We start from the raw sequence: 126,290 nt of genomic DNA on the forward strand, positions 1-126,290 counted from the left end.
ACAATGTAGATATAAACATTATCATAATGTAATTTTCTTTTTTTCACTGGTATTATTTTACTGGTCCATTCCACTTAAGATCATATGGGGGTGAATGTGGCCCCTGAACTAAATGAGTTTGACAGCCCTGGTATAGACCCTCAGACATGAATGGCCAGGCTGTTGAGGTGGTTCAGCACTATCAATATCTTGGAACGGTGCTGGACCACAGGCTAGCATTCCAGTCTCAGGTGGATGCTGTATGTAACAAAGCTATCAGAGGATGTATTTTTACCGTAAGCTTTGCAGTTTCAAAGTGGATAACACTTTTATGACAATGTTTTAATCTTGTTTTATTGAATCTGTGCTGACCTTTTCTTTATCAGCTGGTATGGGCTGCTTACCCTTAAAAACAGGAACTGGCTGCAGGGCATCGCTAAAGTGTGCAGCAGAATTGCTGGCACCACACTCACTGATCAGACTGTGTTGGACCAGAGGCGGACTCTGAAGAAGGCTCAGTCAGTCCTGGATGATCCCAGTCATCCCCTGTATGATGAGTTCAAGTTGCTTCCATCAGGTCACAGATACAGTGTTCCTAAATGTAGGACCAATAGGATGAGGAATTCTTTGGTTCCGGCAGCCATTGTTCTGCTGAATAAATCTCTGTAATATTGGTGCTATAGAGGGTATGCATGTGACATCACCGCTAGCAGAAGTCACCGCGGTTCTGTCCACTGAGTGGCAGAAAGAGGGAGATGAGTGACAGCGTTGGCTTCAGTACTGTCTAAGCTGAAGAACAATCTATAATTTTAAACTAGAAGCACTCGGAGAGCGCAGACCTCCGCCAAGGCTGATCAGTGCCCCCCCCCCCCCCCCCCCCGTGGGCCCCCCCATGCCAAGGAGGTTATGTTTTTGCCAGGGTTTGTTTGTCTGTCTGTCTGTTTGTCTGTCCGTTAGTGTGCAACATAACTCAAAAAGTTATGGACAGATTTTGATGAAATTTTGTGGTCTGTGCCCCCACCCCCACCCCCGATCACCACCAAAATTTAATAATTTCTTCCTTATCCCATTTCCAACAAACCCTGAAAATTTCATCAAAATCTGTCCATAACTTTTTGAGTTATGTTGCACACTAACGGACAGACAAACAGACAAACAAACAAACCCTGGCAAAAACATAACCTCCTTGGCGGAGGTAAAAATGGGGCAGAGCTGTTGTGCAATTGATTGTATGAACAGGTTCTTAAAGCAGTGGGAGCTATCATTTTACAGACACCCAAAGACAAAGAAAAGAGAAGGCGATGGATCCACAAATCCAGGAAACCAAACCTAGATCTGTGGATCCTGTTTGGTGTCAGCTAACATTAATTTATGCTGAATTTTTGGGTCAAATCAGACCTTAAATGACGTATTGTTTTGGCTAACGTTACTTCTTAGTGCAGCTCTTGGTTTCATGATCAGATCTTTCCTGGTTTTTGTCTTCATTTTGTGATTCTGAACCTTGTGCTCCTACATGATTAGTAAACTAACTGAAACTGAGGCTAACCCAGTTTTTCTAATACAGGGAACTGGAGAATAAAGCTACGACAGAGTATTAAGGCCACATGAGAAAATAAAAACTCTTGTCACTACAAGAATAAAGTAATAAACTATCGATATAAAACCCACAATTTTATAATAATAAAGTCAAATATAAAAAGAATCACAATGTTATGAGAATAAAGCCGTAGTTATAAAAAAAAAACCTCATAACTTAACAAAAATCTCATTCGTTTATGAGATTAAAGTCGTCATATTCTGATAATAAAGCCATAATATACTCAGTGCCAATGAAAACGCAACACTTGAATGTGTTTTATTGTTCCTGAGCTGCATCAGTATGTTTCAGTTTCACCTGTATAAGATAATCCCAGACAATTTCTGAACAACCTGAGGCGGGTTGAGCTATTGTCACGCTTGAATGAACTTGTCTGCATTCATAAGACTTGTTTTTCTCATCGCTCAGCAATGAACTGCTCAACTTAAGGAATCGTGGTCAGTTAAGGAGTGGTCATGTTCTGTATATAAAGGCAAGCTGAAAAGCACCAAAATCATTTGCAATAACTCAGCGATGCCTAGACTGACACATGACCACAGATGCCATGCTGTGGGGCTCCTGGAGGCCGGAATCTCTGCTCGGCAGGTGGCGTACTGTTTTGGATGCAGTGTGTCCACCATAGTCAGGAACAACAGAGGCATGAAGAAACTGGCTCAGCTGCAGACAGACCTCGCCCTGGACGAGCACATGTGACCACGCCACAGCAGGACCGCTACATTGAGCTGCAGCACCCCCGGGACCGCTGTGTGACTTTTGGTTTTGGGGGTCCTTGAGTTTCTTTCTTTATCCTTATTTTTTGTCAACAAATTTGGATGTGATTTTTTAATTTTTACTGTATAGAAATGGCCTATGATTAATTCCAAAGAGCTTATGGAATAAAAATCCTCATCGATTTAAAAAATGTAAGAATCTTCAAGTGTTGTGTTTTCATTGGCACTGAGTATATTACAAGAATAATGTCGTAATTTAAAAACAGGTGGAAAAATCTCCTAATTTCCCAGAATAAAGTCGTCCCCTGCTGGTCCACAGCAGTAGTATGTGTGTTGTATAAAGTACTGGATCTGAACTAGACTCAGTAAATCTCCTCAGTCCCAGTAGATCATGCATATATTCACTGGGGTCAGTCCACGCTCTACTGTGAATGCACTTTGGATCAGCTGGTTCTGGGCCCTAGTTTTGGACCCTGGTTGTCAGTGATGATGAAACCATGTATATTTGTTTCAGGTAAAAACAGCGCTGATCCCCTCCACCCTGGATGTCAGGATCCTCCATTTGTGTCCACATGTCAGTGTTCATGGACCACTTGTTCTTTGGTAGCTCGTACAGATCCATGTCCAGTCCAACTGTCCTTCATTTAATTTCAGATTTCACATTTTCCTGCTCTGGCTGTGTTTACTGCTGTACTCCATCATGTTGAGCAGATTGGTTTAAGACACTCACAGAGGGGCGTGGCCTGGGGGGATGTGACGTATGTGCATACCCTCTATTGTCTTAATGGAGCATTTTTTAGGCCCGAGCCGAGTAAAGCCGGCACAGGGCCTATTGAGTCTGCAGTGGGCGCATGGGGACGAAATCGCCAGTGACGCGGTCGCCTTTCGCCACTGTCACCACTCTCACACATATTCACATTCACGGCACTGAGACCTTTCCGACGATGTACATGACATGTGCACAAATCGCATATTTACACCTGCTCAGAATGAATGGGAGTCAATGGGACACGCCCACTCGGGGTCAGTCACATGTGTGTAAGTGCACGACATGTGACATCTGACCCCACAGACATGTGGGGGACCTCGAGAACTTTCAAAAAAGGGCAAATACGTGGTTGCCATAGAAACGGCTATATTGTTCTTGCTCAGATTATTATATTTATTTATTTTTTTCTTATTTTTCTTTCTCCTGCGCTTTGAGCTCAATTTTGACCCTCTGAACATTTACGAAAACTCACCAAATTTTGCCTAAAATTCAGAAGTGTGAGAAATTGAATTTACATATAGGTTTCGTAGATGTCGGTAAAGAAATGTTGCGGCAGCGCCCCCTTGAAAAGTGGAAATGCATTGCGCCAATGGGAGCGCGTCCAACATAAAGTTTGTGGTAGAGCCACGAAAATCGGTAGACAGATTCATCATGAGGAGACAAACAAAAAATATTATTATGGCCACGCCCCTAAACCAACCTTTAGTCGGCCATATTGGATTGAAATTTCCAAAATGCTGAGTCAGCGTTTTCGCTGAAGTTGTATTTTAACTATCTCCTACTAAGCCGTTTGGCCGAATGAGCTCAAAATCGGTGTACAGTATCTAGAGAAGTGGGGCATCAAAAGTTAGCCAAATTTTTTGAATCGGCATCACCGTTTTTGTGTGACAAGGTTGCAAACTTTGCAAAGTTTTTTCGAAAATTTACCATCATAAAAATTGCTTCAGCTAAGACATACGAACAGCAATTTGGCTGAAATTTGACTCAGACGTCCATCTCCCACGCCTACACCCATTTATTAAAAGAAATTGAAATTTCGCACTATAGCGCCCCCTACAAATGTACATTTACAAAAATGACATCAGTTCGGACATACGAACACTGATTTGGCTCAAATTTGACTCAGACATCTGTCTCAAAGGCCTACACCTATTTATCAAAAGAAACTGAAATTTTGCACTACAGCGCCCCCTACAAAATTTTTTAATATTTTTTATTAAAACTGCTTCAGTTCGGACATACGAACACCAATTTGGCTCAAATTTGACTCAGACGTCTATCTCCCAGGCCTACACCCATTTATCAGAAAAATTTTAAATTCGGCACCATAGCGCCCCCTACAATGTTACCTTTACGAAAATTACTTCACGTTAGACATACGAATACCAATTTGGCTCAAATTTGAATCAGTTTTCAATCTCACAGGCCTACACCCATTTATCAAAAGAAATTGCCACTTCGCTCAGTAGCGCCCCCTACAAATTTACCTTCACGAAAATTGCATCAGTTCAGACATACGAACACCGATTTGGCTCAAATTTGACTCAGTGGTACATCTCACAGGCCTACACCCATTCAGTGGAACAAATTGAATTTTTGCTCATAGCGCCCCCTACAGATTTATATATACAAAATTTTGTTCAGTTCGGACATACGAACACTGATTTGTCTCAAATCAATTGTCAATGTCCCAGGCCTAAACCCATTCATTAGAAGACACAAAATTTGGGGCTACAGTGCCACCTGCTGAACGATGAGCATACTTCCACTGGACGTGCCCTTGGCGAGGGCCTTGAGATGCCGCTTGCGGCTTTAATTGTATTTATTGTTGGTTTGTTGTCTGTGTGATACTGCTGGCTGTAGAACAAATTGCCCCTCGGGGATGATAAAGTTTACCTTGACCTAAACAATGAACTAAAGGATCATCTGAGTTATAGAATGTGGACTGATCTGGGATCTGCTAAAGTGAACCTCCTCAGACCCAGACATGGGTTTACTGTCCAGGATTAGACAAGAGGTTCACAGATTTAGACAAAAAAAAAATAACAAACTGTCCACTGCAAAGGACATTCCATAATTTTTTTTTCAAAAATGCATCTGAAAAAACTGTTGCATCATGATGTTTCCAATATCTGCAATGACTGAATTTTAAAAAAGCCCAAACTTGTCCTTTCCTGGGTCTGAGGAAGTTAATATCTTTTTAATAAAACCTTTTTTTTTTTTTATTCAAAATACATTTCAACTTTAGCCAAATATTCAGAAATTAAATCAATCAATCAAAAAAAAAAAAAAAGCTAAATAGTTTTTTTCATAATTCATGCATGAAAGGGTTCATTTTAACAGAGTGTAACAGCTGGAAACCTGACCCTAAACATGACCTGGGAATAAGTCAAGGAGATTTTCAGCACATTCCAGCAGCATTCTGTTTTTTATTATACAATCATTTGCTGTTCAGAGGAGTGCACAGCACTCAGAGTCCTTATGTCCATGTGATGTTTGCTTCCTTTTGACATAAAAAAGCTTATTCCGTGTTTCATTTGACACCTCAGAACACATAAAACACTGGAATCGAGTTTCAGGGATATACTGGTTTTACCCCGAACGCCATTGGATCTGCCGCTGTCGGATCTTCTTGGTGTTTTGTCGATAACTTAGACAGATGTGGTTGGATTTCTTCTCCTTGATAACCACCATAGTGGACCCCTAGTGGAAGAACCCTATGGATTTCAGCTTCTATCAGTATTATCAGTCATCCACATGGGGGCGCTGTAGTCGAACATCAGTTTTTTGGACATAAATCATCAATAATAGGTGGATTGAGATCAAATGTGGTTCATATTGATGTTCTTCCAAATGTCCGTGTTCTACCATCCAGAGTTCATATGGGCTCATTTTCATTCACTAGGTGGAGTTTAGGGTTAAATGGGTTCATTATTCTGACACTGTCAGGTCCAAGGAGCTCAAACTGAGTTCAGATCCGCTGTCTAACAGTTCTGTGTCTTCATGACACTACCTGGAGTTTACATGGTGTCATATTTGGACACTGGGGGGGATGTTTTTACCAAATGGTTGGGGGAGCTTCTGTCTTCTGTTGCTGGAGTATTTATATCTGTATTTGAATTGTTTTTTTGTTTTTTTGTTGGTTTTTTTTATCATTATTATGGTGTGAATGCTCGATGCTGTACACATTTAAGTTGATGTAAGCAGTGTATTAGTTGAAAAGGATAGGCAAAAAAAAACAAAAAACTTTTGCTTCTAGCCTATTCCTTTTTTGGTTTTTATGTTTATTACGATTAATGTAATGAGTATAATGATTGATGTAAAATCAAAAATAAATTTATTCATTCACTCATTCATTCATTCATTCATTCAAAATTAACTCAACTCAAATATTTTTCAAATACTTTACAAATGCTTTCACCATATTGAACAGATAAAAGATTCAACAGATACTGTTTGCTAACCACACAGACCAGATAATCAGAGAGGAGGCTCTTCATCCTTGTACAAACAGTAGTTCATGTGTAGGGTGCAGGCCCACTGAGATACTAAACATGGGGTGATATGAATCATGTAATCCTGATGTGACTTCCTTTACCTGGTTGCTTCTGCCAGTTTGTTCACAGAGGTGCGTCCTACAGCAGCTGACAGGTGCAAACAAGTTTCATATACAGAAACAACTTGCATATTAAAAGAACCATAAGCATATAAGAAAACAAATGCTAGAGCACAGGTGTCAAACATGCATCCCAGGGGCCAAAACCAGCCCACCAAAGATTCCAATCCGGCCTGCAGGATGAATTTGTAAAGTGCAAGTTAGGGCATCAAACTCAAAAATAATATCATTATAACCTACTAGCAGCATTGTGCCCGTGGTGCCATTGTACAATAACATGATAAGTAGAACTTGTCTGCCACCGCTATCCATTTGTAAACTACCATTTAATCATGCATTGTGCAGGTAATAATTTGAGCCAACATGTGAGGCATGAAGGGAAGAGCATGAATTTGTTTGGCCTGTCAAGCATGATTAAATTCATACAGCGGTAGTGAACTGCAGCCTTCACATTGTCTTTCGCATCGTCTGTCAGCGGTAGAAATGTCATGAACAGCAGCATAACCACCTCCGAAAATGGAGTATGGCAGCAGGGATGAGGAATTCAAAGTAGAGAGGGGCTAAAATCTCCCAGCATACCTCACAACATTTGAATACGGACATAAAATTGTGCCTAGTAGATAGTCAGGTAATGCTTGTATTCATTTGGCGAGTTTGGTGGCGATCGGGCCTGTGAAGGCTGAGGAAAATCCGTACAACGCCCTGCTGTGCTGCAACATCGATCGATCAGACACAGAATGTCTGTTAAATAGTAGGATAAATAATGACAACACCAATTTTTTCTCTTTGATTTAGTGCAAAAAAACATTAAATTATGAAAATGTTTACATTAACAAACTATCCTTTAATAATAAAATGTGAATAATCTCAACAATAATGAACAACATGAAATGTCTGAAGAAAATTAAGCGCAATTTTAACAATTTTCTGCCTGCTACTAAATGTTTTGTGCCTTTGTAGATCTGATCTGTAATGCATATGTAGAAATGATAAGTCGAGGCATAATATTGATAAAATTGTACTTACATTTCTTAACAAATTTCAATTTTTTTCTAATTATTCACATCCTTTTTGTTTGGATAGTTTGTAAACATAAATATTGGCATAATTTCATGTAATTTTTTGCACTAAAACAATTTGGCGTTGTCATTATTTATTAGCTGTCATGCTATTATTTGACTGGTCCGGCCCACTTCAGATTAAATTGGGCTGAATGTGGAACCTGGAAGAAAATGAGTTTGACACCCCTGTGCTGGAGGAAAGTGCTGCAAATATAGAAACACGCTACAAAAACAGAAATGTGCTGTAAGAAAAGAGTGGTGCAGAAACTAAAACAAATGCAAGAGGAAACCGCTGCATATCCACTCACACAGCGGAAGTACTCCAGGCCTCCAGGGGCAGCGCGGAGTTTACACCCCAGAAACAGACAACGGCAAGAAGAACAGTTTATGGTGGAAGGTCTTCAGAATATTTGAAAAGATTAAGGCCAAATATATATATATATAAAAAAGAGTATGTACCTTTAGGTCTGTGTGTGCTCTCTCATGTCAAACATCCCTTCAACCCTTCCACCATAAACTGTTCTTCTTGCCGTTGTCTGTTTCTGGGGTGTAAACTCAGCGCTGCCCCTGGAGGTCTGGAGTACTTCTGTTGTGTGAGTTGATATGCAGCGGTTTCCTTTTGCATTTGTTTTAGTTTAAAGGTGTTAATGGACTGAAAAGTATCCCATGAGTTCCAACAGATTGAAGTGTTGGTCTCTAGTCTCCTGATGAACACAGAAACAACATCATCGTCACATTTGCTGACGACACCACAGTGGTCGGACTGATGTCAAAGGGAGACGAGGGGGTCCAGAAGCCGACCACCTGGTGTTGATGAAAACCAGATGTTGATGGATGTTAGAACAAGAGAAGAAGAAGAAGAGTTTAAACCAGGGGTGTCAAACTCATTTTCTTTCAGGGGCCACGTTCAGCCCACTTTGATCTGCAGTGGGCTGAACCAGTAAAATAATAGCGAAATAACCTGGAAATAATGACAATTCCAAATTGTTGTCTTTGTTTTAGTGTAAAAAAAACCCATTAAATTATGAAAATACTTACTCTTATAAACTATCCAAACAAAAAAGATGTGAATAAGCTGAAAAAACTGAAATTTCTTAAGAAAAATTAGTGCAATTTTATCAATATTCTGCCTCAACTTATCATTAATACATGTGCATTATGGATCAGATCTACAAAGACACTAAACACTTAGTAACAGTAACACTTAGTTTCTTTAGACATTTCAGGTTGTTCATATTTGTTCAGATTATTCACATTTTATTGTCACAGGACAGTTTGTAAATGTAAATATTTTCATAAGTTAATGTTATTTTTTGCGCTAAAACAAAGACAAACATGTGAAGTTGTCATTATTTATAGGCAAAATGTAAGATTATTTTTTTCACATCAAACCGAGAAGAAAATATGGAGTCATTATATTTTGTAGGTTGTATGTTATTATTTCACTTGAAATCATGTCGGTCTGTATGTGGAACCTGAACCAACATAAATTCTACAGCCTTGACTGTGGAATTTTTGCACTTTGCTAATTCATCACACGTATCAGATTGGAACCTTTGGCGGGACGCATTTGGCCCCCGGGCCGCATGTTTGAGACCCCTGGTTTAACCCAAACATAACATCAGGAAACCCAGTCATTTTAGAATTTAGCGGGAGATAGAGAGGTAACGAGCATTCTCGATTCAAAACAACACAGATTTATGTTCATGTTTATGGAATGACTTCTACTGACATTTACCAGAAGAAAGAAACTAATCACACAGTAAAAAAAACAAAACAAAACTTAAAAAAACAGTAATATTCTGGCAGCAGGGGTGCTGAAAAAATACTGGAAAATAACGGAAAATAACCATCTCATAAAAATACGCTAATTTTCCATAATTAAAATATAGTTTTTTGCCCTAACCTTACATGAAATTTTGGATATTTTTTTTAACTTTCAATGTTTAATAAAAAAATATTTACATGTATTAAAACAATCAAATAACCTATAAATATATATCTAAATAATTTTCAATGAGACCAAGTGGTACAATCCACTGATAAAAACTGTATTTGGACAGTTTATCAGTGCTTATACATGTTATACATTCACAAAAATACATTTATTCAACATTTTTGTTGTGAAACCTCCTGTAATTACACAAGATATTTGTCAATTAACAAACAAGTCTGGTTAAACTGACAGAACTAATACTTCTGTTACCGTTAATTGTCAGTAATTTTATCTCATTTTACTATTTTTTTACAGTATTAAACTTTAAATTAACAGTTTAATCTTATAAATATAAAAGAAATATTTGTGGAATTAATGTATTTTAAGTGTATTTTTCTGTGAAAAAAGGAAAAAAAATTCCTTTACAAAATGGAATTTTTTTTTTCATGTTATTTTACATTTTACGTGTAAAATCACAGTCTATTTTTGTCATTTCATTGATATTTTCTGGTATCTTAAAAATACAGGAAAAATCTGTACAATAAACAGTGAAAATTCTGTTAAATTACGGATTTTTTTTTTTTTTTTTACAGTTCAGCACATTTGGGATTGAATGGAAAAACCAACATTACACACTTCTGTTTTTAACACATTTAGGAAATATTTGGAAAGTTTTGCACAGATGGACGATGGAAAAGAGACTAATGACAGTACTGCTGCTGCTGCTCTAAACACTACCTCAATATTCATTCATCCAATACAATCATTCTGGGAATAATAATCACATGCTCATCTGTGAGTATGAATCACCCTGTGCACCATCAATATTCTGTAAATATTCAAATATCCTGTGCAATACATTTTTAAATTTTTTTATATTCTCATTTCTATCCTTTTTTATGTTCATATTTGTATATAGAGTTAATTGCACTGTCTTGTAGGACTTTATGAACTGAACATTTTTAAATCTATTTTAAAGACGCACCTCTTTGCATTGGCTTTTAATACAAGTGTGTGACTTTTAATTTATTTTATCTTCTGGTTGTCTTTTTAGAGACTATTCATCTTATTATTGTGTACCTGTTTGATCAGTTTTAGTATATCTTATCTTTTATATCTACATATTTTTATTACTTTTATTATATTTAGAATATTTACCTATGTCCTTGTTCAGCACTTTGGACACTGCGTTGTTGTAAATGTGCTATAGAAATAATCCTGACCTTTATCTTGTATATATTTTCCATATATATTATTGATAACTGTCTGTTTGCGCTGAAAACAAAGCTCTCCAGTGTCGTTGTACATTCAGTATAATGACAGTAAAGGGCATTCTATTCTATAAATGCTGAGTCATCACTGCTGCGTCTCTGGGCCTCATCTCTGTTCCTTCTCAGACAGGGTGAAAGAAAAACAAACTGTCGCCTCCTGCATAAAAAGGTGGAATTCTGTTTGCAGAGGTGATGAAGAGCAAGGATTAGGACATCTGAAGCAGCAGTGCAGACTGGGCCTTTCTGTTTTTCTTGGCCTGCGACTCACTGCTCACCCGACTGCAGAGGACATAAGAAACTGGATCATCTGAACCGGGACAGGCCTGGACATGATGTTCACATCGGCCCGGACAAGAGGGAGAAGACACAGTAGAGTCCAAGACCAGAAAGTGCAACACACACTCACACACAGGTCCAGGAAGAAATTAAACACTGCATTCTGTTCAATGAATGTCTAACAGTTAATGTACAACTGTGAAGGAATGTGGTGGGTTCAGTTTTAGTTTAAGCAGAAGGGACGACTGGACAAACTGAAGTCACCTCCGTCCTCCCAGGGTGGAATGACCAGTCCATGCAGACAGTCTGCTGTGTGCTGTGGACGAACACTCATACAAACACTGAAGCAAAGTCACCAGGGCCGCGTCAGCGTGGATTCAGCAGACTGTCGACAACTGACGGGAAAACCACCACGTCTACAGCTGGGTTTAAGGACACTTTGACCAAAATAAAACCCATGTTAGTCCAGTTTGGACCCAGTCCAGTTAGTCCAGTTTGGACCCAGTCCAGTTAGTCCAGTTTGGACCCGGTCCAGTTTCTCCTTGTAGGTGTTTCCATTGCACAGTGTTTTGTTACCTCCACCAGGAGGTACTGTGATCACTTTGCTTTGTGTGTTTGTGTGTGTGCGTGTTTGTTTGTTTGTTTGTTAGCAAGATAACTCAAAAAGTTATGAATGGATTTTCAGGAAATTTTCAGGAAATGTTGATACTGGCACAAGGAAGAAATGATTAAATTTTGGTGGTGATCGGGGGGCGGGGGGGGGGTCTGTCTTGGCAGAGGTCTGCGCTCTCTGAGTGCTTTTCTTGTTCTGCTGTGTGGTTCTAGTCCAGTCCCGTCTGTCCACATGTGTTCATTGTGGTCCAGTCCTGTCTAGTTGGGTCCTGGTTCTGGTTTAAGGCAGATGTTTGACTCAGTTGGGTCCAAACCTCCTCGGTGTGTCCACTGTAGTGTGGGTTCATCTGCTGCTGTTGCACTGACTGTCTTCAACTACAGAAGAAGAGAACGCAGAACCGACCCAAGGAAAAGTCCACATTTATGGACACGCACCATGGATTTATGGGACACAAGTGGACAGCAGGAATTCACCGACCAGTTGTGGATCCAGAATTTCCCAGTGACCCGGGTACAGTTTACTGAACTGTGTGATGTTCTGGACCCTCTGGTGTCCCCAGACTTGTCCTGCCCTGGGGAAGCAGTTCCTCCACTGAAGCCAGTGTCTATTGGACAGAACCAACTAGAACCACCTGTTCTGAGGACAGGGTCATAGGGGAGACCACTGGACTGAGCAGGACCAGCAGGACCACATGAACAGGACAAAACCACTGGGACCACATGAACAGGACAAAACCACCGGGACCCCATGAACAGGACAAAACCACTGGGATCACATGATCAGGACAAAACAGGTCAAAACCACCAGGACCACATGATCAGGACAAAACCACTGGGATCACATGATCAGGACAAAACCACTGGGATCACATGATCAGGACAAAACAGGTCAAAACCACCGGGACCACATGATCAGGACAAAACCACTGGGACCACATGAACAGGACAAAACAGGTCAAAACCACCGGGACCACATGAACAGGACAAAACCACTGGGACCACATGAACAGGACAAAACAGGTCAAAACCACTGGGACCACATGAACAGGACAAAACAGGTCAAAACCACCAGGACCACATGATCAGGACAAAACCACTGGGATCACATGATCAGGACAAAACAGGTCAAAACCACCAGGACCACATGATCAGGACAAAACCACTGGGACCACATGAACAGGACAAAACCACTGGGACCACATGAACAGGACAAAACAGGTCAAAACCACCAGGACCACATGAACATGACAAAACCACCGGGACCACATGAACAGGACAAAACCACCAGGACCACATGAACAGGAGAAACCAACTCCATGGGTTTACAGTACACTGGTACACCATACCTTTATATCTGAATGACTCCAAAACCACCTCGTGAAACTGGAAAAAAATTTTTGCGATCTTCGACCATTTTTGCGACATTTCAGTGTTTCCATTCCCAGTTTTCTCTTTACATTTTGCACATTTCTGAGGTTTATGGAAACCCAGTTACATGTGTCCAGCCTACAGCCCTTTTCGTCGGTCTGTGTCTTTTACATTTTTGTGTGTTTTTGTATCTTTTATGCTCTTCTTGTCACCTTATGTCTTATATGATAACTTTGAAACTTTAAATAGCTGAACACTTTCACACAGCAAAACATATATTGATGTCATAATCATACCTAACACTATTATCCATACCTTTTCAGAAACTTTTGCCCATATGAGCAATCAGGAAAGCAAACGTCAAAGAGTGTGTGATTTGCTGAATGCACTCGTCACACCAAAGGAGATTTCAAAAATAGTTGGAGTGTCCATAAAGACTGTTTATAATGGAAAGAAGAGAATGACTATGAGCAAAACTATTACCAGAAAGTCTGGAAGATACTATTAAAGAAGAATGGGAGAAGTTGTCACCTGAATATTTGAGGAACACTTGCACAAGTTTCAGGAAGCGTGTGAAGGCAGTTATTGAGAAAGAAGGCGGACACATAGAATAAAAACATTTTCTATTATGTCAATTTTCTTGTGGCAAATAAATTCTCATGACTTTCAATAAACTAATTGGTCATACACTGTCTTTCAATCCCTGCCTCAAAATATTGTATATAATAATAAAATAATAATAATAATAAAATAATAAATAATAATATATATATATATATATATATATATATATATATATATATATATATATATATATATATATATATATATATATATATATATATATATATATATATATATATATATATATTTTTTTTTTTTTTTTTTTTTTTTTTTTTTTTTTTTTTTACCTAGTCTCACATCCTGATCTATAAGTGTTGAACTGGGTTGAGATCTGATGACCTTAAAGTCCACAGCTGCTTATCTGCTGACTGTAAAGTGTAACTTTACAGAACTGAAATACTTCACATGTATGTAGACTAGTTAGACATTTAGTTAAAAATATGTTTTGAAAGATAAAGGGAGGGGCAGTAGATACTAAATAAAAGACAAGTGGCAACCTCCCATGAGCTCCACTGCAGACTAGGGTTGGGAAGGCCGATACGATACGTATCTCGATACAGCATCTCCGATCTGATATATTAACGATATGTGTATGCCATCTCACGATACGATGTGATAGAATTCACATGCAAATCATAATACAGAGCAATTAAGTACATTCTGATTGAACACATTCATTCTGGTAAAAAAAAACGCAGTGCAATTCAATGAGCTTGAATAATTATTTATCAAATAAGACCAAGACTTTTTACGAAGTGGTTCTAGTTCAGTTTCAGAACACATGCCTCACATTCAGTCAGGTGAAAAAGTTTGGACTTTATTTCCAAAGTCGTTTCTCTGCATGTCTCTGACACTCAACTTCTTGCTCCCTCACCGAATCAGTTTGTAATGAAATGTATTTGTAATGAAGGCAAAACAGGAAAAGGTTCTGTCACTTTAAGAGACACCTGTGCAAGGTATTCTGGGATGTGCTGTTGGATATGTATGACACTGTTTAAGGAAGAATCTGTGGTATGTACTGCAGTATACAGTACAGCTGATCTAGTAAAAAGTACATGTGTAGAAACCACATGTCATCACCTCCTTCTACGTCTGTCAGATTCACATACAGACGTTACAGTATTCATGGGCGGGGCTTGTGCCACAGTCCATCCACGGAGCTCAGACTGTTAGTGTACAGTGTACACATCCACGACACATGTTAACGTGGGTCTGAAGGAAAGAAGAACTTTACCCAAATAAACAGTAACACTTTTAAATGCTAGTAAAAATATATTCTATTGAATTTTATCGATACAAACATTCAATAACCAATGCATCATGATATCATTCCAAACTTTTCATTCACTCGCAGCTTCTCTACCGGTGCACTCGGATCATGCACGCGCATGTCGGCATATCGATGCATATCGATGCATATCGGATAACTTTCCCATCCCTACTGCAGACACAACATGATATACAAGTTTTTCATAGCAGAAATGTTCGCTTGTGTGAGGCCTGGACCAAACGAACCAGAATCAGAGTCAGAATCAGAATCAGAATCAGAGTCAGAGTCAGAGTCAGAATCTGAATCAGAATCAGAATCAGAATCAGAGTCAGAGTCAGAATCTGAATCTGAATCACAATCACAATCAGAGTATTTGATTAATCTGAGGGGAAAGTGTTGTGTGTTACAGTTACTCCATACAAGTAAAATAAAAAGTAGCAGGAAGGAAATGATCAATACACAACAAAAAAATAAATAAATACAAAATATAATTAAAATAAATACAATAAATAATAAATTAATTAATAAATACAATTAAAAATATACACCAATATGTCTGTCAAAGTTTTGTTTGTCCTTTATTTTAGTTGTTTTTGCAGTGTTCAAATAAACATGCATATTTATTTCTCAGTCTCTTTTCTTCAGATACAAGAAGAAAATACAGTAAATCTGTGCACAGCCTTAAAAGACACAAAAACAGAACTGAACGGGTTAAAGGTTAAGGTCAGTATTTAGTGTGACCTCTGACCCCATGACAAGAAGCAGCAAAAACCAATAGAAACATCTGACATGTGCTGAATAAAACCTAGAATCAAACATCAGAAAGTGAACTTAAGGATTAAAGACATGTTAAGGTCAAAGGTCACACTAAATATGACCACTTTGGTTTAGAGAAACTGTTTTTTTCCACTGAAACTTTGGTTTTTACTGCTGTTACTACAGTAAAGTATGAACAGCAGGAAAAACAAACATTGACCAACATATGAAGAGTCAGTGAAGAGTCAACTTTGGTGTTTAAAAAATTCAGATCAATCCAACATGTGTGAGAGTGAGTGCAGTCAAAAAAAAGTGAGATATTGTTCCCTCTGCGTTGACACAAAAAGAGCAGACAGTGTCAACATTTTTATATTTTATGAGACTGGCTTTGACTGGATAACACTTATGGAGTGTTTTAAAGGTAACCTCTCTTACTTTGTTTGTAATGATACATTTTCTTGTTATGATCCATGTGTTTTTCTAGTCTATATTATTATACAAATGATTCCAAAAGAAAACTGCTGCAGGTTTGGAAACAATATCTCTGTAGAATAGATCTAGTGCATTGATCAGTAGCTTTACCACTTAGTAAGCGACAAATGTAACCAATATATGTTATCAGGATTCAATTTTTGAATATGACAGTGTTTACCTTTAGGAGCAGAGAACCTTCTAGCACCATCTGGTATTACATTAAATACAGGTGAGTATTCTCTCACAGTAGCAGGTATGTCATAGACCACAGGTGTCAAACATGTGGCCCGGGGGCCAAAACTGGCCCGGCGAAGGGTCTGATCCAGCCCATGGGATGAATGTGTGAAATACAAAATAACACTGAAGATATTAACAGTCAGACATGTGACTTTAGGGGCCATGTAAAGAACTGCTTTAGTCTGAAGTGGGTCAGATCAGTCAAATACTGTCATAATAACCTACAAATAATGACCACTGCAAATGTTTCCTCTTTGTTTTAGTTGAAAACAAGTGAAATTACATGGAAAATGTGTAAATTTACAAAGTAGCCTTTCACAAAAAATAGGAAAAACTAGAATTGTCATAAGAGAACTAAGTGCAATTTCAGTAATATTCTACCTGTCAAGGTTATTATCGTTAATGAAAACTAACAAAATGACGGAAACTAGAATTGTAAAAATATTTTCGTTAACTGAAATAAATAAAAACAATAATTAAAAGAAAAAAACGATAACTCACTGAAACTGTATTGTGTGTTTACTAAACTAACTAAAACGGATAAAAATTATGGATAAAATCCCCTTCGTTTTCGTCTTTGTCAGTGTCAGATTGATATAAAATTGATTTATTTCCCTAGAGCACTTTTATCTGCTGGCACCATGTGATATTTAACGGTCCGTCACTTGTGTTCACTTGCGGTTTCCAGTCGTCTTCTGGTCCCCACTCTACCTGGAAACATGGAGACTAAAGTTGGGAGAAAGCAGCAGAGTCCTGTCTGGGATTAGTTTGAATACGGCAGTGAAGAAGAGAAAAGATATGTGTCATGCGTCGTCGTTTGTGTTAATTTAGTTTTGGGTTTTGCTTCTTCCAGTTTTATTTTGGTGATAATAGTCTCCTTCCTGTTTAGTCTGCCCTCTGTCAGTCTTGTCTTGTCTGCCCTTCCCCTTCATTGTCTGCACCTGGTGTTTCCCTCGTAATTGTCCACACCTGTTTTTGATCCCTGCCTCCCTTATATATTCTCCCTGCTCCCTTTGTCTCTTGTCAGTTTGTCGTTTTTGTGATCTTGTGAAGACCAACCTTTGTTAAGTATCTTGAATCTTGAACCTCTTGTTATCTTCCTCAGGCTTTAGTTTATACAGAGTACGTTGTACTTCACTTTTAGTTCATTAGGATTTTTAGAGCACGTTGTGCTTCTCCTTTTGTTAACCTTTTTGTGATTTTGAGTTTTTTTGTAAAATAAATCTTTTTTTTGACCACTGATCCATCGTCTCGATGCATTTGGGTCCACACCTTGTGAAGTGTCGTAGCAATATGGAAAAAACTGAAACTAAACTAAAACTAAGCATTTAGAAAATAATGAAAACTAATAAAAACAAGCAAACCTGCTCTAAAAATGAATTAAAACTGACTGAATTAGACAGAAAAAAGTCAAAACTAAATAAAACTGAATTATGATGAAAAATCCAAAACTATTAGAACCTTGCTGCCTGTTAATAAATGTTTTATGTATTTGCAGATCCAGTGGGATCTGTAAGTTCTAATGTACGTTTACAAATGATAAGCAGAGGCAGAGTAGAGTTAAAACTGCACTTATTTTTCTTTTAAAAAATGTCTTTTTTTTTTTCATGGTTGTTCACGTTATTCACATTTTTGAAAGGATAGTTTATAGATGTAAATGTTTCTATAGTGTAGTTTTACATTTTTCACTATAAAACACATTGAAGAGTTTGGAGTTGGCATTATTTATATATTATTCTGGTGTTCATTTCCTGGTCCGGCCCACTTCAGATCATACTAAACTGAGTTTGACAGCCCTGCCATAGACTGACAGAAATTCCTCATTTGTGAATTATTGACCACTGTCATTGAAGAGCTGACAAACTTGTCAAATATTCTCAGCTCATCTCTTAACCCATAAAGACCCAAACAGCCACTGACACCAAAAGCATCTACTGATCTAAAATGTTTAAACACTTCTGAACCACTAAACCCATTAGTACATTGAAATAATTGGTGTAAAATACAGTTCTTCATCTTTTCATGGTCATAAGATGTGACCATATTTGGATGCTCAGAGGCTCTGTCGTTGCCATGGAAACACCATCATCTTCTCCAACATTGATTCACCAGTAAAACCCATGGAGTTGGATCAGTGACAGTGGATGGACACACTGGGTTTATGTTCAGTTAATGAGAGATATGCTGAAAAATTCACTTTTTCTTCAGTTAACTATGTTTCTGATATAATAACCATCAACTTTATTTTGAGCTTTTATGAACATCTGCATGATCAGTGAATTAGAGTACAAAACATGATTTACACTGGGGAAAAAAAAAACAAAAAAACAATACCCAAAATAAAGAGGATAATATTACAATAAATTGTGACAAATCACTCAAGAAAAGTTAAATATGGAGGAACAAATATTTTGGAACTGCCACAAAAGTCACACTGGGTCTGTATGGGTTAATACAGAGGGACCTGTTTTAGAATCCAATATACCATATGTTCCATATGAAATATTTGTGGGGACAGAAATTGTGTGTGTACATCATGGATTTTTTCCCCCCAACTTTGAATATATGTAGGTTTACAAAACTGAAATTTTGAACAAACATCAGGATGTCAAAAAGAAAAAGCATCTAAAGATATAAATTAACATAATGCAAAGACTTGCAGACACAAAGACGAAAAGACAAAAAATAATACTAATTATTTAAAATGAAGAGATCTAAGAAGAAAAAAAATACAGCAGAGTAAGTTCAGTCCATTTTAAAGAATTCATTGTAAACTGTCAAAGTGTTCGTGCTTTTTTTTTTGTTAAAGATTAATTGAAGTGATTTAATATATTTTTCAGATTAAATCATAAAGACTTTAAAATTTGAGCGTGTTTTAATAATAATATAATAATAACTAGAAGCACTCGGAGAGCGCAGACCTCCGCCAAGGCTGATCAGTGGCCCCCCCCGTGGGCCCCCCCACCCCCGATCACCACCAAAATGTAATAATTTCTTCCTTATCCCATTTCCAACAAACCCTGAAAATTTCATCCAAATCTGTCCATAACTTTTTGAGTTATGTTGCACACTAACGGACAGACAAAAAAAAAAAAAAAAAAAAGAAAAAAAACCCTGGCAAAAACATAACCTCCTTGGCGGAGGTAATAATAATAAACTTTATTTGTATAGCACCTTTCATACAGAAATTGTAGCCCAAAGTGCTTCACATTGATTGAAAAAAAAATACAATATTAAAATACATTAAGATTTGATTAGAAATACAATAAAATAAAAATAAATATAAAAACAGCGCACATTAAAATATTTGATTATGCATAGAATTTTTGAAGTGCAAGAAATAAGATGAAATTTGAGAGAAATACAATAAAATAAAAATAAAAGCAGCGCACATTATGCATTGAATTTTTGAAGTGCAAGAAATAAGATGAAATTTGAAATACAATAAAATAAAAAATAAAAACAGAAATACAATAAAATAAAATAAAATAAAAAAACGCACATTCCTGGTTCCTGAATTGTGACCCCATTTTTATCTCCTTTCAAAGGCTAATGAGAATAAAATGTTTTTAATTTGGTTTTAAATATATTCAGTGAACTGGCTTCTCTAATGTCTTTTGGAATTGTATTCCATAACTTGGTGCATAGTTAGTAAAGGCTGCGTCCCCATTTTCTTTGTAATATTTCTGGGAGTCACTAGTAACCCTGCGTTTGATGACCTCACTGTTCTAGTTTGTACATAATTGATCAGTGAGTTTGCAATGTGACTTGGTCCGGTTCCATTTAGAGCTTTATACGTGAGGAGTAGTATCTTAAAATCAGTTCTGTAGGTTACCGGTAGCCAGTGCAGGGAAACCAACACTGGAGTAATGTGCTCTCTCTTCTTGGTTTTAGCACATTTGTTATGTACATCACTGATGATAACTGAGCCTACTTTTTTTTTCAACATTTTTGAAAACATATAGGTTTACAAAACAGAAATTTTGTACAAACATCAAGATGTCAAAAGAAAAAAAAATCATCCAAACAAATATATCAAAATAATGCAAAGACTTACAGACACAAAGAAGAAAAGACAAATAATAATACTAATTATTTAAAATAAAGAGATCTAAGAAAAAAAAAATACAGCAAAGTAAATTCAGTCCATTTTAAAGAATTCATGATAAACTGTCAGAGTGTTTGTGCTTTTTTTGTTAAAGATAAATTCCAGTGATTTAATATATTTTTCAGATTCAATCATAAAGACTTTAAAGTTTGAGAGTGTTTTAGCGTATTTACTATGTACACCATTGAGCCTACTTTTTTGTTTTTTTTCCCAACTTCATTGAAAATATTTAGGTATAAAGACATAAATTTTGAACAAACAAACAACAAGATGTCAAAAAGAAAAAAGCATTTGAATAAATAAGTTTAAGAAAATAATGCATAGATTTAAAGACACAAAGCAGAATAAACGTATAATAGTATAAAAAAATAAAATAACAAATCTAACAAAAAATAAATAAATAAATGCAACAGAGAGTTCAGTCTATTTTAAAGAATTGTTCGTAAGTTGCAAGGATGCTAGTGCTTTTTTTTTTTTTTTGTTAAAGATAAATTCTAAAGATTTAATATGTTTATCAAATTCCAATAGGAAGATTTTAAAATTTGGGTGTGTTTTAGTATATTTATTTGTATGTATATGAAATTTTCCAAATAAGATGAACAAATTTACAACAAATTCTAAATTGTGAATATTATGTTTTAAGTATGTAATTACATTTTGGGATGTCATAGTTATCTTTTCATTACTTTTTATATTTTTCAATTTTGGACCAGAAATTAGAAGAGCGTTCACACAGAAAAAATAAATGTAGAGTAGTTTCAGGACAAGAATGACAAAAGTTACATATTTCTTCTACGTCAGAAAATCGAGACAAAATAGCGTTGGAGAGATATACGTTATGTAAAATCTTGAGATGTATAATTCTAATTTTGTTTGTAATACAGTATTTATGTTTCTTTTTCTCAACATATTTATTTATTTAATGTTGTACAAAGTACAATAATGACATGACAAGTACAATGCAATATTAACATACTAATACGACATGAACAGAACAGGGGACAAAAGCCAGGGGACAAAACATGCAAACAAAAAAAAAAAGAAAAAAAAAAAAGAAAAAATATATCAAGCTCAATTTTAAAAATTAAAAAAGGTTTGAGATTTGAGAATTTAGATTTGTGAATGTGGTATTTTGCCAAAAATATAATTAGATTGATTATGTAATGTTGATCTGATTTGTTAGCAGGATATGAGCAGATACCAAACAATATTTTTGAATAAGTAAAAGAAAAATCAGAAATTATATTTTGACAAATAAAAAAACAGACATCTTGCCAGAAAATATTTGAAAATGGACAGGACCAAAACAGATGATATACATTTTCTTCTGATTGATCACAAAATGAGCAATCTACACTGGTATCTTTTTTTATATCTTTGTAGGAATAGTTTGGAAGGATAGAAACAATGAATTAATTTGAAAGAAACTTCTTTTATCTTGTTTATTATTAAATATTTAGAGGGTAAACACCAGATTTTCTTCCATTTTAAATTTGGAAATAGATTATTCCAATAAGATATCACATTTTGAACAGAGACAACATTTTTTTGGAATAAACCACATATATTGTGGTTGTTTACTCTGTTTTGGCCAGAAAAACAAAGTTGTCCAACTTCAGAGTCAGCAAGGTTAAATTTCAACAGAGATGGCTCCTGAGCTGCAGAATTTTTGAGAAGCATTATTGCACTGGACAGGATAGCATCAAAAACTTGTGCATATTCACTTGGAGGTACAGTATTTATATGGTACCATTGAGCCTACATTTTCTTTTGTCCAACTTTATTTAAATATCAATTTACAATCTTTGTCAAACATTTAACATGTAACACAATACATACAAGAGAATGCAGATATAAAAACGAAATAAAAACATAAAATCAATATATGCACGAAATACATTTTCAATAATTCATATACAAAAATAAATAAATAAGAAATATATAAATACATAAATAATTTCTCACCTAAAATTTCATCAAACATCAGAGGAAACATTGAATAACTTATTATAACTATCACGCAATGTCCTACTTTTTTTTTTTTTTTTTTTTATTATTGACAAGGGTTAATGATTTATGAAGTGAATTAAATTCAATTTAAAAATGAGGAAAGGTTGGTTTGTAGGTTGAAAATGTTTGTTTATGAATAAAATATTTACCAAATAAAATAAAAATATTAACTAAATATTGCAGACATTTGTCCTTATTTTCATAATAACATATAACATCTTTCAGGGAAAAACAGTATGACACGTTAACTTGGGTGAAGATATGAGAACACAGGTCAGACCACAGGTGTCAAACATGCGGCCTGGGGGCCAAAACCGGCCTGCCAAAGGGTCCAATCTGGCCCGTGAGATGAATTTACAAAGTGCAAAATGCAAAAATTACCCTGAAGATATTAACAGTCAAGGGTATCAAACTAAAAAATAATAGCATATTAACCTAGAAATAATGATTCCAAATTTTCTTCTTGGTTTAATGTGAGAAAAATAATGTGATATTATGCCTATAAATAGTGGCAACACCAATTTTTTTCTCTTTGATTTATTGCAAAGAACGTTAAATTCTGATATCCTTTAACAATAGCATGTCAATAACCTGAACAAATATTAACAACCTGGAATGTCTAAAGAAAAATAACTGCGATTTTAACAATATTCTGCCTGTTTTGTGCCTTGGTAGATCTGATCCATAATGCACAAGTAGAAATCATAAGTTGAGGCATAATATTGATAAAATTGTACTTATTTTTCTTCAGAAATGTTAGTTTTTTTCCAGTTATTCACATCTTTTTTGTTTTGGATAGAAATAGTTTCATCATTTAATGTTATTTTTTGCACTTAAAAAATTTGGAGTTGTCATTATTTATGGGCTATTATGTTATTATTTTACTGCTGGAGATCAAATTGGGCTGAATGTGGCCCCTGAAAGAAAATGAGTTTGACACCCCTGTTTTTTGTTTTTTTTTTTATACTTTATTAACAAAATACTGTATACACATATACCAAAACATGGCATGGAGAAAAAAACATAATGCATCGAGGTGAGGCAGGAAGAAATTAAATACAATGACATAAATGGTAAGTAAATTACATACAATAAAAATAAAGGAATAAACAAGAAGAGAAAAAAAAAATTACAACTTAAATTCTTCACATAAGGCTTTAGTCTTCACAGCTTTAGGGTTAGTGCACAAGTTAAGTGTGTCTAGGTAGGATTTTAAATATGATTTAAAGACCACAAAGCTGGGTTTCTGATTGGCACATTAGCTTGTATGTATATGAAATTTGGCTAATAAGGAAATGAGATTAAGAATAAACAATTTCCGAACAGGCAAATCAGTATTAAAGAAACCAAATAAAATGCCTTCAATTTTGAAGTTAAAAGAAATATCCAGCTTTCTATTTAAAAAAAGATTGATATCACACCAAAAAATTTGACAAAAGGCACATTCCCAAAACAAATGAGTTCATGTTTCATCCAAATTATGACAAAATGAGCAAAAAGGGTCGACATTGATCTTATACTTAATCAGAGTTGAATTAGTTGGATAACACCTATGTAACAGTTTTAAAGATACCTCTCTCACTTTATTCGAAATAAAAAAACTTCCTTGGTAATAATAACTGTGCCTTTTTTTTTTTTTCTCATACTTTATTAACATAATACCATGTACATAGACCAGAACATGGCATGGAGAAAAAACACATAATGCTCGAGGTGAGGCAGGAAGAAATTAAATACAATTACATAAATAGGTAAGTAAATCAAATAAAAAAGTAAAGGAATAAACAAGAAGAGAGAAAAAAAAAAAAAATAAAAAAAAAAATAAAAATAAAAAATAAAATTACAACTTAAATTCTTCACAAATTCTGGTAATAATAACCATACCTTTTCCCATTCCACACCCCTGGGTTAAACCATTGAGCCTAATTTTTTTTTTAATAACAACTTTATTAACAACAATTGAGTATACAGTACAAAATTTTAAACAAACATCAAGATGTCAAAAGAGAAAAAGCATTTGAACATATAAGTTTAAGAAAATAATACGTAGATTTGAAAATACAAAGCATAAATTACAAATAATACTAATAATTTAAAAAAAAAAAATCTGATAAATATAAGCAAATAAATGCAACAGAGAGTTCAGTCAGTTTTGAAAAATTGTTTATAAATAGCCAGTGTGTTATTGCTTTTTTTTTTTTTTTTTTTTTTTTTTAATTATTATAAATGAATTCTAAAGACTTAATATAATTTTCAAATTCTAATGGGAATATTTCAAAATTTGGGTGTGTTTTATTATATTTGTTTTTATGTATATGTAATTTTCCAAATAATATGAATAAATTTACAATAAATTCTAGATTGTTAGTATCATGTTTAAAATAAGTAATTACATTTTGGGATGTTATATTTTTTATTTTATTGTTACTTTTAGATATCATATAATTTTCAATTTTGGACCAAAAATTAGAAGAATGTTACCATTGAGCCTACAATTCACCTTGCGTAGTCCTCCTGTGACGTCACGTGTCGTCACTTCCTGCCGTCAGACAGACAGCCAGTTCAGGCCAGTTCACAGTTGCTGTAGTACTCAGTGTGTCCCAGTGAACTGTCAACACGGACCCGCACACACCGAACGCGCTCTGCTGCGACAACATTTCCCCCTTCAACTTAGTCCTCCTTCTTCTTCAACGACGTCCTCCTTCAGATAACAGCTGCTTCAGCGGTGCTATGGCTCGAAGGTGATCTTCAAAGTGTCCAGGTGGTTCTGGGTGAGTTTCACTGGGTTTTCATGGCACGGATGTTGGCGTCGCTGTCATCATCACCCATGTGTCAGTGGCTACACAGCGAGGCTAGCGCTAAAGCGGTAGCGTTAGCATGTGTGTGTGTGTGTGTGTGTGTGTGTGTGTGTGTGTGTGTGTGTGTGTGTGTGTGTACGTCAGCTTTCTTCCTTCCTGTCGTGGCTACTGCAGAAAAACGGAACACCTTTGTCACTAAACCAAAGTCATCTTTAATGAGGCCGTTAATGTAAAGACAAACCGGATGGCGCGTGGAGGTTTTAATGAGCTAAACACTAAGGAACGGGCTAACAATGAAGCTTAGCTAACGTTAGCCTGCTAACTAGTGTCCACCAGTGTCTCCTCAGCTTCCCGATCTGAGCACTTTCCTGACCGTCTGTGTGATGGCCATGACACACTTCCCCACAGTTAGCCGCTCACGGTGGTTTTTGTTATCAGTGCCGTTCACTACAGTAGTTTTCGATTAAACGTGTTCCCAAGCTAATCTGTTATGACAGGCGCAGATGACACATGCTTACAACAAGTTCTGTGGTTGAGCTCCTAATTGCCTAAAATAGATCCCTGCATTTGTTAGTCTCATTAATGGAACAGAGCCAGGTCCAGTCTGAGTGAACATCAGTCTCAAAAATTCAAGTTTCACATATCATTTCTCAGATAGGCTCTTTTTTTTTGCTTTTGACGGCTAAAATTTGCTTAGAGGTCTTTTTTCTGTCTCTCTGCATAAGAAATCAATATAAGTGAATCCCCAAAGGAACTTTGTGTTGGTAAATGCAAGTTATGCAAATTTACAGGATTTCAGTTCTGTTGCAACATGTTGATGGTCATATGAACTATGTTTTCAGGTCAAAAATGTCCAGTTTCATCACAATTAATGCTATATTTTCATGTCACAAATGGCCAAGTTATATTTTAACTGAGTTTACCTGAAAAACAAATATTCTGTTCTCTTAGATTCCCCAATTTTTCTTACAAGATTATATACTACATATCACATGTTTTATTTATACAGTTTGCAATATGGAGTATGGTGCTGATCCATCCTGCTTATGTTACGCAAATACATACATTAAGAATGTCACACGTCACTTTTTGAATCAACAATTTTCCAATAATAAGCATTTTTATAAAGAAATAACAATTCTATATTGTTATTTACTCTTTAGTATGATGATAAACGATAAAATAAATAATTATGATACTAGTTTTTGCACAGGGATCATTTGTGGAAACGGTGACATGGCTGCCGAGCATCAGTATGATGGGATCAGTAACAACCATGTCACATCCATCCACTGCCACATTTTGTGTTTTTGTGTCAGCTGTTATTGTTTTAGATCCACAATACTAACATTTATGAATAAGAGGAGAATTAGCAATAGTAAGTTTATAAGTTTATTACTAATAAAGTACTGGTACTGACCAGATCATCATGGGCAATGTCACATCTGTCCACTGTCACGTCCGTCCACCAGCAAAAGTTTTCACATACACATGCTATTTAAAATCCAATATTTCTGAAAATATAACTTCCACTGTCAAATAATATCAGTAGTCTGTGCACAAATGTATTAGCATTATTTCAACATTATTTCAACACAGTTCTATGCATTTCTTACAACTTTTTATTTTTTTTTTTTTTACAAAAATCGCCACTCATTTGACCCCCCTAAGTAAATTTTAGCCGGTGAATATTATTTTATGGCACAGTACATGAATTTTCAAAGGTTCTGTTCAATCCAATTATTAGTCCAATATTCTCTGCCATTTTCTGTATATGTCACTTCAGTTGTAATATAGAATAGAATAGAATAGAATGTCTTTATTGTCATTGTACAGGTACTACGAAATTAAAAAAAAGTGCAATCATCCTAGATGCCATTAAAAAAAGTATAAATAATGTATATAAAAGAGTAAAAAAAAAAACTAAAATATAAAAGAAAAACCCTGACAGCATAAATATCTTTTAAAAAAAGCAGCATAAAAAAGAGTGTTACTAGAAGTATAAAAGACACATAAAACATCATTATGCACTCTGGACAACATTCAGCATTCCACATAATTACATAACAGTAGTATTCAGTGCAGTTATGGCCCTGGGATAAAAACAGTTTTTTTAGACAGTTTGTGCTGGCCTTTAGTGTCCAGAAACATAATATGTCTGTTCAATAAAAGTTTACGATCATATTTGTAGTGTTTTAGTTCCAGTCAGTATTTTATTGTGATGCTGAACAAAGGTCCAAAGTGCTGTCCTCATGTCCCAGTTCCCCACCCGTCCCAGTGTCACAACAGATTTGTGTTCATCCAAACTGATCATTACACATTTTTGTCCAATATTGATCACAGTTGACTCCCCCGTGTCACACAGCAGGAATGTAAAGCTGCGTATGACTTTCGTTACCAATTTTTCATCAAATCTGTCAAACTTCATTCATATCCTCAGTATCATGACTCCGTAAGTCTGTCCATGATTACTCACCTGACTCTCTTTCCTCACGGTGAACAGTTTCGTAGTATACTCCACCATAAACAGTCCATTTGTTTACAAACAGAACCAGTAGGTTACTCGGGCATTTTCGCAAATTTGTCGCGCCGTGCATTGTGGGAAGCGGAGCTCTGCACAGCTACAGTAGCAAGAGACAATGAAGCCGATTCTGTGTTTGTTGCTGCTGTGGCCATAATGCGGCTGCATGAACCTCCACTTTCCACAATGCTTGTCGCAACAAATTTGCGAAAATGTCCGAGTGACCTACCAGCTCTGTTTGTAAACAAATGGACTGTTTATGGTGGAGTACACTTCGAAATTGTTCACCGTGACGGAAGAGATTCAGGTGAGTAATCAGTGACAGACTTACAGATTCGTGATACTTAGGCTATGACCAGGGTTTGACAGATTTGATGAAAAATTGGTGACAAATGTCATATACAACTTTTACCTATTTTTACCCCAAATGTTATTTCTGTCAGTTGGACCGTGTGCCATGTGGCAGTTCTTACTCAGACCTATTCATACATGTATTAAACATGGAGATCAGTTATTTAGTTTAAACAGGGACTATTGAACAAGACGTGTGTCCCCATGGAACCACTGGATCTGGACCAGCTGGGTTTTATTCACAACTATTCCTTTGAGGTTCTAAACCAGGACTGTCAAACTCATTTTAGATCAGGGACCACATTCAGTCTAATATGATCCCTAGTGGGCCAAACCAGTAAAATAGTAGTATAATAACCTATAAATAATGACAACTCCAAAGTTTTCTCTATGTTTAGAGTGGAAAATAGTAAATTACAGTATGACAATGTGTACATCTACAAAGAACAACATCAACTAAGAACAACCTGAAATTTCTTAAGAAAAATAAGTGCAATTTTAACAATATTCTGCCTCAGTTTCTGATTTACACATGTTCATTACAACTTACAGATCACAGTGGATCTACAAACACACACAACATTTAGTAACAAGTATAATATTGTTAAAATTGCAGTTATTTTACTGAAGACATTTCAGGTTGTTCATATTTGTTCAGGTTATTTATATTATTTACAAATACAAACATTTTCTTGTACTTCATGTACAAGAAATAACTCCTGCATTTTCAAAGGTTGCATGATAAAACAGTAATGATAATAAATAGATATTATTCATTTGCTTTGCTCAAATTCGTGCAAATGTGAGATCTATGTAATTTTGAACTTCTGTGTAGTTTGTTGTTGAACAGAGCTTGAATCAAACTGAAATCCCATACTATGTACTACCTAAACAATGTAAATACTACTGTTGGAGTACTGTCTGAGATACCACAGACTCGGCTGGCATCTATCGTACTGTTCAGTATACTCACTGTTACACCTGTATCTGTGTAAATCTGCTGGGTTCTGTTCACCTTTTGTTGTTGGCTGTTGTTTTCTCAGTTCCACTTTTATGAGATGCTTATGCTGGAAAGTGTCCAGACTTACTTACCTGGAAGTAGTGTACAATCTACTAACTATTAATTTCATAATATAATTTCAGATGTCCTAAAAAATATCTCTCCTGCTTTTTTACTAAGTCAGTGTTTTTCAATCTTGGGGTCGGGACCCCACGTGGGGTTGCCTGGAATTCAAATTGGGTCGCCTGAAATTTCTAGTAATTGATAAAAATAAATAAAAAAAACCATTAATAAAAAACATGTTAAGTTGAGAGAGACAGTCACAATCCATAGCAGACAAACTGTGAGTGTGAAACTGAAGCACTCTGGTTCTGTTTATCTGTCAAATGTTTATTGTGGTCGGTTTCAGGTGCTGCAGCTCCTTCATAATTCATTGTTTGAGTTCTTGTTTGTTCAGTATTAATTGTCAGCCTTGTAAATCCAAGCTGGACTGACTGTACATGTCCTGACCAAGGAAAATCCAATTCTCCCTTTGTGCAGTAATCTACACCTGGCTTTACTGCCTCTGTCCATAATAATTAGGGATGCACCGATACCACTTTTTTCCAGACCGAGTATGAGTACCAGTACTTACATTTGAGTACTTGCTGATACCGAGTACCGATACGAGTACTTAATAATCCCATTCCAGTTCTTAGTTCCTTTTGTAAATGTGCTTTATTGTCGTTGTCATTAGTCTGACTGGAACAAAGTGCTGCTACTAACATTTAATGTGTTGGAATGAGCGTTTCTCAATTAATCCACCGGGGGCGCTGCTCTGAATTAAACCTACTGGACAAATACAATGAGGAATAGTAAAGTTTTTTGAGAAGAAGAAGAAAGTCAGCAATAACAAACATGGAGACAACAGAGGCAACACTAATGTGATACTAATATTGCAGCATTTTCACTGGTAAGGTTTAAAAGCTTAGCTTCAGCAGGTAGAGAAAAGAGAAATGAGTGATAAGTTTCGTTTTCACTTCCGCTGGCGGTGGTCTGCACTGTTCCGTACTCCCGCTGGTATTCTCCGTCTGGGTACACATCCGCCAGCACCTGGAAAACGGATGGAATATACGCAGAGGACGGACAGAGCGCTGTGTCCGTATCTGTCTGTGTCTTTAACGTTACTTGCAGTCAGCGTTACTTTTATCACCGTCATTTATTTGGTTAAATCTCCACACTCTTCACACTCCACACACATTATTCCTCCTCCTCGTACCTGCTGCACTGAACTGGGAATGTCACATGGCCATAAGTGGTATCGGTGCATTTATATCGGCTTACTTTTACGAGTACGAATACAAGTACACACACTGAGTTTTGGAGCCGATGCACGATACTCGTATCGGTATCGGTGCATCCCTAATAATAATATACATTATATAGACTAAATGTCCTCTAAAATTAACCTGTATTTGAAGCATAGTATAGAAAACTATTACAGGATCAAAAACAAATTAATTTTAGCAAAAGAAATTTCTGGGGTTGCCAGAAATTTGTGATGATAAAATGGGGTCACGATCCAGAAAAGGTTGGGAACCACTGTACTAAGTATTACTAACTACTATCTACTAATAGAAGTTTTTGTCATGAAGTCAAATTTCGACCTCGGGACAGAAAATCCTCCTTTTAATCTCTCTGACTTGTATATAAATCCAGTAGTAACCGAATCAGCTGCATTGGGTGGCCGTGAAATGCCGCGGATCCCTTGTAGGCTCTATTCAGTTTTCTGTTATTCTATTTTTTACACCTACACGCTTGTCCCGCCAGTCTAAATTATCACTTAAAAATCTACATTCAGAAAATGATAACGTCATCTCCTCTAACAACAAAGGGTCTGCACTCATGATGGATTAGACATTTCACCAACACTTTTATTCATGAAAGGTACATACAAATTACTTTGCTCCTTTTTGGTTTTAAAAGTTCGAAAGGAGTCAAGCCTGAACCATCCCAGTCTTGTACATAAAATAAGGCATATTACTTATTAATTCAACCCTGCGTTCAACAATGATTTGATCTTACTTGTAGTAAATACTTATACTGACTATTATCACTATTTTTATCATGCTGACATTTTTAGATTTCCGATCCAAAGCCCTATTACAGCCCTTTTACATACCTAAAGTAAACACTTCTACACAAAATTAAAGAACTATTTTAGTCTAAATTTTACGCTCTCTGGGCAGTGGACTCAAAGCAGACTAGAAACAAGGACAGACTGAAATAGTTGAGATCCAGCTGTGTATGCTGTGTTTATGTGACATGGATACAAGATTTCTACTATGAATATGTTCAGTTCATTATGCCTATCAATGTTTTAATCTGGTAAAGGTAGAAATAATGTTTATTCATTTCTGTACTTGTAAGTGGAGCCCGACTGTTATGGGATTTCTGGGGCCGATACCGGTATGGGGGGCTAAAAAAAGCCGATATCCGATGTATTGTCCGATAACCGAATAAGTACGCTGATATACACCGGATATAATAGTCTTATGTTGAGATAATAGTGACACAGGCGGATTAACAGTTGCGTCTTTGTTTATCTCACAAAGATAATTTACACGACTTTAAAACACTGTATAATAGTCTGATATTAGACTAGTATGTGACCTGTGGAGAACCACGGGTTCTAGATGTGTTAATTTTTATGCTGGGGTGAGCAGACTTTAGGGAAAAGATGTGAGTCTATATTTAATAAGTAGTGACATAAAAATTGTTTGGTAAATCATTCTTTAAAATGTAAATGACAATTAATATCTGGTATTAATACCAGTATTAATATACAGTATAATACTAGTAGTAATACTGGTATTAATATACAGTATTAATACCCCGGGCGCACCTGTAGAATGAAATTGTGAGGAACATAGGAAGCGTACAGATGGGTGATGAATAGTTCGTAAGGTGGAATTAGTCATTTCAGGTGATATATGTATATTAGATATATATAATATATATATATATATATATATATATATATATATATATATATATATATATATATTTGTATAATAGGTGAGAGTATGGCCTAAAATGTTAGCAACTTATTTAAGGTGTGCAGAATTATTAGGCAGTGTCTTTACTTCAGGTAAAATGGATCAAAAAAAAGGGATTTAACTAACAGTGAAAAGTCAAAAATTGTAAAATTCCCTTCAGACAGATGGAACGATCTTGAAACAGTTTAACTGTTGAATCATGACCACAAGATTATCACATATTTCATAGCAAATTGGTGACAGGGTCTCAACATATGCAATGAGAAGAAACACACAAATTAACAGCAAAAGATTAAAAAAGAATCAAGAGGGAAAAATACCAGCAACACATGGACCTGCAGAACCATTATGTTCCAGGACAAAAACCTACCTCTGATGTCCAGAAGTAGATGTTCAGGTCTCAGAGACGAGGTCAAGGTGAGAAAGGCTGAAATAGACCACCCTGAACAAGATACAGAACATGAAACATTAGGACTGGACCAAGAAACCATCTGTAGACAGATTTACAGTCGTCCTCAAAATTATTCATTACTCCTGGCATTTTTGTGGGTTTTTTGTTTTTATGATGAAATGAATGAATTTTGTCAAGTTTGTTTGTGACTTCCATGTGATGCACAAGTGAAGGAATAACAACAAATGATATTTGAAGAAATCCTTTATTTCAGGAGTGTTTTATTAATGGATTTCCCATAAACACCATATTCTAAATGGTTCCTCTCCTAGGTTTACTCAGTCCAGTGTCTGTTCTTAGTAGTCAGTAGAGTAGACTTTGATCTTGATGGTTCTGTTAGTGTCCACAGACTCTTACATCTCCTGTGGGATGGTGGTTCTACTCTTCCTGGGCCAAAGCCTCCAGCTGGGTCCAGTTGGATGGTCTCCTACCATCATTCTGGTCTTCAGCTCCCTCCACAGATCCTCTATATGATTAGGTGAGGACTTGGACTAGGTCATATCCTAGAACCACTGCTGCTCTACCTTGGCGGTATGCTTGGGGTCAGTGTCCTGCTGGGACATCCAATCAGGACCAATCTGGAGTTTGTCAGCACTTGCACGTTGTCATCCAGGATGTTAATATAATCCTCCTTTTCATGATGCCGATCAAAAAGTGGCGTGCATATTTACGCAGACTCATGATATCATGAATTAAAAAAAAAAAAAAAAAATCAGTGTTGAGAAATTAAGTAAAAACCATCTCTGAGGCATTTTAGAATCAAAGATAATTTGAAATCAAACAAACCAATGCAATGATATTTCTCACAATATTTCAACATTCCAACACTATTCCACCATTAGTCATTATTGTTTTGGATCCCAGACCCATGTTAGAAAAGAAACACCTGAATTCAGTGGGTCCACAGACTTTGGTCCAAATAGTGTGTATTGTGTGTTGTTACTGTTAGGACAGATAGTACGAGTACTGGACCCAGATGCAAGACCATCAGACAGGAGTACAGTTAAAAGGGATTTATTAGTAATAGACAGAGTAACAGGTTCACACAGAATAGTAATGAATATATCTTCAGCTGGACTGAGTTGGGGAATCGTCTCGGCTTCGGATCTTAAGTGAACCACGTTACGGCCCAGGTCGGGAGCACACGAGGGGAACCCGACTAGGAGAGAGCAAAGGAGAGTCAGAGGGCAGACCAGGTCATACACGGGCAGACAATCAGACAGGCAAACGTACATAGGGAAAGGCAGGCTCACGTACCGATAGTCCAGGCAGGGGTCAAAACCAGGATAAGGCACCAAGGCGGAGGAACAGACAGGGGTCAGGCGTATACTCAGGTGTGATGGACAAACCAGGTCGAAGGCAGACGAGGAACAGGCAGAGTCGGTGGTCGATGGGCAAAACGGGTCACAACAGGCAGGCAGGATCAAAAAACGCTGGTAAGTTATCACACCAAAGGAAGAAAACGAACTGGCAACGAACAGGGGAGAACACAGGGTTTAAATACACAGGAGGGCGGGAAGACAATTGGACACAGGTGGAGACAATCAGGGAGGAGTCAGGTAATCAGGGAAAAGGTGAACACAAAGAGGAAGTAAAGACACCAGACAAGACACATGAGGGAAACTTAACAAAATAAAACAGGAAACAACACACAAGACGGACAAAACAAGTAAAAGTCCGGGGACTGATATGACAGTTCTTAACTCGACACTTGACACGAGGCTTCATCTACGTCAGGGGTGTCAAACTCATTTTCTTTCAGGGGCCATATTCGGCCCAATTTAATCTCCTGGACCAGTAAAATAATAGCATATAAATAATGACAGCTCCAAATTTTTAGTGCAAAAAATAACATTAAATAATGAAACTATTTCTATCCAAAACAAAAAAGATGTGAATAACTGGAAAAAACTGAAATTTCTGAAGAAAAATAAGTGCAATTTTATCAATATGATGCACTTTTTTCTTTAGACATTTCAGGTTGTTCATAATTGTTCAGGTTAATTACATTTTATTGGTAAAGGATATCAGAATTTAATGTTCTTTGCAATAAATCAAAGAGAAAAAAATGGTGTCGCCATTATTTAGAGGCATAATATATTATTTTTCTCACATTAAACCAAGAAGAAAATTTGGAGTCATTATTTATAGGTTATTATGCTGTTATTTTTGAGTTTGGTGCCCTTGACTGTTAATATCTTCAGGGGTAATTTTTGCATTTACACTTTGTAAATTCATCTCGCGGGCCAGATTGGAACCTTTGGTGGGGGTTTTGGCCCCCAGGCCGCATGCTTGACACCTGTGACTAGGTGGTTGTTGGTGTTTGCTGTCAGTGGAGCTTCCTCCTTTGCGTCCTTATTGTCCGTCCACTTTGCTGTCATTTTAACAGGGACACAGGCTGCCTTGTGTATGTTTCTTCCTAGCTGCAGCAGTGAAGCGTAGGCAATAATTGGTTGGTGTGGCTTTACTGAGAATGAGACCATTGAGTTGAGATGAATGATATGCACATGCTCAGTGTTCCTCAGTCTTTTTTGTGTGTAAGAGTGTAGCAGTAGAGCATGTTTGCTTATCTTGGAGAATTAGAAAACAACACTTCACCTATATCAGGGGTGTAAGAAAATATTGGTTCTGCAATATTTACTTATACTGTGTCGATATTAAAAAGTACTGTATCAATCCTTTTAAGTATTTATTCAAATGCAGACATGGCGGAGATTTATTTTTGCTTTTCTTTTTTGTTTATCATGCTCTTTTATTTCTATATTCACATGGGTATTTTTCTCTTTTATTTCTATATTCACATGGGTATTTTATTCTGTTGTTTGTATGCTACAAAAGTAGTATTGTGATATTGCAGGTCATACATGTAGTTTTTTTGAAATTGATAATGGTTACTTCAAGCATCCAGAAAGCGCTTTTCTAAAAGCATTGTCAGAAAGAGGCAGATGTTAGGTTTTTTTTTTATTGGACTTGCACAAAAAATGTTCTGATGTTGGATTATTCAGGGACTGAACACTATATGCATTCTTTTCACATCTAATAGAATATAAACATTTAAGCAGGATCTTAAACTGTAATGTCTGTAAACATTATTATTTGTGTATTTTTTTGTACTGGTAAACTAGCCTGTTAAAACTTTATTATCCAAATGCTGCACTTTAAGTTTTTCCAGGAAGTAATCTTTAAAAAAAGAAGCAAATCAAAACATATTGTGTTAACAGTATTGTGATATATCGCGATATATTGTATCGTGATCCCCAGTGTTGTGATTTGTATTGTATCCGCAGATTCTTGCCAATACACACCCCTACCTGTAATACGTTTTGAAAACCTTTTGCCTTCATCAAAATTACCTCAGCTCCTGCCATTTTAGATTACAGGTAGACCGATATATCAGCTGGCCAATATATTCAGCCGATATATTGATTTTTTCAATAGGGCCGTTGGTCTTAATTTTTTTTTTTTTTTTGAAGGTCGATATTTGATCAGTAGTAAAAATATTCTAAGATATTTGATCAGGCACCTGTGTGGCAGCACTTGGAGTTCAGTAAATGTTAGAATACTATGTGTATAGTCTTCATTATTTCATTTATATTGCTGTATAAAAAATCTTAATCATCTGAGGTTTGAAATCGGCTGACCAAATTTTTAAAAATGGGCATCGGCATTGGCTTACAAATCCCATATCGTTCTACCTCTAATTTGGATGTTATGCTTGGCCATATATGGTTTTAGCTCCTCTATAATACTTAATCTATGCAGCCATTGACTCAATTACCTTGTTTCAGATCTTTGTCCCTCTTGAATATACTTTTTCACATAGTTTCGTGGATTAGTTTTAGATTCATGGCTTTTTACCTTAGAACTTTGTCTCTGGAAAGAGCTTGGGGTCCTCTCCAACATCAAGGTTTGGAGGGTGGTTGTCGTCTTGGTTAAACAGGTGAGGTGCCAGTGTTCCACAGGCCTTTGAGCCAGTGCCGCAAGACTTTTCACAGGTGAGGTAAAGAAGAGCAGCAAGCGATGGAAGGCCTGCCAGTGTTTATTCAGAGTTGAAATGAGAAATATCCTGACATGGTATAAGCCTCACTACAGACCTCTGCAGTTTGCTATGGGAGCCCCAAAGAAATAAGTGGAAAGAAAAAGACCTTTCTAGTGCTGGTCTAGTGGTTTGCCTTCAACAAGAGTATAAATGTGCAGCCCATATCAGTGGAAGGGAGGTTAAACATTTGGATAGAGAATAGAAACAACTGTGAAATTTGACAGAGTAATGCAAAACTAATCCATTTGGCAGTTGTGATGGAAGTAAACCACTAATTGAACTTTTCTGTCTCAACAGGGCTTATGTAATCATGGTTATTTATTCAGTTAGCTAATACATGTGGCTGCTGTGCAATGCATATAAAAATGTAATTACAGGTTGGAATGGGTCAGAAAGATGAAAAAAGATGAAACAAGTAAAAAAAAAAAAAAAAACCCGCCTGGTCGCACGCAAATTGGTTGCAGTGGCCCAGGGTGACAGTAATGTGCCTTAAGGCTGGAAGCACCAGCCATAAAACAGAATAAAGATGAAGAAGTCCGTTCTGATCCACTGGAGAAACATGGACATGTTTGTGTCCTGTTATTATTTAAGAGCAAATTCATTTATTTACCGATGAAATGTCAGATTTATTTCCTTTCTAATATCAATATTGATTCTGTGTTGCATGGCTGCAGTAGTCAAATAATCAAGTTACAACTCAAAATTGTTCTTTGGTATCACTAAATGAATCTAAATCGAACAATTAATACTGAATCGAATCGATACTGGATCGAATCGAATCCTGATTAATCGATTCAGAACCTCATGAATCGAAATTGAATCGATTAAGGAAATTGGCCATGCTACCCAGCCCTACTAGTTAGATGGACTTTTCATCAAATTCATCCATCTAGGCCAGAGGGGATCTTTCTGTACAGTAGATGAACCTAAACAAGGACTGTCTGTTGCAACCTGCAGTGAAGTACGCAAAGTTAGATGTCTTTTCCAAGTTTCCAAAAAGTTCTTGTAAAACCATAATAATATTGGCATATCCCACATATCTCAATCCAACAATGCTCCATTTGGGGAAAAAGACTTTCAGAATATCTAAATGGTATAAGCTGTTTTACACAGGTCAATTCAGAATATTGTCATATTCAGAATAATAGCATGCATGTGATATTAGTATACATGTAAACATACTGTTTCCCAACCTAGAAGCAAGTAAAGTAAGACCTTCCTCTGCATTATTATTGTATTTTTAACAAAGCGGTCGATTAGTGTAAGGTGTGCTGTAAATCAGTTGTGTGGTGTCCATTAGCTGTTGATTTAAGGGTGGATTACTTGATTTAATTAGTGAGTTTAAGGCTTTGCATAGCCAGGTGAGGACCCCATGAACCTTTGAAGCCCATCTGACCTGCATTTAGCCCAAGTTTCTCTGGCACAAAAGGTTTGACGTGTCCTGTGGAGCTATTTGCCCTTATTTCTCCCGTAGTTTCTCCTCAATGATAATCAAGACTGCTGAGTGGTATTAAGAGAATAGCTAGCATTATGGTTATTTTATCACTGGATGAAAATATCGCTCAGGCTCAGAAGGTAGAGCGGGTCATCCTATAACCGAAGGGTTGGCGGTTCGAATCCTGCTCTGCCCTAGTAATGTGTTGTTGTGTCCTTGGGCAAGACACTTCACCCTCCTTGCCTCCGGAGTTGCTACTCACACTGGTGTTTGTATGCGTATGAATGTTAGGTGGTGGTCGGAGGGGCCCTAGGTGCGGATTGTCAGCCACACTTCCATTAGTCTGCCCCAAGACAGATGTGGATACAGATGTAGTTTACCACCACCAGAGGGGGAGTGTGAAAGTGAATGAATAATGCATCCACTGTACCTGCTTTGAGTATGCCTTCATAGAAAAGCGATATATAAATTGAATCCATTATTATTATCATTATCATTATTATTATCATCAAACAGAGGACAACAAAACTGTTTCACTTAACTCTCTGTGTTGTGACACGGGCGCATCCTCATTTTGGAAGTTGGGAAATTGGATAAGAAACCATGTAGAAAGATACTGCAGATAAAAAGGTGGTTATAATAAATAGATTTTTACTACAGAGAGGTGGGACCCATCTTTAAATTTTAGCTGTCAGGTCATTATCATATCATATATCATATCATATCATTAGCGCTGTCACCTTGCAGTAAGGATATCCTGGGTCCAGTTCCAACACTGGCTGGTTGGGGCCTTTCTGTGTTGGGTTGCATGTTCTCCCCATGGGTTTTCCAGTTACTTTGGCTTCCTCCCACCGTCCAAAGATTTGGTCAGCTGGTCAGTCTAAATCACCTGCAGTTAGGAATGTGAAAGTGAAAGGGTATTCATGTCTGTGTGTCAGCCCTGGCACCCTAAAGACAGGAACCTATCGTTTCTGAAGGACCAGTAAAGAAGTTGAATTATTTCCAGCGCCCATTGTTGTTTATGTGTTCTTTCAGCTGATGTCTTTCTTTCATTTTAGTTTAGCACTAACACATCATTACATATTATGAAATGCATTTTCACTTTATAAATTAAATGGAAAAAAATCCCAAAAACTTTTTGGAATGTGCAATAGTTTCTTTAATATCTTGTATATTGTCATTCAGGTTTTATTATGCCACAAAGTAGCTGTGAAATGTGTTTTAATCCTGCACAACCTGCACAAGTGGTATTAGCAGTTTTTTTGGTAGATATATGACTAATGTCAGAGTTAATCCAAAAGCATGTGGTTTGACTTAAACCCTGTGGGGATTACTCTTTCTTTTTTTCTTTCTTTTTCTCAGGCATAACCCTCTGTTTTGTTCTCACAGGTTTTTCTCAGAACAGGGCACATACGTTCTCTCTGTAAACATTTTCATTTCTTTCTGTCTTTGCATTTAGTATTATCAATTCTATAGAGTTAATTTATGTATAAATATGTGTGATATGGTTGTCAACGTCCCTCCACAAGCTAGCACTAATGACGCTCTGAGAGGGCTTCATGACAGCATTGGCTCACTTCAAAACAAACACCCAGAAGTGCTGTATGTGACTGGGGGGGGACTTCAAACCATGTGAATGTGCAGGGACATGCTCCCCATGTTTTCACTAGCATGTCAACATAGCCACTCGGGCTGAAAACACTCTGGACAAAGTGTTTTGCAAGAGACGAGGAGCATACAGAGTTACGCCCTACCCCCATCGTGTCCTCAGACCACATCTACCTCCTGTTGGTTCTGGGAGCAAGAACACTGTAAAGAAGGCCATCTCTGTGTGACCTGAGGGTGCTGCATCCTTATAGGAAGGTGCTGCGTCTTAGCATCCTTAAAGGAGGGTGCTGCATCCCAAGAGGAGGGTGCTGCATCTTAGAGGAGGATGCTGCATCCTTAGAGGAGTACGTATCATCTGTCCTGCCTACATAGAAAATGCATGGAGGATGTGACTATCTCTAAGACCATCACTATCTGTCCAAACCAGAAACCCTGGTTAAATGCAGAGGTGTGTTTTCTGCTGAGAACCTGGGATGCAGCATACAGAGATAGAGATGGAGATGCAGCAACACTCAGGGCAGTTAGAAGGAAATTATCGGTGGGCATAAAGAGAGCAAAGTCCATATGTATTCTCAAGACCTGGTCATTTTAACTCAAATGCCTCACAGAGCATGTGGAAGGGTATCAGGTGCGTCACTGAGTACAAGAAGAGTGATGCACAGTGACCTGAGGACCCAACATTCCTGAAACTCTAAACGCCGTCTATACTCGCTTGTAGCATCCACACCGCCACCCTCTCCCGGCTCAGCCCCTCCCCTGAGGAGCCCCCAGTCTTCAGCATCACAACAGCAGATGTGAGGAGAACACTGCAGAGGGATCAACCCCAGAAGGCTTCAGGCCCTGGGGGATTCTAGGCAGAGTTTCTGAAGGGCTGTGAACACCGCTGTCCAAGGTCCTGACAAACATATTCAACATCTCGCTGTCCCAGGCCAAAGTCCCATCATGCCTCAAGTCATCCATATTCATCCCGTACCAAAGACCTCTGCAGCAGTGTGAATGATTACCACCCTGTTGCACTCACTCCTGTCACCATGAAGTGCTTTGAGAGGCTGGGTGATGAGGCACTTGAAGCAGATTATTGACGTGGCTGAGGACTGTCACAAGTACGTATACATGCAGCTGACCCATCTCTGCTGTGACCCACCAGCCCTCCCTCACCTGGAAAATAAGGACTCCTATGTGTGGTTGTTGTTTCTGGACTTCAGTTCTGCATTTAACGCCATCATCCCACAGAAACTGGTGTCCAAGCAACACTAGGAGCTTCCGCATCCATGTGTAACTGGGTCCTGGATTTCCTGACATGCGGGCCACAATGTCAGGATCAAAAACAACAGATTCTCCACCATCACCCTGAATACTGGCTCCCCCCATGGTTGTGTGTAGGGATGCACCGATACCACTTTTTTCCAGACAGAGTACGAGTACTTACATTTGAGTACTTACCGATACCGAGTACCGATACGAGTACTTAATAATCCCATTCCAGTTCTTAGTTTATTTTGTAAATGTGCTTTATTGTCATTAGTCTGTGACTGGAACAAAGGGCTGCTACTGACATTTAATGTATTGGAATGAGCGTTTCTCAATTAATCCACCAGGGGGCGCCGCTCTGAATTAACCATACTGGACAAATACCACAAAGAAGAGTAAAGTTTTTTGAGAAGAGGAAGAGGAAAGTCAGTAATAACAAACATGGAGACGACGGAGGCAACACTAATGTGATACTAATGTTGCAGCGTTTTCACTGGTAATGTTTAAAAGCTTAGCTTCAGCAGGTAGAGAAAAGAGAAATGAGTGATAAGTTTTGTTTTTACTTCTGTTGGCGGCGGTCCGCACCACTCCGTACACCCTCTGGTATTCTCATTCTGTTTACACATCCGCGAGCACCTGGTAAACGGATGGAATGTACGCAGAGGACGACCGAACGCTGCGTCCGTATCTGTCTGTTTTTAACGTTACTTGCAGTCAGCGTTACTTTATCACCGTCTTTATTTTGAAAAATCTCCACACTCTTCACACTCCACACACATTATTCCTCCTCCTCGTACCTGCTGCACTGAACTGTGAATGTCACACGGCCGTAAGTGGTATCGGTGCATTTGTATCGGATTACTTTTACAAGTACGAGTACACACACTGAGTATCGGAGCCGATGCCGATACTGGTATCGGTGCATCCCTAATTGTGTGCTCAGTCCACTCAATACACACTAATGATCCATGACTGCAGAACTCCTTGTTGTGGTGTTTCCTATACATAATGATTTTTAGTTCCATTCTTTAATGGATGTGCCCGAGAGCTTGTATTGTGAAGGATGAAACGGTGGAAGTGGTTTTGTACCATGGCTGTGGCTGGTTTAGATGGTTTTCATTTTATATCTGTCAAAGTGCAGAACCCTTGGCTACAATCATAATGCAAACTTGAATGTAAAAAACTGTGTAAAGCCTTAAAGAGAGTCCAGCTGCCCTGTTAACTGGGAGTAAAAACCACAACTGTCTCCTGGATTGATAGAGGTGGCTGGTTTCTGTCCTACTTATAGTACTGGGGGTGGGGTACGGGCGGCGCATCTGTATGTGAAGTGAAAGTGAAATTTTACACTTTCCCTACCTCCTGAAGCTTTGCAAACTTTCAATTTGAGGGGGCAGGGATGTTTTCCTGGCCTATTATACATATTTATAATAAGTCTAATGCGACGGTGATGATTTTTTAGTATGAAATGTATGCTTTGGCACTGCGCCACAGCAAACCTTACCAGTGAAAACAATGTTTACCATCTATGTACCATCCGTTGTTTTCTTTTCGACGTATGAATACACGATAATGTAAAATTGCACACCGTCAAATTAACATTTACAACATTATCATAGGCGGTATATATCGCCCACCTCTACTACTAATAATATTAACTTTTATTTATACGAGCCTTTCTAGGTACTCAAGTACTCAACAGTCAGTAGAACAATGGATAAAAATTAACAGATGGGTTCTGAGTCTGGATTTGAAGGTGGGGAGAGAGTCACTGTTTTGGTTGGTGGAGAGTTCCAGAGCTGGTCGAGCAGAGGGGCTGAAGGATCTGCTTACTATGGTGCTGAGTTGGACCTAGGGCACAATGAGGTGAAAGGAGGAGGAGGATCTAAGGATGCAGACTGGAGTGGTGATGGTGAAGGTGGTTTGACAGATATGGACGGAGTGAGGTTTTGGATGGAACTGAATGTATAGGTGTATAGGAGAAGTTTAGATTAAATTCTCTGCTTGATTGGGAGCCAGTGTTGCTGTAGGATGGGGGTTATGTGGTGGTGTGCAGGGGTTAGGGTGATAATACAAGCGGCTGAGTTATGAATCAGTTGGAGCTTATGGAGGGATTTTTGAGGTAAGCTGAATAGGAGAGAGTTGCAATAGTCAATACGGAAGGTGACAAGGCCATGGACAAGGATGGAGGCGGACACCTGGGGAAAAGCAGAAACTGTGGAGCTGTTGATTGAGATAGAGTTAATTCAGTTCCAATGAGGAGGATTTTGGTTTCGTCACGGTTTAATTTTAGGAAGGTTGAAGTGAACCAGGATTTTATTTCCGATAAATACCAGGTGAGGCAAGAGGATGGGAATGTGAAGTTTATTTTGGGAAGATAAAGGTGGGTGTCATCGGCGAAGCAGCAAAAATGGATATTAAATTTATGGAAAATGTTGCCTAGGGTGAGGAGATAGGTGATGAATAGAAGGGGCCCTAGGATAGAGCCAGGGGCCCCTTCTATTCATCACCTGTGGAGAGATAAGAGGGGTGTGGGTCATGCCAATGGTGGAGAGTCTACTGAGAAGGATGGGATGTGAGATGGTACTGTCGTACTGTAGTCTGTACCCACTGATTGATCAGTGGGCCGATTAATCGGTCGGGCTCTAGTGTCAGTTTACGCAAAGATCTGGTTCACATAACCCTCTAACCCTCAGTGCAGGTAATTGGCGCATCGAGTCAAGTTGGACAGGAGGCTAATAACGGCATGAACATACATGTGGAAAGCTTATAATGCATACAGATAACAGGCCAACTAAAAGTGGTGTGTATATTTACGCGAGTCATATCAGGGTGGAATGGGAATGGTATGGATCTTTACAGTACCCAGTAAAAACAGCTCTTCCCTTCTTTGGATAGTTGTTTCAATTATTGCCATCCATGTAGGCTCTTGCAGTTTGTGAAGAACAGGTTTATCTGTCTGACACAGCAGAGGAAGGTCAGCTGGTTGGTAGGTATAAAATAAGGCCAGTGGTTACACTGCTAAACAGCTTGATTGTCCCATGATTCGGGAAAAGCTTGACTACTGTATTATAGGCCAATGAGTAGGAGCGGAAGTGATAAAGAAAGCACATTGAATGCTGAGTGTGATGGCAACAAAACACTTTTTCCTCAGAATGCTTCCATGAATTATAGACTTCTGTCATTAGGTCATGGCTCATTGTTCCCTTTTTCCTTTTTGTCTGTGCGTTGAAGGACTGGGCTGAAAGAGAAAGGAGAATATGTCTAGCCTCTGTTCTCCTGGTTATTTAGTTACATGCTTATTTCTTTGTTGATCCAATTTTATGTTTGTTTCAGATCTTATTTTTAACATTCAAGAAAAAAAAACCCATTTAAATACTTGATGTAATTTTATGTTTGTTTCAGATCTTATTTTTAACATTCAAGGAAAAAAAACCCACAAACATTTAAATACAATTTAAATATAGTCGTGTCAATTGGTAATGAAAGATAATTGTTCGTTTTAGCTCCAGCCACACATTTGAACAGACATTGCTTCTGTGTATAGAAAAAGACACATTTAAATTCTGCATATTAATTAGTACAATGTAGGTTGAAAGCAACTGATGAATATGTGAGAGCTTAGAGCAGAATCCAATAATTCATAAATTAAAAATGAAGATTGCTGTAGAGATGAACCTTTATTAAAGCCCTGCTTGATCATAGGTCTCGATCTGCCTTCAGCTTAAATAGCATTTCATTAGTTTAATTACCTGTGTGCTGTGGTCTGTTATAATTTTTTTAATTTTTTATTTTTAAGATTAGCTGCCGTCTGATGTTTTTTCCTTTCTCGTGACAGAACGTCCAGTATTGCTTATTAATACAATAGCCGACTAATAGAGACAACAATGTGGCTTTAGGCTGGCTCAGACAGTCTATAAATATCTCTTGAGATCATGCTGACTCCAGGAGGCCTCGACAGGGTTCTGCATAGTCCACTAAGATTACTGATTTATTCTGTTGTTTCTCCTATCTTCAAAACAGGAAAAACCTTTTGTGTTCCGGTCAAGCATTTACTGAGAGTAAGGGGTTGTAGAACTATTAAAATCACATTATCGCTAAAGTATAGGCCTGACACAATGAGTATATAATTGAATTATTGCAATTATCTGAGCACTGAATTTGGTATATTTGTGATAACCATCCTTTTCACCTGAATTAAAACAGATGGACAATAATACATTCTGTTTGTTTCTGTTTGCCCATGGCATGTATTGTATATGAGAAAATGTTATTAATGTTTTGCCTCATGAAATGACAGTTAAAAGAAAAAATAAATAATACAAAGGTCATGTGATTAACTTTGAGATGCAGAACCTCTGCTGGTATTTGACATTCTGATTATGTATTTGGTACATTACAGCAGTGTTTCTCAATCTTTTTTGATCAAAGGCTCACTATCAGCATCATGAGCCTCCTGCTGCCCCCCCATCCCTAATTTTGTCAGGGCATGATTGTAAACGTAACATAACGAACCTGTATGTGGAGGGCATGGTGTGTTCTAAAGCTCTGCAGATAAAGCCCCCCCTCAACTCATCATTTCCCACCTGCTGCCGCCAGAAAACAAATTTGCTACCGGGGGATGACATGCCTCTATTACTTGACGGACCTCGATCCATTAGCTGAGGGGGTTAGGTATATGGCTCTGTCATACGTCAGACCTTACACAAGGTCTTTATGCGGGGGTACTGCCCACTTTGACAAACACTGTAATAGTCCAACCGCTTGCATTTCCACATGGGGGGAAATCTGCTGCATCTCCTTTGTACTAATAGCCAGTGAGTCCATGATTTTTTGTGACTCCCCCCCTCCTCCCCCCTCCCATTCTGAGCTCGGGCCCCCCTGGGAGAGTGTCCACGCACCCCTGGCTGACAACCACTGTATTACAGTAATAGGCTCTGTGCATTGAAGTTAATGATGTTTGGTGAATGGATGAGACTGGAGTCACTTGACAGTGTTACTGCAGCTGTTTTAACAGGTCATGACAATTCTGTCAAGCTGTACTGTGTCCTGTTAGCACATGCCTGACCCTTAAGCCACTGGGAAAAACTGACTGAGAATAACATGGAAAATGAATGGGGTGGACATTCAGCAACAACAGGAATCACTGGGCTTAAATATCAAAAGGAGCATGTGAAACGTACCTCATGTAAAAGTGGGTACTTCCAGTATGTCACACTTCGACCTGAAGTGAGGGTAGGTTGCCAAAAGGCTATCTAGAAAACAGTCTAATTTGGTCTGAAACTAAATCAAAAACAACCAGAGAAAGTCCATTTGATTTGAAAAAAAAGGTGAAGAGCTTTATTGCCCTTAAATGTATCACAAGAATTAAGCACAAAATGATAATAACAACAAAAAATAACACAGGTCTGCACAGCACCACAGCCCTTCTCTAACTGCCCAAGCAATGTCAGACCCCCTCCATTTAAAGGCTAGGCCCCTCCCACTGGACCATACCATTGTAATTGGTACCAATTTAAACATTTTCATCAAACTACATACGTTATTTCCCATAGTTAAATCACAGAAACAGTTTATGTCTTTTAAACTCACATCAAAAGAGTCATCTTATAAGTTTAGCATTTACATACTCTCTTTAACACTCAGAAAACCTGGTATGGTGCAGTGTGACAAGCTGAGCCTAGTTTCCTCATTAAACTCAGGCATTATAAAAGGCAGCCTGATGCTCCCCTCGGGTCCTTTTCCACTGCCCAGAACCAGGAAGCACTATGTAAGTAAAGAAGAACATATAATTATGAACAAAATTTCACAATCTAGAACATAACATAATTAAGACCTAATTCAAAACTTATTTGTGTTTGTGTGTGTTTTTGGATGATTTTATGGAAAAACCAGCACAGGAGACTAACTTAGGTGTTTAAATGTAACCCAGTGTGTGCACCCACCAAGCTATCAGTAATAATGCTACCGGCTATTGTTTGCCATGTGGACATAGTGAGTGTGTGGTGTATGGTGTATAATTAGTGGCAGGGGTGACTGCCACATTACCTCCCCCCTATCCTGGCTCTTTTGTGGTGGTCAGCCGAGACAGGTAATCCGCCAGCAAGTTGGTCTTGCCGGATTTGTGCCTAATTCTGAAACGGAAGGGTTGTAGGTCAAGATACCATCGTGTGATCCGGGCGTTGCGATCCTTCATTGTGTTGATCCAAGACAGAGCCCTGTGGTCAGTTTCCAAGTCAAATTCTCTTCCAAGAAGATAGTAACGCAGACTTTCCAATGCCCACTTAATGGCTAGGCCCTCCTTCTCGACCGTTGAGTACCTCGTCTCTCGGGGCTCCAACTTACGGCTGAGATACAACACTGGTCTCTCCTCTCCCTCATCGCCTTGTGCCAACACCGCTCCAATGCCAACATCTGAAGCATCTGTCTGTACCACAAAGCGGTTCTGAAAATCAGGACTGCAGAGGACAGGTGAAGAACACATAGCATTCTTGAGAGCCGTAAAAGACTGCTCACATTCTGGGGACCACCTTACAGGGTTGGGTTCACCTTTCCGAGTCAGGTTAGTTAGAGGGGTAGCCAGAGTGGAATAGTGGGGAATAAAGTTAGAATACCACCCTACAAGGCCTACAAACGACCTCACCTGTTTCTTGGTGCGTGGGCGCTGGGCATTACGGATGGCTTCGACTTTGTCCACCAGAGGGCGGATGTGACCATCTCCAAGCTGGAACCCCAGATATTGGACTTCACCCTTGGCCCACTCACACTTTTGAGCATTGAGGGTCAAACCGGCCTTCTCGATGCAGGTTAGGACTTGGCTCAGGTGTTGGAGATGGTCCTCCCAGGTATGACTGAAGATGACGACGTCATCAAGGTAAGCAGCGCTGAAGGATTCAAGGCCTCTGAGGACAGCATCCATCAGCCTTTGAAACGTTGCAGGCGCTCCATGCAGTCCAAATGGCATCACTGTAAACTGATACAGTCCTGATGGTGTGCGGAAGGCGGTATACTGCTTTGAGCTCTCCTCCAGTGGAATCTGCCAATAGCCTTTACAAAGGTCCAGCGTGGTTATGTACTTGGCAGTCCCCACACGCTCCACCAGTCATCTATGCGAGGCATGGGGTAAGCGTCAAAGCAGGATACTGCATTAACCTTCCTAAAATCGATACAGGGTCGTTGAGAGCCATCCTTCTTAGGCCACCATCACCATGGGACTGGACCACTCACTCTTAGATGGCTCGATCACCCCGTGTTCAAGCATCTTCTGGACCTCATCTTTCAGAGATCCTACCAATCGTTCTGGAATGCGGTACGGCCTCTGACGAATGGGAGGGGTGTCTGCTTTTTGAAGACGGATGGTGTGTTGGATCACTGATGTCCGCCCTGGACCCTCTCGGAATAACCCAGGCATCCCCTGGAACAGCTTCTGCAACTCCTGTTGGTGTTGTGAGGGTAGATGCTCCAAGTGTGGGTTTTTTGGCTGGAGGAGTTGGTGCAGGTTAGAGTCATACTCACCATCCCCCGCTTTGACCTGATGCACTAGCAAACACTCTGGAAGGTGGACTCTCACGTTCCTTCCACTCTTTCAGCAGGTTGATATGGTAGACCTGGGATGCCTTCCCCTTGTCTGGGTGGGCCACCTCATATGTCACTGGTCCCATCCTCCTCAGCACCTTATAAGGCCCCTGCCATTGGCCAACAGTTGTTTTTGCTGGTAGGGAGTAAGATGAGGACTTTTTGACCAGGTGTCAGCTCCCTCTGTCGAGCCCCTCTGTCATACCAACACTTCTGGTCCTGCTGCGCCCTCTCCAGGTTAATCCGGGCCTCTTCATGGTACTTCTCAAGGCGTTCCCGCATCTGGAGTACGTAGGACACGATTCCCTCTGGTGCTGGTTCCTTGCTTGCCTCCCACTCCTTCCTCAGAAGATCCAGAGGCCCCTGTACGGGCCATCCATAAAGGAGCTCGAATGGAGAGAAACCAGTTGATGCTTGGGGCACCTCCCTGTAGGCAAACAAGACAAATGGTAGCCACTTGTCCCAGTCACGGCCAGTATCAGAAACAAACTTACGTAGCATCTGCTTTAGCGTTTGGTTGAATCGCTCAACCAAGCCATCAGTCTGTGGATGGTATGGAGTCGTCCGAATGCCTTTGATGCCCAGCTCCTTCTGCAGTTGTTTCATTGTACCAGAGGTGAAGTTAGTAGCCTGGTCAGTGATGATCTCATCTGGCACTCCTACACGGGAGAAAAGCTGGACAAGTGCATTAATTATCCTGGGTGTCTTTATGCTTCTGAGAGGAAAAGCTTCTGGAAACCGAGTGGCATAGTCACAGATCACCAGTATATATTGGTAACCAGAACTGCTCTTCTCCAGAGGACCAACCACATCCATGGCTACGCGGCGGAAAGGGGTACTGATGATAGGTAATGGGTGTAATGGAGCCTGCTTGGATTTACTATGTGTAGCGACCTGACACTCTGGGCATGTGGTGCAGAACTGTTTAACATCATTAAACATTGTTGGCCAAAAAAAACGTGACCCCAACCTCATGTATGTTTTCTGCAGCCCTAGATGTCCTGCCCAGGGTACTGTATGTGCCAGGTGTAAGACAAGAGGCCTACAACTGGTTGGTACCACTAAGCGTTTACCTACATCACCCACTGCGTACAGAATGTCATTTTCAACCATAAACCTTGGATCAGAGCCTTCATTCCCCTCCCCATCCTCTACCTGCTTGTACAAGAAAGATAGAGTAGGATCAGACATTTGCAAATGTCTTATGTCATGTGGTATGTCCCAGTTCACACTCATGGGCTCAGGATAAGTGTCTATCTTGGTGGGAGAGCCTTGCATTTTTTCCATGCGACGTTGGCGCCTGGGTTTTCTGGGGCCTTTGGAACCACCCTCGCACAGATCAGCATCAAGACCTGGGAGGGGCTCCAGGCCAGCTTTAACCTGGGACCTTGGTTACCATAGCACACAGTTCAGCTTTCTTTTGTTTTTTCAGCAATTATATCTTGCAAAATTGGCAAATCCCTCCCCAAGATACAATCACAGATAAATGGTCAATAACCCCCACCTGTAGCAAAAATGCCTGTCCATCCACACTATGGTAACCTCAGAAGTGGGGTAGGATTTCTGGTCCCCATGAACACATTCAATATTAGCTTTGTTTCCATAGTCAATACCACTGTCCTGTCAAATAGCACCTCTTAATCAGTGACATGGAACTCCCATTGTCTAACAAAGCCAACACCTTTACCCATTAACAGTAATTGGATGAAAGGAGTCCTCTTCGGAACACCTGGTAACTGGTTCTCTAGACAACTCCCTACAGGGAACATAGCAGTAACCAGACAGTTTAGGCTTTTTAAGAGGACAATCTGAGGCCTTATGGCCAGGCTTGCTGGCAATAGAAACAAATTATCTCCCCACGACTGCTGCTAGCCTGCTGCCCATATCTACTGGTGCCCCCAGCCCCCTTACTAGCCTGCTGCCCACCTCCTCTACTGACCCCCACAATCCCCTGCGTCACATAGTTACCCTTCTGGCCTTCTTGTCTATTGTCCCCTTGTCCTTTATTGGGCTGGCGCCATGGAGTCCGTCCAGGCCTTCTGGCGTTGATGTACTGTGTGGCCAGCTTGGCTGCTTCTAAACCGGTGGTGGGCTCTCGCTCCTTGACCCATGTGCGGATGTCAGGTGGAAACACTCTCAGCAGCTGCTCCAGCACGTTGGCTTCCCCGATGTCCTCCACGCTGCACTGGTCTGGCTTGATCCAACGACGATACAGGCCTTTCAAGCGTTGGTAGGTCTCGGTTGGCGCCTCCCCCTGGGGTACAGCTAGGTCCCTGAAGCGCTGGCAATAGGTCTCTGCAGAAATGTCAAACTTGGCGAGCAGGGCTTGTTTAAGGTCTGGGTAGGAGTCAGACTGCTCTTCATCCATGGCTGAATAGGCCTCCAATGCCTTTCCCGTCAGTAAAGGCACAAGTCTGTAGGCCCACTCAGTCTCTGGCCACCCCCAGGTCTTGCCAATCCGCTCAAAGCGGAGGAGGAAATTTTCAATGTCCTCACCAAACTGGAAGGGAAGCAACTTGGGGTCCTTCCGTGGAGCTGGAACTGGTGGCTGCGGAGTGGGGAGTTCTACCAGAGAGGCAGCGCTCCCTGCTCTGGAATTGCCACGGGGTCTTGGTGTCGGTGGTTGACTGGAAGCTTGGATAGCTGTCCGAGGTCTCCGGATTTCCCCTATGAGCGCTTCTTCTCTGTCCCTCTGAGCACCCATAAACTGGCGTAGCATAGCGACCATCTCCTGCGATGACGATTCTGCATAGGGAGGCTGGGCTGTGGGACCCCCCTCTTCCTCCTCAGTTTCCCATTCAGGACCTTCTGGATCAGGATCAGTCTCTAGTTTGGCGGTCACACTTCTGGTTTGGATTTTCCTTTGCCCCCCCCCTGGGGATCTTTCGGGTTGCCATCCCACCGCTGCCACCAAATGTCACACTTCGACCTGAAGTGAGGGTAGGTTGCCAAAAGGCTATCTAGAAAACAGTCTAATTTGGTCTGAAACTAAATCAAAAACAACCAGAGAAAGTCCATTTGATTTGAAAAAAAAAGGTGAAGAGCTTTATTGCCCTTAAATGTATCACAAGAATTAAGCACAAAATGATAATAACAACAAAAAATAACACAGGTCTGCACAGCACCACAGCCCTTCTCTAACTGCCCAAGCAATGTCAGACCCCCTCCATTTAAAGGCTAGCCCCTCCCACTGGACCATACCATTTGTAATTGGTACCAATTTAAACATTTCATCAAACTACATACGTTATTTCCCATAGTTAATCACAGAACAGTTTATGTCTTTTAAACTCACATCAAAAGAGTCATCTTATAAGTTTAGCATTTACATACTCTCTTTAACACTCAGAAAACCTGGTATGGTGCAGTGTGACAAGCTGAGCCTAGTTTCCTCATTAAACTCAGGCATTATAAAGGCAGCCTGATGCTCCCCTCGGGTCCTTTTCCACTGCCCAGAACCAGGAAGCACTATGTAAGTAAAGAAGAACATATAATTATGAACAAAATTTCACAATCTAGAACATAACATAATTAAAGACCTAATTCAAAACTTATTTGTGTTTGTGTGTGTTTTTGGATGATTTCATGGAAAAACCAGCACAGGAGACTAACTTAGGTGTTTAAATGTAACCCAGTGTGTGCACCCACCAAGCTATCAGTAATAATGCTACCTGGCTATTGTTTGCCATGTGGACATAGTGAGTGTGTGGTGTATGGTGTATAATTAGTGGCAGGGGTGACTGCCACACAGTACATAGATGATGACTTTCTGCCCTGTAAGAGTGTGGCAACATTTTGGAATGTGTGAAACTTTTCTCAGGTGTACCATAACAAACATTAGCCATTATTGCTCTCCCCACAGGATAATTTTTTACCATTTGTTAACTTGTCTTTCACCTAGTTAACTTTCATCTTAGTAGAGCGACGTGCTCTGCTACATTGTGTTTTTATCGTCAGTCATTTGTTCCTTTGTTTGTCCTCTCCAGGGTTCCAGGTTGGTGTGGTGAGAGAGCAAGCTAACTGCAGGGAGGAAGACCGCCTGGGCCATTGTGTACCTGGCTTTCAAGGTAGGATGCTAACAAACTACAAACTTCTGTTTAATTTTGCCAGCATTAAGACCAGATTACATTTCTGAAGGATTCAGTCACATGCATTGTTTTTACGCAAATTGGCGTTAAGAATGCACAATGTAAACAATAAACCTCGAATGAAAGGTCAAAACTAGCCTGAAACAATTGTAATGTGTGTTTGTAATGTAATGTAATGTATTGTAAAGTGTTTTTATATATATTTAGCATATTGTTTGTAGGGCTAGGGAAAAAAATAAACAATAAAACAAAGGACAATGATAAAATCTAAATGACTTGCCCTTATGCATTGAATTGTGGGTTAAGTTATGATATTATACATTTTATTGTGATGCCATTTTTAGATTGTTTAACTTGTGGTTGTGGGATTTCCTGACCCAAGAAACCTGACATTATATGACTAAAACCTGTGTTTTCACTAGTTCTTGGTAGACTTACAGTATATGAATGGATAGGAGATTCTGGGGTCTTGGCAAGAAAATTAGACATTGTTTTTCAATAGCAGAAAAAAAAATATCATGTCATATCATTTTGGCTTATTAGTACTACCTATCTTTGTACAAAAATAAGAAAACTCTTCTATTACTATAGTAATGGAAAATCACCAAAAGGATTGAATAGTAATTCCAACGATTAGATCTGGGGAAAGTCATATTTGAATCATTTGCTATCCAGTTTGAGTTTAACTTAATTTGGCTTCGGTGGGGTCTGCAGCGGCTTAAGTGCAATGCCTCAGCCTTATACTGGTGGGGAAAACCTCGCAGTCTTATGCACATTCCTTTTGCTAATTGACATGTCTGTATAAATACATAACACTCAAACATTTTTGTGGGACTTAATTGCATGAGTCTAACTTCATCGTACTACTTCTACTACTTAAGTTATCTGTAGCCTCAGAGAATGTATAACATGCTGGCATTTCAGCCATGAACAGGGCTATGCCTGTGGCTCTGTCTGGGCCGTCAGCTGCCAAGCTTTATCTCAGGCTGGTGCTCTGTTTAGAGACTGCAATTACAAAGTGTTTAGGTTTTCTGAGGTTGGAGCCCCATGCCAACTCAACAGATGATACTGCAACAGACTCTATCATTTTAAAGACCACAAGCCTAATACTTCAAAACCTTTTTTTCTGGCACCTTTTCTACATATCAGTGTTATCTGGGTCTCCATAGTAAAACTACAGTCTCATGAAAGACTGTATTCATCACACACTTCGGTATTTCCAGTCATAGCAGTGACTTGGGTGGGAGTGTTCTTGTTCACTGCACCCACTGCCAAGCGCCGGCCAAGGAGCGGCTGTTGTAAAATACAAGGAAAGGGCTTGGTCCTTAGCAAAATATTTCGCTGTATGCCAGAGAAAAATGTCTGTCCTGGTGCAGCTGGCAGATATGATCAGGATCACTATGTGTTTAGGGTGGAAGAGGCTGTAGCATGGTGGTTCTACTTGGCACTTTGTCCTGATAGTACAGCCAACAAGTTTCAGTAGAATGGGTCAGAGTGCTGTAACTTTGTCTGTTGTTGAGTCACTTTTACACCAAAGCGTTGTAGCATTCCACAGAATAGGGGCATTTCAGGACATGTCATGTCTTTCCCACATATGTAGGATTAACTTAAAATGGCATAGAGATTGTGGTATTGAATTTTTGCTATGTTTACATCATGTCTAATGCCACGTTTCCACTACATGGTACCGGCTCGACTCAACTCGGCCTTTTTGCGTATTATGTAAAAGGCCTGGAATCTGATACCCAGTACTACTTTTCTAGTATTTGCTTGGCCGACGTTCCAAAACAAGTGAAGAGATACTAAAATGTGACACATAACCACTGCAGACCACTGGTTGGTCAGAGTCATCAGACATTTCTCTCTTTGGTGGCTGATGAAAAGATTCAGCGTGAACTTGACGGGACAACATGCAACGAGCGAGTTTATTAGCAACTGTCTGAGCAGACGTCATGGAAGTTTTGTGCAGCGTCACTATGACGACAAGGTACTCTGAAGTCGGTAGTATCCTGTAATGGAAATGGTCTCCAGGAATATTACCTGGTAGTCGAGTTGAGTCGAGCCGGCATAAATTACTCCAGTATTTTAACCCTCCCCCCAAAGTGGCGACTTTTGGAAATGCAGGTAATTCTGTTTCAGTTTGTAAACTCTAGGTTTCTGTTGTAATGACTAGGGACTGGTACCAAACCCCAGTACCAAATGTGTCCTGAGGCCCAATTATTGAAGGCCATAGTATCAATAAGGTCAGATGTGATTGGTTTAACTAACAGTACTGGAGAAAGAAAAATAGAAGAATGGAAAATATAAAAGTTGTTTAGCTAATTTTTCACAACGTTTATCTTTGATGCATTTTTGTGATTTTCAGTCCAGATGAGAAACCTGGGGTCAAGTCTGTGAGGGGTTTGACAGCTCAAACACACAGAGATCCTAGAGATAGTGTTCACAGAGCTACATGGGAAAGTGGACACATGATGACACAAGGTTTTGGATATTTGGGCAGAAACATGAGTGATGCCTCACAAAACCAAGTTTGTCAAGTACAAGTTTGAAAATTGGATAGATGTTTAGAAAACAACTTTCTTCTGCACTAAAAATTCATTCATTCATTATCTGAATGCACTTTAGCCTCACTAGGGTCACGGGGGTCGCTGGAGCCTATCCCAGCCATCTATGGGCAAAGGCAGGGTTCACCCTGGACATGCCACCAGTTCATCACGCGGCACTAAATATTTATATATGATATTTGTTTTACACTACTATAATTTTTAAATCAGAAACTCTGGGGTCAGTATCACTATAAGAGCAAAGTCTAACTGTCACTATGAACACATTGAAAAATAATGAAAGTCTGGATTTTTAAAAAATTTTTTTTTATGACTAGACAAACACTTACGCATATATCAGTACAACTTTAAACCTCTTGAAGTGTGATTTTATTATTTTGTACAATTTTCTTTCAATTTTCCATAGGAGCATTTAATTATGTTACTACAGGGTTCCTGCATGGTCTTAAAAAGTCTTAAAGGTGCCCTGCTACACATATTTCATTACTTTTGTGTTCATGTCTGAAGGTCTGCCGTGGACTTTGTAATATTTTATGGAAAAAATGCCTTGGTTACCAAGTTTGCATCCATTCTACTGTGGTATGGAAAGCCTGCTGGAGACTCAGCTCGATTTGTGCCAGTTCTCATAAGTATTCAACATGCTAATCTGCTTGACTCTGATTGGCTAACAGCTAGCCAATGAGAACCTGGCTTTTCAGCGTTTGTTACCCTGCACAACAAGTAGAGGAACAGGCGGAAACCAAAAGTGAAACTTAACATGCTTTGAATGTCTGACTCCCAGCTTCTGTGTCTCTTTTGTGCGGTGGACCTTGCACAGAATTTTCACAACTTCTAACCAGTATCCACTGGGCCCCCTCCACTGCTCTATGGGCCCCCTGGGAATGCTGGGCCCCATGAATTTGTCATGTTCACCCCCTGTATGGTGTCCCAACTTGCTGTATACAAAAACTGTCACTGAGCTAGACCAGCTTTGTGGGTGTGGTCTCACCTGGGCGAGCTCATGAATAGTATTGAGCTCAGTCATTAACTCGTCACACGGTCCAGCTTTAATAATTGACCTGATTTCTGAGTTCTTTCCAGTGTCAATAGCAGACAGAGGAGGTAGAAGTTCATTTTCAAAGTCACTACAGAACACAAACACCTATGGACCCAACATATTTAACAAAATGAAATTAAAAACCCTTTTGTGTGGCAGGGCACCTTTTAAAAGTGTTGAATTTACAAATCTGCATTTAATGTCGTAAAAAAGTCTTGAAAAGGTATTAAATTTGATATAGTAGGTCTTACGTTATGCTGCCATAAACTTGTTCACTGTATTGTGTTTAAATGTCCACGAAGTAAAGACAGTAGTAGCCTTAGTCAACTCAGGTCCACCCGTTCCAACCCGACAATTTATACTGAAATTGAGAACCAATTATCACTAACTTGTCAGCCCATGGTGAGAAATGACTTGGAATGGTGTGAATCAAGGCCTTGGAGGAAATAAATGCATTTTTCTAAATTCTAGTAGTCATGAATTTTTTGCCAGTATGGCTGTGAAATGGGCATTAAATTCTGTTCTAAGTGTCTTAAAAAGGTCTTAAAAAGTCTTAAATTGAACTTGTAGAAACCTGGAGGACCCCTGTACTAGTGCTTGCATTCTTAGCTTGGGAGCTGTAATTCAAGCAGTAGATAATTCCTATGTCAGGCTGCATTATCTGCAGCCTCTGGTCATGTGATGTGTGATTCAGGCGTGTTGAAATGTTTGGCGATTATTTCTGAACTGTTGCTAAAATACCGTAGTGGACAGAGATTTATTACAGAATGTAGATATATTCTTAAGTCATTACATACATTTGTAAATGCTTCCAAGCTGTTTAAATAGGCAGCAAACTTTGTATCTGTAAACTTTTGGTCCGCTGAGAATGTGTTAAAATAAATAAAAGTCTAAATTAAAAATTCACTTCTATTTGCGTATTTCACGTTGTCAAAATAAAGCACCAGGGTTAACTGAACTGACAGAGGTAATGTATATTGAAATTAAATGTCTAGATTTGTGAAAAATTTTAGTTTATAATTGAGCACATTTAAAATTTAGCATGACCTCGACTATATGTATATTTCACCGTCTGTGTGTGAGCTGATGTGTTATTAGCACCTTAATGCAGGGATTCCTTCGGATCGAGGTGCTATGGAAGCAGTGACGTCATAGGACTTAGTGGAGCCCTCAAGACAATTTTACCGCATTATTTTTAGCTTACCGGCCGATAGGCTGTAAGCTGTTGTCGTCATGTGGCCTCCGGCATTGTCGTCATCATCTGTCGTCGTCTGTTACAAAACTTTCAATCGTCTTCTTCTCCGAAACTACAATTCCGATTGACTTCAAACTTGGTATACAGCTTCTTTATGATGATGTCAACAAAAGTTAGTGAAATTATTTGGATCCGGATCTGATTCTAGATTTGGTGCGGCTTTGAAAAATTTTCCCATTATAAGAGATAGGAAGTGCTGGTAAGCTACAGGGCTATTGGTCCTATTTTTTTTAGATAATTATAGCAGTGGTTTTTCTAAGTAAGGAAATTTTGTAACTATGGCTCCGTTCACACAGCAGGTCTTAATGCACAAATGCATTTTTTGGTGAAATCCAATTTTTTTGTGTGTTGGTTCATATTCCACATTAAATGCGACTTCTATCAGTTTTGAGTCTGAACTGAATGCGACCCTGAAGTGACCCTCATGCACAAAACAGGTCCTGATGAAATACGTGACCACGCAGACAGAATTGTGACATTTGTCGCCTTTCAGTTTCATAAAGGTCGGATAAATGCGACCTGGCTGCTCAGACTGAAGTCACATTGGAAAATATCAGATATGTATCGGATTTAGGACCACATATGAAAGTGGTTTGGGTCAGATTTAGGACCACATATGAAAGTGGTCTGGGTCGGATTTAGGACCACATATGAAAGTGGTCTGGGTCAGATTTAGGACCACATCTGAAAGTGTTCTGGGTCGGATTTAGGACCACATATGAAAGTGATCGGGGTCAGATTTAAGACCACATATGAAAGTGGCTTGGGTTGGATTTGAAAAAATCGGATTAGTGCTGTTCATACTGTCTTTACCAGATTGGGCCACATTTGCCTGCAGTCTGAGGATAGTGTAAGGGGTAGGGGGGGTTTTAGGTTTTCTGCAATAAATTTTCCATTAAACAATTCTGGAGAGTCTGTACTACATTATCCAGGTGCAAGAATTTTTAAAAGATAGAACAAATAAGTAAACTACTGCCAGAAATCTTCAAACTGGTAAACTAGAGAGCACCTATAACCATTAGTGATGTCCCCATCTGGATTTTTTTTGCTTCCAATCCGATCCGATTTTTTTTGGGATTACTTTTGCCGATACTGATCTAATATGTACTTTTTACAATGAAAATTTGATTTAAATTTGGAGTCATTATTTATAGGTTATTATACTATTATTTTACTGTAGATCACAGTCGGTCTGAATGTGGAACCTGAACTAAAACAACTATGACACCTTTGACTCTTAAGAACTTTAGTATCATTTTTACACTTTCCATATTCATACTGTGGGACAAATTAGACCCTTATATTTTCCACTGCTGTAGTGTGTCTGTGGACAGGTCCATCCAGGTATTATGTGGGGGTGCGTTTGGTGCTGTGCGTTAGTGATGTGAAGCGGGTTCCTCACGGGTTGGGGTGGGTCAAAAGAATGTCAGTTTATTTGTGGGCCAGTTGGGTCGGATCAAATAATTCCACAAAAGCTGCACGGGTTGAAAAAAAACCCAACTTGCACATCACAAGCGGACCTCAGAATGAGTACAAGCGCAGAGTGAAAGTAGAACTTATAGATGCTTTACTAGTTCCTCTAAGCCTCCCACTGGTGTGCGGCTTTTCCCTACTTCTGGAAACTTTAATTTGAGGGGGCAGGACAACCCCCCCCCTCTTCCTGAACCAGGCCTGGATTGGCCTGATCTTGTGACTAAATCCGATCCGATCTTCTAAAAAATGCCAGATCAGCAGCCGATACCGATCTGTAGATCGGATTGGGACATCCCTAATTAGGGCTGGGTAAAAAAATTGATTTAATCGATTTTGGATCGATTTCTTTTTAATTTTGTGTAATCGATTAATGGTGGATGAGATCAATTTTTCAGAGCAGGACCAGGAGTAAATGACCCGGAAACAGCCGACACGGAAGCACAGCCGGCTCTGTCTCGCTAGCCCTTGTGGAGACGGGGCATCTTGGTCGTGCTCGCGGCGGGTTGTGGCATGGGAGGAACGTGGAGAAAGGGGTGGGGAAAAACCCCTCTGTGGGAGGTCCCTCCTGGCCTCAAACTCATACAGTGCGGAGGAACCGGCCAGCGGAGGCGGGTGCAGAAGCCAGTTGTTCTAGAAATATTAACTTCGATCACCTGTGGTTGAGTGTGGAGTTAGAGGAATAGTAAAGCGGAAATCACGAAGCTCCTCCCACCCTCTCCCTCCAGTGAGTTTCTTGTACCAAGGGCCCAACATGAGTCTGTTTCAGGGGGGCAAATTGGTGGCAGTGTCCCAGGGTGATAGTAATGTGCCTTAAGGCTAGAGGCACCAGCCATAAAACAGAATAAAGATGACGAAGAAGTCCATCTGATCCACTGTAGAAACATGGACATGTCCATTATTTAAGAGCAAATTCTATTTACTGCTCAAACGTCAGATTTATTTCCTTTCTAATATCAATATTGATTCTGTGTTGCATGGCTGCAGTAGTCAAATCATCAAGTTACAGCTCAAAATTGTACTTTGGTATCACTAAATGAATCTGAATCAATCAGTTAATACTGAATGGAACCGCAATTAATCGATTCAGAACTTTATGAATTGAAATCGAATCAATTAAGGAAATTGGCCATGATACCCAGCCCTAACCCTAATAACCATAACCATTACATCTGAGAAAAGCTGTTTCACAGAGTTATCAGATTTTTTACTGTAATTCAGTTTAAAGGGTGCCCAACATGACATGGATACTGCACTCAAGCATGAGAATGGTAAGGAAAGTCCTTCGTCAACCTAAAAGTGACCAGAACAGTAAACCTGAGACTCAAACTCTGCTGTTGGAAATCCGACATGCACAGACGTGTTCCACTGAACCTCCGTCTGTCTATATCAGTGCACATACACAACATGAAGTGAAGACCCAGAGTATGTGCCTGCCATGGCCACGGTCTGTTCTGAGGGAAAACTGAAAGGAATGAACATTGGAACACACACATCTGATGACTTTGGTTGTTGTGTGGGTGTGTTGACACTCTTAAGGATAATCTCAGGTGTTCTGAGGTCAAACAGCTGTCTGGGAAGTGCATGACATGGTTCTGCCCCTTATTCCCATAAACTCACTGACCTCTGGTTTATTTTCCTGCACTTTGTCTCCAAAGGTTTATCTCATATTTTTATAATTCTTATCTTGACAAGAGTCAGAGTTCAATGTAGGTGAACAAAACTTTAACCTGAGTTAAGAAAAATGCTTAAATTCCTTCATGCCTTTCTTTTTCTGATGAAGCCCACATGTTTTGAACTTTTTGTGAGAGTGTATCTTTTGGTGTTGTGTTGTTTTTTTATAGTATACAACTCACTGTCTGGAGAATAACCTAAATGGACACCAGTCTTAAATTATCTGAAGCTCAAGGCCTGTGATAATGATTACGTAATTGTTATACATAGTTCTCTGTATTCCAAAATGAGCACATTGAATATATTCTATTTATATTCAGAGGACAGATAATTACAAGGAGAAAAAAACATTTCCAGTCACACGTTGCTGTAACAGGAAATGACTTACCTAACCCTAATGAAATTATTGGTGGATACAACATTATTATCTCACTATCCTATTTAGTTTACCATACCCCAAAGTAGGGCTGGGCGATAAAATGATAAAGATATATATCGTGATATAACTTTCCTTGATAGAAATATGAGACATGCTTGATATAATTTTGATAGGATTCATTTGTCCATGTTTTGACAGACACAATCCAATCATAATTAAGTAGCACCGCACCGAACAAATCACACTAGAGCAGTGTTTTTCAACCTTGGGGTCGGGACCCCACATGGGATCGCCTGAAATTCAAATGGGGTTGCCTGAAATTTCTAGTAATTGATAAAAAAAAGAAAAGAAAAACAACTTACTAACAAAAAATATATGGTGAGTTTAGATAGACATTCACAATACATAAGACATATGACAAACTGTGATGCTGAAACTGAAGCACTGTGGTTCTGTTTATCTTTCAAATATTCATTGTGGTCAGTTTCAGATGCTGCAGCTCTTTCATAATTCATAGTTTGAGTTCTTGTTTGTTCAGTATTAATCGTCAGCTTTGTAAATCCAAGCTGGACTGACTGTACATATCCTGACCAAGGAAAATAAAGTTCTACCTTTGTGCAGTAATCTACACCTGGCTTTTCTGCCCCGTCCCATAATAATATATATATATATAGACTAAATGTCAACTAAAATTAATGTTTATTTGTAACATAGTATAGTAAACTATTACATGATCAAAAACAAATTTCATTTTAGCAAAAAAAAAAGTCTCAGTTTTTGAATGTCTGGGGTCGCCAGAAATTTGTAATGTTAAAATGGGGTCATGAGCCAAAAAGGTTGGGAACCACTGCACTAGAGCCACATCAAGTTAGGTTGACGCCCACAGCACAGGTGTAAGAGCAGCTGCAGTACACACACTAATGTTTGGGCTGAAGCAGGAGGTAATGAGTGTTCCCTCAGGAGAAAATGAGATGATCGGGTAACTGAAAAGTAGGGGTGTGAACCGTTTTCAGTTCGGGGCTTTTGATACAATACAGAGGTGTACCGAATAAATACATGTAGACTATGTGAAGAACACAAACACTCACTGTGGTAAAGTTGGCAAGAGAGTCACAGATTCGCACTTTGTGGCTCAATAGATCATCTGTCAATAATCATTGAGACACAAATGACGGCTCTATGCAGCTTTGGTAACAGAGAGGAAACTACAACCCAGTTTACATCCAAACAAACGGTCCTTAACTATCAGTAGATGGCATTACCTCAAATGTGAAGCCAGCTAGTGAATGAAGGCTTAGGGACCGTCTGCAAAGTGCTAAACGGAAAATGTCTACATACTTAAAATTCAATAGCTTTGCTTTTACTCAGTGAAATGGCACCGGATTTATCTGACACACCCATGAACCCCTTCTGCAGACACTACAGCTCTGAGATTGGACAAATATACACAGATTAGACTAAATATGATATGAGCTACATCTGTATTTAAATTGGCCTATATAATGTCACCAAATGATGTATTGTTTGTTTACCTGTTTGCAGGGGAAATTTTTATATATTTTATTTATATACGCTTATCAATTTTATTGCCTTTCCACACGAACCTTGAAGCGGAACACACACAATATGTATCTGTTTTGTTTCTCTGAAACAGTCGTATAATGTTCTTCACCACATCTGTCATGTTCAACCTCTGACAGAAAAAAAATCATATTTAAAATCAAAACTAACCTTCTGATGTCACAACTAACTTATTAGTAATGGAAAATTTAAGCTGGACAAAAATAGTGATTTGATTTATACTGTGATACATATCGATATTGTCGAATATGGAAAAAAAAAAATCGTGATATGATTTTTTTTCCATACTGCATCAAGTCAAATCCTTTGTGTAGTTTATGAATCTCGATTTCCCTTTGCAGGCTATTTTACATTAATATATAACTGAATACAAAAAATGTTTCTTTCTATGTATGTAAATTGTATACACAGCATTTCTTATACTGTCCCTTTGCATTCTATTCCTAGAATGAGTCTCTTCTAATTTGGAGTTACTGTATTAGATTTATATATATATATATATATATATATATATATATATATATATATCATATATATTATATATATATATATATATATATATGGAGCTTTAATCTATGTTCCCCAACTATATGTTTGTTGTGTTTGCAGTGACTCAGGAGGGGGCTTGGCAAACTGTTCTGCAGCATGGAGAAGGAAGATGTAAAAATCCTCAACAAAGGGGAAGAAGAAGAGCTGGTATGCCTCTTTTTCTTTCTTTCAGTGCAGGGGTGGAATTATTTGAGTTCAGGCGTATGAGACCTCTGCCCCTTTTCTTTCCCCACCCTTTAGGAGCTCCAAGGGTACCGTTTGTGCCGTTGGCGGCTGGCCCTTGTGGGCCTCGGGGTGCTGTTCACAGGGGGCTTCCTCCTCCTGCTGCTCTACTGGATGCCACAGTGGTGCGTCAGATCCACCTGCACCCGGACCACTGCTCGTGATGCTGAAGTGGTGTTGCTGCGATCCACGGTGGGTAACGCTCTGTAACTTTGCCGGGCAGTGGTTTGGGGACGCATTCGCTAGTATTGGTCGTATTTTACATACATGCATACATACATGCATTATGCATTTTCTATAACCTATTGCGGAGTTGCTGAGTAAAGTTAGTCAGGTCACAAGTGGACAAGAACAGGTGTGAAGATAGACGTCTGCTCCAAAGAAAAACTTGCTTTCTTCTGCTATACTTTTTTTTAAACAGTTTGATGCTGATACTGTGACTTAAATGTGCAGTTTAACAGATACCCCCTTTTAATGAAGTCAAAATAAGAAATTTAAATAAATTAACAGTTCACTTCATGTGTTTTTCAATGTCAAAATCTTCAGGTGGGAGGTCTGTAGGTGATAACTGTATATGAATCTATGATGGCTGTTTTGTCCTTTAAAAATCCGCTACTGGCCGACCTGTAATGGAAGACTAGGATCAGGGATGAACTGAAATCTAGTTCTAGTTTGCACGGTCAGTCTGCTATTGTTTCCATGTCTTCAGGTTGATTTACCAGCAGACTGCAGCTCCTGTGTTGTGTTTGCAAATGGAAATGACACGTGTTTATTTCAAGGAGTGAGGACATCCACTCTAACACTGCAAAAAGTGATGTTCATTCAAAGGGAAATTGACTTATTTTAGGGATATTAATCAATTTTTTTTTCTACTTTTAAATGGTGATAGAAAACACATCTTGGCAGTGTAAGAATATCAGCCTTGTTTTTAGAACATATATTTTCCCTTTTCTTGGTCAGAATTTGGAGCTTATTTTGTGTACAAATTATCTAGAAATGAGCTCTAATAATGTGCAACACCGGCAAACCAGTGTTTTACCACATATGCAGCCAATGTTTTCTCCTTATTTTAAGCAATAATCTTTCTTAATTCAAGTGCAATGCGTTTATTCTGCATTCAGACACAGTGACAAAACAATGTCAAAAAACATCTTTATTGATCAGCGTCACAAAGATTTGTGTTGTTCCGACACAATTCATAATATATGCCAGTGCAGAAGTGTCTTAAATTGTTACACCATTGACAGCCGATGAAGTTCTTTTATAAAGCTTAACTCGCTTTGTGATTCCCATAGGGAAGGTTTGTCTGTGTTCTACCCATCCGAATACACACACAGAACCCAGAATTAGCACATAGTACAGAACAGGAGCAGGGAAAACTGGAGAACCCGAGGGACAACTCCTGTCCAACTGAGAACTGAACCCACAACCATCTACCTGTGGAAGTGCTAACCACAATGCTAGTTAGTATTAAGGCACTAACTTTGTGTTTCTTGTTTAATTCCACAACGGGAGTTAAGTGCAGTTTTTATTTGAATCATAAGGCAAAATTTATATTTTTGGAGGATTCATTACAAAAAAAAAACTGTACAATGTGGCACTACTTGTACGTACAAACACAGATAAAATTCAACCTCATGTTTTTAAAACTGAGTGAATACAACAGATTTATTGTTTTGTACAGTAAATACATTGAGACTGGCTGATTCCTACAGACAGTCAAAGTGGCAGGAATGCACTAACAGCTTGCCATATGTCCAGCAGTGTGTGTGTGTGTGCATTCTTTTCTCTCTGTTGGTCCCATGCCTTTGCACGTGTTTTGCATTCATCCTTGACCATCTGCATTTGGATTCCTATATGTGCCTAATAGTGGGTGTAAGTTCATCTGTAAATGTCCTTGAAACAGTTTGTTGTAGCTGTTATTAAAAAGGCTTCCCCACAGGGAGGGGGGGGATACTGAGCCCCTATAGTTAATGGGCTCTTAGGCCAAATAATTATAGACTGGACTATCAATGAGCTCAGATGTTATCAGTTTTCCTAACAGTATTGGAGAAAGAAAATAAGTATCCTATGTGTTACGGCAACATAACAGTTATTTGGCAAATTTTTCTCAAACTTTGTATGTGATACAGTTTGGAGATTTTCAATCCAGGTGAGAGGGGGCTCTGAGGGGTCAACAGTCATGAGGTGGACATTGAGTTGGTGTGTTGGTATAAAAGCTGGACTCACTGAACCAAATGTTACATAAGATCCTTCATTCTCACCGCCTCAAACTGTTTGGCCAGTGGAAGATTAACTAGAGACTGAAGATACAATGAATCCCCTCTTAATGATTCACCGGTAACTTTAACTAAGTACAGTGGTGTAATGGTCACCTCACAAGAAGAAGGTTCTGGGTGTGGTTGTGGCCGGTGTGGGCCTTTCTGCATGGATATCCCATGCTGACTTTCTGTCTGGGGGGGGTTCTGTACAGATACTCCAGCTTCCTCCCACTATCCATAGACGTGCACCTGATAACGTCTTTTAATTTGGTTTGAACAGAGCATAATTGAGGTTAAGATATGAAAAATCCCAGAGGTCTTTGAGGTAACTGAATGAGGACTTTGTGTTTGTTTAAGGATGAGTTCCGGCGCTGGTTCCTGGCCAAGGTACGATTGATGCTGGCCCCAGGGAGCAACCCCTTCCACAGCCTGGAGACCCAGACCACCTCCCCTTCCTCTCCCTCATGTCCCTTCTCATCCCCGGTCCCTCCCCCTTTGGCCAACGGACACACCTCCCATCCCTCCGATGGCAGCCCCGCTCAGGAGCTCATTAGAAGATTTGCTGACTACCAACCCACGCAGGTATGCACAACGCCTACTTGAAAAGGGTACGGGAAAATATATAGTACAGGAGGGTGTTACGTACTGCACAGATCAGCAAGGAGTCTTAGACATAGCTTAGGTTGACAAATATATTTTTTAATTTCAAATAGATTGTTCAAGATAGCAATAATGCTGACTGACTTTCAGCTTTGACAGTGTGCCATATAATTGCTACCAATAACTTCTCATCTGTTTTCTCCTCTTATGTTATCCCCAGATTCGCTATTTTACCTTCCATAGCACAAAGTATTACTGGAACGATGAACTGCAGAACTTTGAAGTTTTGACGTAAGTATACTTTTAGTATACTCACTTTTATATGGAAAAGCTCTTCATTCAGACAAAGCTAAATTGACTGTAGAATTGCCGTAAGAAATTATTAAATATTGTCTTCAATAAACATATTATTTCATTATACAGTTAAAAATATAATTAACTGCTATAAATGTATAACTAACTAGTGTGCTGACCATTGGGGAACCACAGGTTCTGGATGTGGTAGTGTTTATGCTGGGGAGAGCTGACTTTTGAGAAAAATTCCACTGGTAATGACCTCTCAGCTGGCATGAAATCTGACACAATGGCAATGTGGCCCTATTGTTTATCTGTTGCTAGGTAACCCACTTCAATGATGATTCTATGATTCTGGACATATCAACGTGATTGGAAGGATATTGTATTCCAAAATTACTAATATCTCCCAAAATATTGGTCCTGTCAACTTGCCGTTTTTATTAGTCTCTTCCTGGACCGTAAATCCATAAGTATGACAAACTGTAGCTGTCAGCTCTGTATGGGTTTAGTGTGATGCCTGAGACACACACACACAGAGCCCACTTCCCTTTTGTAATATAGATTCCTATAAGAAAGAGCAAGGAATTTCTTATCACAATTCTATAGTCATAGTCAGTTTCTTTTCATGTCAATTAACAGAGTTCATCAACACAAACGGATGCATTGAGAGCTGTAGTAAACATTAGATCTACAGCGTTGGCACTAAGTCTATGTTCAAAGTGCTCACTTTGTCTCCTGCGTTGATCTTATTCCATCTACAGTGGTCTGGAGGATCTGCAGGTCAGCTGCTCCACCCTCCACTTGGAACACAGCGCAGGCCTGACCAGGAACCAGCAGGAGTACAGGTAGGATTGGTCCAATACTGGCCTCACCATTGTATACGTACTAGACAACACATGGGCTTTTCCAAATTGCTCTTTTTTTCTGTGATCTACCCATTTTCTCTGAGGAAACTTTATTAGTAAAGAAGAGGGACTTATATTAGGTATAATGTCTAAAAAAAACCCCAAAACATCAGTATAGTCCTTGACTCTGTTCACTGACCTGGTCCACAGAGCACCCCCACTAAAACTAAGTGTTTTTGTTGGATTTCATCTGTTCGCAGGAAACTGTTCTTCGGAGTGAATGAAATTGCAGTGAAAGTGCCTTCTCTTTTCAAGCTGCTTATCAAAGAGGTAGGTTTTACTAATGCAGGTGGCAGCTGTTTATCATAATGAACAATCAACAGAACGATAGCCTACTCATCTACAGATGTCAGTGCATCTCTTTTGCATCATGTGCTGTTATCTTCCTTCACTTCTGCTGTGAAATGCACCTCTCCCCTCCTCTTACCTCCCTCACAATGGTGATCCAGACCTGCCCTCATGAACAGGATGGGCATTTAGATTTAAAACATATTAGCCCCTATCTTAGCCTAGGTCACATTTGTCCACTAACTCCTCCAGTTTTACTACCGAAACCCCGTCTTCTGCTGCTTTTCTGTGCTGGTGTTTCCAAGCAGAAACACATGTGTAAAACCTGTTGGCAGTAGAATCCCCATGCCCTCATCTGGTGGTTCTATTTAGCCTTCAGGCTCAGCCCTAAATTGAGCTGGTCTTGGAAGAACAGCACAGGTTATAATTGAAATGAACTGTGTGTGTTTACATCATTTTGAGAGTCTCCCACAAAAAGTGGTCACCCCCTTAGGTACTGTTTCTGGGTTGAGCTTTTGTGAATTTGTACTGCCTTAGTAAATCTAGCCCCTAATTTTACAAGGAGATACTAGAAAAAAGATTTCCTAAAAGCAAGAAAACCTGAAGCATGTGTCAAGTGGGAATATTCCATTCCCACTGTTTCCAGTACCAGTGCCAATTCCTAATCTGTAATGAATGTTCAATCCATAGGCAATATGTGTGGAAGAGACTGGAATTTAAACATTGTCAAGCTTGAGTTTATGCACTGCTTTGTATTTTTTAAATCAAAATGCAGCAAATAACTGCATACATGTAAACTGATTTGTTAATTTTTAAAATAATTATGCACCAGCAACTTGTTAAAAACAGCTCTTGGTGTCTGTGTTGGATTGGCGTATTCCTAGTATGAATGGTTTTATTTACTGGAACTGATTCATTCATTCATTCATTGATGTATTAAGCTGAGCATTACACAACACAGCTTGAGGCCAAACAAACAGGAACTGTCTTAACTGACTGTGACAGTTATGCAAAACACTTATTCACCAACCACCCTTACAACTCCTCTCTTCTAGCTTCATACTTGTTTTGTGTTTGACATTCACTCTGTCATGAACTGTAGTTTCAGAGAATGTTCTACTTACACTCCCTATTTTAAACCATAAGGATATCTACTCACTTTCTGCTTACATATGTTCAAAGTACGATCATTAGCACAATAACACAGTCATCTTGAGTTTTGCAACACACGTTAAACCAAATTCCCTTTGTCATTAACTGCATCTCATTTATTTATTGCATTTATGCTTGTGTGTGTGTCTTCACTGGCCTTACCATTTGTGGGCCTGATCAAGCAGTTACGGACTTACAAAGTGACTGTTCATTGGGCAATACCTTTTAAACCAGATGACTAACAGCAACTTGCAATACATATGTCTGTAGGCTTTTATAAGTACTTTAACATGGTTAAATGAAAGGTTTGTCTGAAATAATTTTAAAATATGAAATTAACAAAAAACATGCTCGGTTATGGCACTGTGAGAAAAGAACATCACCTTGGACAAGATTTACGCAAACATGCATAACATGTTCTTGCTCAAATTTGGGGCAAATAAAGTTTGGATATGATAATAAACATGTTAAAGTATATTGAGGCCAAAAATGGTAACACATTATTGAACCTCCTAGATTTTAGAACTAAAAGAGTACAGTTACAAACTTACAGAAATGTTTGTTTATGTGAAACATCACATTTACCTGAAAAAACAAGTAAATATGTACCACAACATTCTTTTATTATAATAATAAAAAAAAACATTTTATGTCACAAATATATACATTTTAATTGTTAAAATAAGTTTTAACAGCACTATATATTGCCATTGCCATTACCAAGCGGATACACTGTAATGGCATCAGAATATAGTTTCATCATAAATGTAATGTGTTAGAAAAGTGAAGAGGTTGAGCAGTCACTTGCCTTTCTTGCCACTCTTCACTCTTCATGATAGAGATACAAATGAACACACTAAGACTGAGTCAGGACAGTCTGTAACTGATGGGTAACACTGTTAATGGTGAAATCTATGCTTTCACATTTTTACAGGATGTTCTTGTACTGATCAAGGTGTTGTACAAAAAGATAACCACCACTGAATCTAGCTAAGACAAAGTAAACATCCATATCGTTAGACTCATAGCTAGGGATGTAACGATTACCGGTATAACGACAAACTGCAGTAAAATTGCAGACGGTTAGTATTACCGTTTAAATTCTAATTATCATGATAACCGTGTTTGATTACCGCACTTTTAGGGGAAAAACCCCATGTAAAGATATGCTTTTATGTCAAATATTTGAGTGTAGTTTTAATTTATTACAATTTAGATTTTATATGCCAAATATTTGGAACCAATATTCACTTTTAAAGTCTTTGAAAAGGTTCGTTAAGCATCTTTGTGTTATTTATGCAATAAATTATATACATTTTTCAAATTGGATTTCATATATTTTTTTTGTGTTTTCTGGCCTTTTATGTTTTTATAGTAGGTTAAAGTGAAAAAATAATAGACAGATGATATAGATGAAGTGCTGAAAAAAAGATCCCAAACATGGGTATAGTGAACATTTGTTTATATAGTATATAAAGGCAAGATCAAAAGGACTGAAAAACGGCCAAAATAGGCTCAGACTCCTAAGGGTTAATATTTGAATGTTTCTGCCAACAGAAGGTACATTGTGCCGATTATTTTATTTGTTTGTTTGTTGTTTTTTTCAAAATACAACTTGGTTAAATTAATTTTAAGTGTGTGTATAAGTACTTTTTGAACATTTTGAGCACAATTTCAACAATACCGTGATAATAATGATAACCGCGATAATTTTGGTCACAATAACCGTGATATGAAATTTTCATATCGTTACTCATAGCATAATTGCCTAAGTCATATTTTGGCCAAAGTGACATTTCTGCATAACTGGACTCTCCTAACACTGTTGTTTCATTTGATGCAGATTTCACAATTTGGCCAAAAATGTGACTCAGACAATTGTGCTATGAGGTTAATGATATTGGGATTTTTTTTTTTTCATGCGCACATAAGGAGCACTATTTATTTATAAAATATATATGTAGATATATGGTATATAGAATATATATAAATATACCAGGAATTCTGTCCATCTGTCCGAGATTTTTGTCCAAGTGATCTGTCGGACAGTATTCACCTGATCCATTTTAAATTTCATGCACAAGTTCTTTACATGTGCCTTTCTCTCAATTGTAGCTTTTTTTTTTTTTTTAATTTTGAAATATTCAAAGTTAAGACTCAAAATGAATTATGGGTAGGCAGGGTATCAGTGAGCAGGAGGGGCAAAGTGTTGTGCGATTGGGCGAGGGTGTTAATAAGCTCCGCCTACTTTTTCACTCCATAAATCTTATATCCCTGTCCCTCAAATAGTAAACTTTTAATTTCTCTGTTTGTATAGACACTTCTGTTTATCATGTGCACATTATTTTAGGAATAATGTGTGGGTTTTATGATGTTTATTCTTTTTTCCGCTGCCACTATAATTCCCTTGTGTCCTCCTGTAGGTCCTCAACCCCTTCTACATCTTTCAGCTGTTCAGTGTGATCCTGTGGAGTGCCGATGAGTATTACTACTATGCTTTGGCCATTGTTATAATGTCGGTCATATCCATAGCTACCTCTCTGTACACCATTAAAAAGGTAAGTTCCTGGAAATGTTAAGGTAGTCTTACTTACTGACAGTGTTTTTAAGGCCTTATTTTTGGGGACCCCCCCCATGTATTATGATGAACACTATCATGATCAAACTGAAATGGAAAACACTGAATTGAATTTCCATGTCGGATGATTATAAATGCACACTTTGAAGACAATTTTCCATTCAGATCACTACTTTTTGTTTTCCCTTTCTCCAGCAATACGTCATGCTTCATGATATGGTGGCAGCTCACAGTATTGTCCGCGTGTCTGTATGCCGAGCCGACAATGGTTTGTGTCTTTTTATTTGCTCTTTTGCTCCACCGTGCCTGTTGTTTATAGATTGCCTCCATAGACTCATTTTAGTCGTATCACACAGCATATATTACTCTATGCCGTTTCCTGTTTTTTTTTTTTTTCTAAAGGAATGCTTTACAAACCACATGTGACAGCAGATAGTTCTGTGCTTCTGTGCTGGGCCAGATTCAATTACACCGTCCTCATGCTTTGGCTGCTGTCTGGATGGCTGTTAGGAGGGGACACTGCAGAGTTACAGACAGACAGACAGTATGTGAGACAGGGGAGTGGGCCGTTTCTACTGCGTCTGCTTTGAACACTCAGGCCCAATCCCAGTTCACCCCTTGGCCCCTCCCCTTTAGCCCTACCCCTCCATTTTGCGTGTTCACGTGAAGGGGTTGGGGTGTCCTGATTCTCGATGAGTCTGAGGGGGAGGGCTAAGGGGGCAGGCTGTTTGACCCTCCAGTTCGGAGATTTTTCAGGACCACACTACAAACGGTGGGGTAGGAGACATGTCCCATAATTCTGTTCGAATCGCAGCTAAAAAGTGCAGCAGTGTGACAAAAGAAACACACAAATGTACGTACACTATATTGCAAAAGTATTGGCTCACCCATCCAAATAATCAGAATCAGGTGTTCCAATCACTTCCATGTCCACAGGTGTATAAAATCAAGCACCTAGACATGCAGACTGCTTTTACAAACATTTGTGACAGAATGGGTCGCTCTCAGGAGCTCAGTGAATTCCAGCGTGGAACTGTGATAGGATGCCACCTGTGCAACGAATCCAGTCGTGAAATTTCCTGGCTCCTAAATATTCCACAGTCAACTGTCAGCTGTATTATAAGAAAGTGGAAGTGTTTGGGAACGACCGCAACTCAGCCACGAAGTGGTAGGCCACGTAAACTGACGGAGCGGGGTCAGCGGATGCTGAGGCGCAGAGTGCGAAGAGGTCGCCAACTTTCTGCAGAGTCAATCGCTACAGACCTCCAAACTTCATGTGGCCTTCAGATTAGCTCCAGAACAGTGCGCAGAGAGCTTCATGGAATGGGTTTCCGTGGCTGAGCAGCTGCATCCAAGCCATACATCACCAAGTGCAATGCAAAGCGCTGGATGCAGTGGTGTAAAGCACGCTGCCACTGGACTCTAGAGCAGTGGAGGAGCCTTCTCTGGAGTGATGAATCGTGCCTCTCCATCTGACAATCTGATGGACGGGTCTGGGTTTGGCGGTCGCCAGGAGAACGATACTTGTCGGACCGCATTGTGCCAAGTATAAAGTTTGGTTGAGGGGGGAATATGGTGTGGGGTTGTTTTTCAGGAGCTGGGCTTGGCCCCTTAGTTCCAGTGAAAGGAACTGGGAATGCTTCAGCAGACCAAGACATTTTGGACAATTCCATGCTCCCAGCTTTGTGGGAACAGTTTGGAGCTGGCCCCTTCCTCTTCCAACATGACTGTGCACCAGTGCACAAAGCAAGGTCCATTTGGACATGGATGACAGAGTCTGGTGTGGATGAACTGGACCGGCCTGCACAGAGTCCTGACCTCAACCCCATAGAACACCTTTGGGATGAATTAGAGCGCAGACTGAGAGCCAGGCCTTCTGTCCAACATCAGTGTGTGACCTCACAAATGCGCTTCTGGAAGAATGGTCCAAAATTCCCATGAACACACTCCTAAACCTTGTGGACAGCCTTCCCAGAAGAGTTGAAGCTGTTATAGCTGCAAAGGGTGGACCGACGTCATATTGAACCCCATAGACTAGGAATGGGATGGCACTGAAATTCATATGCGAGTCAAGGCAGGTGAGCAAATACTTTTGGCAATATAGTGTATTTTCTTTGTAAATAACTTGAACCATTTAATAATAATATTAATAATAATAATAATAATAATGGATTAGATTTCGATTGCACTTTTCAAGGCACCCAAAGCACTTTACACTATTGATCCATTATTCATTCACTCACACTCTGGTGGTGTTAAACTACATCTGTATCCACAGCTGTCAGACTGACGGAAGCGTGGCTGCCAATTCGCACCAATCGGCCCCTCCCACCACCACCACCAAACATTCACATGCATTCATACATCAGTGTGAGTGACACTGGAGGCAAGGAGGGTGAACTGGTTAGGACAGAGCGGGATTCGAACCGCCAACCTTTCAGTTATTAAACGACCTGCTCTATCTTCTGACCCGTCCGTTTAACGCTGTTTCAATGTGTTATAGACCACATTTCTATGGTTTGTGGTTGATGGCCACTAAAAGATGCCCAAAGTTGGGGCAAACAAAGTTGTCGCATCTGTTTATAGTGACATCGACGACTGCTGATGACATAACAGGTCTGGAAGGGTTAGACCATTTCATAGGAGAATGTTTCAGCCCCTAACCCTTACAACTCCGTTTCAAGGGGTAGTGCCAAGCAAGGTTATTATCGTTAACGAAAACTATTGAAATGACGAAAACTAGAATTGTAAAAACATTTTTGTTAACTGAAATAAATAAAACTATAATTAAAAGAAAAAAAACGATAACTAACTGAAACTGTATTGTGTGCTTACAAAACCAACTAAAACGTATAAAAATTATGGATAAAATTCCCTTTGTTTTCGCCTTTGTCAATGTCTGATTGATATGAAATCGATTTATTTCCCTCAAGCAATTTTAGCTGCTGGCACCATATGATATTTAATGGTCCGTCACTTCTCATCACTTGTGGTTTAGAGTCGTCTTCTGGTCCCCACTCTACCTGGAAACATGGAGACTAAAGTTGGGAGAAAACAGCAGAGTCCTGTCTGGGATTTATTTGAATACGACGGAGAAGAAGAGAAAAGATATTAAAAAAATAAAAATAAAACTAAGCATTTAGAAAAAAATTAAAACTAATAAAAACTAGCAAACCTGCTCTAAAAAGTAATTAAAACTAACTGAATTAGACAAAAAGGTCAAAACTATTACAACCTTGGTTGTAAGTCACATTATTTTAACTCATTATCAGTCTTAAATTGCTCCTGTTCCAACTTTTTTTTTGTGATGCAGTTTGCAAACAAGTCTTATGGAGGAATGGATGTATATTTACAAATGAAATGAAGTCAAGCAGATAAAACATGAAATCTGTTCAGTTCATTGTGTCTGTAATGAAACACAGGTAAAAATGCATTTTAATATCACTGCCTTCAGCATTTTCTGTACTATTCCAACTTTCTCTTGTGTCATATTGCGTTTATACAGGGTTCCTGCGGGGTCTTAAAAGACTTGAATTTCTAAATCTGCATTTAATACCTTTAAAAAGTCTTCAAAAGGTGTTAAATTTGATATGATATTGAATTTGATAATTTACGTTACCATAAATTTATTGGCTATATTGTGTTTAAATGTGTCCAAGCTGCAAAGACAGTAACATTAGTCAGCTCAGTTCCACCCATTCCAACCAGACAATTTATATTGAAATTAGGAACAAATTATCTCTAACTTTGTAACCTCCGTTGAGAAATGACTCAGAATGGTGGGAATCAAGGTGTAGGAGTAAATTAATAAATTATTCTAAATTCTAGGAGTCATGAATTTTTGCCAGAATGGACATGAAATGAGCATTAAATTCTGTCCTCAGTAGGGCTGTGTATTGGCAAGAATCTGGCGATATGATACAAATCACAATATTAGGATCACAATACGATATATCATGATACTGTTAAAAAGACAATTTTTTGTTTGTTCCTTTTTTTTAAATGATTATTTCCTTGAAGAATTTAATTACACCAGAAATCTGCACAAATACTAAACACATTTTTATTTGATCAGAACAGGATCTAATGCTATATCACAAAATGTTCCTGTGTTCAAACTTAAATTATGTTTTACAGACATTACAGTTTAAGATCCTGTTCAAATGTTCATATTCTATTAGTTCAGAACTAACATCAGAACATTATTTTTGTGCAATCCCAGCAAAAGAACTAACATTTTTTAATAAGAGTGTTAAATTTTTTATTTTTTTTTCTTCGAGCATGCAAAGAAAATAAAACAAAACAAAGCAAATTAAGACATTAACAAAATAACATTTAAATGGACAGAATCTATCTTCAAGCACATACAAGTCTGAATTTTGCATGGTCGAAAAGGAGTAGGAAGAAGTATGAACTTAAATAAAATATAAACAAAAAGAAAATCAAAAATGAACCTCCACAGTATCTGCATTTGAATAAATACCTAAAAATATCGATACAGTACTTTTTAATATCGATACAGTATGGTGAAATGAAACATCGCAATATATTGCAGAACCGATATTTTCTTGCAGCCCTAGTCCTAAGTGTCTTAAAAAGGTCTCAAAAAGTCTTAAATTTAACTTGCAGAAACCTGTAGGAACCCTGTTATATGTCTTCTGGTAAAAATAGCCTAAGCACAGTTTTTTGTTTATTTTTGTTTTTTCCAAAGAATCTTTTGCATTAATAGATAATTCTTGCTTAGGCTGCTGAAGGCATTGGTTTAGTCTCTTTTTTTTTTTTTTTTATCATTTTGTTGATGCGTCCATTTACTGCACTGGCCTCTGCTTGTGATGTCTCAGCATTTTCCTGCTTCCTCGAGCGCCATGAGTAATGGGAGATGTGCTGAATAAGGCTCTGGGGTTCTGACACACAAAATGTATACTTTCTCCTCCCTTCCCTCCCCTCCCCTTCCCTTCCCTCCCCTCCTCCCCATCCACCATCTGCTACTATTGGCTCAGTTGCACAGTTTTCATCTTTCACTACACACATGGTTGTGTCTAACTCCAGTGCTCTTCACTTACTTTTTTCATTTCTCTTCTCTCCTTCTGTGCATTCCCTTTTCATGCAGATATTGAGGAGATTTTGTCGACTGACCTGGTGCCTGGTGATGTGGTGGTCATCCCCAGTAATGGGACCATCATGCCGTGCGATGCCGTGCTGGTCAGCGGCACCTGCATTGTCAATGAAAGCATGCTCACAGGTAAAAGGGACAGACGGATAGATCTGTAGGTGAAACAGCGCAAGACATGACACACTTTTAGGCAACTAATTTATGTCATGTGTGAACTGTGCGATTGTGTGTACCGCTAAAAATATCTACAGTGCCCAAAATGATGATACAGAGTCAAACTTTCAATGTCCTACTTAACGTAAAAGAAAAAAAATGCAGCCGATTATGCAACAGAAAATTTTGCTGCTACTTACAGATATGTTGAGTCTGTTAGAAAGAGTCCAGTCCAACCTATGGGATGAATACATGAAAATATTGATAGTCAAGGATGTCAAAATTATATTAGTTCAGGGGCCGTATACAGCCCCATTTGATCTGAAGTGGGTCGGACCAGTAAAATAGTATCATAATAACCTAGAAATATTGACAACTCTAAGCTTTTCTCTTTGTTTCAGTGTAAAAAAAAAAAAAAAAAGAATGACATGAAAATGTTTACATTTGCAAATTATCCTTTCACAAAAAATTTGAATAACCTGGACAAATATGAACAACCTGAAATGTCTAAAGAGAAGGAATTGCAATTTTAACAATTTTCTGCCTGTTACTAAGTTTTGTGCCTTTGTAGATCCACTGTGATCTGTAAGTTGTAATTCACATGTGTAAATGATAAAATGAGATAGAATATTGTTAAAATGACACTTTTTTTACACTTATGTTTTCTTAAGAAATTTCAGGCTGTTCATATTTTATTCATATTTTGTTCCTTTTGGTCATGTTTTGTAAAGGGGACTTTGTAGATGTAAACATTTTCATAATGTAATTTTACTTCTTTCACTCTAAAACACAGAGAAGAGTTTGGAGTTGACTATACTGTATATATTATTATGTTATTGTTTTACTGGTCTGTCCCACTAGGATCATATTGGGCTGAATGTGGCCCCTGAACTAACATGAGTTTGACAGCCCTGCTGTGGAGGCTATGCATGACATTTTTGCTCTTCTGGAAGATTTCAGTTTGCTCTTTCATTGTATGGGTCATCATGATATATCGTGGAATGAACATTTGCACCCAAAATACTATTAAAACGTTCACTGATAATGGCCGATGCTGCCTCTTTACAGTAGTTCTCAGTCACTAAAAGAATAAATGCACTGGAAACACTGGTTACACTGGTCTACAAACCAAATACTTCCAGAATAAAAGTAGTGCCATTGGACCAGGTGTGAGTCTGATCCAGACTAATCCAGTCCTAAATGCTGGTTGGTTGTAGTTTCACAGATACAGTCTGGGCTCAAAATGTGAAACTGTAAAATTAATGATTGAATGGGTTTAAGTCCAAAGGAATATTGGTGTTGGATCGACCAGATCTACTTCAAACACTTGTCTGCACATGACAATACATGGACTGTACAGGTTCTATCAGTGGAACATTTATAATCTATTGGATAAATGGACACAAACCAACATATATGTGGAAGAACACACCATCATATACCTGGAAAACAGCAGCAAACCAGCACTTTGGTCATTAGTTTAACAATTAATCTGATTAAAATATGCAACATTTAACACATTTAATCTGAGGTAGATCATTTATTAAAAAAAAAAGAAAAAATGTAGAGCAGTGTTACAGGACTGAACAGGAAACGCACAACTGATTTGCTGAAGTAAGGAAGGTTATGTGGGGTGGATATTTTACTTTGCAAATTAATGATCTGTTTCTGTGATATTTGCGCAGCATTGAGCTCACAGACATGTGCACTGATTAGAAAATACCACAGGTGGTTCTAGTCCTGTGTGAAGTGGATGGAAGAGAGCAGGAGTGACCTGTGTGTGCATGAGAAACTTATTTGGGTTTGTTTTGTCAGGTGAAAGTGTTCCAGTGACAAAGACCAACCTTCCAAACCCGATTCCAGGGGACAGAGGGGAGTCTGACAGTGCCTACAACACAGAAGAGCACAAGAGACACACACTCTTCTGTGGCACCAACGTCATCCAGACCCGCTTCTACACAGGAGAACTGGTCAAGGCAGTGGTGGTCCGGACAGGTCAGTGTCTGCACACGTGCATTAGCTCTTCTGTGTAGTCCATAATTAACTTGTCATGTCCCCATCTGGATTTTTTTGCTTCTGATCAGATTTTTTTTCTGATTAGTTTTGCCGATACCGATCCGATATCGGTACGTTTTACTATTAAATTTAGATTTTATGACAAACATTAATTTCTGGTTTATGGTTAACATCCAAATAGCTCTTCCCAGCATTAAAATTAAATGCAACCAAAGTATGACCCAAAGGTTTTTATTATGTTTCAGAACAGAAACATTTGTTTTGTTTGTTTGGTTTTTTTTTTAACAAACCTACACTAGGTCAGGTCAAATAAAGAACCAAGTCCAATCCAACCCAGTATCTGTAGTATATTATACCACTTATAAAAGTAAAAAAAGAAGTTTCAAAATAAGATTTTAAATATTAAACTAGAAAAGCCCTCAGAGAGCGCAGACCTCTGCCAGAGCAGATCAGCGCCCCCCCCCCCATCACCACCAAAATTTAATCATTTGTTCCTTGTGCCAGTATCAACATTTCCTGAAAATTTTATCCAAATCTGTCCATAACTCTATCTTACTAACAGACAAACAAACAGACAGACAAACCCTGATGAAAACATAACCTAACCTAATAATCAAGGTAACTTAGATTTTCCATGTAATAGATCAGGTCATTACTAACCCTTTTCTTGTCTGTTCATCTTTCATTCAGTGTTCACTCAACATTCAGCCTTTTAGTTTTCATACTGGGTCATGTGATACTTTTGTAAGTGATGAATCTAGTTTGTCATATTAAAGTGAGTCCTGATGCTCCTCCTCTTCCTCCTCCTCGTTTACACATCTTGGAAGTTGCTGTTTGACTTTTGTTGCTTTCCAAAGAAAACTATTCCCACACAGCGGACATGTTGATGATGTTTTGATTTTATTTACTGAAGCCGTTAAGCGGAACCAGCCACACTGGAAACTCCTGTGAAAACTGGATCGGCCAGATCACGTGACTAAATCCAATCCAATCTTCGAAAAATGTCAGATTGGCAACCGATAACCTTTTAAAGATCGGTACATCCCTATAATTAACTACAACAGTGTTACAGTGTCCATACATGTTTCACCTGATTTCATTTCAAAAGGATGTACATGATGATATGGCTTAGGGTCTCTGTACATGAAATCCCCCAAAGGCTTTACTGTGTAGCTGTGGCCATGAGGATAATGAGTGATGTTTACGTTGGACAGGATGGGAAACATCACCAAGGATTACCTGTTCCATTCCCAGCACTCTGGACTGACAAAGCACATTGGATTAGCATCGCAGTCTCAGTTTTACATATGAGCAATCTTATGAACCAATGAACAATGAAAAATACAATAAAGAAACAGCTTAGTATTCTTTCCCCAAAGAATAATTAAAATGGAACCAGTTTATGTCAAACCACCACATAGTGTTGTAGTTTATATGTGAAGTGGAACTGATGTGACATACTCCTATAAATGACACTGGTATTTGAATTCCACTATGGTATTAGGGTTACCCTGTAGCATTCAAATGTGTGTCTGTCTGTCTGTCTGTCTGTGTCTGTGTCTACCTGTGTCTCTGTCTGTCAGTGTCAATGTGATTACTTTTCACCAAATTGTCTAATCTCCTTTATCTTTGGTATTTAGCTTCAACTTTCGCTTGGACAAAACAAACCAAATCTAATCGTTTCTTTAGTTCACCTGGTGTTTGGCTGAAGGAGCCTCATACCAACATGTTCAGCCACACATCAATATTAACTATAGATAGTTATACATACAAAAACAGATATTTTACTGGAAAATTTTGCATGATCCAGATTAGTGAAAGAGATGCAACAGTGGTCAAAGCATGTGTGATGTACGAAGGCCACTGACAGATGGAGTTATGAAATAAGGTCAATGAAAACTGTTGTTCACACAGATCTGCCTCTCCACAGGTTTCAGCACAGCCAAAGGCCAACTCGTGCGCTCCATCCTTTATCCAAAGCCGACCGACTTCAAGCTGTATCGTGATGCCTACCTCTTCCTGTTGTGTCTGGTTGGTGTGGCGGGAATCGGCTTCATCTACTCAATCGTGCTCAGCATCATGAATGAGGTAAACTGGAAGATTAAAATACCACTGATGGAATTTAGACCAGACCTATGGCTCTGCCAGTTTGGGTCATTTATTTGGATTTGTTGTTAATATGCACTCGTGAAAGAAGTAACTGTACCACACTTTTTAGAGCCGAGACACGGCTGTTAGTGGCATAAGTTTTAACAAAGCCACATATGCCAAAATGTTTTTATGTAGATGTAAAAACAGATATTACGACGGTGTATTAGGGCCACATAAGAAAATATAAACGCTTGTCACTACAAGAATAAAGTCATAATATTTCGAGAATAAAGTCATAATATAATGAGAATAAAGTCTTAGTTTTAAAAAACTCATTCTTTAACGAGAATAAAGTCATAATATTTTGAGAATAAAGTCAGAATATAATGAGTATAAAGTCGGAGTTTAAAAAAAATTCATGATTTAAGAAGAATAAAGTCATAATAATTTGAGAATAAAGTCAGAATATAATGAGAATAAAGTCGTAGTTTTAAAAAACTCATCATTTAAGAAGAATAAAATCGTAATATTTTGAAAATTAAGTCATAATATGATGAGAATAAAGTCGTAGTTTAAAAAAAAACCTCATGATTTAAGAAGAATAAAGTCGTAATATTTTGTGAATAAAGTCAGAATATCATGAGAATAAAGTCGTTCCCACTCATCGAATAACGGAGAACTTGGAACATTTTGTGAGGTTCTACTTTCATTTGGAGTTTATGCACAAAGGCCAAATACTGAGCCTATTAGCCCCGCCCACCCACCATCAACAGATTAGCATTAGTCGAAGGACTTTGAAGACAGTTTGCACACGTTTGGGTTTATTTCGTCATAAGAACTGAACTGAATTGGAGCAAATTTCCTCTTTTGTGGAGGAGGAACTGCCTAAGTGTTTGTCTGCAGGACTATCGGTGGTTCCACCAGAGAACTATACAGAGAGGGTTTGTTGTTTCTCAAGAAACTGTGAGGATTCAGCTCTGAGTTTTTGGAGTCCAACAAAAGGGAAAGTTGCTGCTTCGCTTGTCGCGTTCGCTGTAAAACTGAAAACTCTGTTGAATTCTCAAAATATTACGATTTTAATCTCATAAAAGTACAACTTTATCCTCGTGAAATAATGAGTTTTTTTTAAACTACGACTTTATTCTCATTATATTATGACTTTATTCTCGAAATTTGGGATGTAACGATATGAAAATGTCATATCACGGTTATTGTGACCAAAATTATCACAGTTATCATTATTATCATGGTATTGTTGAAATGTACTCAAAATATTCAAAAAGTACTTATACACATACAAAAATAATGTTACCAAGTTATATTTTGAAAAAAACAAATTAAATAACATGCACAATCTACTTTCTGTTGGCAGAAACATTGGCATATTAACATGTCAACATCAAACATACAAATGTGCATTAAAGATGACGCCTTATGGCCAGAAGAGATATCTGCACTAGGGGTGGGAATTAATCGGATTTTATCAATATCAGTGCCATTGTTGATTCTGCTTACCAATCCAATTCCACATCAATTCTCCTATTGATTCATGAGTTGTTTTTTGAATGGGAAAAAAAAGTAGTTGGACAGGTCATAGTGGAGCTTATTTGATTATTTTCCAGATCAAATCATTCACAATGTCGCACATATACACCATTGTACACACACAAACAAAGTGAAACACAATCATATTTTCCTGAATTGTTTAATGAACAAATGTAAATATGCTGAAAGAATGAGGTATTTAAAACATGTTAGGGTGATCTGCTTCTCCAGGAAATGAGCAGTATCACCGTGATTTTCAAAGTGGAGTAATCAAACACGGTTATCATGATAATTAGAATTTAAACGGTAATACTAACCTTCGGAAATTTTACTGCGGTTTATCTCTATACCAGTAATTGTTACATCCCTATTTGAAATATTACAACTTTATTCTCGTAATGGCAAGTGTTTTTATTTTCTTATGTGGCCCAAATACGCTGTTGTAAGATATACATTTAATGAACAGCGGTAAATTTCTACCACTTGTGCAGAACACACAAATATTTTCTATGGTTTTCCTCTGTCCCTGTGTCAGGTTCCAGCTAAGACTATAATCATAGAGTCCCTGGACATCATCACCATCACTGTGCCACCAGCACTACCAGCTGCCATGACAGCCGGCATTGTATATGCTCAGCGCCGCCTCAAACACATCGGAATATTTTGCATCAGCCCACAGAGGATTAATATTTGTGGGCAGATCAATCTGGTCTGCTTTGACAAGGTGGGTATCCTTATGCATGTGCAGGTGAAGACAAGTTTAACCCTTACCCATCCATGCCACAGGTGCAACCTGGGTAAATTGCCATAGCGATTATATACACCTATATGTACGTCCTTGGGGTGTGTGTCATAGGTCACATCTTCAGACAGTTACAAAATGCATTGTTTCATCTTCAAAATCCGACATATGATAGTTTTAAAAGCTGTCTAAGGTAGGGATGTCAAGGGATGTCATTTTAATTCAGGGGCCACATTCAGCCAAATTTGATCTGCAGTGGGCTGGACCAGTGAAATAATAACATAATACTAGAAGCACTCGGAGAGCACAGACCTCTGCCAAGGCTGATCAGTGGCCCCCCCCCGTGGGCCCCCCCACCCCCGATCACCACCAAAATGTAATCATTTCTTCCTTATCCCATTTCCAACAAACCCTGAAAATTTCATCCAAATCTGTCCATAACTTTTTGAGTTATGTTGCACACTAACGGACAGACAAACAAACAGACAGACAGACAGACAAACAAACCCTGGCAAAAACATAACCTCCTTGGCGGAGGTAATAATATGAACAAACTGAAATTTTTTTAAAAAACTAAGTGCAATTTTAGCAATATTATGTCTCAGTTTATCTACACATGTAAATCACAACTTACAGATCACAGTGGCTCAACAAACACACAAAACATTTAATAACAGGCAGAATATTGGGAAACTTGTCAGACATTTCAAAATGTTCATATTTGTCCCTGTTATTTGTGTTTTTGAGAAATGAGTGTTTTAGTGTAAATACAGTAAAATGACTTGAAATGTTTACATTTACAAAGAGAAAAATTTGGAGTTGTGTGTATTTATAGGTTATTATGATAATGTTTTACTGATCCAACCCACTGCAGATTAAATTGGTCTGTATGTGGAACCTGAACTAAAATGATTAATATTTTCAGTGGAATGTTTGCATTTCACACATTCATCCCAGGGGCCAGACCGGACCCTTTGGGGGGCCAGATTTGGCCCCCAGGCTGCGTGTTTGACACTTCTGGTCCAGGGGCAACGCATGCACCAGCATGTTTTTGCACAGTTTCTCAAAGTTTTAATAATATTTTTGTCATTTGATTAAAATACGTCTGTGAATAGAGAATGTCGTCTGTCCGTTAACCACTCCATGTGATTGACAGCTGGAGTTAGAGCCAATCACAGAGTAGACCACACCTACAGTATCCACTTCTCTGTACATAATTGGGTCAGTTCTTTGTTCCTCAACTTGTGCAAACATAAGCGGTTGAATCCGTTGTCTGTCAACTTTTACCAACCAATAGGCACCCTGGAATCACTAAAGCCCTCCCTGTTACAGTTTTAGCTGCAGCGGAATGGGGAGAGACGGGAGAAAAATAGATGTGTCCAGAATGCCAGGTCACCCTCTGTGTGCAGCTGGAGATGAACTGAAAAAAGAAAAAAAAATACAGTATGTCAAATCAATCAAATTTTATTTATATAGCACCAAATCATAACAAAAGTTATCTCATGATGCTTTACATGTAGAGCTGGAATAAACCAGACTGTTAAACCAATTAATAGCTTCTCTTAAACTGGTCCTAAAAACAGGACAAAGGGGCTAAACATTCAGCCCAGATGTAGGCTAATGTTATGAAGCAGGTTTGGAAGCACTTTGGGTCTGTTTTAAAAATAAATACTTACTGAGATGAAAGATAAACTATTTTTAAGATAAAACACATTTTTATATTTTACATTATATTTAATATAAAAATCCACATGTAACACGGTCAAAAGAACAGAAAAATTACACACTATTTTTTTGAATATCTCTTTATTCTCTCACAGGTGCATTCGGGGAATCGAACTAATTACTCAAGGCAGAGTGTTTGACAAAAATGACCGTTGTTGAAAAATCATTTGCGATTTATGTGTTTAAATGTTCAGGTTCTGTATGTAACACCAGTGGACACGATGGGTTCCACACCAAACCTGGAATGAGACTGAGACTGATGAAAAACCCACATGTGTGGATTAGAAAAACCACTAGGATCGACACATTGAACACAGTGTCTTTATTTATAGTCTATAGAAGACCATTTACACATGTTTTCACATCTAATGCACTGACACCTAGGGAGATTTAATGTCCATATTTGGATCCTATTTTCGGACCCAATATTTGATTAAAATATTGTAACTGGTGACAATAGTGAGGAAAAACTACCTTGTATATGTACATATTGTAAGTATCATGTGCTTAATAAATATATGTAATTATAATATAATGCTCCTTTCTCATTTGCACTCATCTAATTAAGCTTTATGTAATATGACGTCATTATTCATCCTCATTTATCTCACATTTGAAACATCTGGAGAAAATAGAATGACAGACAACGTTTATGCTCAAAAAAACATATACCACAAAATTTCATTTTAGATATGTTTTCACCACTTACCTGTTATTTTATTTTTACACTGTGTTCAACTACTTTTGTGAAGCTAAGACTTTGGTAAACCTATTTCAAGCACCAATGAGTAAAGATGTGTTTCCACAAGAGATTTGAAAATGTTCACAAATCTGTTTGGGCTGATTTATCTCTTTCTCTTATCTCTTTGTCCTGAACATGTTGATATGAAACACTTGGGTGTTGTGTTATTAGCAAGTACCCTTTAAAAAGGTGAATACAAGAAGGTATGTAAAAATCCAGAAAAATTTGAAAAAACACTCCATAAAACTACAGGAGACTCAATAGTGCTACAGTGCATATACTGCGTACACTGTAGCTGCTCATCATGGCCTAAACTATCCCTCTGGAGTTTTATTATGAGTGTCAAATAGTTTTAATATTGTCACAATGAAATGAAAGATCTCCTGGGTTGTGTTTTGTAATTCTGCTCCAGCTGAGTATCTGTTAAAGTTCCTTCACAGACATCATTAGGAGCAGGTATGAGTTGCTGTAGCAGTAGAAAAATATGCTGCAGTCAAACATAACACTCACGAAGAATAAAACCAATAATGTTTTTACGCTCCAGATGCTGTGTTTTGAACTGCTGCGTCAGCAAAAATATGACAGACTGATGCAGTTCTTTCTGAGGACATTATTTCATGTCTTGGTGGCTTAGTAATGTTAACAGTGTTAATACTAACAACTCATACTGACCCATCTTGACCCATACTGGCCCATCTGGACCCATACTGGCTCATCTGGACCCGTAATGGCCCATCTTGGCCCATTTTGGCCCATACTGGCCTATCTTGACCTATACTGGCCCATTATGGCCCCTAATGGCCCATACTGGCCCATACTGTACCCTTCCACTACGTTTCACGGTAATTATTGTAGTAGTTTTTGCCTAATTATGCTGAAAAACAGTCCGATGAAAACCTGACCTCCTTGAAGCAGGAGATACACAGATTATAGAGAAATGTCCGACAGATATCAACATGAATAGTTGAGGTGGGAGGGGTCAGTCTTATGACAGAGCGAGTGTTCTCCTTTTCACATCAAGGCAGAATAATTAGACAGAATAAAATGTTTGGCTTCTACCATTTTCTGTGCATGTAAGTCAATGTTAAACTGGGAAATATATAATTAAAGGGGAAATAAGTTCTTTTTTTTTTTTAATTCTTTCAGACTGGAACTCTCACAGAAGATGGATTAGACCTTTGGGGAGTCCAGAGGGTTGAGAATGGAAGGTAGGCTGGTTCATACTGGTCCTGTACCTATAGACTTCTGTTGTGATATGCAGAAAGATTAAACTGAAACCTTTACATGAAACGTGGAAGTCAGCTGCAAGTGAAATATTTACTAACCGTGATGAACTGACCTTTGATATTTTCTTTTTCCCTCATATTCTCAGTGATGACTTGTTTATTGTGATGGTAAAATGACTTTGTCGGACTGACATAATGTTGGCTCAGTCAGTCAGACCAGTGTTTCTGTAAATGTTCATCTGTTGCCTCTGGATGGTTTTTGCACCACTCTCTGCTTATTTGCTTCTTATGTTTGATAACATCTGTCTTTAGTTTCCACCTATCGGAGGAAAATGCCTACAAGGAGAATCTTGTCAAGTCCCAGTTTGTGGCGTGCATGGCCACCTGCCACTCGCTCACTAAAATAGAAGGCCAGCTGTCTGGAGACCCACTAGACCTCAAAATGTTTGAGGCTACAGGCTGGGTGAGTCATTGTGTGTCTGTTCACATGCACAATGTTGGGTAGTTTCAGCAGATCAGGACGTTGGCCATGAATGCAGTTCAAGGCTAAAAATATCGCTGAGGTCTAGCCTCAATTCCTGATCCTGTTCCTGATCATTTTCCCATAACAGATTCTTGAGGAGGCCACTGAGGAGGAAACCTCTCTCCATAACCGTATCATGCCCACTGTGGTCCGACCCCCAAAGCAGCTTTTGCCCCAAGAGCTGCCCATATCAACTGAGCAGGACATGGTACGGACACTAACCTGTTTCCGCAACAGGATAAACACATCAAATCCTGCAGAAATGTTTTTATTCAGCATGTAAGCAAGGCTGTAAACCTGCGTTGCCATGGTTCTGCACAGAATAATACTGAAGCATTATGACATTATGATCATTATTTTGACACTGTTTTCTCATTCCTGTCTGCTCTCTGTCCAGGAACTCTATGAGCTCTCAGTAAGTAGTCCTTTTGTCCTCTCAAAATGCACATTTTTAATGCACTGTCAGTGAAAGCATTTCATGTTAGATTTTTATTCTTAATGTTACATAATACCTTCTGTCTAAGAACGCAGCAATATGATGATTTGAGTGTATTCAGTAATTTCCCTGTTAGTATGAGGTTGAGGTGCAGCATCTAAGACATTTTGGGCAACAATCAATCCAATCTGATGTCAAATCGACACGGAGGACATCATAACTTAAATACATGTTCCCAGGTCTGATGGTTGCAGTGGACATCGGGGGGTTTTGTTTTTAAACTTTTGGGTGTTTGGATGTATGATATGGAAAAAACATATGACATTAAAATGTTCTAAAATGAAGCTGGATTTGTTAAAAATTGGAAAACATAATTTTCATTGCTGAAGGACCTCCAGACTCCACAGCCATTCACAAGTCTATTGCTGCATTTCCACTACGTTGTACCGGCTCGACTCGACTCGGCCTTTTTGCATTTCCATTACGAGAAAGGATGTGGAATCTGGTACCCGGTACTAATTTTTTGGTATCACCTCCGCTGAGGTTCCAGGACTGGGGAACAGATACTAAAACGTGATGTGTAAACACTGCAGACCACTGATTGGTCAGAGAGTCATCTCTGTGACCCACCGTTTTACAAAAAGCAGATGTGGAAGTTTACAGTAAATACAGCGGTAGGTTAATGCATATGATGACAGCCTGCAAAACTACACCATTCAGTCAGGAGATTCAGTCTCTGGTGGCTGATGTAAAAATTCAGCATGAGCGTGACGAAACAACACGCAACGAGTGAGTTTATCAGCAACTCTGAGCAGACGACACAGAAGTAACCCACCGCATCGCTATGATGTCCAGGTACTGTGAAGTCGGTAGTATCCTGTAATGGAAACGATCTCCAGGAATAGTATCTGGTATCCGAGCCGAGTCGAGTTGAGCCAGTTCCACGTAGTGGGAACGCGGCATCATACAAACTAATGGAAAAACAGAGTATGAAATTAGGCCATTTTTAAAATGTTTTTTTCATATGAATTAGTTTCCTTTTCAAATCCATGTCAAATCTATAAATGTGTAAAAGGTGTGTGTCAGTATTTTTAAATTACTAATGGAAAGTGTGTGTGTGTGTGTTCCTTACATAAATATCTTCAAATGATATTTTCTGTATGTGTTTGTGTGTGCGTGCTTTTACAGTCGGCATATGAGATTGGAATCGTGCGTCAGTTTCCTTTTTCGTCAGCACTGCAGAGGATGAGTGTGGTTGCTCGTCTGCTGGGAGAGAAGCGTATGGACGCTTATATGAAGGGGGCACCAGAGGTGGTGGCCAGTCTGTGCAAGAAAGACACAGGTGAAGGACACCGTATATGTTCAGATGTGACCATATCATCCTTAGTTTGTCTTTATCTCTAGTTGGAGATGCTTTAGTTTATGTTGTATGTTCCTGTTTCAGTGTTTGTGCCTCTCTTATTTTCTACCTTTCTGGGTTTTTTTTTTTTTCACCCTTTACAGTGCCGGAAAACTTTGCAGAGGTTTTAGAAGGCTACACCAAGCAGGGTTTCAGGGTCATAGCTTTAGCTCATCGTCGTCTTGAATCCAAACTCACCTGGCATAAAGTCCAGAACATCAACAGGTGAGGTTATGTCTGACTTTCAAATAAAACCAAAAACTGTTGCTGCCTTCTGTTGCAGACACTCTTTAAATGTTACACACACCACCTTTCCTGTCGTCTGTACATAAACTAAAACCCTACCTCATGTATTTTAGGGTTTATAACCATGGAACTGAAGTCCACATGTGTCTTCTTTTCAATTAGAGATCACATAGAATCAAACATGGAGTTCCTGGGGTTAATCATCATGCAGAACAAGCTAAAGGCAGAAACACCCGGGGTTCTGCAAGACCTCCACCAAGCCCACATTCGAACTGTCATGGTCACTGGTGAGAGCAAACACACAAACACACATGGGTTTTGTTTTGCCGGTACACAGGCAGTTTTGGCACAGAAGAATTTAATCCACTGGTACTTAGCTGAAATGTAATCTCAACTAAGGACCTTTTCTAGGCTACTCACAGTAACTGGCACAAACAAACTCCAAAGTCCTCCAGAGGATCTTTTCTGTTTACTTTTTTATTCCTTTCATTTCCTGACTTTGTTGTCGTTTTAATGTTGTCTTCGGTGTGTGTAATGCATCTCAGGTGACAACATGCTGACAGCCATCTCAGTGGCCCGGGACTGTGGAATGATACCCCCCCAGGACACAGTCATCATTGCAGATGCCCTACCCCCCCATGGCGGACAAGCTGCCAAGATCACTTGGAGATACGCTGACAAGCCGAGCAAGACAACGCGTTGTCTGGAGGTGAGGCAACAAGGCTAATGGTAACATGTACAACAAGGCTAATGCTAACATGTACAACAAAGCTAATGCTAATACGTACAACAAGGCTAATGCTAACACGTACAACAACAACACATCTGTGGAAAAGGACAAACCTACAGATGACAACATCACATGACAAGAATTCACATAAGATAAATAAATAATAAAATAATAAATAAAATAATAAATAAAAAGGATGTGGTTGTTTGAAATGATCCCATCTCTTATCCATACTTTGATGACCAAAAAGGAGGTGAATATCAGCTTGGAGGATGTGTGCCACAGAGATGAACCCAAACCACAGGAGTTCTACCACTTCGCTATGAATGGAAAGTCTTTTTCTGTCATCGCTGAGCATTTCCCTGACATGCTTCAAAAGGTAAGAGTTATCTTTAACGTCTGTGCACAAGGACTGCATGACCATGTAATTCACTAAATATGTATAAGAAAATGTGTTCAATGAATATTATTAATATACCCCCACCTGCCCATTGGGCAGGGGTATATAATAATACCTGGGATTCTGTCTGTTTTTCCATTCCGATATTTTTAACCAACCAACTCGTCAAAGACTATTGACCCGATTCTTTTCAAATTCAGCACACACTGGCTTTACTACCAGGAGAGGTGCAATGCACAGTTTAATGGCTGGATTTCAATTTTAGTTTTTTTTTTTTTTTTTTTTTAACAAATTTGGGGAAATTTAAACTCAGAAAATATGTTTGACTGATTTTTCAAAGACTATTCACCCAATTTGTCAGACAAAAGGCGATCAGATTGAAAGTTCAGACGTGGGCAGAATAATGTTTGTCTTGGTTTGACTGAACTACCCAAAATTGACAGTAATTTAGTTTAATCTAGTTTAGAATTGTCTTTAATTTCAATTGAATCCCAGACTAGGCAGGGTATCAGTGAGCAGGAGGGGTGAAGTGTTGAGGGGCGGGGCTGTGGTATTGGTAAGCACCGCCTACTTTTTCACTTGTTTTTTGATGTTTTTCCATTTTTATTCATCTCCTGTTTTGTACCAAGGAAATGCATCTTAGAAATAGGATCATGAACTGTTTATCACCTTGTCTTTGAATGAGTCCAAGTGGAATCATAAAAAAACGAGAAAGCAACCTTTAGTTTAACATAACAGATAAATCTGTCTTACCGCCATCAGTGAAATGATGCATTTGCCAATGTTGGCCACTATTTTAGTGCATCTGTACTTTAAATTTGTATGTTCTCATTCAAAATGCTACAGATTTACTCAGTATTCTTTAGGACAGTTATCCTTCTATATAATGCACATTCTGTGTTCGATCGATCGATGTTGCAGCACAGGAGGGCGTTTGTACAGATTTTCCTCAGCCTTCACAGGCCTGATCGCCGCCAAACTCACCAAATGAATAGAAACATTACCTGACTATCTACTAGGCACAATTTTATGTCCGTATTCAAATGTTGTGAGGTATGCTGGGCGATTTTAGCCTCTCTCTACTTTGAATTCTTCATCCCTGCCGCCATACTCCATTTTCAGAAGTTGTTATGCTGCCGTTCGTGAAATTTCTATTACTAACAGACAATGCTACAACGTGAAGGCTGCAGTTCACTACCGCTGTATGAATTTAATCATGCTTGACAGGCCAAACAAATACATGCTCTTCCCTTCATGCCTCACATGTTGGCTCAAATTATTACCTGCACAATGCATGATTAAATGGTAGTTTACAAATGGATAGTGGTGGCAGACAAGTTCTACTTATCATGCTATCGTACAATGGCACCACGGGTACAATGCCACTAGTCACTATAATGTGTAAAGTCATGTGATATTTGCTCTCTGCAGCTGGTCTTACATGGGACAGTGTTTGCCCGAATGGCTCCAGACCAGAAAACCCAGCTGATTGAGGCGCTACAAGGTGTAGAGTGAGTATTGAACCATGTCCAACTGGACGCTAAAATGACAATGATCACTTGTTATAATTATTAAAATGCAATGTCATGTCTGAATAATTACAGTTATTGTGATCTGTAAATCTGAAATATTTTACTAGCCATCTTTTATATTCTTCCTCCTTGTTGATTAAGACCTCAGATTGCATTCATTTCCATATTTTTCTTTAATGTTTCATGTTCAATGGAAAAAGCCATATAGTTTTTAGTGTTTTTACAATGCTTTTGTCATTGTTCTGTTACATTTTTTAAGAATAGTTGAAATCCACAAATAACTATCTGGTTTCTTAAGCTTCCACTCAGCTTTGAAGTGTTGGCATTTATGGTGAGAATCAGCCGTGTTGACTGATATGTTGATATGTTGGCAGTTTTGGCCGTATTACCCAGTCAGTCTATGAGTCCATCAGAGTGGCACTTTTCCCATATGAGCTGCTTTCCACTCAGTTTATGAAACAGTAGAATATACAGAAGTATTATCTGAAAGCTGATGTTGAATAATATGACTGAGGGTAAAGTGGGCGTTCTTTATCATTTGATCTCACAGCTACTTTGTTGGAATGTGTGGAGATGGAGCCAATGACTGTGGGGTATGTATGGATTCTTCAAACACGAATGGAAAGTTTCCTACGAATATGCCATTGGTCTAAACATGCATTTACACCAGTTTGAGCCTTATGTTCATGGTTGTCTGTTTCCTGTTTTCTGTCCCAGGCTCTGAAAAGAGCTCACAGTGGCATTTCTCTGTCAGAGCTGGAGGCTTCGGTGGCGTCTCCCTTCACCTCCAGAACCCCCAACATCTCCTGCGTACCCAACCTCATCAGGTGTTTGTTTGCTCCATTTTGTTGAAGTATAGATTATAGTCAAATTGATGAAAGTGCTTGTGATTCAGAGGTTCATGAGGTCAAGTCTAGAGCCATAAAATGGATTTGAGTTTACACTTTATAAACAGCCTAAACTTTTTAAACTCACCTGATTTACCAACAGCATGACATGTTTTTGTCATTAATCTGTTGGATTAGATTTAGTGATTTATTCCAAACATGCAATGAAATTTAACATATGTGAACAAGTAAAACATAAATAATTATACAAAAATCAATATTTAAGACAATCTTAGATAGAAAAACAGCACAGTAGTTTAATTTACATGCCTGAAAAGGGGTGGGAAGAAGTGCAATTTATTTAATCCCACCCCTTCTCCATAAAATATTAATAATATATATTTATCTCCCTCTTCCTTTAACATTACTTGTTTATTTATATATATTTATATACTCACACACACTCATACATCAGTATGCACATAAATATACGTTTATACACACAACATACAAGTGCACATACACTTATCTTTGACCTTTGCTTTTCTTAATTGTGCTGCAAAATATACGTAAATAATGAATAACTAAAAGAAAGAAACATACACGTAAACAACAGTGAACATATGGTGACGTTTAATAACCCTCATTCTTATATCTGTAAAAAACAAAAACAAAAACATGTCCTTTTAAGTGTTTTTGAACTGGATTACTGTATGTTTGAACATTCCTTGCGCTCCTCCTGCCATCCATCCCATAATTTAATACCACACACAGACTCAAACTTCCTCTAGTTTTGCACACCCTCAGAATTTTGAAATTAAATCCACCCCTTAAATTATAACTCCCTTTCTTTTCAGTGAATATTTTCTGAATGTTTGCTGGTAGTAGATTATTTTTGGTTTTGAATATTATTTGTGTTCGTAGTTCTATCATAACTGTAAAAATAATGCGTTTGTGGGATCTGTGTAACCTGCCTTATGAATTAGGATCATTCATGTGTTTTCTTTTGCAGAATGATTAGTGGATGGATTGTACTGATGTAACAAACCTCTGCACAGTAACTTATATCTGTTAGAACTATTGAACAGAACAGTATGTGCAGTGATTTGTGATCCAGAGCCTGTTTGGCTTTATTTAATACTGCTATGCTTCTTGATAATTTGGATTGTATACCGTATGTCGGACTTTCTGCAATGATAACTTTAACAATAGTGAATCAATCAAAATGCTATTACAGGGTATGAAACTATAACTTACTACCTCCATCTTGCAGAAAACACCATTTGATTTGCTTCAGTGGTCACAGAAATGTGGATGCGGACTGTGTTTAATGTTGTCTTTTTCATTGGGGCATCCTGATCAAACCTTTCTTTAAACCCCTCCCTTACCCTGTCCAGACTGTGGTTTGTTTCAGTGTACTTTAACACAATGAATGTTCTGAACAGGAGTTAGCTGCTGACCAACCGAACCAAATTTACAGTTTGAGAACTGGATCGGTAAGAATCCAAGTGAAATGCTTCTCAACAGATGTTAGCTTCTTAGGGAACAAATGCAAAATGGTAATTGACGGATCAATCCTTCTTTCAACAACAAAACCTCACAGGAGTACACACCATAGATATAATGTTATGCACAGAGTTTGAATTCATTTGTTCGTTGCCCTGTCAGTTGTGAGCAGAATATTTTCATTCATATGGATGGAAGAGCATCCAAGTGCCAAACGTGGAAGAAACAAACCCATGACATATTTTACACAGACCCACATTTCTCCGTGACCACTGAACCAAATTAAATGGGGTCTTCTGCAAGATGGAGGTAACAAGTTACAGTTTCATACTTTGAAATAGCATTTAGATTGTTTAATTCACAGGTGTCAAACATGCGGCCCGGGGACCAAAACCGGCCCACCTAAGTTTCCAATTCGGCCCACGGGATGATTTTACAAAGTGCAAGTTAGGACATCGAACTAAAAAAAAAAAAAAAAAAAAAAATCATAATAACCTATAAATAATGACAGCACCATTTTTTTCTCTTTGATTTTGTGCAAAAAACATTAAATTATGAAAATATTTACATTAATAAACTATCCTTTAACAGTAAAATGTGAATAACCTGAACAAATATGAACAACTTGAAATGTCTAAAGAAAATGAAGGGCAATTTTAACAATACTCTGCCTGTTACTAAATGTTTTGTGCCTTTGTAGATCTGATCTATAATGCATATGTATAAATGATAAGTCGAGGCATAATATTGATAAAATTGTACTTATATTTCTTAACATAACTTAACATTTCAATTTTTTTCAGGTTATTCACATCCTTTTTGTTTGGATTGTTTGTAAATGTAAATATTGGCATAATTGAATGTTATTTTTTGCACTAAAACAATTTGGACTTGTCATTATTTACTGGCTGTCATGCTATTATTTTACTGGTCCGGCTCACTTCAGATTAAATTGGGCTGAATTTGGCCCCCGGAAAAAAATGAGTTTGACACCCCTGGTTTTATTATTTTTGAAAGTTATCAATGCGGAAAGTCCGATTGTAATTTTTTGGGGGACATACGATATGTTTGATATGTGGCTTCCAGTTGATTTGCTCATCTGTTGTCACCCTTAGGAATTTGATTTCTGTAACTCTATCAATGTTTACCTCATCTATTTGATTCTGTAATTTTATATCATTTCTGCAGTTTCTAAATTTTCCGTGTGGTCTTTTTCCAGGGAAGGCCGTGCTGCTCTCATCACCTCCTTCTGTGTGTTCAAGTTCATGGCCCTCTACAGTATCATCCAGTACATCAGTGTCACTCTTCTCTATTCTGTATGTAATCATGGTTATTAACTGTGAAATTATTTCATCTAGTGGGAAAAATCACAGATGTCACATGATACTGTACTTCTTGTTTATGTTTTAGATCCTTAGTAACCTTGGAGACTTCCAGTTCCTCTTCATTGACATCGCCATCATCCTGCTCATTGTCTTCACAAGTAAGTATGAGAAGAGTAATAATGGTTAATATGATATACTCCAATGAAAACCAGGCCATTTCTTAAATATCGGGGTGGAAATTAGGTGTGTGTCATTAAAATGTGTTGTCAGTTAAGCACTTCTACAATTTAAATTTCTTAGCTTTAATTTAATCTAATGGTACTGTTTCCAACACTGCTCCACAGCGTCATTAAAAAGCCCCGGTTGAATGTTTGAAGAACAGTCTGTTTAAGCATCTAAGTCAGTCCATTGAACAACACAAAGGGAGGCCGATCACAACAAAGCTTTGTACTTAGTACTGTAAGCAGACCCATCCTTGTTATTAACCCTTGGGGGTCTGAGCCTATTTTGGCCGTTTTTCAGTACTTTTGATTTTGCCTTTATATACTATATATGGACATGTTTACTATACCCATGTTTGGTATCTTTTTTTTTTTTCAGTGCATCTTCATCTATCTCATCTGTCTATTATTTTTTCACTTTAACCTACTATATCAACACAAAAGGACAAAAAAACACAAAAAATATAAAATCCGATTTGAAACATTGATATAATTTATTGCATAAATAACACAAAGATCCTTTTCAAAGACTTTAAAAGTGAATGTTGGTTCCAAATGTTAGGTATATGAAATTAAAATTGTAATAAATTAAAACTGTACTCAAATATTTGACATAAAAGCATATCTTTACATAGACATTTTCGCTGCCCCCCCCCGGTCCTGCCGATTTCCACATCCGGTTCAGGTGGGGGTCATCCTCACCCTTACCTGTAATGCTAATGCAGTCTGTGGATTACAATCCGCAGATTCGTCCAGTTTTTTGAAAAAGGACAAAAAAATTACAAACATATGGTCAGAAATATAACGCCACCACCTCATTTTCATACTTTTATTCACGTTTGTTTGCTCCGGCCGTGACCGTGGCCCCCTGAGGGTTAACCAGACAGAATTAGAAGTAAAGGCCACTTTTGGCTCAAGCTTGGTACCTTCTACATCTGAGGTCAAATGGCCCAGACACTATTTGTGGAAATCCAGTGTTCTATCTCTGTAATCAGGGTTGGTACGGTCCTTGAAATCCTTGAAAATGCTTGAATTTCAATGTTGTGTTTTCAAGGTCTGGAAAGTGCTTGAATGGGATTGAAATTTTAACTCTGCGGTGTGATTTATTCATTTGTGTTTTTTTTTATATTAACTCTGCTGGGTTAGATGACAAACTAAATGAATTTACAGAGAGGTGATACATTTAGAAAGATCAAACTGTATGTCAAAACAGAAAATTGTCAGGTGTCCAGTTACATTTTTATCTTCATCTTACTGCGAGTGTGTCTGAAGAAGGATCCTTTTTTTTTGGATAAAACTGTGTTCCCCTTTAATTTCCAAACTTTTTGCTGTTATGAAACATCATTTTAGACATTTATACATAATCATGAGTATATGTGTTCCTGTGTTCCTTAAGGCGCTGGGCTGGAAAATGTTAAAATGACCCTTAAAAGTGTTTGAATTTGACCTTGAAAACGTGTACGAACCCTGTCTAATATTGTATCTGTATGTGTTTATGTCAGCTGTCATTGTCTCCAGTTAATTGGATTTCTTGTCTTTTCTCTGTTCGTCTGCTTGTCTTCAGTGAGTTTAAACCCAGCGTGGAAAGAGCTGGTGTCACGTCGACCCCCGTCAGGTCTGATCTCATGGCCTCTGCTGTTCTCTGTGCTGACCCAGATCCTCATCTGCTTAGGCTTCCAGATCCTTACATTCCTTTGGGTCCAACAGCAGCCCTGGTATACGGTCTGGAGTCCACTGTCCGAGTGAGCGACGCTCCTTTGTTTTCACATGATTCTTTTTGGTGTATTATCTTTATGAAAAGAGGTGTGATAAGATTAGGTATGATAAGATATGGCTTTATCAGTCCCACAAGGGGAAATTCCAGGTTTACAGCAGCAAAGTACAAGCACACAAGAGCAAAAGAAGTGCAAAATCAAGATAAACACAAATCAAGAAAGCTATATACACTATTTAAAGCTGTGCACATGCTGATCATGCCACAGGTTTATTGCACGATTTACTGTACTGTTTATTGTACAGTTATTGCACTGAACTTTTGGAGCAGTTTTTTTCATTATGGCTCTGTTCAGACTGCAGCCAAAGGTGACCTGTATCCTATGTGTTAAAGACAGTCTGAACAGCACTAATCCAACCCAGACCACTTTCGTATGTGGTCCTAAATCCGATATGTATCCGGGTGCTTCTATGAAACTGGGTTTATTTTAGTATCTGTCAATTTTCCATCTTTTTAGACCCAATAATAAAAGGTAAATGTAGTCATATTTCCCCCCAGGATGGACCTAATGATGATCTCAGATAAATGTAAAAAAAAATTATCCTTTTACTGTGAGCCATCCCATAATTAATGAATTTTTAATCAAATACTGGGTCCAAAAATAGGACCCAAATATGGACATTAAATCTCCCTAGGTGTCAGTGCATTAGATGTGAAAACGTGTGTAAATGGTCTTCTATAGACTCTAAATAAAGACACTGTGTTCAATGTGTCGATCCTAGTGGTTTTTCTAATCCACACATGTGGGTTTGGCATCAATCTCAGTCTCGTTCCAGGTTTGGTGTGAAACCCATCGTGTCCACTGGTGTTACATGCAGAACCTGAACATTTAAACAGTAATAAATCGCAAATGATTTTACAACAGCGGCCATTTTTGTCAAACACTCTGCCTTGAATAACTAATTCAATTCCCTTAATGCACCTGTGAGTAGGGATGGGAATCGATAAGAATTTAACGATTCCAATTCCTTATTGATTTTGCTTATCGATTCTCATTGGGTGAGGGAATAAAAGAGTGGTGTGTTTGCATTAACTCTCTTTTATATTTCCATCTCTGCACAGAACATATACCATATACAGTATGTACAAATAATAATAGCAGATGATACTGGGCCCAGTTTGGGGTGGGGGGCGTACAGTGAAAGTGAAACTAAAGACGCTTTACTAACTCCTCTATTGCTGCATTTCCACTACGTGGAACCGGATTGACTCTGCCTGTCTCCTGTTGTGCACCTCATTTCCTTTCCCCTGCCTTCGGAAACTTGTATTTGAGGAGGTATGACGTTTGTTGCCTGCACTGGAACTCGAACTGGGCCTGGATGACGGCCTGGTGTTCACTCTGCCGTTAGATTCACAACCACCACTAAGTAACAAATCAAATGAATCACATGCTGTGAACAAATGTTTGAGCACATTGGAGGGATTCCACCCTTTTGAAGAAATGGAAGCTTTGACAGTGTTCCAGTGGACCTGGTGTCATCTGTTTTGATCGTTTCTGCCTCAACACCATGTTGGCTACGTTCTGACCAAGACAATGCAGCGTACGTGTGACATCATCGCGCATGTGCAATGAAGGTGGAATCAATAAGCAGAATTGTTAAGCATGCAGGCAAATGATTCCAAGGAATCGAGCTACCGGGATCCAATTCTCAAAAAGAACTGGTTCTCGATTCTCATCCCTACCTGTGAGAGCATAAAGAGATATTTTAAAAAATAGTAGCACATAATTTTCGTGTCCTTTTGACCGTGTTACATGTGGATTTTGTGTTAAATATAATGTTAAATAATATAAATATGAGTTTTATCTGAAAAATCGTTTCTTTTATCTCAGTAAGTATTTATTTTTGAGTAGATCCAAAGTGCTTCCAAACCTGCTTCATAACATTAGTCTACATCTGGTTTGAATTTTAAGCCTCTGTCCTGTTTTAGGACCAGTTTCAGAGAAGAACCCATCTGATATTTTCCAGTGTGACTTCAATCTGAACATCCAGATTGCATTTATCCGACTTTTACATCACTGAAATGTGACAAACATCACAGTTCTTTGTCCCAGGAGGAGGAGCGGAGGAAAAACCTATTTCCTTCCGTAAACATAGTGTGTGTCTGCATGGTCATGTATTCCATCAGGACCTCTGTAGTGCATGTGGGTCACTTCAGGGTCACGTTCAGTTCAGCCTCAAAACTGATAGAAGTGGCATTTAATGTGGACACAAAAAATCGGATTTCACCCAAAAGTCTGAATTGTGCATTAGACCTGCTGTGAACGGAGCCTGTGTTTAGGCCCAAGTGTGTTCTGTTCTTGAAGACTCAGATGTGAACTGTGTTTGACACCTCCTCTTCTTTCCCCCAGTGCCTGTAACCAGTCCACTCATCTGAACTTATCTGACGTAAACGACACAGAAGTAGACGATCACAACATCCAGAATTATGAGAACACCAGCCTCTTCTATGTCTCCTCCTTCCAGTATCTCACAGTCGCGATCGTCTTCTCAAAGGGCAAACCTTTCAGACAGCCAAGCTACAAGAACTGTAAGACACTTACCAAAGTTAAAATAACCTCATATGCTATAGTTACAAAGTTTGAAATCATTTTTTTTGTTTGTTTGTTTGCTTCTTTTTTCCACAGGGCCTTTTGTGATGTCTACACTGAGTTTGTATTTTTTCCTGCTGTTCATCATGTTCCACCCTGTCGAAAGCATTGACGAGTTTCTAGAGGTAAAAACACAACATATACAGAACAAATATGCACTTTCACTTTGGCCTGACTTTTAAAATAGTGTTTTATCACAGATGATCTCAATATATGCTCAGCTGTTTTAATTGAAGGTTCTATCTAGGGATGCACCGATCCGACTTTTTCAGTTCCGATACCGATGCACAATAACGATCCGATATCATTGAAATGTTTCCCGTCTCTGTAGGGTATCTACCAACATTAGCGGTGTTCTACCTCCAGCAGCGGCGGCTCCCTCTGATCTGTGGAACTGCTGGAGTTCCCGGTGCTCTTTTGCGTGGTGCTTCTGCAGCCGCTTCATTACATTTGTCGTGTTGTATTTGGCAGTGCTACCACCACCCCTGGAAACATTCACTTTTTTTTTTTTTTTTTGGCTGGACCATATTTATTACTAGTATTAGTAGTAGTGTTTATTTATCTATGTTTGAACACAAACGTGTAAATGGGTTCTTCTATGAAACTGGGTTTATTTTGGGATCTTTCACTTTTCCATCTTTTTAGACCCAATAATAAAAGGTAAATGTAGACATATTTCACCCCAGGATGGACCTAATGATGACCTCAGATAAATGCAAAAAAATTATACTCTTGCTCTGAGCCATCCCATAATTAATAAATTTATAATCAAATATTGGGTCCATAAATAGGGCCCAAATATGGACAATATGGACTCCCTAGGTGTCAGTGCATTAGATGTGAAAACATGTCTGTAAATGGTCTTGTATACTGTATTTTCCAGACTATAGAGCACACCTGAATATAAGCCGCAGGTGTTCATGTTGTAACATGAGATATTTACACAAAGATGGTAAACAGAAAGTTTATTTAAATATTTATTTCCATACCTTAACTGCTTTTTTTCAAACAGTGCCTGTAAAACGGCAGGAACACAGCTGGTTCAAAAACCCATTGATCAGTATCTTCATCTTCTTTCTGCGCATTGAAACCACTGCAGTCGTTTTCTTCAGTGTCAGAGTTGAACAGCCTCAGAAAGGCTCCGTCACACACCTTCTCAGTCTCTCTTTCGTTGTCGCTCTCAATGGCACTTCCATGCTGCAGCTCTATTTCTTTGTTGGACAGACACATCGATTGCTTTTAACTTCAAAGCTGCATCATATGCATTTCTTTGTGTGTTTTCCATGATGAGGGTTTGTGCAAAATGACTGTTAAAAGTTAAGCTTAAAACGTGTCCTCTCCATTCACCTCTTCCACCCCTCTCTCGCTTTTGCTCTTCCTGCTAGAGCGCCCCCTGGAGGCCATTAGCCCATAAAAATCTATACTTGAGCCACATCGTTGGATAAGCCGCAGGGTTCAAAGCGTGAGAAAAAAGTTGCGGCTTATAGTCTGGAAAATACGGTAGACTATAAATAAAGACACTGTGTTAAATGTGTGGATCCTAGTGGTTTTTCTAATCCACACTTGGGTTTTTCATCAATCTCCGTCTCATTCCAGGTTTGGTGTGGAACCCATCGTGTCCACTGGTGTTACATACAGAACATGAACATTTAAACACATAAACCACAAATGATTTTGCAACAGCGGTCATTTTTGTGAAACACTCTGTCTTGCATAATTAGTTCAATTCCCAAAATGCACCTGTGTCCGTGTGGTTAACCCTGGCTCAGGCCACATATTTCTGTCCGAACCCAAACCGTGCCTGACACAGTTGCATCCGAACCCAGCCCGACCGGTTGGGTCCCGTCTGGCTTCAAGTTGCAGTACTCTACTGAGCAGACCCGGACTGGGAGCAGGTCTTTATGGACCCTGGACGTTTGGAGCATGAGACAGAAGGAGGACCATCCAGACTTGAGGTGTGAACCGTCTGGTAACCTGTGGACCTCCCAGTTTCAGACACACCTGCAGTAATGGAACGAAAGATTAGAACGACAGTTCAACTTGTCTCGTTAACAAAAATGAAGAGACATTTTACCATTGTTTTTGTTTTGTAAACTACATTTAATCAATAATTTTTATTAGTCAGCAATATTCATTCATTCATTCATTCATTCATTGTCCACTGCTTATCCGGGGCCGGGTCGCGGGGTAAGAGTCTAAGCAGGGATGCCCAGACTTCCCTCTCCCCAGACACTTCCTCCAGCTCTTCCGGGGGGACCGCGAGGCATTCAGCCGAGAGACAAAGTCTCTCCAACATGTCCTGGGTCTTCCCTGAGGTCTCCTCCCGGTCAGCAATATTGCATTACACATTTAATTAAAGTTATCGTCACATGACCACCATTTTCGTTACATCTCGTCTGGTTTTCGTCGCGTGATAAAGGTTTGTTGATGAAGATATTTTGTCATAATTTTTGTCGATGAAAGCAACCCTAGGTCTTACGGATCTGTTGCTTTTACAGATCCCTAAATGTTGATATCGGGGCTGATATCCAATGCAAATATCGGATCGGTGCAGCCTTAGTTCTATCCAGGATGTATTCCATTCTAACCTTAATAACAAAGGCTCATTCAGTGAGTTGTCATGTGACCCCAGTAAGCGTCTGTGTTGAATGTGTGTCTTATTTGTACAGATTGTGTGTGTTCCAGTTGAATGGAGGCTCAAACTCCTGCTCATCATTGTAGTCAATACCACCGTGTCTGTTGTGGTGGAGGTAAGGCGCACAAACACACCTGGGAACAGCAGAGCATTTTCTCATGTTCAGTTTTTTGGTTTTCTCATGCAGTGTGCTCATCTTTGTCTCATCTAGCTACTGGGAAATGAGATCAATTTTCTGCTGTGACAGTAAATTGCTGTAAATGACTAAACTGTTGCATTTGTAACAGATAAAGACTTAACAAATGTGACGGAATATTTGCTTTGGTAAATTGTAAGCAGTGTGCATTTGTTGTATCTAATTTGTGGCTGGAATGCTGATCTGTGTAAAGTAATGAGCTGCTGTGCAGATGCCTTCCAGTAGAGTGTGCAGATGCCTTCCAGTAGAGTGTGCTGCCTGCCACCCTTAGTGCAGTAGTGTCTCTGCCTCTGCCTTTCTGTTAGACGGCTGCACTCGCACACATGCTTAACCCTAACCACTAGATGACGCTGTTTCCTCTGTTGCAGATTCTTTTCAACTATCCATTAAACAATAAATGAAAATATATCCAAATGAAATTCTTTTTCATACTATTAGAAACCAGAAATTTCAGCCTATTTTATAGTATTTATATCAATCATAATCACACACCAATTTTGATTGCTTTCTATTTTTTCTACATATGAATCTCTTGCATAATTAATACACAAGTTAATGATCACCAAACCTTTTGAAGACCTCTGTGCAAAACAGTAGCAGCAACAGCTATGTGAAATCAAATTAGCTTCTCTGTAATTCTTTCCCCTGCCCACTGCGCTATTTCATAGACCTTCGTCCTTGACATCGTCTTATGGAAGCTTGTGTTCAGCCGAGACAAACAGGGCAGCTTTGGCATCACTCCCGCCGCCCCGCTACCACAGGTTGGGAAAATCTGACACCTTCTACTCTAGCCTTTTTCATTTTCCTCTTGTGTAGTGTCCTCTCTCTCTCTCTCTCTCTCTCTCTCTCTCTCTCTCTCTCTCTCTCTCTCTCTCTCTCTCTCTCTCTCTCTCTCTCTCTCTCTCTCTCTCTCTCTCTCTCTCTCTCTCTCTCTCTCTCTCTCCTCTCTCTCTCTCTCTCTCTCTCTCTCTCTCCTCTCTCTCTCTCCTCTCTCTCCTCTCTCTCTCTCTCTCTCTCTCTCTTCTTCCCTTCTTTGTATCTGATGTTACAGAACACACCTTTTCACTGTAACCTCTAATCCACACTTGCATGTGACAAACCTCAGTCTCTTTCTGATCTGTCCTCCTCCTTTCAGGGCTTCAACAGCCACAGTTTTTACTCCAAATCACTGTTCAAAACATAAGCCTCATAACAGCTGCTAGAAAACTACTTTAATGGAGAATTTATACGCATTTACTTTGAGATAGGGATGCACAATAACTGTTTTTTACAACAGATACCAATAACCAATAACTGATAACTCCCTGCTTCTTGTAACCGATACTGATACCAAACCCCAATAGTTCCCATTCTTCCAGTTGTTTTCTTCTTCTTTCCAGTTAGTGTTAAACTCCGTTAATAGTTCAATAAGGGCTTCTACAGAACCTTAAGCCTATGTCTGCTTCAAATGGACAATAGACCAAGGGTTTTCAGTTCCTGACTATTTATGGACATAATTTGGAGATGATCAATGTAGCTTAATGTTTTCGGACATTAAACTACGTTTAGCTGTTTTAACATTCAGCGTTTTTGAATGTCCCTCTGCTGCTGCCGCTGTCAGACCAAAACAGACAAAACAACCGCTGGAGCTTCGTCTGGGTCTGGGTCTGGATCTTGGTCTTACAGCTGTACCAGAGTAAGGAGCTGAAAACCCTTTGACTGACAAACAAAGGACTGATCCACACCTCTACTACTTCTTCTTGGTTTTTACGGCGGTTGCCTAGGCAACAGCTTGCACTGTGTACTGGTGAAATGCACCAAATCTGAGCAATTTAGATTTATTATTATGGGCTGTATTTATCTGTGAAAACTTTAATTATCGGAATTATCTGAATGATGTCATTTTTTCCAATATCGGACCGATAATTATCGATGCTGATAGTTATTGTGCATCCCTACTTTGAGATAATTGGGTTTTTGACTTGGAGGTAAGTGACGCTGGTTGTCCTGTTCAGAAACATTCAGACACCTTTCAGCACCAGGATCCATTTTAGAGGGTTATCTAGTGTGTGTGTGTGTGTGTGTGTGTGTGTGTGTGTGTGTGTGTATATATATGAAACATTATTAAACTGCTGTAATTTAGGTTGCGTGTGAAGTATAAAACCACAGAATCTAGAAAATGTACTCTTTCAGTGAGGTCTGAATACATATTGACCACTGTTTCCAGTGTTTATTACCTGTAGGACTAGAAACCATCAACTTCTTTTTGCTCTAAGAAGCCATTTGTCTGGAACATCAACTTTTGGTATATTGTGACATGAAGCTTTGGAAATAATTATTGGATCACATGTTGAAATTCAATCAAACAGTCATTGAGCAGGACCTGTAGAGACACTACTTTTGGAATATTCCTTGTTTGCAGATAGTTTTTCAGTTTGTGTTTTGCTTCAGGGGGAGTTTCTGCTCCTCCACCTACAGGCTGAAGCATCAGAAAACCCTCTGCAGGTCTGAGTCCACAGTAGAGCGCAGATACCATATTAGTCCAGAACAAAGGGAGGACCACCTGTCATCAACATTCAAATTCTGTGTTCACTCTATCAATGCACAGATTTGTTTCAGGATTCTAAACCAACAAAGTAAAAACTATCTAATAATAAAGGTCCAAAAAAGCCCATCGCAGCTCAGTCCGAGCACTAACCCTCCACCGACCCTGAGAAAACACTGGCAACGTCTTACTATGAAAACTGCATCAAGGTTTTTGACCAGTTTTCATTTAAATGGAGTTTATTTCAATATTACATTTATGAAGCAAATATTGAATGTGTCTTTTTCCAGATTGTTGCCTCACATTTGCACAAAAGAGGAAAGGGCCAAAGGTTTCCCAAACAAATGTGTTTTTTCCCCCAATTTGAAAATGTGGTGGTGCCACCTCCATCACCTCCAGGTCTCAACAAATGCCTTTGTGGTGTCATGTTTAACATTCAGTTTACCAAGTGTTATTTTACTGAAGTACGTATTTAATCAGTTTTGTAGTCTTACTGTAGGTTTATCACAGTTTATTTTCCCTCCTTTAAGACCTAATGAAATAATCTGTCCATGTGCAGTCACAGTCACATGACATACTCTATATTTCCTGGTTTTGCTCACTTGATGTTTGGTCAACCCAGCTGCCTACCACTCTGGTTGACATCATTATTTTCTTCAGTTACATAATGAAACCAGTGAAAATATGGCGCTGATGATGATCAGGATGTCATCTCCACCTTTCAATTTGAGGAAAGAACAACTCAGTACAAGTTCTGTTCATCATTCAACAATGCCTTTTCACAGCATTATCACAGTGGGACAGTAACTACTTCCAAAGCTTTACATCAAATACAGACGTGATACTATAAACTTTGTGGAAAAGATGTTTCACTGTTAACACTGGCCTATAAGTCAAATGTTTCCAGAAAAAAAGAAGTTCAACTTGACCAAATTTGAGTCACAAATAAAGAAAAATGAAGTCCTAAATGCTGGTTGGTTGTAGTTTCACAGATACATTCTGGGTTCCAAATGTGAAACTGCAGAATTAATGTTAGAATGGGTTTAAGTCCAGATGAATATTAGTGTCAGATCTACTTCAAACACTGTCTGCGCATGACAATACATGGACTGGACAGGTTCTATCAGTGGAACATTTATAAATCTGTTGGATAAATGGACACAAACCAACATATATGTGGAAGAACACACCATCATATACACTCCTGATCAGAATCTGAAGATCAGTTAAAAAATTGCATGAATGTACATTTTTCTCTGTTAAATCTTCAGAAGGTTCTAAGTAGAGTTTCAAAATACAAAGAGAAGAAATGGGACTGAGACAAAAAAAAAAAGTAATTTATTGAAAACACCAATTAATCTGAAATAGTCTGTTCATCAGCCCATCACCAGTTTCAGAGCTCAGCCTTTAACAGACCAAATGTGTGCATAACTGTGGATTCAGTGTCCTTTAGTGTCAGGTATTCCCACTGTCATGACCTCCTGATGGAAAAGGATCCAAAGCTTTGTCTGTTTGAACGTGGTCGGGTTGTTAAGCGGCAGAAACAAGGCCTCTGGGAACGCACCATCACTGCTGAGGTTTGACCCACTGTCTGGAACTGATGTCCATTTTTGGTCACTTCCCTTTCCATCCCTCCCCAGATGTTGTCAGTGTGCTTTAGATGAGGGGAACCTGCAGGACGGTCCACCACAGTGGGCTTGTCCCTCTGTCCTCAGCCCTCTGTCAGACATTGGACATTGTGGACTGTGGCATTGTCCTGTTTTTAAACCCAGTCCGTCCCACACAGACCAGGACCCTCAGTCATGACCCCTGACCCCTGAAACATCTGCACAGAGACAGCCCTAGCCGTTGGACTCCCTGGCACAACCTGAAGCGCCATTGGTCCATTGAAGGACAAAGCACCCAGATCATGACGCCACGCCCCCTCCACTGGGCCACGCCTACAAAACCTTTCCAGTGGGATCTCTTTGTCATGTCAGTAACGGTGGAAGTATCAGGACCATCAAGGTTCCATTTGTCCTCATCACAGAATCCAACTGTCTTCCACCTTTCACTGTCCCATGTCTGGTGTCTCTGTCCACGTCCAAATGGACAGTTTAGTGGGTTGGTTGAAGGACACGAGGCCTTTGCAGATGTTGTTGGTTCTTCAAGTCCTTCTGTGGCAGATGTTGTCTGATGGTTCTTGGGCTGCAGTCGGCACCAGGAACCGCCTTAATTTGGGTCCAGGACTGTCCCCTGTCTGGACGGACAGCCAATCGGATCCTCCAGCTGAGTGCCGGGGACATGTTTTTGGTTCTACCACTGGACTGTTTAGTTCCATAACCCTCAGGATCTTCTGTGAATTCAGCCTGCCTGTGTTAGGTCGTCCAACCTCAGCAGTGATGGTGCGTTCCCAGAGGCCTTGTTTCTGCAGCTCACCAATCGGACTACGTTCAAACAGATAAAGCTTCGGATCCTTTTCCATCCGGAGGTCATGACAGTGGGAATACCTGACACTAAAGGACCCTGAATCCACATTTATGCACACATTTGGTCTGTTAAAGGCTGGGCTCTGCAACTGTGGATGGGCTGATGAACAGACTAGCTCAGTTTAACTGTTGTTTTCAATAAATTATTTTCTCACTTTTTTTTTTCTCACTCCCATGTCTTGTTTTTGCATTTTCAAACTCTACTTAGAACCTTCTGAAGATCCAACAGTGAAAAATGAACATTTATGCAATTTTTCAACTGCTCTTTAAATATTGATCAGGGGCGTATATTGAAAACATGAGCTAACCAGCACTTTAGTCTGTTTTCTGATTCATCTTATGAAAGTTTGTCAGATTTAGCACATATTTAATGTCTGAAGCAGATCTTTTCTAAGACATTGTAGAACACTGTCATTTGTTCTGTATAATATGAGGCAGGTCAGTAGTAATGGTCCATGTGAGCGACAACAACCGTTTCCACGCCTCTGCTTGCTTCCCCCTCTCCCTTCGTCCACTCCTCCTCCTCCTCCAGATTCTGCGTCAGGACCTTTAGAGTCTGTTCCTGCTTGTCTAGACTCCTCATTAGCAGTTTACTAGAATTACATGTCTTTTATCATAAATGATGGTGAGAATTTTAACCTTTTTTTTTTTCTGTTTTTGATCTTTGACTCCATGAGCTTGTTTTTAAGGAGTAGGCTCACATTTTAAGTTGTCCACCGCCAACTCCTTTGAACTATTATCATGCTCCCTTTTGTGTTTGAATGACCTGCGGTGCATGCATGTGTTGACCCTTCACCAGTGGACAGAAGTGGTCCTTGGTCTTACACGCATAGCTGTGGATTTCTCTGTCTCTAGTTGATTGTTTTGCATGTTTTACAAATGTCTGCATGCCGCTGTCTGAAGTCCTGTAGATGACCTGAACGAACGCAGACACTGGTTCATGGAAATGTCCTCCTTTTTCTGGTACTTTTTCTTTATTTGTTTCTTTCTGGACCATGGTGTTTTCAGGGGGGATTTGACCTGGGGGCGTACAAGTGTTTGGCCCGGCTATGCTGCCCTCACAGGATGACACCCAAGGCCCGTTACATGCACCTAGCCCAGGAGCTCAGTGTGGACCCCGACTGGCCCCCCAAGCCCACCACCACCACTGAAGCCAAGTCCTACCCAGAAAACGGCTCCAACTATCAGATCCGGATCAGCTCCTAGCAGTCTTACTCATCTACGTGTCTAGGACCTCTTCCACACAGGTTCATGGACAGATTTTTGGCCACTTTCTGTACACTTGTTGCTATGATACTGTATTTTCAGAGTACCACAAAAACCATGGAACTATTCAGTTGCAATCCATTCATTCACTCATTCATTTGTTCCTTCATTTTACCAAGTCCTTCATCTTCTAGTGGGGGGCTGAGTCCACCCTGGACCTACAGGCCCCACATCTACACACAAACAACCATTCACTGTCACGCTGAGTCCGTTTACATCCACACCAATACTCCTGTCAGTATCCGAGTTCTGCAGTTATCAGATTATTATTAATCATGTAAACAGGATCGTCTGATCGGCTTTATCTGATAACAGCAGCTATCTGATTATGACAAATCAGATTAACACACCTAGATTTGTCCCCAATACTCCGATGTCTTCATGCATGTAAACAGATTAATCTGATTTATTTAGTTTTTTTACATCTAAGCATGTATAAAAAAAACTTTATATAAACTGAAGTTATGCAGTGACACCGTGAGTCAAAGGAAAAATGTAAACAAACAATGAAATGAAATGAAGGATAGCAGCAACATGTGACCTATCCTGTAGTCTTGTTAGCTCCTCCCACATTAGGACAGCTAACGGTGACACCGTAGGCGTTGTCATGGGCAACGAGACAAGACCATATGTTTTGAAAATGATGGGAAGTGGACGTCTGACGTCATAACACATACGTACTCCGAAAGTAATCAAATAATGGACTGAAACATGTAAACCAGGGTTTTTAATTATCACATTTCTGAAGTGACTATAAACGCGTCACATCTGATTACGGCAGTAATCGGATTAATCCCAGTTGTGGGATTTTTATGGTCATGTAAACGGGCTCAGTGACACCTCTGGGTGATTTAGACTGACCAGTTAATCTATTAAGGGGCATGTCTGTGGGTGGTGAAGTGGACCCACATAGACACTCGGAGAATATGTCCGTTGTATCCACAAAGGCAGGTGAAGGAGGAGCTCATTACTGTGATGAAACCACTGCACCACCATGCTGCCCTGGCCAAACACAAGCACCAAGGAAACCCAGTTCAACTTATGCCAGTATTGTTGCTCACTTTAGGTGCAATTCTATCCAGCTGTTGGTTTTCACATGTTAAATCGGCACATTAAACATGCCAGTGGAAATGGTTCAAATTCTTTTTATGCTTTGGAAGGGTGAACAGCTTGATCTAGTGTGAATATGGAAACAGATGTAGTGAGTAGTTGCATGTTTATACATGTGTGGAGCAGGAAGGTGGTTATAGCATTCACTGAATTCATCCAGTTAAAAAAAAAAAAAAAAAAAAATATATATATATATATATATATATATATATATATGACATGGAAATGGAAACAAAAGGTAGCAATGCATGAAGAGCTGCAGAAACAAGGGCTGAAAGATGATAAATGTGGTCATAGTAACAGTGGATGGGAACACACACAGTCACATGTTCTTCTGCTCATTCTTTTAAAAGATATTTTAAAATGAAACAAGTGGTTCCAGGCACAACAAACCTCGCACATATTGTAGCTTATTTTAGCATCGATCCAGCTCATGTTGTCATGTCTATGTGTGTGCTGATGTCAGCAAAGACACATTTCACCCATTATAACTAAGTGGGAAAAAAAAAAGATTTTAAAGATTCATATGAAATTTGAACTTTTCCCAAAATGTAATCCTATCTATTCTGGGTCAGTAGTAATCTATGAACCCAATTTGGAATGAATTCAACCTATAGTTTTGCTGCTAAAGTGTTAAACAAACAAACTGAACCTAAAACAGTAGTCCTTGCCTCCCCTTCAGGGGGCGGGGTCATTAATTTCTGTATTCTCTGTCTGAAAGGGGTCGACTAGAGCTTTATACAAATGTTGGAAAAACAGAATTCCTTCAGATTTTTTGGCCTCAGTCTAATGTGATCAGAGCCTTTCAGCATGGGCAGAAAGTGAAGGGGATGAAAGCGGAGGGTAACTCAGCATCTTTAAAGCATGAATGAGACTGAGTCAAAGAAAGGAGTTCCACTGGAAAACAATGTTCAGACAGGAGGAAGTCCCAGTGGACAGAAGTCTGTGGACGCCCAATGACACCTGTAGGACACATGTCCACTCACAGCCAGTCCTGGACTTTTCTGGCCCTCACATGGTCCTGATGGGTCCAGTGGAGGATGGGATCACTCCCATGTATTCATCCATAAACCATACTCACAGTAGTTAGTTTAACCACAGGGCCGATATTCAGTATGGAGCACAGCAGTAGAACCAAACACAACAACTTCACATAGTTCAAACTGTGTTTAAAGTCCACTGGAAACTATCCAAGAATACTGGGATGATGAGCAGCTGCAGGTCTGGTTCAGTTACACAGTCCATGTAGCGGTTCAGACACGTCCATATGTCCCAGACTGTAGGTTAGAAAAGGACAGAAATTAAACCAGGAATGAGTGAAGAAAACTATGGATGGACTTTTCTCCATTTGACCACATATTTTGACTACTGAGAAATAGTGATATTTCAAAATGGGCTCGTCCCTTTCTGATTGTGGGCGGGACCCTGAGCCAGGCTGTCCATAGTGTGTGTTAATGTGGATGCCTGGTGTTGAAGACGTTTAGAGGACAGCTGATGAGGACACTGACTGGAGCCAAGAGCTACTGTTCTGTTTTATCACAAAGGAAACATCTGATGGAAGTCTGTCACTGAAACCTGAGCTGAACTGTGTCAAACAGACAAATACATGTAAAACAGACAAATACATATAAAATAAATACCTATAAAACAGACAAATCCATATAAAACAGACAAACATACATGTAGGTTTAGTATCTCCAGTCCATGTGCTGTCAGGATTAGACGGAGGCTGAAGGAACAGGTTCAGTTTGTAGGTTTTCATGCTGATGCAGTGGTTGCAGTCCCTTTCATATTCCTCTAAATAAATATTAAATATAGAGCTCAGACTTGGGAACAGCTCCCATGCATCTGGTTTGTTTTTGTGGACAGTTCCATGTATGAGAGCATTGGAGTCGAAGCGTCTTTCATCCACAGACTCCTGTCAGACAGGCTCCAGGGCCAACAGGGTTTAGGAGGTTTGGCCGTAGACAGTTCCGTGCTACGTTTCTTCCTATGGAAGACTGACTTATGTGTAATAATAAACCCATTGCGTTGTGCATGTCATTGGCTAGCTGGTCTAGGCAGATCCACCCATCCATTGTGTCCGTGTACGTGGAACCACATGCATATGCGTTCTGCAGAGGGTTCTAGCAGATGTTAAGGGCTATATTTGATGGTCACTGCTCTTTTTGGACATTTGAAGTGTTGCTCCTCAAAATGTATTCCTGAAATATCAAACTGTTGCCATTTTAAGCATTTCAAATGTCTGTTTGTTTGTCAGTGTATTTAGATTTTAACCCATAAAGACCCAGGTTTACTTTTTTATCAGTTCCCAAATGAATTTTTCTCCACATTCAACATTTCTTAAGTGATTTATCACCACTGATTGTAATATTATCCGCCTTATTTTGCATTTTTTTCTGTGTAAATCATGTATTTTTCTATTTTTAATTCACTGATCATGTAGGTGTTCATAAAAGCTCAGATTAAAGTTGAGGGTTATTATATCAGAAACAGAGAAAACTGAAAAAAAAGGGTCTTTTTCAGTCCAGTCTGTCATTAACTGAACATTTAACCCAGTGTGTCCATCCACTGTCATTGATCCAACGCCATGGGTTTTACTGGTGAATCAACGTTGGAGAAGATGACGGTGTTTCCATGGTAACTACGAAGCCTCTGAACGTCTAAATATGGTCATATGTGATGACCATGAAAAGATGAAGAACTGTATTTTACACCAATTATTAACATGGATTGATAGGATTAGTGGATCAACAGGAATTAAACAGTTTAGATCAGTAGATGGTTTAGGTTAAAGGCGGACGTTTGGGTCTTTAAGGGTTAAAGGCGGACGTTTGGGTCTTTAAGGGTTAAAGGTGGACGTTTGGGTCTTTGTGGGTTAAAGGTGGACGTCTGGTTCCCTTAGACTCCATATACAGATGGACACCACAGTCATAACTCCGCTGATGTTCTGTCCACATTCTGTTCTGTGGACTCGTGGACGCATACCTGCCCAGGTTGTGCAGAGTCCATGTTTGGACCATTTAAAATGTCCAAATGTCCATGTGTTGTTGTAAACAGAGTCCTTTCCCACCTGTTTGTGCAGTTGGACTGATGTCTGCCACCGCTGTGGACACGTCTTTATTCGTCCTTGAATCTAAATCAGTGCAGCTCAGTCATGTGCCATCCACCCAGACACCTGATTGGCTCCCATCCATGTTAGGGTGACGTTCTAGAATGTGATTTATGTAATTAAAATTACAGTATGAATGAGTTTCACAGAATCTACAGAAACACAACATGACTTTTAGAGAAAATGACGTGTTCTTGGAGTTTATACTTTGGCTGAAGTCTGACTCAAGTGGAGGAGATGGAATGGTGGAGTTAGACACTGGAATAAATCTATATCTGACCAAGTGTATTTTTCTCGTTTCTAGTCCAAATCTCTCATCACACTTACAATCAGACAGAATTACCTTAAGAGGAACTTTTCAGTGAGATATAAGAACTGATTTATAGACAATAGATGTGGACAATCTGATTTAAAAAAAATCTGACCAAGATCATTTTCACTTGTTCCACTGGCAGATTTTTTGGCTTGAATTAAGAAAAAAAAAAATCTTGAATTAAGCAAAAAAATTTATTGAATTAAGCAAAAAAAAAAAAAATCTTGAATTGAGCCAAAAAACAAAGTTGAATTCACCAAAAAAAAAATCTTGAATTAAGCAAAAAAAAAATTATTGAACTAAGCAAAAATAAAATAAAATCTTGAATTGAGCCAAAAAAATGTTGAATTCAGCTAAAAAAAAAAAAAACAAATCTTGAATTTAGCAAAAACAAATTCTTGAAATAAGCAAAAAAAAAAAAATCTGCCAATGGAACAAGTGAAAATGATCTTGGTCAGATTTGTAAAATCAGATTTTCCAGATCTATTGTCTGTAAATCAGTTCTTATATCTCAGTGAAAAGTTCCTCTTTAGGTGATTCTGTCTGATTTTAAGTGTGATGAGAGATTTGGACAAGAAATGAGAAAAATACACTCGGTCAGATATAGATTTTTTTTCAGTGTTCTGCGTCTGTGGAGGCAGATTGAGACCCTGTGGCTTCATGTCTGTAGCTCTGTCCCTCCCTCTGTCCATCTGTCCATCCACTCAGTGAACGTGAACATGCCTCTGTCTGTCCTCACAGAGTTCACACCAGGTTTTCTCAGTCCAGTGGGTATGAGACGTTACATTTAAAGGAGCTGCTGTTCCTGTATGGAGGGGGGTCAAACATGCAGCCCGTGGGCCAAAACAGTCCCCTAAAGGTTCCAGTCTGGCCCGCTAAAGGGTTCAGTCTGGCCCGCTAAAGGGTCCAGTCTGGCCCGCTAAAGGGTTCAGTCTGGCCCGCTAAAGGGTCCAGTCTGGCCCGCTAAAGGGTCCAGTCTGGCCCGCTAAAGGGTTCAGTCTGGCCCACGACATGAATATGTGAAAAGTGAAAAATACACTGAAGATATTAACAGTCCTTTGAGTCCAGGTTCCACATTCAGACTAATTCAATCTAAGTGGGTCAGAACCAGTCAAATACCATCATAAGAACCTGGAAATGATGACGAGTCCAAGTGTGAAAAAAGTCATATTACATGAAAACGTTTACATTTACAAACTATCCTTCCACTAAACATGGGAATAACCTGAACAAATATGAACAACCTGAAATGTCTGCAGAGAAGAATGTGTCATTTGTACCCATAATCTGTCTGTTATTAAATGTTTTGTGTGTTTGTAGATCCACTGTGATCTGTACGTTCTAATGCACATGTGGAAATGATAAAGTGAGGCAGAATATGGTTAAAACTGCACTGATTTTTACCTCCACTAGGAGGTATTGTGATCACTTTGCTTTGCGTGTTTGTTTATTTGTTTGTTAGCAACTTTACGGGAAAACTATTCCAACCATCTTTCCCAAATCTTCCTCACAGATAGGCCTAGGCTCTGGGACCAACCCATTACATTTTGGTCCCAGTAGGCCAAAGTTCAAGGTCACAGCAAGGTCACAACATCTTCAATTTTCCTATCTCTCATCATTGAGCAATTTTCGAAAATTCATAAAAAATTCAAAACGACTCCGATTAGCCTCCAATTTGATCCACCTGTAGCTTAGATTAATATCTTGTATCTGGCACAAAATTGTCCACATCCACAGTGGAATGTGGACTCTGTGGACATTTACTTTAAACATTGAAAATCCCATTTACCACATTTTTCGTTATAACTCAACAAATATTGATTGGAATTGAATATAATTTGACATACACATGACTGGTACCAAGCTTCAACTTTTTCTGCTGTATGGAACAACCTGGAAACTGTTTAATTTAAAAAGAAATAGTCGATCCACACATGCACTCCATTCGGGGTGCTTGGCGGAGGTTTGTGTTCTCTGAACACTTGTTCCAAATAAGTTTGTTTGTTCATAGTTGTTCATGTTCACATTTTTAAAAGGATCATTTGTAGATGTGAACATTTTCATCGTATAATTGTACTTTTTTTTCACTCTAAAACAGGGGGCTCAAACATGCGGCCCACCAAAGTTTCCGATCTGGCCCCGGGGATGAATTTACAAAATGCAAAACTTTCACAGATCGGGTTCCACATACAGACCAATATAGTCAAATAAGAACATAATAACCCACAAAAATGACGACTCCATATCTTCTTCTAGGTTTGATGTGAAAAATAATATTACATTATGCCTATAAATTTATTTAGGTTTTATCTATTCTTCTGTGTTTTTTTTTTTTTTTTTTTTTTTTTTTACAGTTCTGTCTTTTAATCTATTCTTCTGTTTTACTCTTTTATTTTAGTTTTTATTAATTCTTCTGTACAGCACTATGGTCCACTGTGGTTGTTTTAAAGTGCTTTACAAATAAAGTTGGATTGGATTTGATATAAATAATGACAGCTTCAAATGTTTGTCTTTTAGTGCGAAAAAAAAAAATTTCATTCTGAAAATATTTACATTTACAAACTGTCCTGTAACAATAAAATATGAATAACCTGAAAATTAAGCGCAATTTTAACCGTTTTCTGCCTGTTACTCAGTGTGTAGTGTCTTTGCATCCATAATCCAATCCAACTTTATTTATAAAGCACTTTAAAACAACCACAGTGGACCAAAGTGCTGCACGGAAGAATAATTAAAACCAAAACAGAAGAATAAAATACAGAATGGATTTAAAGACATAGAAACTATACAAAAAAAGAAAACAGTGCTATACAGAAGAATAAATAAAACCCAAATAGAAGAATAAAATACAAGAATAGATTAAAAAAACATAAAAAGCCACACAATTAAAAACTAAATAAATAAAATAAATAAATAGATAAATAAGAACAATAAACAAATACCAAATAAAAACAATAGAAGAAAGTAAATAATAATAATATTAATGCACATGTAGAAATGATAAAGTTGAAGCAGAATATCATTAAAATTGCACAGATTTTACTTAAGAAATGCCTGTTTTTTCAGGTTATTCACATCTTTTTTGTTTGGATAGTTTCTAAAAGTAAGTATTTTCGTAATTTAATGGATTTTTTTGCACTAAAACAAAGACAAACATTTGGAGTTGTCATTATTTATAGGTTATTCTGTTATTATTTTACTGGTTCCGGCCCAGTTCAGATTAAATCGGACTGAATGTGGAGCCTGAAAAAAAGCGAGTTTGAGACCCCTGATCTAGAACATAGAGAAAAGTGTAGAGTGGACGTTCCTTCGAGGTTCTTATTGTCCTGGTCTGACCCACTGGAGGTCTGACCCACTGGAGGTCCGGCCCACTGGAGCTCATATGGATCTGAATGTGGCCCCTGAACATACCCTGCTGTACACCATCAATAAGCAAGTAGTTTCTGTCCTGTTATTCAAACTGTAAGAAGGAGAATTTTCTTGAAGTGCATCCTGTCTTCACGTCCTCAGCGTCCGTTCAGCGGCCGCTCCTCTGCTGCTGGAACCCGTGCGTCATGTGACTGAAGTGTTCTGTGTGTGTTTGGACCCGGTGTGTGTTTGGACCTGGTGTTGATAGCGTGCAGATCCACAGACTGTCGGTTTAAATGTGGGCCGCTCGGCCACTGGGAACGCTTCCATTTGTTGTTTCCAGGATCTTCTGTCTGTAGATTTTCCTACTGAGGCTCGAACTGAATGTCATGTAAAAGTCAATAACAATCGTTTTGGGTTTGAATCCAATGCAACACTATGGTTATTGATTCTATTTCCAAAGAATTTAAAATGTTTCATCACATCTGTAAGGGTTTGTAAAAACCAATGATGTAATACAGCCGATAACGTCATAAATAAATGTTTAAAATGTAATAGGCCAATAATGTCATATCTGGCCAAAAACGTAATAGAAGTCCTGAACCGATTATGTAATAAATGTTGGTCAATAACATTATAACTTATTGGCTGGTTATTACGTTATTGGCCTGGTAAAGAAAAAAAATTCTTTGCAAATGTAATAACTGAGCCAATAACGTAATAAATTATAATGTTATTGGCCAAAAGGTATTATGTTATCGGTCCAGGACTTTTATTACGTTATTGGCCTATGGCATTTTAAAAATAACACATTTATTACGTCATCGGCCGTTATTACGTCATCGGTTGTTATTACATTATTGGCTTCTACAGGGGTGTTTGAACAAACAGACAAAAGGTTTATTAAGTTGTATGAAATCAAAGGTAACAGAAGTGGACTTTTGATGATGATGATGATGATGGGTTCTATTTGTATATATGAGATGTACATTTCTAGTGCGTGCATAAGTCAAAGGATTTAGTTATTTAAAAAAAAATCTATGGTTTTAAATATTCAAAGGGCTGGTGTGACTTTTTCTACGATTTTGGTACTGTATTACAATCAGTTGTCTGACCGTTTTTTTCTGTACGTTCAAGTTGATTTGTTTCTATGTTCATTTTTTACAGTGTTGCATTGGTCGGTCTGGTTGTGAAGCATGAATACAGGGCATTTATTTCACAATATGAAACGGTAAATAATGGAGACACACTCAGATTAGTATTTGTGTCATGTCAAACATGCCAAATAGAATGGTTTAATCTCTGAAGTCCGCAGACGTTTCAGCTGTTCCGCTTCTGTGTTCGGTCGCGGTGTTTTGAAACTGACGATTGAACACGTGAAGGGACTGACGTAGGAAAAACCACCGAGCGCCTCAGCTCATCAGAACTGAACCACAGCTGCAGATCCTCCCTGCTGTTCGGTCATACGTGTACATGTTTATTCTGTAGGACTTTATCCGACCCAGTTCAGCATCAGTGGACATTTCAGATGTGTTCGGCTAAAAGAATGTCCTGTGTTTGACAGCGGCCGAACGTACGCTCCACACACAATCATCTACTGTCAGCTGTTCCACCTGCTACATGTATATATACGTACTGCTGCTGCTGTGATCTGAGGCTGAAGTTTGAGCTTTTAATCAGACAAAGGTGGTCCAGGGTGGGGGGGGGGGGGGGGGGGTGAAAGGTTCAGAGGCGGAGTTATTCCACAGCAATGACACCTGGTGTACTTTAAATACTAAGTGCATTTAAACTCACATTGGAGAAATAATTTAGTAAAATAGTACTGGAGACATTTGTTTGTTTTTCAGCCCCCCCACCCCCCACCCCCACCTGTTCCCCCTAACCCTCTTAAATTCACTTGCACAGTTGATAAAGCTGGAGCATCATCGCCTAATGCAGTGGTTCTCCAACTTTTTACAGTGGAGTAAACCCCCGAAATAGACTTTTCACAGCGGAGCACCCCCTGAAAAATAGACTTTTTACAGCGGAGTACCCTCTGAAATAGACTGTTTACAGTGGAGTACCCCCTGAAATAGACTTTACCCCCTGAAAAAGACTTTTTACAGCGGAGTATCCCTTGAAAAATAGACTGTTTACAGTGGAGTACCCCCTGAAATAGACTTTTTACAGTGGAGTACCCCCTGAAATAGACTTTACAAGGGAGTACCCCCTGAAATAGACTTTTTACAGTGGAGTACCCCTTGAAAAATAGACTTTTTACAGTGGAGTACCCCCTGAAATAGACTTTTTACAGTAAACTACCACTGAAATAGACTTTTTACAGTGGACTATCCCCTGAAATACAGTTTTTTGTTGTTTTTTTTATCAAAGTACCCTCAACTGTCACTTCAGCATTTTTGATTGAAAAAAATGTGTCCAAATGTGTTCCTGTGCCAGATGAGTCAGTTTATATTTACAGAACTGTGTAAATAAACAACATATATTTAACTCTAATATATAAAACAACCCCACAATTTTTAAGGTGAATTTTCTGTAAAATCTAAACTAAAAGTGTCCTCTGTCATTGATAAGAAAAATCAGTAAATAAATCATTAATAAATCAACCTTTGATCAATGTAAAATAATTCCTTATCTACTCAAATAAACTCATTTTGAATCCTATAAAATATAAATGTTCTTCAAATGTTACCAAAGCTTCAACGTGAATGTATTCATTGTGTTTCAGCATTAATTCTATTCATTTATTTTATATTCACTACATGATGACTTATTTAATGGATTTTTCCAAAACTATTTCCAGTACCCCCTGGGCTTCTTCCAAGTACCCCTGGGGGTACAGGTACCCCACTGCCCTATAGTAACCATGTCAGCATCATTGTCCTGGGGCCACACCCCTTATTCTGAAATGTCTCTAGTATTATTTTACTAAATAATTTATCCTGTGTGAGTTTAAACCATGCGCTTAGACCAGTGTTTTTCAACCTTGGGGTTGGGACCCCACATGGGGTCGCCTGGAATTCAAATGGGGTCGCCTGAAATTTCTAGTAATTGATTAAAATAAAAATCAAAATTTACTAATAAAAAATATCAGGTGAGTTGACAGAGACAATCACATACATAAAAGACAAGACAAACTGTGGTTGTGAAACTGCAGCACTGTGGTTCTGTTTATCTGTCAAATGTTCATTGTGGTCAGTTTCAGATGCTGCAGCTCTTTCATAATTCATAGTTTGAGTTCTTGTTTGTTCAGTATTATTGTCAGCCTTGTAAATCACAGCTGGACTGACTGTACATATCCTGACCAAGGAAAATCCAATTGTCCCTTTGTGCAGTAATCTACACCTGGCTTTACTGCCTCCGTCTATAATAATATACATTATATAGACTAAATGTCCTCTAAAATTAATGGTTATTTGTAACATAGTTTAGCAAATTGTGTTCATGTACATGATCAAAAACAAATTAATTTAGCAAAAAAAAAAAATCACCGTTTTGAATGTCTGGGATTACCAGAAATTTGTGACGTTAAAATGGGGTCAGGAGTAAAAAAAAAAAAAAAAGGTCAGAAAACACTGACTTAGATTCAGGAAAGGCTGAATGTCGTGTACACCAGGTTTCACTGCTGTGGAAGAACTCCTCAGTCAGTAGTCAGCCTATGAATGTCCCCCCCCCCCCCCCCCCCCCCCCCCCGATGGGACCCTTTGGTGTCTGATTCCTTCTGTTTTTAATCCTAATATCCAGTGGCATTGGGACTGATCCGGCCACAGAACACAAAGCCTCCTGTGGATGCTGTGTCCTCAGGGAAGTGTCTGATCGGAACTAATGGGCACGATGACAAACAGGATATCATGAAACCACATAAATACACTCACCACTTTTAATGGGCCTGTTATCTGTACGCATTATCAGCTTTCTGCGTGTATGTTCACTCCGTTATTAACGCCCTGTCCGACCTGAACCGATGCGTCCAGTCCCACACACAGAACACCAGAGTCTGGCCGTAAATGGACACGTGATCAAATGGTGTTGAATAACACGCAAAAGGTTGAAAATGTGTACGTATAACACGCCAAACGCCATAAGAACTGGTGTGACATACAACGGCATTTCATGAGCTCAGTGTCAAAGATGATAAAAGTGGACACCCAGATTGAATGAAAGTCTGTTATTCAAGCGTTTTATGACAGTTCATCTGTTCCATACACTTTATTTTTTGTGCTTTTCATTTGCAGCTCCTCAGCAACAGTCCCACCTGGTATATGTATTTTTTTTTTCTTTTTTTTTGCAGAGATGTACATTTTTTTGGAAAATTTTTGTACTTTATAATTTATTTTATTTATTTGTTTCTTTTTTCCCTGAGGATTGTGTTGCAAATTTATCTTTCTTTTCAATAAATGTCCTCAAAACAGTCTTTTATGAGTTGCTTGTCATTTATTTGTATATGCCATTCATGTCGTAGCACACAGATGTCAAACATACGGCCCACGGGCCAAAACCGGCCCGCCTAAAGGTCCACTCTGGCCCATGGGATGGATTTGTAAATGCACAAAAATTCACTTCAGATATTAACAGTCATTCTGGTTCAGGAGCCAAATTAAACCCAATTTAATCTAAAGTGGCTGCGATCAGTAAAATATCATCATAATAACCTAGAAATAGTGATAAGTCCATATGTTTTATCTTTTTTTTTAATGTAGAAAAGTAAAATGACATGAAAGTTTCTTTACAAACTACCATTTCACAAAAAATGTGAATAACCTGAACAAAGTGTAAGGTTTAAAAATGTATGTCTAAAGAGTTGTTTGGAAGATGCATAAAAACAGCTAAATATATGGGATATAAGTTATATGGATATTTATGTAGTATATACATGCATGCATACATACATATATATGTGTGTGTGTGTATATGTATGTATGCATGTATGTATGTGTTTTATATATTTTTATGCATGTGGATATGAATTGCAGGATATTGTATAAAAATATTACAGATAATTTGTAAAGTAAAAAATAAGGCAGTGGCCTCTTGGAAATAATACTATTGTTCCAAACACCATTTCAGATTTCCTTAAATTAAGCGTCATTCTAATTTCAGCGGTCTTTATATTTGTGAATAAACTTAAGGACTAACGTCTGCCACAAAAAACTGTTTGACAGCAAAAAAAGTTGAAAGAAAATTTGAAACTGTTTAAAATAGAAAACCTTCAGTGAAGTGATAATAGTCTCTAAAGTTATGGAAGATTCTGAAATAGTTTCAAGAAGAAATATTCAACAAAGTGAAAAAAAAAGGTTGAATGTATCAGCAAAAGAAAGAGATAAAAGAGTAAAAACAATTGTGTGAGTTCTGAAAGTATAAGAAACTGCGCAAAAATGGAATCAAACTGTTTGTATTTTAGAAAACAGATCAAACGTACTGAAGGAAATGTTTCCAGGGGTTCATTCATGTGAGTCCCACAGTGGTGACGTACCATTCCAACATTTACTCAACATGGACGATCCTTCTGCCCAAACCAGATCCATTCAGGATCCAGTTTTAACCCTTTCATGCACAGTGGTCACTCCAGTGGACCGCTGTTCTCCAGCTGTTCTCTGTATATTCATGGGTTTTGTTGGTTTAGTTCCATATCAGCCAACACACTGACATTCAGAGCATTACTGTCATCGCTCTGTTCTGTATAAACCTGATCTGCATTAACATGTTTGAATGTAAATCAATTGCTTGTTACTGTTTTTAAACTACAACAAAAAGGTTTTGGGTTTTTTTTTGTGCATATTATCACCATGAAGTGAGGAATAACTAGAATTAGAGTATGTTCAAATGTGAGAAAACAAAAGATTAGCAGCATTAAAAATGTTTTAATGTCATCCATTTCAGTACATCTGTAATAAATACATGTTTTTGTTTCAAAAATTAAAGGCATGGTGTCCAGATGAGTGGACGTTTTTGCAACTGTGAAAAATAGGTTCATAGAAAATGTTCAATCACATAGTTTTTTTTTTAGTGCCTAGAGAAATAAAAACACTCAGGAAAAAAAAACGTGGATTAATTCTCTCATAATTCATGCATGAAAGGGTTAATACGGGCCAGGTGATGAGGTCACATGACCAGCTGGGTCCCACTGTAAACCTGTGGTCGTCTGAATAAACTGGAGTCTGTTCCTTTGGCCTCCACCCAGATGTCAGCGTTCTACCATCGGACCGGCGTTCCCACACAGGTCAGAAAACGCAGACCAACACAGGTTTTGGACAGGTTTGGTTCCAGGGATCATCCTAACCTTTATTTTAGAGGTTCGCAAGACAAGTGTGAGAAGAATGAGTGTGTGTGCGTCACTTCAGACTTTACCCCAGACAGACCCAGAGCTGCTTTTGAGTCACTTCCCAAAGGAATTTTTCTCTACTTCTACCTTTAACTGATTTATCACCCTTTTTTTATATTATCCTCTGTATTTTGCATTTTTAGTGTAAATGATGTACTTTCTTACATTTAATTCACAAATAGTAAACAGCAGTATATTATGTTGAGATAGCCGTGTCACAGTCATTCAACCCCTATACCACAGGTGTCAAACATGTGGCCCGGGGGTCAAATCCAGCCCACCAAAGGGTCTAAACCGGCCCGTAGGATGAAGCTGTGAAATGCAAAAATTACACTGAAGATATTAACAATCAATAGTGTAAAAATCATTTTAATTCAGGTTCCATACAGACACATACAGATCAATTAGATCTCAGCTGGGTCAGACCAGACAAATACTATCATAATAACCTATAAATAATGACAACTGCCGATTTTATTTTTGTTTTAGTATAAAAAAAACGTCAAATTACATGAAAATGTTTACATTAACAAACTATCCTTTTACAAAAAAAAATGTGAACAACTTGAACAAATATGAACAACGTGAAATATGTTGTGAAAGGTAAATGCAATTTTATCAATATTATACCTGTTACTAAATGTTTTGTGTATTTGTATTTGTAATGTAAGTTGTAATGCACATGTGTAAATGATAAACTGATGCTGAATATTGTTAAAACTGCACTTGTTTTTCTTAAGACATTTCAAGTTGTTCACGTTATTCAGATTTTTAACCCTCGGTGTCCTGTCCAGTGAGGCCCTTACTAAGCACCAAGTGTGCCTTTTTCGCACACTTGTGGAATAATGTCAATAAAATTTTCATACAGTTTGTTTTTAATTCTTTTACACTTTTTCCTATTTCATCAACTTGAGCCGTAAATAAAAATACCAAATACTCAATAAATGTCACATTTTTTAACCCTTTAAATGCCATATTTGTAATGTAAACAAACCATTTTTTTGGATCCAAAAAACAAAGAAAAAAATTTTTTTTTCAATATGCTCCATAAAAAGTGGATCACATATTTGATTTTTTCATCCTGGCATTTGTCAATGATTAACTCCAACATCGGTTAATTTGCTTTATTTTTGGCGCTACAGGGTGGGGAAGCAAAATTTACAATGAACATTTAGTTGTTTTTTCTCAGCAGGCACTATGTCAGTTGTTTTGAAACCAAACATATACTGATGTCATAATCATACCTAACACTATTATCCATACCTTTTCAGAAACTTTTGCCCATATGAGTAATCAGGAAAGCAAACGTCAAAGAGTGTGTGATTTGCTGAATGCACTCGTCACACCAAAGGAGATTTCAAAAATAGTTGGAGTGTCCATAAAGACTGTTTATAATGGAAAGAAGAGAATGACTATGAGCAAAACTATTACCAGAAAGTCTGGAAGATACTATTAAAGAAGAATGGGAGAAGTTGTCACCCCAATATTTGAGGAACACTTGCACAAGTTTCAGGAAGCGTGTGAAGGCAGTTATTGAGAAAGAAGGAGGACACATAGAATAAAAACATTTTCTATTACGTAAATTTTCTTGTGGCAAATAAATTCTCATGACTTTCAATAAACTAATTGGTCATACACTGTCTTTCAATCCCTGCCTCAAAATATTGTAAATTTTACTTCCCCACCCTGTAGGTCAAATGTTTATATAAATCAAACTATTAAATATTATATATTGATTTATTTTTCTGCTCTAATTTGATTTTATTTTTGTAAGTCAAGGTCAGCCCTAATCATACAGATCACATGGAAGAAACAGTGCGTTTTAGGCACACTTGGCAGACAGATGCTAGTCTGGTCATTTTCTTTTGTTTACAATGTGTACATTTTAGTTGGTGGCCAGAATTTTAAAGATCATGCAAAAATGAACAACTTTTGAATTCTAACCTTATTTAACCCTTTCATGCCTTAATACCATACTTTAATAAAGATTTTTTTTTTCCTGAGTGTTTTTATTCCTCTTTAGGCATGAAAAAAAAAACAATGTGACTGAATTTTTTTTTTTTTTTTTTTTTTTTTTTTTTTTTTAAATCAACCTGTTTTTCATGGAGTTACAAAAATGTCCACTCAGCTACACCATGAATTTTATTCTTGAAGCAAAGAAACATGTATTTAAAAGCCAATATCATAAAGTGATATAAAAACAGTGAAATGAAACCATGTTTAATGCAGCTAATCTGATGTTTTCTCACATTTTAACATATTCTAATACTAGTTATTACTCACTTCATGGAGATAATATACAAAAAATAAATATTAACAATTGATTTCCACTCAAGAACCAATCAAGAACAGCAAAGTTACAATAATGGTATGAATTGCAGTTTATGAGATGATGCAGAAGTGTCCACTGTGTTGGTTGATATGGAACTAAAACAACTAAACCCATGAATATACAAGAGTAAAGCTGTAGAGTAACTGTCCACTGTAGTGACCACAATGC

At 38.6% G+C, this 126,290-nt stretch overlaps 1 protein-coding gene and 1 long non-coding RNA gene across 3 annotated transcripts; one reads left to right on the top strand and one right to left on the bottom strand.

Moving 5' to 3' along the window:
* Window positions 1–25,242: 25,242 nt before the first annotated feature.
* atp13a3 (ATPase 13A3) lies at window positions 25,243–110,860 on the top strand. 2 transcript variants are annotated; one of them, XM_030132601.1, is made up of 34 exons: window positions 25,243–25,445; window positions 52,725–52,805; window positions 63,395–63,481; window positions 63,575–63,748; window positions 66,175–66,399; window positions 66,638–66,708; window positions 67,476–67,559; window positions 67,820–67,889; window positions 71,483–71,617; window positions 71,833–71,905; window positions 76,748–76,879; window positions 78,719–78,898; window positions 80,850–81,007; window positions 83,091–83,279; window positions 86,911–86,972; window positions 87,303–87,453; window positions 87,602–87,721; window positions 87,911–87,928; window positions 89,138–89,291; window positions 89,453–89,573; window positions 89,757–89,881; window positions 90,140–90,303; window positions 90,575–90,703; window positions 92,156–92,235; window positions 92,807–92,849; window positions 92,974–93,083; window positions 95,809–95,905; window positions 96,000–96,072; window positions 97,700–97,877; window positions 100,260–100,438; window positions 100,536–100,624; window positions 103,169–103,249; window positions 103,999–104,091; window positions 109,331–110,860. In XM_030132601.1, the coding sequence occupies exons 3-34, from the start codon at window positions 63,431–63,433 to the stop codon at window positions 109,526–109,528; spliced, it is 3,807 nt and encodes a 1,268-aa protein (XP_029988461.1). In that variant the 5' UTR covers window positions 25,243–25,445; window positions 52,725–52,805; window positions 63,395–63,430; the 3' UTR covers window positions 109,529–110,860. The 2 variants fall into 2 exon arrangements, with proteins under 2 accessions (XP_029988461.1, XP_029988462.1); XM_030132602.1 differs by lacking the exon at window positions 103,999–104,091.
* Window positions 60,939–78,249, bottom strand: LOC115418213 (uncharacterized). The gene is made up of 3 exons (XR_003935273.1): window positions 78,019–78,249; window positions 67,258–67,261; window positions 60,939–60,949 (listed from the first exon to the last, which is right to left on the bottom strand). It is a non-coding gene; the product is annotated as an uncharacterized LOC115418213 (long non-coding RNA).
* Window positions 110,861–126,290: the final 15,430 nt, after the last annotated feature.

This window comes from Sphaeramia orbicularis, chromosome 4, assembly GCF_902148855.1.
Source record: "Sphaeramia orbicularis chromosome 4, fSphaOr1.1, whole genome shotgun sequence".
In the NCBI taxonomy this organism is placed as follows: Eukaryota; Metazoa; Chordata; class Actinopteri; order Kurtiformes; family Apogonidae; genus Sphaeramia; species Sphaeramia orbicularis.

Excerpts from the sequence above, each read along its gene's own strand:
- atp13a3 (XM_030132601.1), top strand. The coding sequence starts at position 63,431 with ATGGAGAAGGAAGATGTAAAAATCCTCAACAAAGGGGAAGAAGAAGAG. Across the intron at positions 67,560-67,819 it reads AGGAACCAGCAGGAGTACAG|GAAACTGTTCTTCGGAGTGA; the intron begins GTAGGATTGGTC and ends ATCTGTTCGCAG. Across the intron at positions 100,439-100,535 it reads ACAGCCAAGCTACAAGAACT|GGCCTTTTGTGATGTCTACA; the intron begins GTAAGACACTTA and ends TTTTTTCCACAG.